The sequence below is a fragment of the Patiria miniata genome, unplaced genomic scaffold, assembly GCF_015706575.1.
Source record: "Patiria miniata isolate m_02_andy unplaced genomic scaffold, ASM1570657v1 HiC_scaffold_12, whole genome shotgun sequence".
Taxonomy (NCBI): Eukaryota; Metazoa; Echinodermata; class Asteroidea; order Valvatida; family Asterinidae; genus Patiria; species Patiria miniata.
The window spans coordinates 4,405,205-4,526,769 of record NW_024037050.1 but is presented as its reverse complement, the minus strand read 5'-3'; the positions used below and the strand labels follow the sequence as shown (position 1 = coordinate 4,526,769).

Genomic DNA, 121,565 nt, shown 5'->3' with positions numbered 1-121,565 from the left:
TCTTTTTCTTTTATTTTTTTATTTTTTTTCTTCTTCTTTTTTTTTTTTTTTTTTTGCTTTGCCGGGGGGGGGGGGGGGGGGGGGGCAGGGGCAAGTGCCCCCCCCCTCGCGACGCCCATGCTGCTGGGTGCTGGTATGGGGGACCTTGATCGGAACAAAACCGTTTGTTGGGTCGGCAATCATCTAAACAGAGACTTCCCCGGCGTTTACTCGATCGATCGCAGGCACGGCAAGTAGTTTCTGCATTTCGGAATAAGTCAAACCAGCAGTTCTTTGTCAAATGCACAATATTGTATTTTCGCGTGATTACCTCGGTGGACGGAACGTTAGGCCTGCTAGGAATTGAAGCAAAACATTTTAAATTAATTTTTATAGATTTTTTCTCTGGAAGGCTGAAATGCACACTACATGTATCCGCATCTTAAACTGAGCTAAACTGGTTTCTACATTTCAAATTTTCATGACACATGTACAGCGGACCCATGTAAATATTTCAGCAAACAGAAAAATGATTTTAAAAGACTTCTAGATACCTGCTGTCAAAAAATGTGCTTAAATGGAATTTTGTTTCTCTCCTAACGAATTTTTTTGTTTTTAAGAAAAACCTACTTTATTCCAATTTTGGGTGTCTGCAACCCTCTGAAATGGGCTTTATTTTGCGCACAAACGAACCCACCCTGCGCGAGCCGAACTATTGTCTGGGCGTCAATAAGTCGGGTTTTGTGAAGAAACGATTCAGTACCTTAACGCCGGTGGATTTTGTTTGGTTCGATGTCTATATGCAGGGGTGTGAAATGTCAGCTTTAAAGCTGATTTCAGCTTTTTTTGTTTTTAGATTTCAGCTTTTTTCCCTCGCTTGCTGTGTACAAAAGTATAGGAGATTTCCAATTTAATTTCAGCTTTTTACACCTTTTCAAGCTGTTTTCAGCTATTTTTTTCAGTGGTTACTCATACCCCTGATATGCGAAAGTGAATAACTTTTTATTGCTAGAAAAGTAGCAATTGAAAAAAAAACAACCTATATATATTTTTCTTCGAGATTAAACTGGAAAATAACACACGGAACACGACCTTGTTCCCCGTGCTTACTTTAATTCCAACCTCGTTTCCAATAGTAAGCCCTGGATAGGAAACTTTCTTCCTATATCCTGATGCGATACCGCAAGTGGCAAGTGATGGATTTATATCGTGTAGTTGGTGGTGTTATTTCCAACGTGCATTACGTGTTTTCACGATCATTGTAATTGTAACGTCCTCGCCTTCTCAAAAATACTCCTATCCTTTCCAATTGACTCATATTAATATGAGATGTGATACTGCATATTGGCGAGATAAGATTTTTAACATTTTAACTTCGAAAACAATCGTGTTTATTTATGGATTTTCGTAATCACGGCTGCACGAATTGATTGTGTTTTTATCCCCGGCACCGCATACAAAAAACAAACGTTAATGTAACGCACAGGCAGGCACCAGACCATTCCTCATTTGCATACGGCGTTCAAAAATTTTGCACATGCAAATTAAATGATCAAGTACCAGGGCGAGAGAGCAGGTAGTGGTGGGCGCGTGCTGCTCGACACCCTCAGGACGAGGTTGCACGGAACGCATCTTTAAATGTTTAGTGTGGTGTATTTGAAACTCTTAATATTTACTGAAAAAAAAACCCTTTTAAAAAATGTTTGCGCGCACAGCAACCAACGCCCAACTAGAAAAACGTTTCAGTGCCTTTTTCGTAAAAAAAGCCAAAATTTTGTTAGGAGAAAAAATAATTATTTGTTGTAGGGCACGGACAGTCATCTTTAACGGCACGTCATCTACGTCATATACGGCGCTGCAAAAAAACATATTGCGACTGGAAACAAGCGGGCTGGGCGACCTTGATCAGAACAAAACCATTTGATGCTGGCGGCATACGTGTCTTGTGCATGTCTCTATTGCTGTTGCCTGGACAATTATTGATCAAAAGCAAGCCCGATTTGATTCTTCATAGGGCCAAACCAACACTTCTTTTGTCAAATCGACAACTATTCATCCTTGGCTAAAAAAAGAGTGTCTAGATACTGAAGCAAAACAACTTTAATTACTTTTTAGGTTTTATTACTTTTATTACTTTTTTAGGTTTTATTACTTAACGTGCTGACTTCGCCGTTTCTCCATTTCGCGTTTTCAACACGGAGATAGTGGACGCAACTCATGAACACTCGGCACAAGCACATGACATTAGTTAGCGAGCTAACCATTTGTGCAACATATTCGATGACCTAAAGTACCATCAAGATTCATCAAGATAGTAAGATACCATCGGATAAACATATGCTTTTACCATAAATCATATCAAAATGGAAGCATTGGTGGCACTAGTGATCGTTCTCAACGGCATTGGAGCAGGTGCATTTTGTCCAAGTATAGAGCAATTTAATGGTACAGGATACTGCATCATGTACCAATCCGCGACTTGGGCTGAAGCAAACAGTTTTTGTCATGACATCGGGGGTGGCTTAACAGTACCTAACACACAAGGGGAGGAAGATTTCATGCGGGACATGGTCCTCACAGAGATTGGCCAGTATTTTTCCATGTGGATCGACTGCTCCAAGACGTCATCATCAGGTGATGAGTGGGTTCAATCCGATGGGACTCCGTGTGGGGATGGTTACTGGCACTCAAGCTTTCCCAGGCGTTCCAGTAACCAATGTGCAATGTTTTACCACGACATGTATTGGCATGATGCCCCGTGTGAAGCTAAGCTTCGAGCTATCTGCAAGATACCTGCAGTTTCCGAGTCTACTGTCAACCCAGTCAATACCAAGTCTACTGCCAACCCAGTTGATACCGCGTCAACTGTAAACCCAGTCGATACCAAGTCTACTGTCGACCCAGTCGATACCAAGTCTACTGTCGAACCAGTTGACAATAAATCTACAGCCAGTCCAGTTGATACCCCGCCTACTGTCAACCCAGTCGATACCGAGTCAACTGACAACCCAATTGGTGTCAATAAGTTCGCTGCCCCGCCGATGTTCTGCCTGAAGACCGACGCTGATGACCACCTCACATCCCGATGCCTGACCGGTCACGTCATCAAGGAGTTCTCCACCACCAAGGGTGTCATCGCGTGTGGTTCGGCGTGCCGGGATGAGCCTCGATGCCGCTCCTTCAATCTGCGACAGGTCAGCCGCGGAGAGAATATTTGTCAGTTGAATGACATCACTCTAAATGAAGCCGATGAAAAAGAAAAAGTAGTGGACAAATCTTGTTTTAATTTCAGTATCTGAATGCTCAGATTCTGGGGGAGGAAATTGTAGCTGTGGAAGGCAAGCGACAGTTTCTCACTGTCTTTAAGTTAACGTGTGGATTTAGCCTATACACTGTACATGTACTGAATCGTAAAGTTATTTGCACATCCTTTTGATTTATCTCACTGTGATTAAAGAAGATCGTGTTATTATTTCCTGCGAAATACCGGTTTGCATTATCCTTATAAGTTCTTGCGACTGCTTAGATGCCAAAGTATGTGCTTGTACAACCGTTTAGAGAAATCGTGGTTATTCTTTAACTTTTAGTTTATGTATGCTATATTATTAGATGGACATTTTCACGGCGCATTGTAATGGTTGTTGAGCGGGTTTTCTTTGGTGGGATTGATGGATTGATGTCAGAAGAACTCTATAAACACTTTGAATCATTGCTGACAAAAACAAATTGTCCAAAAAATCAGCCAGGGCGGGGGGGGGGGGGATTAAGTGCCCCCCCCCTGCCCCCACTGGATACGCCACTGGTTCCGGCAACACAAAAGATATTACTCACTTTTTAATGCAACATCAAAAGAAAAACTCAATTCAATCTAGATATGGAATAAATACTGAAAAATTCAGAATTATTTGCGGCCCGACAGTAGTTAGTTCTCGCAGGGAAGACTGGTTCCTTTCTCCCTTTACAAATATTTCAAAAAAAAAAAAAATCAAAAAGTTACTAAAAATAGACTGCGCGGCGCAGCCTTTATGAAACCATGGACCAAGAAACAGCACTTCGCTATGGCCTGAAATCGTTCTTGTACATTATGGACATGAAGTACGGCAATGCCCGCGAACCAAACCTTCGGTTTGTAAACGTGTCAAAAAAAAAAACCTCCCCCCCCCCCCAAAAAAAAAAAATCTTTCAAAACCCCCCCCCCCCAAAAAAAAAAAACCTTCCCAAAAAAACACCTTTAAAAAAAAAAAAAAATGTTGGCACTAACGGGCTTTCGCACCCCTTAAAGGGTTCAGGCAGTAAATCGGTCCGAAGTAGCATACGCCGGCCAAATCAAATCACGATCTGCATGCCCTGAAATTCTTCAGTACTTGAGCAAATTGTGAGCCATGCACTTGAGGGTGGGTGGAAGCCGTGCAAGGGAACGTGAAATTTATTTCTTTGCAATTTCCATGAAAACGGGGCTCTAAAAGCGCTCTATTTTGCAATGGAGTGTAGGCACCGTTTTTCAAAATGGCGATGGGTTATCACTGACATTACCAGCACGTTATTTGTCGTAAAAGTAGGTACCTTGATCCGGTCTTAACCTTTTCTTTCAAATGGGGCTTGCGGTCGCTGCCGAAGTTAATTAAACGTGATGTGGAGTAATAAATAACCGTCTGATATTTTCTACACAAACCCCCGGTGAAGGGGGTTTGGCATAGAAATTTTCAGATACCAACTTTTACGACAATGCGTTAGTAATGAAATTGGCCAAAATCAGATTTTTTATAAAGAAATAAGTAAAACTTGGCGAAATTAAATGTTTATGAGAAATTTCAAATTGTTAGGGGTTAACCTTGCAGAGACTAGATGGCACCTACACACGCCTCCTCACGAGAGCGCAAAATATATCATGGGAACATAAGATAAAGGCAGAAATTTATGGCAACACCCAACCTATCTCAACTACAGTGGCACAACGCAGAGCCCGCCTTGCCGGCCACTGCTACAGAGCCAAAGAGCAAGTTGTCTCTGACCTCATCTGCTAAACTTGCTTTTTTAGCAAAATTGGCCCAAATCAGATGTTTATGGAAAATTTCAGATTGTAAGGGGTTAACCTTGGATTTTAAGCAAAATTGGGCAAAATCAGATGTTTCTGGAAAATTTCAGATTGTAAGGGGTAAACCTTGCTTTTTTAGCAAAATTGGGCAAAATCAGATGTTTATGGAAAATTTCAGATTGCAAGGGGTTAACCTTGCTTTTTAGCAAGATTGGGCAAAATCAGATGTTTATGGAAAATTTCAGATTGTAAGGGGTTAACCTTGCTTTTTAGCAAGATTGGGAAAAATCAGATGTTTATGGAAAATTTCAGATTGTAAGGGGTTAACCTTGCTTTTTTAGCAAATAGGGCAAAATCAGATGTTTCTGATGAATTGCAAATTGTAAGGGGCTAACCTTGCTTTTTTAGCAAAATTGGGCAAATCAGATGTTTATGGAAAATTTCAGATTGCAAGGGGTTAACCTTGCTTTTTAGCAAGATTGGGCAAAATCAGATGTTTATGGAAAATTTCAGATTGTAAGGGGTGAACCTTGCTTTTTAGCAAGATTGGGCAAAATCAGATGTTTATGGAAAATTTCAGATTGTAAGGGGTTAACCTTGCTTTTTTAGCAAATAGGGCAAAATCAGATGTTTCTGATGAATTGCTAATTGTAAGGGGCTAACCTTGCTTTTTTAGCAAAATTGGCCAAAATCAGATGTTTATGGAAAATTTCAGATTGTAAGGGGTTAACCTTGGATTTTAAGCAAAATTGGGCAAAATCAGATGTTTCTGAAAAATTTCAGATTGTAAGGGGTTAACCTTGGATTTTTTAGCAAAATTGGGCAAAATCAGATGTTTATGGAAAATTTCAGATTGCAAGGGGTTAACCTTGCTTTTAAGCAAGATTGGGCAAAATCAGATGTTTATGGAAAATTTCAGATTGTAAGGGGTTAACCTTGCTTTTTAGCAAGATTGGGCAAATCAGATGTTTATGGAAAATTTCAGATTGTAAGGGGTTATCTTTGCTTTTTGAATAAAATTTGGCAAAATTAGATGTTTATGAAAAATTTCAGATTGTAAGGGGTTATCCTTTGCATTTGAGCAAGATTGGGCAAATCAGATTTTTATGGAAAATTGCCGATTGAGGGGGGTTCCCCTTGCATTTTTAGCAAAATTGGGCAAAATCAGAATTTGATGAAAAATCTAAAATTGTAAGGGGTAAACCTTGCATAGCAAAATTGGGCAAAATCAGAATTTTATGAAAATTCTAAAATTGTAAGGGGTTAACCTTTCATTTTTAGCAAAATTGGGCAAAATCAGATGTTTCTGAAAAAAATTCAGATTGTAAGGGCTTAACTTGGCAAAATTAGATGTTTATGAAAAATTTTAAATTGTAAGGGGTTAACCTTGCAATTTTAAGCAAAATTGGGCATAACGAGATGTTTATGAAAAATTGCCGATTGTAAGGGGGTTAACCTTGCATTTTTAGCAAAATTGGGCAAAATCAGATGTTTATGGAAAATTTCAGACTGTAAGGGGTTAACCTTGCTTTTTTAGCAACATTGGGCAAAATCAGATGTTTATAGAAAATTTCAGATTGCAAGGGGTAAACCTTGCTTTTTTAGCAAATAGGGCAAAATCAGATGTTTCTGATGAATTGCAAATTGTAAGGGGCTAACCTTGCGTTTTTAGCAAAATTGGGCAAAATCAGATGTTTATGGAAAATTTCAGATTGCAAGGGGTTAACCTTGCTTTTTAGCAAGATTGGGCAAAATCAGATGTTTATGGAAAATTTCAGATTGTAAGTGGTTAACCTTGCTTTTTAGCAAGATTGGGCAAAATCAGATGTTTATGGAAAATTTCAGATTGTAAGGGGTTAACCTTGGATTTTAAGCAAAATTGGGCAAAATCAGATGTTTCTGAAAAATTTCAGATTGTAAGGGGTTAACCTTGGATATTAAGCAAAATTGGGCAAAATCAGATGTTTCTGAAAAATTTCAGATTGTAAGGGGTTAACCTTGCTTTTTTAGCAAAATTGGGCAAAATCAGATGTTTATGTAAAATTGCAGATTGTAAGGGGTTAACCATGCTTTTTTAGCAAATTTGGGCAAAATCAGATGTTTAAATTGGGCAAATCAGATGTTTCTGAAAAATTTCAGATGTAAGGGGTTAACCTTGCTTTTTTAGCAACTTGGGCAAAACCAGATGTTTATGGAAAATTTCAGATTGTAAGGGGTTAACTTTGCTGTTAAGCAAGATTGGGCAATATCAGATTTTTATGAAAAATTGCCGATTGTAAGGGGGTTAAACTTGCATTTTTAGCAAAATTGGGCAAAATCAGATGTTTATGGAAAATTTCAGATTGTAAGGGGTTAACCTTGCTTTTTTAGCAAAATTGGGCAAAATCAGATGTTTATGGAAAATTGCAGATTGTAAGGGGTTAACCATGCTTTTTTAGCAAATTTGGGCAAAATCAGATGTTTAAATTGGGCAAATCAGATGTTTCTGAAAAATTTCAGATGTAAGGGGTTATCCTTGCTTTTGTAGCAACTTGGGCAAAACCAGATGTTTATGGAAAATTTCAGATTGTAAGGGGTTAACCTTGCTGTTTAGCAAGATTGGGCAATATCAGATTTTTATGAAAAATTTCAGATGTAAGGGGTTAACCTTGCATTTGAGCAAGATTGGGCAAAATCAGATGTTTATGGAAAGTTGCAGATTGTAAGGGGTTAACCATGCTTTTTTAGCAAATTTGGGCAAAATCAGATGTTTATGGAAAATTTCAGATTGTAAGGGGTAAACCTTGCTTTTTTAGCAACTTGGGCAAAATCAGATGTTTATGGAAAATTTCAGATTGTAAGGGGTTAACCATGCTGTTTAGCAAGATTGGGCAATATCAGATTTTTATGAAAAATCAAAAATTGTAAGGGGTAAACCTTGCATAGCAAAATTGGGCAAAATCAGAATTTTATGAAAAATCTAAAATTGTGAGGGGTAAACCTTGCATTTTTAACAAATTGGGCAAAATCAGATGTTTCTGAAAAATTTCAGATTGTTAGGGCTTAACTTGGCAAAATTAGATGTTTATGAAACATTTCAAATTGTAAGGGGTTAACCTTGCAATTTTGAGCAAATGTGGGTATAATGAGATGTTTATGAAAACTTGCCGATTGTAAGGGGGTTAACCTTGCATTTTTAGCGAAATTGGGAAAACTCAGTTTTTTAAGAATAATCTAAAATTGTGAGGGGTTAACCTTGCCAGATTAGGGCAAAATTAGATGTTTATGAAAATTTCAAATTGTGAAGGGTTAACCTTGCATTTTTAGCAAAATTTGGCAAAATTAGATGTTTATGAAAAATTTCAGATTGTAAGGGGTCAACATTGCATATTTTTCAAAGCAATATAGGGCAAAATCAAATGTTTCTGGAAAATTGCAGATTGTAAGGGCTAAACCTTGCAATTTTAGCAAAATTTGGCATAATGAGATGTTTATGAAAAATTTCAAATTGTAAGGGGTTAACCTTGCTTTTTAAGCAAAGTTGGGCAAAATCAGATTTTTATGGAAAATTTCAGATTGCAAGGGGTTAACCTTGCTTTTTAGGAAGATTGGTTCGAAATCAGATTTTTATGGAAATTTGCCGATTGTAAGGGTTTATCCTTGCATTTTTAGCAAAATTTGGCAAACTCAGTTTTTTATGAAAAATCTAAAATTGTGAGGGGTTAACCTTGCCAGAATAGGTAAAAAATTAGATGTTTATGAAAATTTCAAATTGTAAGGGGTTAACCTTGCATTTTTAGCAAAGTGGGCAAAATCAGATGTTTCTGAAAAATTTAAGATTGTAAGGGCTTAACTCTGCTTTTTGAATAAAATTTGGCAAAATTAGATGTTTATGAAAAATTTCAGATTGTAAGGGGTTAACCCTGCTTTTTTAGCAAAATTGGGCAAAATCAGATTTCTTTGAAAAACCTTAAATTGGAAGGGGTTAACCTTGCTTTTTTAGCAATCTTTGGTACATGTTTAACTAAAATTGGGCAAAATTCAGATGTTGCTGAAAAATTCCAAATGTAAGGGGTTAACCTTGCTTTTTAAGTAAAATTATTCAAAATTAAATGTTGATGAGTAAGGGGTGAACCTTGCATTTTTTTGCAAAATAGGGCAAAATCAGATGTTCTGGAAAATTTCAGATTGTAAGGGGTTAACCTTGCATTTTAAGCAAAGTGGAGCAAAATCAGATGTTTCTGAAAAATTTCAGATGTAAGGGATTATCCTCGCTTTTTTAATAAAATTGGGCAAAATTAGAGATTGATGAAAATTTCAAATTGTAAGAGATGAACCTTGCATATTTTAGCAAAATTGGGCAAAATCAGATGTTTCTGAAAAATTTCAGATGAAAGGGATTAACCTTGATTTTTTAGTAAAATTGGGCAGAATGAGATGTTTATAAAAAAATTCAAATTGTAAGGGTTTACCTTGCATTGTGTTTAGCAATTGGGCAAAATTAGATGCTTCTGGAAAATTGCAGATTGTAAGGGGTTAACCTTGCATTTTTAGCAAAATTGGGCAAAATCAGATTTTTATGAAAAATCTAATTGCAAGGGGTAAACCTTGCTGTTTTTTTTTAGCAAACATTACCAGAATGTTGTTGTAAAAGTTGGTACCTTGATCCGGTCTTAACCTTTTCTTTCAAATGGGGCTTGCGGTCGCTGCCGAAGGTAATTGAACGTGGTGGGGAGTAATAAATAACCGTCTGATATTTTCTACACAAACACCCGGTGAAAGGGGTTTTGCATGATAGAAATTTTCAGATACCAACTTTTACGACAATGTGTTAGTAATGGATTCGGATGAAAAAAACAAAATTGTAAGCACCCCCCCCCCCCCCCCCCCACCACCACCACCTCAGGCAAATCCTGGGTGCGCTACTGGGTAAAATAGTCGCTAAAATATCGGAAAAGGAGGAACAAAAATATCAAGCCAGTTTGAAGGCCTTTACACATTTCTAAAAGTTGGTTTTAAATTGCGCGCTCCAGTTCTGAAATTGCGCACACTATTCAAAACGAATTAGGATCGGAGCGTCTAGCTCTTCATTCGAAAATTCAATTTAATTTCATTTCGATGTCAAGCATTAAAAAAAAAACATTTTTTTGCGGCCAAAGTTTTTGGCATTTATTTTTGGAATTTGTACACAATTTGGAAACAAATTTTGAGCCCCCCCCCCCCCGCCGAATGCTGGTTGCGCCACTGATCCAGTGGGGGCGGGGGGGGGGGGGGGGTCTACTCCCCCCCCCCCCCCCCCCCGTTCTGTCATAAACATTGTAATAATATGCATCGTTATTTTGTTTCCGGTATAATATTGTACATGGCGTTTCTTACATCAGTTGGAAATTGCAGCAATAATAGTTTATTATTGGCGCAATTTGCAATTGACATAAAATTTAAGGTATAGTTATATTGATCGAACGGAACTTAATTTTGATTATAATCAATTATTTAATATTCATTGATTCGCGACATAGACCTTTGAATCGTTTTTAATACTACCGGAGACCTGCCGAGCAGATGTAAATATCCAACTAAACCAAAGTTTTGAGAAAAAAAAGGATAAAAAAATCAAAAAGTTATGTGTTAGCCAAGCATTCAGGGATCGGTCTGAGCCATAACAATGCCCCAGCCAATCATGAAATAAATCATGAAATATTCATTGATTTATGACATACACCTTTGTTTCAATTTTGATACTACCCGTAGACCTGCCGAGCAGCTGTAGATACCAAACTAAACCAAAGTATAAAAGATAGAGGGTAAAACAAATCAAAAAGTTATGTGCTAGTCAAGCTTTCAGGGATCGGTCTGAGCCATAACAATGCCCCAGCCGATCCCTTAGTTCTCTTCCAGGGTCTCGGCGTCCCCGACCAATACACACTTCCTTCCCTGTCCATCCATATAACCCCGGAGGGCCAGGCACCATGTAAAAGCAAAGAGCTAAGGGAGGAACAGGGCGGCCCCTAAGCCCTGATCCTCCGAGTGGACCACATGCCCTGAACCTGTACGAAGGCGCCAACCTGGAACTCACGGACAGTACCAGCCGCAGTGCTTACCGATTAAGCTAAGGTACAGTTGGTATTTTACGACGGGAAATAAAACATCTTATATTGAGTGAATGCGTGCGTTGAAAGGTAAAATGACACCGGCGGGATTCGAACCCGGGCTCTGCGATTCGCGGATAAGGATCTAACCGCTAGGCCATACTGCTTCCTTTGAATTCTTGTTAAAAACAATTTGTCTTAATAGGCGGAGAAACGTGGAAAATTGCTGTGTGCATCTGTTTTGGCTCGATGGACGAAAACTAGTCAACATTTTACTTTTTGGAAAATTGAATACGGCCGTATCGTTAGTCGTAGGCCGATACGTGTGATAAAACATACTTATCGTAAATATACGCAACAATGAACACCGTAGGTTTTTAAAAAAAAAGAACATCAGGTGCGTACAGGGGAGGATCTACGAATTTTTGCGGGGGGGGGGGGGTCCAGGCCCGTCAGATGTTTATATCCGACTGTTGCGGATTGGCGGACTATGTTATTGTTATAAGAATGATATATTTTTTATGGGTGTAGAAAAGTAGTCGGAGTCCCCAGTCCGCAAGCCACCACCGGACGGACCACCGGTGACCGCGGGGTGCGGCTTGTTGGCGTATCGGCACGCCGATCCAAACTATCAGCGGTCCGCCTAGTGGTAGGCTAGTGGCATGCCTCCAGTGGCCTGCAGCTCCAAAGCCGCTAGCGGCAATCAGCGGCTATCAGCGGCATAGCACCAGTGGCCTGCCGCTAAAAACCCGTCAACGGACCACCAGCGGCAGTCAGCGGCAGTCAGCGGCATACCACCGGCGGTCTACCGCTCCAAAACCGCCAGCGGCAATCAGCGTTTGCTGTTCCCAAGCCCAACAATCATTCTCCAGCCTGTAATATATCATTGTTTTACTGAATGAAAAATATGGCAAACAGTACGTTCTTCGATCCTTAATTAAAAAAACAAACCCCAAAACATAAAAACGGTAGACGAAAATAACATTAACCACGATACCACATTACACTAGTGGACGCTGTTCATGATGTCCATCTTTATTTTACGTATGGGGCACACTTCGCTCTCGTACCCCCCCCCCCCCCCCCCCCCCCCCCCCTCCGGCCACCCAGACTCATTGCAAACAGGGCCTAGGGTACTGGGCTGGGAAGGGCTGATGAGCAAGTTCACGGAATCTTGTGGGGATGGCATTCTGGGTAACTAATATCATGCCCTTATTATCAGGGGCGGATCCAGGAATTTTCGCGGGGGGGGGGGGGGGGGGGGGGGGCTGTACCATATTCAATGGGGGCGCTGTTTAAATTCGATGATTATTAACACTAGATTTACATAATGGTGTACCGTATTTTGAACAGGCAGGCATTATACCAGTATAATTTTTTTGGGGTGTCACAGCAGTGGGGGGGGGGGGGGGGGGATCTGTGTGTATAGTACAATACACACAGATCACTATAACTCAAATGGCCATCAGCACATTTTGGAACATGTATAAAAGTTTCAAGTTTTGATACATTTAAGAACTTTTTTTTCATGAGTTCATACTTTAACATTTCAATGTTTTACATACGTCAACATACCGTTTTTTGTTTTTAAATAGCAGCCTGAACACAAATGGTTTTATCAAAATGTCGGTGGTTTCGTCAATAACAACGTACCAAGCCGAATTACTCAAACAGCGGGGAAAATTATTAAAGTTATAAACCCGATTCCATTAACCACACAAGCTTCTTGTTTCAGTACTCAAAATTTTATTTTACATCATACTTATTGAGAGTCCATCTACAGATCCTGGGAATACTAAAAATAAACTTGTTACAAAAAAGCAATCAGAAACTGTCCTTTCATAATCACATACAATTTAGTGCCAGGTAGCTTAGTGGGTATGTTTTGAGGAATAGTTGTTCCTCAAAATATACCCATTACCCGTTAGTCCTGCAGACTTGTCACATCAGGGTTGTTTCGCCCACCACACCCAAATTTTAAGTATGCTTAAGCATGTTAAGGAATGTTACATGGAGATTTATCGACAACCTACAACCAATATCGCAACTTTTGTACATCGTATATCAATCTGTCTTTCGAACAATTTCCTGGGGGAAAACAAAATTTAAGCAGGTCTGACTTTTTCACAAAAAGAAATTCAACTGTGACTTTGGTATGCATGGCAAATGTGATGCGATCAAGCTAAATGAGTCGTTTGTCGACCCCGGTCAAAATTTGGTTTATAACAGATTTGAAAAGAGCACAATCTTGCATTACTGCTGTGAAAACCGCATGCTGATACCATCTTAAGTTCAAAAATTATGGAAGTCGGAACACCAAAAGATGTGTTAAAGTGATGTGATGAAGTGATCCTATTTTGGCCTGTATCTCCAAATGAAAATTCCCGACAAACGACTCATGTAGCTTGATCGCATCAAAAATTATATTTTAACTAACACGAATTTATAAATACATACACACTGGGAAAAAAATGAACCATTACGGTAGCCAGTGAAGTTGTACTGGGCCCCAATTTTTAGTAAGTAGAAAATACTGCCATGTACATTTATATGGAGGATTCCATCATAACACGCATGTGCTGGAAAACAGTCCCGTTGTCAACTTTGTATGGCTTTAAAACAATTATTGGTTTCAAGCGAAACTGGGAGCCTTAGTGAGAGAATTGAATATTTACTAGAATGTGACACACTGACATTCCCAACCGCATTCCACACTTGTAAGAAGCAACGTGTTAAAAAAATGCCTGTTTATTAAAAATAAACCCCTTAGTATTAAAACATTTACAAAATGAAGAATCTCTACTTTAAACAACATGAACTTAAAAAACTTTTCAGCAAAAGCCAGCACATGTATGAACAGGTGAAAAGGAATTTAAAGATTTAGAGCTTATTTCTAAATTTTAAGCACAATTGTGATGTCAGGTGCAAGTGGACTGGGAGAGAATGTTACAATCTGACGCCAATTCAGCAGTTGTGTACAAAGTCTACAGAGAGTCAAGAAAATGTGCAAAGTATTTCCTAACAAAATTGGAAATGTTGCTCAGTCCCAGATTCATGTCTTGTCATCATTTTTTACAATGACTGACTGTCATTGAGATGATAAATGAAGAAAAAAGTGCCGTCAGGTTGCAACATTCTTTCCGTGGACTGTAAGCGTATCATAAAACTAGAACTTGAAATATATACAAACCAACATGATTATGTTGTCCAATCCCTCCATCAAGTTGAAGGTAACAAGTCAATCTGTACTTTTCAGTCCGTGACAGCATTTGGACAAGTAATGCATAGAACAGGACCACACCATCTTCATTATACATGTACATTCCCCCAAACCTTGGCCAAGAGAGTTAGTGCGGAGGGACGAGACTGAGGGCTGACCTGCACGTTTCACAATTTAAAAACTTTCAATTCAAAAATCTGTCTTCTGTCAATTGCTGGTGCAGCACTATGCCACCACGAGGGGAGGAGTACAGTCTTTACACGGTGTATCAAGGACGCAATCGTCGACGGACAGGTCCAGGGAGAAGATGCGACCTGCTTAATTCCTGGGTGGCGGTCTCATTCCTGGTGGGGGTGGGCCTGGAGAGAAAAGAAAACAAAGCAGAAAATATCATCCCAAATGTATTGGAAAAATTAAACAAGTTAAATGTGACTGTATTATTTTCCAGCCACAGCCTGCTCCTTGGTGTGATTTTTGAAGTTCAGTGTATGGTTATGGGCTGTGGACACAAGTACATGTAACCACTCTGCAGTGAAAATGTAGCACATCACCATCAATATTAGGCCTTTTTTTTCACACTAGAGCCTCTCAACCTGGGCGAACCTTGTCCGATTAATTTTTCAACCCCGCATTCAACCCTGTGTTGTTTCACACTTGATAAGTGCAAACCAAGCTTATTTAGCTCGGCTACTACTACTGTCTCGAACCCAGGCGAGACTTTCAACCAGGGTTAAAAACTTCAACCCTGGTCTGGAGAAGGGTTGAATTCAACCCAGGGCAAAATTTGGCACAGGGTTGAACACTTTCAAGTGTGAAATATTGCACGTTTTCAACCCTGCGTTAAGCCCGCACCAACCCCACTGATTTATTTAGTGTGATTTATTTAGTTAGAATGTAATTAAAAACTTCAATGCAATGACAGGAAGAGGCGATAACCTCCTCAGAGATTTGAGAAGAGTGATGCATAGCTCTCCTGGATTTTCCTTTAATGAAGGACTGCTCTAAATTCCATACTGATTCCTGCCTACTGTGTTTCAAATTTTAGAACAAAATGGATTGGCATTGGATTTCTCCAACTGGTAAGCATGGTAAGGGAAAATACCGCTGGTACTTATTGCTAAGTCTGAGTGTTGACTTTGTTCAGGGGTGAGATTGGGGTAAAATGAAAAATCCACAAAACTTTCACCAGAGGGCGTGAGGGTCGCCGACGGCCCCAGAGCAACGTAGGGTCTATGGTATATGTTTGTAATTAGCATTCAGGCAGCCCTTAAAATACCCACTTCTTTTGTTATATATAACTTTTATGGGTAACCAAAAACCAGTTTACTGCCAAATCTCAAGTCACAACCCTGCTTTGTTGGATTTTGCAAGAGTGAGGAAGGTTCCTAGTAAATCACTCAAGGGGGTTAGGGTTAAAGACGCCTTACTGCTAATTGGCCCTTACCTCTCATTCCCATGGGTGGTCTCATTCCCATGCCTGGTGGAGGCATTCCTCTGCCCATGAGTGGAGGCATTCCGGGTCTCATTCCGGGCGGCATCATGCCGGGTGGCATTCCTCTACCTGAGTACGGAATGGCAAGGAAAACATGTTATTTGGACAGGGAAAAAAGGTGTCTGTGTGTCTAGGTTTTAAAGGCCAAGTTGGCTACAGAGTCCAAATGTCCGAGCAGTTTTTTTCACATAATCAGATCAGTTCAAGGTGGCAAAAATAGGGAGAGAGCCCTTGAAAGGGCCCATGTAATGTAATTTTTTTTTAAATGCTATCCTTGAAAATGCACCTTTGTGTCCTATTTAACCTCATTTTCAATTTTCATTTTGCCATTGTTGAGGGCATTTAGGTACCATTTTTGGTTTTATGCTAATGAAAATTGCATATTCATGAGCAAAGTGTGATTTCAGGCAGAAACCTCAATGTTGCAGCCATTTCAGCACCAAAGTTTGCCGGAAATTTGGATATTTTGCTGCCGTAAATGTTCTTTTTTGGGGGATGCGTTGTTTCAATACAAGACAGTAGGCCAACGAGCACAATTTTCTCACAAATGTTTTCAATTAGTAAATTTGGGGTTCCCAATTTGAACAGAAAACCCTTAAAGTGAACAGTGTCTTCCTGAAATGACATCACAGCAGCAGCGCTCTCATTTGTCAGGAAAAGCATGACATTTTTTAATGTTTAAAGAAGTGCACTTTTCAATACAATTAACCAAAAGGGATGTCAAATTGTTTTCATATATTTTAAGAGTAGAAAGTTGCACAAATTATGTTCCCAATTAAAATTCATGTCATGGCCCTTTTACATGACAAGTTTCAAACACTCAACATTTAATTGAAAAAAAAGGGTCAATTTTAGAACAATCTGCACATGACCCCCTATTATGTCTAAAAATGGAACATGTACAAGAAGACTCAAATCAACACTTACGCACTTATTAGCAAAGAGTAGTATTTTGGCAGGTAAATGAATTTATGAATGAGCGAGTTTCTGGATACCATGACTCAGTTTTCACAAATATACATGCTGGATTTGAGAAATTTCACACAGAAAAGTAAAATTAAACTGTGGGGCCAATTACACGTGCCACTCAAACTTGGCATCAACTTACCCATAGGAGGTCTGGTCGGCATTCCCCTTCCACCAGGGTACTGTTGAGGTGGCGCACCTGCAAACATGATAACACATTGAAAGTAATCATGCAGGCACACATAACAAAAAGTCTGTATCCTACAAACTAATATACTTTCTCCTTTAATGTGCCAAAGCTGGAATTTGGTTTACCAACATATACATGTACATGAAGTTCTCACATTAATGTCACAAACATGACTTTGTATTTTATTAACTAAGTAATGTGTGTTGAACGGTCATTTGGGAAATGTGTACCGAATGTCATCACTTTTTGATGTCCAAACTACAAATCAATCACAGGGTTTAAGGTTGGCTTTGTTCCAAAACAGGAACTGACTCGAGTTTGGATAATAGAACTGACAGGCATGCAATCGGGAATTTAGAAAAAAACGAGGAAACTCCAAACCCTGCAAGACTTTGTAAATGTATGTACAGTGTTTTTCAATTTGTAATGGCATTCAGGAGAAGTAAAAAACGAGGAAATCAGCTGATCCGAGGAAAGTTACATGCATGAACTGATAAAATAGAATTTGGTACCCCATGCCGCAGCAAGTTGGTTGGGTACTTGGTTCCAGAACACAGGTCTACATCATAGCAATGCCCTAAACCTCAATGCACAACAGAGGAAGATAAACTGACACATTGCAACAAATTGTCTTTAACCCTTTGTCTACTACCACCTTCCAAAACATTTCAATTTTTACCTTGCCCCACCTTTACTGCATTGACATAATTACAGGGTTGACAGCCACACACTCCAAGGGATAGGCTAAGTTACTTCTCTGATACGTATATGCACATCCTCCAAAACAATCCATTTTGAATACCGACTTATCAGGTTTGAATAAAATTCATGCGGAAGGTATTGACATTAAACTTAACAAACTTAAAAACTTAAAGTGGTAGAAACCAGAAAACCAAGACCGATTTCCCCCCCCCCCCTCCTTTCTGACATACCTATCTGTGGAGCCATGACCTGTTGTGATGGACCTCCAACTCCTCTGACTGGACCAGCTAGACCTGCTGGTGCTGCTGCAGCTGCTGCAGCATGTGCTGGGATTCCCCTGCCTGCTGCACGTCCCATACCGGGGCCACCGCCAACACCGGGCAAGGGTACACGTGGTCCCTAAAATGCAAAAAACACCAAAATTAGATATCATCAGGTACCGGTACAATCAAGCTCAACAAATCCTAACCTAACCCCTAGTACTTCCTCAGGGCTGCTAAATCCAACAGAGTCCAACCGGACTTTCTTGTTCAATCCACTGTGCCTCATTGTCAGTTGTCTGCTGAATCCAACGGAGTCCAACAATGCGTTATAATGCGGTTCAGTTGCCTGCTGAATCCAACATTTTGCATGAGGAATGTACACAGGGGGTTAACTGCTCAATCCAACAGGCTCTATCGGGTACATGTATGTGACATAGTTGGATCCTGTTGGATTCCGCAGGGTTAGGGGTAATTACTGCTGGCTATTGCCAGATAATTTGGACAGGACCTCCTACTTGTTTGGAGGATGCAGGAAGGTTCTTTACCAAAGAGCTTAGGGGAGTAGGGCCAACAGTAAACAAATCACGTTGCATGGCAAAGTCCTCATCCTTTTGCCATAAACCTTTCCATTCACTAATGTAACTGGTCTTAAACAGAGTGTTTAATACCGACCGAACACATATTTATTCCCATTCATAAATACCTTTTCGGTAAAAAAAATATTTTCCTTCTAAAAATCAAAACAAGTCAAAAGCCAGACATTGCTAACCATTTTGTTACTTCATTTTGTATCAAACACCCCTCTGACTATAACATGGAATGTCCCTCTACAATTCCTTACCTTATAAGGACATTGGCGTGCGCGTCGTGTGTAATGCGCGATGTCGCGCAAAATGCAGCTGGGCGGGTGTAGTGTGAATTTTGGAATTTGAAATACTGATTCAACCCTCCTGCTATTTAAACAGTCACAGACAGTCAACATTTCCATCCACTTCCCCTGCTATGCTTTTAACACAGGCTAGTCACCAGTGATCAGATCATATGTCAAGCAAGCACTGTGACTAGTCAAACTCAGTCAACAGACCACGAACAGACAAAGCAGGCAAGCTGGCTTATCAATTACCCACAGTCAAAGCAAAGCTGTTTCAAGTTACACGGGCAGTCACAGCCAGTCAATCCTGCTTTACAATGTATGTGGGCTGGACATTTATAACTGTTGAAAACAGTCACTTGATTGCAAGGACAACTTGCCACAGAATGCATGTTTGCATAGGATTAAACTGGTGCTCAAACAGTACCATGAAAACAATTGAATTTATGAGACATCCTTCATTCAAGAATTATCATTTAATTAAATAAAACATGAGAATTTACGTAACAAAGTATTCATTAAAAAAGAGCTATATAAACCAATAATGAAGTACATCTTAACAATATAGGCGTAACTTAAAATTATGAACTAACAAACGTTCCAACAGAATGACATTTACACAGGTGCTTCAAAAGGGGCCTTGTATAGCCGAGTGGTTAGAGCGTGGAGATACAGAGTGGAAGGTTGGCAGTTCGAATCCCATTCGGACCAAAACCTAAAAACTCTCTCTGACGATCCAAGAGTGAAAAAAATGGGTACCCGATTCATTCAGGGAAGGTAAGACGGCGAGAGGAGAGGACTGGGCCCCGCCACTCATATGCTGCGCCCAAGACACAGTGGACCTCTAAAATCCCACTGCCCCTACAGCCAGTAATGGCTATGGGACCTTTACGTTCAAAAATATTTAGGATACACACTGAACTGGACAGGCTGATAATGCCAATGCATTGAAGCAGCTGTACGCCATCTTGGGTCACCCACGACCGCATGCAGCAAATGCAAGATTTTTTTTTACAGATGTACATGTACATGTGCAATTCCACACTAATGGGCCCAAAAGTGCGACATTTGAGAAGACCTTTACGTTTGATAAAACTACGATCTTGCCTCTCAATTTTTGCTGTAAACATAGCAAGCTTAGAACAAATATCCTCACCTGCAAATGATATACATGTACATGTAACTGGTTTTGTATTTTAGAAAATTTAGTGGATGTTGTTTTACAAGTGTTACGTAAACGAAGGACAGACATTTTTGATTAAGTCACAAAGTACATGTACATGTAACTACATGAATAACATTTAATGATCCCCTAATGTTGACTTATTTAAGAAGGTGTACCCTGGAGGAATGCTATCAGTCAAAATCTAGAAACCTCAAGAATCAATGTGAAGAATTATTTGATATTTTATAATCAGGATTTATACAAAAATATAACTTTTCTTGAAAATGACAGCACACTAGGTGCCATGATTTTACAGGATGCTTTAGACTGTCATTCACTAACAGTCCAGTAAGGTACATGTATTTCATAATAATTTGGTAGTTTTGTTTTTTAATGTTTGCAAATGATGTGTATACAGTGTATTCCAATAACAAAGTCTTTCTAAATATTTTTTTTCTTCAATTTTGGTATTTTTGCCTAATACATGTAATTGTCAAATATAGTACTTCAGTTCACAGCTTTTCTTTGATTGCAAACTCTACATGTATACATTTACATTATGAAACAAATCTTCATGCATGCATGAACCTGAACTAAATACATGCATGTCTCTCTTCAAGTTTCATTTGGTTTTAAAATCCATCACACATGCAACAGCTATGTGATAGGCTATCTCTCATAACATGGAGAGAATATAAAAAAAAAAACTCATGGCAAAAAAGAAATGCTGGAAGATGTCAACACTTTGTGATATTAAAAAAATGTAAGTCTATAGAGATGTAGTGAAAAATAAAGACCTTATACAAAAACGAACTGGATGGATGGAGATTTTCATTGTAAATTTGATTGTTGAAACAAGACAACTGAACTTAAACTTACTGAACAGGTTCACGACCTATCTGGGTCGCTTCTTCAATTCCAAATGGAATTCCTCAAAATTCTCTTGGATTATTGCACTATAAAATATGGGTTTCTGATACTTTTAATCAAACTTTAATACATTTCAAATAAATTGAAATTGGATGTTATCATGGCAATACATAATGTTCATTACACATGGATGTTGTGTCTATGATCTTCCGTAATTGGAAAGAAACATTCATTGCTTAACCTTGTGTAAAGAAACTTGTATATCTAAGGATTTAATAATTAAATGCTGCAATTTCTGTAGGCTGTTTTAGGTTGTTGCAATTTAAACAAACTCACTTGTCAGTTTTACACAATTTTTTTTTCATAGGAGGGGCAGGATAGGAGGGCCAGGACAGACAGGGGCAGGACAGGTAGGTGGAGCCGACAGGTGCTTACCCAGGGGATGTTACCTAACCTTTGTCTTGGTTCGCTATTTCAAGTCATTTTGTCCTTGATCCTTTTCCTGACATGACGACTGTATGAATCCACTGCCTCTTTGATATCCTTCCACATCTGATCTCTGTGCTGACTGTTCCCCGGGCACAGTTCAAGCACCGCCCTTTTAAGAGCACCCAACCTCTCTGGATGTAGTTTGCTCAATCCTCTAACCCCCCGACAATTGGACGCCATTCGTTCCTCGTCAAGGAACAACATGTGGCCTAGTTCCCTGGCAATCTTCTTATGGTCGGGAGCAAAGGCTCTCAGGGGCAGCAGCACCTCCTGTTTGACCACCAGCTGCTGTACTCCATTTTCATCGGTGATGGTCTCCAATTTGTCCATGACGTCTTCCATGGTTTCGCTTTTTGTTCCGCTGGAGTTAGAGCTCACATATAAGGAGAGCAGATGTTGATATTTCCCACTTTGGAGGGCCACAGCCTGCTTCAGACCGGCGACATCCTTTTCCAGTGCTGAAATCCGTGTCAGTTGGTCAGAGGGAAATGTGGGAATAATAAGTGGTGTCATCAGAGTTGGAGACAGCCGAGAAAGTGTTGGCGTTGGCAAAGGAGCCATTGTTGAAAATGAGGTAGACGCTGCGATGGAGACAGGGTAGGGATGTGGCTGGGATACTGGAGGCAGTAATGATGATAACTGGAAGGCCCCTGAAAAATCACTGTCTTTGGTATTGCTTTCTAGGGGAGCACTAGGTTCATCGTTGGTAACACTATCCCTTGACGGAGGCAGGGGAGCCCCAGGTTCAAACCTGCCCGATTCAACAGTCATGTTGTCTTTAGCCTTCTTTCTAACGTGACGACTGTATGCATCCACAGCTTCTATGACTTCCTTCCACCTCTGGTCTTGCTCTTCGCTGTTCCCGGGGCATAACTGTAACACTGCTCTCTTCATGGCACTCAATCGTTTTGGATCTAGCCTGTCCATTCCCCTCACTCCCCGACAATTTGACTTCAATCGCTCTTCAGCCAGGAACAGAACGTTGGCCAGCTCCCTGCCAATCTTCTTATGATCAGGAACGAGGGCTGTCATGTGATGCAGCACCTCCCGTCTGACCACCAGTTGTTGCTCTCCGTCTTCATCGGTGATGGTTTCCAATTTGTCCATGATGTCAGCCATCGTTTGGCTTTTGGTCAGGTATGTGTAGTTTCTCATGTATATGGACATTAATCGTTGGTATTTCTCATCTTGGAGGGGGATGGCTTCCTTCAAAATGGCCACTTCCCTCTCGAGTACGTCAATGCGTATTGTTTGTTCCGAGTGCAGTGTCAGGGGTACATGAGGTGCTGTTTGAGTATGAGGCATCGGAGTTGTCATCTGTCTCAAACAAGGAGGCAGCGTTGGAGTTGAAGCTTGGGGCATGGTGTCAAGAGTAGAGACTGAAATGGAGATGGGAGTTGGTAGTGGTTGGGATGCTGGCGGCACCAGTGTAGATGACTGGAAAGCCAGTGGTGCATCGTTGGTTACGTTATCCCTTGACAGAGGCAGGGGAGCACCAGGTTCAAACCTGCCTGTTTCAACAGTCAAATAGTCTTTAGCCTTCCTTCTAACGTGACGACTGGATGCATCCACAGCTTCTTTGACGGCCTTCCACCTCTGGTCTTGCTCTTCGCTATTCCCAGGGCATAACTTTAACACTGCTCTCTTCATGGCATTCAATCGTTTTGGATCTAGTCTGTCCATTCCTCTCACTCCCCGACAATTTGACTTCAATCGCTCTTGATCAAGGAACAACATGTTCCCCAGCTCCCTGCCAATCTTCTTGTGATCAGGAACAAGGGTTGCCAGGGGCTGCAGCACCTCCTGTCTAACCACCAGCTGTTGCTCTCCATCTTTGTTGGTGATGGTTTCCAATCTGTCCATGACATCATCCATCGTTTGGCCTCCTGTTAGGTTTGGAGGCACTAGTGATTGCGCAGGGAAGGCCACTGATGCACCACTGTCCACGTCGTTCCTTGAAGGAGACAAGGGTGCTTCAGGTTCATCAGGTACATCTGATATTTCGACAGTTTTCTTTGCACTTTCCTTTATCTTGTCGAGTTCCTTTTGGAGCTTCTCAAAAGTAGCAGCAGCCTTTTCTTGCAAGCTTCTCAAAGTATGGCCCTGTGGCATGATGTACTCAAAATCAATGTCATCCTCGTCTTCTTGATCTTGTGAATCTTGTGCTGGCTCATCCATGATCACATCTACGATCTGTATTTCACATGTATGGGAGTAAGAAGCTTGTGTTAATCATAATTCATTCATTTGAAGCTGTAGGATGGGAAGGGGATAGGGTAGGGAGGTGGGGAAGGGGTCAGGGGAGATACTGCGGAGCTGAGGGGACCCTTGGTAGATATTGGGCGGGTAGTTTATGTACCCTCAACAAATCACTTATACAACTACTTCTAATACCCAAGATACTATTACTTTATCAAAATGAAATTAAACAGGGTTGATCATTTAATACTTCTGAAACTGAGACTTAATATGATATATAGAAAGACTCTTTACCTGTTCTTCAGCCCCTGAAGTTGCATCTCCCATTTCTCCAGCAGTCTTTTTCACTGGCCTTTGTTTTACCTTCAAGCAACAATAGATTGAAAACAAAAATTACCTTGGGAGTATAGTTGGGAGTATTTTCCCATTCCCGGCCTACATTTGGCAAATGACTGAAAACAATTGACACTTGGGAAATTGAAAATTCATTCGTTTATTACAGGACACATTATGTGAATACAGTGCATGTTTCTTACCACTTCATCCTCTGCTAAGGCTGAGCTTTTCCTCTTTCTGCTTTCTGATGTCTGCGATCCCTTCGAAGGACCTTGCTCCTGTAAACAATGATAAACGTGTAAGTATTTGTGCTAGACAATAAAATTTACTATCCAGGTAGCATTCTCACTTGTGCTAAAAAAAGTGTTTATTTTGTACTTACATCTTCCTCTCCAAGAACTGGAGTCTGTTCTGAAGGTCCAGGATGTTCCTTGCTTGAAGATGGCCCCTCAGAATCCTGTTTAATGATACAACAAAAATGGAACGTTCTACCGAAAGAAATTGCAAACATAAAAATAAGTATTCATGTTTGTTAACCCTACCCTCCAGTTGGTTGAAACCCTGCTAAATGCAGCAACATGCAACACTTGTTCCTAAATGACAAGCCTGCCCAGTGTAGCAAGATCTATCAGGCCAAAAGTCTCAAGGCCAGACTGCCTCAGAGTCTGTGGTCACCGAATGCAGCAGGATACAACTGTGGCATTGTTCAATGGGACTAGCTCTCATTGTCTCAGAAGCGGCCGTTTATGCACTGGTGTTGGTAGCTGAATGCATCAAAGTGCACCAGGCTTTTACATCAGATGCACTGTGTTGCATCTGGCAGGGTTCGGGTTAAAAGGAAAATTTACAATCAAGCCAGCATTCACATTTGTACCAAGTTTACAAAATCCACAACTTCTATACTTACAGCTTCATCTCCCAGAAGTGACGTCTGTTTGGAAGGTCCAGGATTTTCCTCCCTTGAAGACTGTCCCTCGCCAGCCTGTCATTTAAAAAGACAAAAATAGGAATTTTAAATTCGCATCTATGAACAAATGATAAAACATCAAATTGATAAAAAAAAAGTTGGCAATAACATTTCACACAGTGGTAGCATTCTCATTTGTATTAAGAAAACCCCATTTTTTTGTACTTACAGTTTCATTTTCTTCGACCAACATCCACTTGGAAGGTCCAGGGTTTTCATCACTTGAAGACGGAACCTCTTCATCCTATCAATTGAAATAATAAAACTAACTCAATAAACATGTATTTATAGCTACAGTTTTAGTCAGGAAATGTAATGAATTCTTCAGTATACTTTTAAAAATATATACACATTTCAATGAAATCTTTTATTTTTGGAAAAATGTGAATATTTCTTTATTTAGTTTCATATTTACAGTGACTACTTATACAACCCCAAACCGCCTAAACACTGGTTTTATGAATTAGTCAAGGACTAAATACGGTGAAGTACAATGTAATAAAAGTGCTTAAGGTTTAATACACAAAAACCATTCCGAGCTGGAACATGGCCAAACCGCTTACTTTTTTGCCGACTCTTACATATAACATTTTAATTTTACATAAATAACCCCATCATAAAAGGTGAATAAAACATCTGGGAAATTAACTTAATCTTTGACTTTGTCTTAACACATAGCACAACCTCTTTGTTCGAGACTTATGTTAGTAAAATTTTGTGTGAAATGAGAATGTGTAAGACCTAGGCACCGAGTGATAGAAAAATAACATGCGAAACAAAATCTGAACTAAAAGGTCTACGATGAAATAATGAAACGCCTTGGTAAAATAGGGGGCGGGGGTTGTGTCTTGGTGTGATGTTATTGAAATATTCTTACCTCGCAGTCGATGTTTACGTTGATATCTCCATTGTAGATGGCATCATCGCTTTGTTGACTTCTTAGGCGTACCAGGAGTGCCGAGTGTTCATTTCTCTCTCTATAGTTTCCAGCATTTTTCTGGTGGACTTTGTGTTCTGCATTAACTTTCTAGTTTCAGACTTTGGATATGCAATCTGTTTTATGTAGAACTCTTATTTTTGCTATGGCTTAATAACTAAGATTCGTATGTTCAATGCAAATTTTATACATCCCCCCCCCTCCGGTATGTTTTATTAATTAATTTAGCCCCCTAGTAGTTCCTCAGGACTGCCCTGCTAAATCCAACAGAGTCCAACGGTAGTTTCCTGCTCAATCCACTGTGCCTTATTTTCAGTTGTCTGCTGGCTCCAATAGAGTCCAACTTGACGTTTTAATGCAGTTCAGTTGTCTGCTGACTGAAATAGAGTCCAACTTGGCGTTTTAACCCTAACCGAACACAACCCATCAAAGTTCAACAGCAGGTTTGTGTTTCAATCTGTTGGGATAGGTACAGTTCCCCTAAACAGTTGGTCTTTTACACTGGGGTTGGCATACCTCCAGAAACTAACTCCAACAGTGTGTGTGTAGTGTACAATTTCCCATGTGGGTGTTGGAATTTGCCTGAATGGGTATGGTTCCTAGTAAATTAGGCTGGGGAGTTAGGTTAATGCAGTTCAGTTGCCTGCTGAATCCATCGTATTGAAATCAGGAATGAACAAAAGGGGTTTACCGCAAAATCCAACAGGCTCCATCGGGAATATGATGTACATGTAGTTGGATCCTGTTGGATTCAGCAGGGTTAGGGTTAAAAAACCACACTCTCGAAAGATGAGCGACTCGTGGCAAAATGTGATGAAAACATTTAATGGGCTACATGACACATATAATAACATGCGTATACACAAATCATTCCTGACCATGCTGTACATGTATAAAACAAAAGTCAGCACCATGTACATGTACCATGATAAACTGTCCTATGCAAACAAACCTTCTTTACAAAGTTGTCCTTTCAGTCAAATCAATCAAGTGACTGTCTTTTAACAGTAAATAGCTCCCAGCCTACATTAAGCAGGATTGACAGCCTGTGACTGTTAATGTAACTTGATACTGCAATGCTTTGACTGTAGGTGATTGATATATGCCAGCTGTGCCTACCACTTGCCTGCTTTTGTCTGTTGACTGAATTTGACTAGCCACAGCGCTTGCTTAAAATATGATCTGACTGTTGGTGACTAGTCTGTGTAAAAGGCATGGCAGGGAAGCGGATTGATTTTTGACTGTCTGTGACTGTTCAGAAAGCAGGAGGCTTAATACAATCAAACAATGCATGGTCCGCTGTCTATGACCATGCTTATACAGTTTTGACGAACGCTCTAGCTGCAATACCGCCAACCATGCTAATGTACACAATAAACATGTACTGAACTTCGTGGTGCATGGTCCAATAATACCGTGGACCATTGGATGTTTCTATAGGTTACCATGCATCGTGATTTGTTCATTGTGGGTAGTACTGTTAACAAATGGCACAACCTGTTTTGAAAACATTTCTAGAGAAATCTTCCTTAAAAATGGGACAGCAAAACTGTGACAGAATCATCCATGGTATGAGTCACTACAAAGCCTGCTCACTCGTACATATTGCTCACTTTTCCATTTTTCAGTGGAAGGGTGACCGCTGCCTTCATAATCATCCAACACATTTTTACAGGGCCCAATTTCATGGCTTTGCTTACTGTTAGCGAGAACCCCCTGCTTACCAAAGCAGAAACGTCTGTGTTTATGGCAAGTGTATTTCATGGGTTAGCGAGGGATTTTCCATCCCGTAACTGAGGATTCTGTGCTCACAGGGTTAGCACAGAATTTTTCTGTCTGCCCGTTTAACACAAAATGGTGATCGTAAGCGCAGAATATAAAGCAGAGTCATGAAATTAGGCCCTGATGATATCCAATATTATGTAGGTCTACAGCAATGCATGGCTGAACTTAAGAAAGCATGGTACAACTTAAGATCTTGACATTCTCCAAAATCAACCCTTTATTCAGAGGCATACTACTCCCGTCACCTGAATTCATGTACATGTACATGACTAAGGTGTCGTCTTTCTCGTTAGCGAGCTGACAGCCGATGAAATGACAACCCCATTCTTTCAAAATCCTCTGAAGCAACTGGTTGATGTTGGAGGATTGAGGAGGGTTAGTGTTAAGAGATTGTGCCATGTATTCAGATGGTTAGTTTCCCAGATTTTTCTATTCCTGATCATTTACAGTCTGGGTTAGCCAGGTTCAATCATTGCACTCACCGATGAGACAGGTGGCCCTTCCACCGTCATAGAGACGAGATTCTCCCCTCTCAGCAGCACCAGACCCAGGGCTCTCTTCTCCTCCCTCTCTGGCATCTTGGAGCTCTTGGGCTTGATCTTGCGAAACTCCTCGCAGTCCCCGAGCACCAGGTTCATGTGTTTGTCAAAGGCCAGGAATGTGCCGATGAAGGTGCGGCCGTCTTGTAAGGATATCCGCATCCTGAAGTTGATGTGTTGCAACATCTTGGAGCTCTTGCCGACCGTCTGCAACAACAAAAATGATTTTACATCAACTTGACTCGACTATTTGAGGTCTTGCACATTGAATAGGCCAAAAAAAAAGAATAGTTCTGCTTCCGGTTACCCGACCGACCCTATTTTTAGGCTGCTACCCTAAAAATTTTATCGGCAATTCCAAAAAAAAAAATTAAAAAAAAATTGAATAGATACAAATAAAATCTGTCTTTTCTGTCTTCACAAAATACCTCTCAACAACCCTTTTGCATCCAAAAATGCTTGTATTTATTTGTTTTCTTACTTACATTCGCTTTTTTTTCAAAAAAACCTCCGTTATTACAAATTCGCTTCGCGATAAACTACTTCGCAATTCGATGTCACGCACGGTGACTATAATCTTGTGGCGACGACTGGTTCCCGCCGCGCCGCACAGGGGCCAATTTAGAAGACATAATGAAAATGCGGTAACCAGTACAGTGCAGGCCACTGTCAACTGGTCGGATTCGACATCGTAAAAATGCCAAGAAAACACCGATGGAGAAAGAACATTTTTGCAAGTTTATTTACAGAATTGATCTAGCTTGTCTGTGTATGTATTTTCTGTGTTCAGGAGTTCATTTTGAGATCGCACTACTCGTATTTGGAGTGATACATGCCACGTGTTTCCCGAAATTGTTGACGGTAAAAACAGCTCTGACGGCCCATGGTGGGCCGCTCGCCACACACGCACGCATTACACACCTCGGAGTTTTGGCCAGCTCCTCGAGTCTTGACTAGCGTTGTGCATATGGTGCGAACGGCCTGAATTTTCCATTATTTTTTGAAATTATCGAACGTAAATATATTGACAATAATTAAAGGTAGGTTTTATTCACTTTTTGTTGCCATTTCGTGTATAGCTTTCGTAGTGCAATAGAAATAGTTCAGGCTAAAACTTCGCATATAATTGAATACCCCATTCAATCTGCATAAAAAAAATTGGCAAAAAAAAAAAAATTCCGACAGACCGACCCTATTTTTGAAAGGCATGTAATCGGAAGCAGAACTATATTTTTTTTGGCCCTAGTCTGTGGGAATCGTGTACGTGTACATACATTTTTAACAACCGATAAGGCTCCTCACTCAATTTTTTTGTGGTAATTTTGTTTTTAATTCCCACGATTTGCCCTTTGGTGATGTATGTGCCTAGATTCATGAACGTGGCTTGTAAACTATGCCAAGCTCCATCACCATTTTGAACCTAGCGAAATTGTCTCTTCATGATACAAACTGAATAGGCCTAAAACTGAACATTATTTTACCGTGTGATAAGCAATCACAAGTCACATATGAAACTTTCTTGAAATCTGCTTTTACTGCAAACCTTGCATTTGAACGAAATTTGACCTCCTCTTGATTCATGTGATTTACTGGACTCACGCCAACCTCGTCCCTAGTGTTTACTTTATTTCCAAACTCATTTCCAATAGGAAGCAGGAAGTGGAGACGAGGTTTGACTTTCCCCAACTGACGCATATGCTTTTTATTACATGTATGCCGTCTTGTTTCGTATGATTCAAAGGCTATTTTCCGTCACAGCTAGAAATAGACATTGTTTTAGACAAGTTTCCAGTCCTTTCCTCTATCACCGCACCGCACGCACTACTGCTCACCGCGACGCGAAAATAATTTTTATTTTTTCTTAACAAATAATGGCATATTTTTGAGTAGTATGATACTTGATAGGGGTGTAGGCCCCAAGTGGCGCCACCAACGTCAAAATAGCCCCCCCCCCAAAAAAAAATTTTTTTAAAAACCAATTTTTTTTCTGCGGCCAAAAATTGTGCATTTGTGGGCAACATTTTTGACAAAATTTAACCTTCTAATCTAAAATAATTTAGTTCTAACGGAGGATGGAGGCCAATGGCAATCATGGCAATGTTTACACTAATAAATTACATAAACAGCATTGGACCATACATTCCATTCAAATGTACATTACATTTTACTGACACTACTATTGTATTTTATTTAGATTTGGTGGGTTTTTCTTTTACTTCATTTGCCGGCAGAACTACATTTATGTTGCAAAATAGGTACAGATCCTGTAAATACATAATTCATTATACATGATAAACTCCATTTTACCATTTTGAAGTGATGGATGACGGCGGATTTCTGCAGAAATTAACAGCGTCTCCTCAGACTCTTGCAAATCACACGAGACGCGCCGCCTGCAAAACGTTTTGTGCTGAGCACAAAGGTCAAACAAGGATCACAAGCCAATCAGACGTCTCGTTTCAATACGGTCTTCCCATGAAAGACCTGTTTCTATTGGCTATTGTTAAAAAAGATGGCTGCGCCCTTGTGCTAGCTCTTGTGGAAAAAGCTCTGCACAAAATGCACGAATACAGCGTTAGCAGCCAAGCAAGCTTGAGTTAATACTGGTAGGCCTACCCACACGCAGGTCAAAATATGGATACAGAGGATTTCGACTGGGAATTTGAACACCCGGTGAGTTTTGAACCAACACTTAAATCCAATCGATGAATTTCCATGAACGCAGCAATACGGCAGCATGGGCAGTCAACCGTCTGGTTCCCTGACATGCCTGAGCAACTACTACAAGTACTAGTACTAGTACTACTAGTATTCAACATGAGAATCTTTGGCTGTTGGGGCCAGACTATGAACCGAATGGTTCTCGGCCCTTTTCTCCTAAAAAATCTCACAATAAAACTGACAATGTCATGACTATTGACTGATTACAAAAATAAAAATGAAAGCAACTTAGGCCTTAATAAAAAGAACGATTTCATTAACTGATTAAAAGCATTTAATTAAAAGTAAAGAAAACTTGGCTATTAAATTAAATAAAAATAGAACAATAAAACTGCTGCAAACTGCTTTTTGACTGGATTGCGTGAAATTTATAAAAATAAAAAAATTTTTTTTTAGTCTCCTGATGATGACTAGAGCAGGCTAGTCGAAATGTTGAGACCAAAGACAAGTTTTTTTTTAGAACTAAGCAGGACTGTTCTTATCAGAACTAAACATCCACTGAGTGACACTAGTTATTACCACATGGATTTTACAGCAAACCAAAATTATACTGAAAAAAAATTAAGGTGGCCTGATGTATCGATCTTAACAAGATCTTCTTCAGACGCCAAATTAACATTTTTCAAAAAATTATTATCAGATTGACTCTTTGCCCACATCATTTGATGGACAGGAGGTGGATCCTGACGAAGATGAGGAACAGGAGGAGGTTGCCGATCCTTACAAGGATGATGAGAGCAAAGATGATGAGGCCATACAGAGGGAATGCCTCAAAGCATTCGCCAGCATTGATTACATCATGGAGTCTGGTGTCTTCAAGGATCTTAAGAGGTAGGCCAAGAAGGTCTGAGTAGCGGTGATGGTCCTGCATCACTGCTCGCCCCATAAGTCTGGCTCAAATTCAGACTGATGAATTTAGAGCGACACACCAGTGAAAGCAACATGTGTGGAAAAGTTGTTTTGAGCAAATCAAAACCGGGACTGTTTTTTTACTTAATACTCACTACGGAAGATTAACTTAATAAACCAGGGAAAGTCAACAGGTCAAAGATACATGACCCATGACCTTGGGAAAAATACTGCGTTAATTTTTGGACAAACTCTTTGCAAATTTGGCCTGAAAATTGCAGGACAATTAGACATCTACGGGATCAAAATTCAATTTGTCCCTGTTATTAACTAGTTTTAGCATCTTCCATAGTGAATATCAAGTGAGAAAACAACATTTCAATTTCCTCAAAACATTTTTCCACATATGTTGCTATCATCGGCGTGCAAGTATTTGAGCCACATTTATGTGGCTACAACACTGTCAGATAACAAGAGACTATTTTGTTGTTACTAATATGATTTTTTTTTCCATTCTTAGACAATAGACAAGTACATGTCATGGACATCTTCATTGACCCCTTGCACACAGCACAGCACCCTCACGAAGGACAGACTTTGTTATTTAAATTCAATGTCAACGGAAGTGCAAAGTGTGCTCTCATGTGTGTAGTAGAAGGACAAAGACCAGGGCCCAATTTTACGGCGCTGGTAAGCACACGATTTTATGCTAACAGAGCCTCCGTCTATTTCATGGAGACCGTAAGCATAAGCACAGCAAAAGGCACGCTTACTTCAGAGGAACAAAATTTGCTTAACGTAGTGACGTAACAATAGAAATCTCCAAGCGCGCGCGACCGTTAACACGTCCACGCCGTGAAATAGTGCTTAAGGTTAGCATATTTTTCTGCTATGCTAAACACAACTTTTCTGCTAACTGTTAAGCAGCGCCGTGAAATTGGGCCCTGCCCTCAGTGAGGGCGCTCTATCTTTGCAGGGGGTCTATTCTACAGGTTTACAAAATACAAATATTTAGCATTTCACATATGCACCTGTTCATCCAGACTGGGTCTTCAAGTGCAGAAAAGCATGGCAAAACAACATCTTGCCAACTTTAATCATTCTTCAGCCAACACAATTCTCTTATGTTCATAAAGCAAATATAAGATCCTCAGTGTTTGACCAGCAAGGTTAGAGATCTCTGTTCCGGAGGTTTTCTTTTTCCCGACAAAGTGAAGCCAGGGGACTTGTCACAGTGCTTGAACACATTTTCAATCTGACTGTTTATGACTCGTTTTCAGACATTAGGAGAGTTTGATATTGCGTTTGTTTGTTGTGTAAATCGAGGAAACATGTGCAACGTCATCGATGAATTGAGGACGGGAACCAAATTGAGGACTCCTCGGTTAGAAAACGTGTACAAAACCAATGAGAGTTGTTGCAAAAAGAACAAAGCGAAAGGGAAGAGGAACAATAGAAAATCCTTGATTTACCCCATAAACAAATGTGCTAGAGTATGTAAACACCAGCAATTGTGGACCTAGGACAAAAGGGTTAGGGCACAAAAAATACGTCCACGATTGACCGATAGAACACGACTGAAAATCGTATACAAAACCAATGAGCACTGCTGCTAAAAAGACAGAGTACAAACAAAGGAATAAGGATTAGCGACAATAGGGGTCCACGATTGCTGGTGTTTACAAAGATGGTTGTGTGTACGTGTGGATGTACATGTATACCTATCTGACAAATTTGTTTGTGGGTTCATTACCTCAGGTACTTTCAGGCCGGGGGCACACCAGAACAAGTCGTCCTACTGCTGTCAGAAAACTACACAGCTGTTGCACAGACTGTCAATCTGTTCGCAGAGTGGCTCATCTTCACAGGTAAATAAATAAGTCTGGACACTAGACGGGCAGAGCTAGACAAAAACAATCATTATTCTTTCATAGTAGTCATCACTTTTTCTAAAGATGAGTGTCAAAACCTAATGGACATGTTTAGATAATCCGTCACGAGGTAGCTGCTTTGTTTCTCCATTGAAGAGGGCCTTGTGAGTTTACAGTGATCATGTACTCTGTTTCGTCTATAGGATTTAATGTTTCCAAGAAAAATAGACCTACAGTCGCTCAGAGTCATGGGGCTAAACTAGGCTCCCAAAGCTGAAGCCCAATTGGAAAGCCCAATATTGGACCATAATATGAATTTTTGTTCAACAGCTTAATAGGTTTTGTGTCGCCTAAACAAAATTTTGGGAGACACTTACAAGTCCTAAATTCTGTAATTTTTTTATGTAACTTGGAACAACCATGCTATGACTGTATGTGATTGATAAACCTACCAGTGGCCTGCTTTTGTCTGTTGACTGAATTTGACTAGTAACAGTACTTGCTGTAAATATGATCTGTCTGTTGGTGACTAGCCTGTGTAAAAGGCATGGCAAGGGAAGAGGGTTGATTTTTTGACTGTCTGTGACTGTTCTGATAAGCAGGAGGGTTATGTTCATTTGTTCTTTATTCATTATCCACTCATTCTTATTTCCAGGTGTAAATCCCACTGAGGTGCAGCAGATGGTGGAGGACCATCTCAAGGCTCTCATCATCAAGCACTTTGACCCCAAGAAGGCTGACTCCATCTTCAGTGAAGAAGGAGGGGTAAGAATCACAAGTTCTGACTGATCTATTTGAAAAGTCTGTCCAGAAAAGACCCCTTCTTTGTTAGTTAAAAGTGGGGCTTACAATTTTAAATAAATCCTGCTTGACCACAGTAATAGTTGCTCAAGTCAAATCACAAGATTGCCAGTGTGGTTGGTAATGCAAACCAGTAGACAAGCATTTTGACCACTAGACTTGATTTTGGTGGGTATCTGGAGAAGTGAAATTTTTCTGATTACATTGTTACCTGACTTTCTCCACATCAATATACTCAGTAAAAGTTATAAAAAAAAGAGTAAAGGTGGACAAACCTATGTTCACAGGAACAGAGTGTCCATCTCTCTTTCAAAGCGATTGGGCCAGACTCATATGCTGCTGTGGGGGGATCGCCACACCTCCTCCACAGCGAGTCTGTTACCTTCCCAGCATTGAATAATGCTGGTACCCATTTAACACCTTGGTTGAGAGGAGTAATTGAGGTAAAGCGCCTTGCTCAAGGGCACAACATGCATGGCCACGGCGGGACTCAAACCCACAATCCCACGATCGTGAGGCCTGTGCTCTACACGTGCGGATATTCTCAACTAAGTTCATAGAAAACTGGGCAGGACAAAAAGGAATGTCCGCAATTTGTATGCATAACACGTATTTCGGATAAAAATACTCTGTCAATTCATATTTTTGGAAACAATTAATTTTTTCCCCCACAGACCCCAGCTTGGCTTGAGATTATGATCCAGCATCGGACGTGGCGGTCTCTCTTCTACAAACTAGCAGAGGCACACCCAGATTGCCTCATGCTGAACTTCACTATCAAGGTGGGTTTGCATGGAGTTTTTATGAACCATCGTGGAAAATCATCCATTGTCTTCCACTGTGCAGGAAACCAATGGCAGTTTTTTTTCAGGGGACTTCAAGCCCCATGTAAACAGTAACTCGGCACTACCTTCCTCGGTCCTCTTGAGGGATTTTGACTGAATTTGACGGATTTTGATGGATTGGAGTGTTGGGTTATACTTGGCTGTGGGTCCCAATCCACATTCATGATGTTCTACGTATACAGGGTGGTGCAAAAAGAAGTAAACCCACTTTTGACGGCTATTTTCATCTACTTGTTTAGCATATTTCAGAAATTCAATATAATGGTATTAAAATGTTGATCTTTAAACATAAGTGACGAAAAACTTATTGCAAATGCATAGTTTGTCTCTGAGATATGGTAGTTTAAAAATTTCATGTGCCAAACCTGTTTATCCTCGGACGGCTTTATTCCATCTGCTTGACTGAGCTCCGGAGCTTGATTTGAAGACAAAAACACTACACTAGACTTACACATGGACAACAGTGATTTTGGTGACTTGTATTCAAATTAGCATAATAAATACACTATACTTGCAATTCTATAAAAGATTTTTTTCACCACATATGGTAAAGAGCTATACTTCACTACATTGTAAAAAAAACCTGTTCAAATACGTTAAGTAAGTAGGTAACAATTCCTGTCAAAAGTGGGTTTCCTTCTTTTTGCACCACCCTATCGAGGAAGAACTACATCTAGCCCTCATACTCATGGGCGTCGCCAGACCAATGTTTGCCACATTCCAGTCCGCCTACAGACGGCGTTACAGTGTTGAAACAGCTCTGGTTCGAGTGTATAACGATCTCTTGCTAAGTCTTGATTCGAAAGACGAGGCAATTCTTGTACTCCTAGACCTTACGGCAGCCTTCGACACCGTGGATCACTCAATTCTGCTCACCCGTCTGAATCACAGATTTGGATTAGAAGGCTGCGTTCTGGATTGGGTGGCCTCGTATCTATCAGGAAGACAACAATCAGTGATCATTGGAGAGGAGCGCTCCGATCCTGTGAGCCTGAAATGGGGAGTACCACAGGGATCCGCACTCGGGCCCCTGTTATTTGTGTGTTACACAACCCCAATTCAAGACATCATCGAGTTGCACGGTCTCTCCCATGCAATGTATGCTGACGACACACAACTCTACATATCTGTAAAACCCTCAGACAGAAATCTTGCAACACAACAGATTGAGAAGTGCCTCTGCGACATCAGAGCATGGATGTCGACTAACTACCTAGTCTTAAATGATGGTAAAATGGAAGTCCTCCATCTGTCCTCATCTCATGCCAGAGGAAGCATAAAAATCCCCCATCTGACTGCTGGCGACTTCCAAGCTACACCCTCCGAATCAGTCCGCGATCTAGGTGTTATTTTCGACTGCCACCTTACTATGCGTCCACAGGTCAACGCTGTATGTCGAAGGGCATCCTTTGCTTTGAAGCGAATTGGCAAAATTCGCAGATCTCTCGATAAACGCTCCACCGAAATCCTGGTCCACGCCTTAGTTACATCTCTCCTGGACAACTGCAACTGCCTACTTACTGGCCTCCCAGACAAAGAAATTGACAAACTCCAACGCATCCAAAACTCAGCTGCCCGTCTGGTATCCCTTTCCAAGAAATGCAACCACATCACTCCAACCCTCAAATCCCTCCACTGGCTGCCCATCCGGCAGCGCATTCGCTACAAAACCCTTCTGCTTACTTTCAAGGCCCTAAACGGAACTGCTCCAAGCTACATTACTGAGCTGCTACAACCACACCATCCTCCCAGATCTCTCCGTTCATCTTCCCAGGGATTCCTCACAACAACTATACCAAGGACCAAATCATACGGCTCAAAGGCATTCTCACACGTCTCTCCCAAGTTGTGGAATGCCCTTCCATCCCCACTTCGAACAGCTCCAACCATAGACAACTTCAAATCTAACCTCAAATCCCATCTGTTTCAATTGGCCTACTCTCATTCACTGTAATTTTTGCTTACCTATGTTTGCTTTGTTAAGCGCATTGAGATTTCCCTCGGTTATGTTTTGCGCTATATAAGACTGTCTTATTATTATTATTATTATTATTAATTGGAGGGTGTGAAAACGCATCTGCCAACAGACCATTCCGTGCAGGAAGTTAGTCAGGAATATTTTTCTGGTCATTTGTCTGACTCGAGTCCCATTTCCCATGACTCGGACTCGGACTCAAGTCACGATGACAAATGACTCGGACTCGGACTCGACCCTGCATGCGGACCCGGACTTGGACTCAGACTCGACCTGCGTGACTCGGGACCTGACCAAAATTACTACTCAACACTTAATTTTTTCAACAATATTTTGATAAGACAATCTACTTCAATGGCTTATCCCATGGTTTGTTTTTTCGAAGTGTTATACATGTATTTCCAGTTCATTAAATTGTTGAAAATTGTATATAAAAAAAATTTAAAAATTGAAAAATTTACACTGCGAGGTTTATGTAGTACTTAATAGTGACTTGGACTCGGACTTGGACTTGACCTTTGTGACTCGGACTCTTGCTGTATGACTTAGACTCAGACTTGAGATAGGTGACTTGGACTCGACCTTTGTGACTCGGACTCTTGCTGCATGACTCAGACTCAGACTCGAGATAGGTGACTTGGACTCGAACTATATGTTTGGTGACTCGAATATAAGTCTGGATTTTACTGACAAAAACGAATAATGGAGGATGTCACATGCCCCCCCCCCCCCGCCTTTAGATGATAAAATACCACCCATTTGTCAACCAGTTTTACTATTTCCACCATGACGTACAATTCACAGTTGATCTCGGATGCCGGGTACCAGGGAGAGATCGGTAATGTGTCCACAGCTTGCCATGAGATTGAAGTCTTCACCAAAGTGCTTCAAACCACAATCAATAAATTACTGGAAGGCGGTGAAGATGCAGTCATCAAACATCTGCCGGAGTTTAGTGTGAGTCACTGACAGTCAGACACCGTTCTGTAGTTCTCGGAAAACAACTTGTCTTGTTTTAATCCAGTCTGTCTAGTTTTAATCTAGGTTTAATTTTTGTATTGATGCTTTAAGTTTGTGCACACTGCAGAATTCGCAATAAAAATGGTAATATATGCGAGGCATGCTGGCAAAATGAGTCAGAAACAGTGACAATTTACAGGTAAACAGATTATTGAATGCCAAAGCTTGTACACATCCAGAATAAAAGTATTTGTGTGTACTTTACACCATACACATGTGAACCTGTGCACACATACAGTTTGTTGCGCTCACTTTGGTCACAAAACAGAAATTGAATCACCTCTGCCTGCCTCTTTTTAAACGGTTTTGACCGACTTGCTATAGATCATGTCGCAACTCTAAAAACTCATTCTCAAGTAAAATAACAATACAAAAACAAAGCTGTGAGTTTCTGGCATCTACATTAATATTGAGCAATGATCACGAGTAGTCAGTAAAAGGATCAAAATAAGTCAGTAAAGTAGTCCGTTTTTAGTTGCTACGCCATAACCTACGCCACCAAAAATGATTGACTCAAGTTATAATTTGTTGCATAAGTTACTGACTTGATCACTTTAACACTTTCGTGAAATGTGTCATAATTGAAATGTTGCACAACTTACGCAATAAAATGCGGCGCAAGTGGAGTTATGCCATTACGTAAAGTTCCCTGAAATTGGCTGCTGGTCAAAAAGTGCAATCTCCTTAAAGACGATTAGACATAAAGAATTGTTCTTATACCAGATAAGATCAGTAACGAGTAGCGCATTATCCCCTGCTTGTCTCTCTACAGAAGATGGTGTGCCACGGTGAGCATACTTACCTGTATGCCCAGATGCTGATGCATCTCCTAGCCAAGGATAAAGACGGAGGATCTATCATCCGAAGATTGTACCAGGAGGTACAGAATGCTGGCAAGAACAAGTAAGTCACAGGTCCTATGCACAGGGCTAAAGGTCCTCCAGTAACGGCAGGGTTTCAGGCTTTTTACCTTACTTATTAGGGGCCGTTCACAATTATCAACATTTTCACAAGTGTACAAAGAGTACACTTTTTCAAGACCCCCCCCCCCCTAAAAGTGTACGAAAAACATGTTGTTTTTTTTTTCACACAAGTCTATATATAGACACTTGCAAGGGTTTTTGTAACTTTTGTAGATCAAGTTTTTGGCCATGACATGTGACACCGGCCGTTAAAAACACGCAGTGGATACGGACTATACATGTACATACGGTACATTTTCATGTACGTGTGTAGGACAATGCCGCGCATGCTGTACACAATACGTTCATGGGATGCAATGCGGAGCCTGGCGCGGGGCGCGACCGGCTCGGCAAGTGCTCGATCGGCATCGGTTGCGGCTGTCGGCTGTGGCGACGGGCGAGAAAACATATCGACATTTAAAAAAAAAAAAAAGCGTACGGCGGCCATTAACCCCCTCCCCCCCAGCGTACGGTTTGTACGCTCGTGAAAATGTTGATAATTGTGAACGGCCCCTTACTTGTGTTCATACTTTACTTGAATTACTAAAAAAAACTTGCAAAAATGGCAGAGCTCCCTTTTATTATGTCCTTGACTTAACTAGTTTTGATCTAAGATTGGAAATTGAATTTTATCCCCCTAAAGGCCGGTTCATACTTCATGTGAATATGATGCGAATTTGATGTAAATTTGACGTCACAAAGCATTCCCTGAAATGTGTTCAACTTTTGCGAGATCGCAGCGCAAAAACTTGCCCTGACGTCACAAATTTATGTTCGCGTTCGCTTTCGCCCTGAGTATGAATTGGCCGTAATGTAGCTTGTCCCTGAGAAGCGTGATGAAGCCACTGCAACATGAATCAAATCCAGTCTTGGGAATTTTGGCAGCGCTACCCAGGAAATTTCTAGCATACCTTGGCGTGCTGCATTCAAGCAGATGCTCATGTGTGAGGTATGCTTGTGTAGCGTTGCCAACTCCAAAGACTGGATTTGATTCATCTTGTTGATGGCGACCTCAACCTTCACAGCGGCTTGCTCATGCTTTTTAAGGGACCTAAAGGCATGCTGTTTCTAACTCTCTCTTTGTAACCGTTGAGGGGGTAGTTGTACACGGAGCCAATCTGGTTTGTTAGTGTGACGCCATCTCAACTTAACCATGCATACTTCACACGGTGTAGCTTAGCACATATGGAACCGCAAGTTCTCGCAACTTGAATGTTCAGCCAATTGGTGCTTGTAATCAGTGGTGCGTGCGCGTGTATGACAAAGTCACTAACGAACCGGATAGCTTCAGGAAGAGTCTCTGTTAAGTGTGGTGGCTTGTGTTTCTTATCTCCAGGGGTGAGGGAGTGACCCAGATAAGCCTTGCGTTGAGCAGTGCTGCTGCCTACCCCAAGGCCTGCCAAGCATTGCTGTCTATGATCTGTAGGGAAGCACTCAACACAGCCGACATAACTGTGGTAAGTCATGCTGCATATATGTACTACGTGTCAAACAAAAATGTCCTACTTTCGATCTTTAATAACTCTGTTGTTTAATGGAATTAACCCACAATTTTAGATCATGTAAGCAAGGCATGACAAATTTTATGGAGCGAGTTTTATCAGCTTTGTGCAAGACGGTGAGATTTAAACGGCATAGGAAAAAAATACTCACTTTCAGAATCTGCCACTGTTGACTTGGCATTCTGCAATGTCGATACAGCGCTGGAGATGATGGCAGAAGGTGCATGCTGCGTCCAAAAGCGTCTAAAGGAATGCAGGATCACCCCTGATGTCATTGCACACTTCCTCGATCCTTAGGCGCAACACACGATCAAGGAGGTGTGCAATGACATCAGGGGTGATCCTGCATTCCTTCAGAAGCTTTCGGCTGCAGCGCACGCCTTCCGCCACCGTCTCCAGCGCAGACGGAAGTCTTGACGGAGAGCTTGGGATGTAATGTGTTAAATTAGCTACAGAGGCATTTTTGCAACACTATGTTGGTCCCGTTCAGTGTGAAGCATTTACTTTTGTGTTTGTTGTGTGAGTGCGTGGTTACCCAATCATCCTGGCGACAGATATCCGGTTTTAAAATTACCTGTAAAAGACACCCCCAGTAGGGTCTGTGATTGCACTGGTCTAGAATGGTCACATATGAAGATTAAAGGGAATATACATCATTTGCTTTTACTGTAATTTTCAGAAATGGATGGAATTGGGGGGTTGGAAATATATAGCAAATATAGTTACACTGACTTTTTTGAGGTTTTGGGTTCGAAAATGCTATAAAAACCAAGAAAAACAATCATTTTCCTGTAGTCTGGTTCCCTGACTCCATATAAAGAAGAAACATAGCAGTTTACATACATTGGGGAATTGTAAGGTCAGGGAACCAGTCTAGCTGGCTCGTACCCGTTCATAGGTTTGTAATCGATTGCAAACAAGTGCGATGGTCAATTGGGGCCAGTATTTGAAAAAAAAGCCAATTTTTTCCAACGCTGATCGGCCGATCAGCGTTGGAAATTGATACAAAAATACCACTTTTCTTGAAAATGACAGTATACCAGGTGCCATGATTTTACAGGATGCTTTACACTGTCATTCACTAACAGTCCAGCAAGGTATTTCAAAATGATTTGGTAGTTTTATTTTTTGATGTTTGCAAATGTTGTATTTTCCCTTTAATAAGAATGTGATATCATTTTGCTGGTCAAGTACCAACTTACACATCATTAGCATCACACATGGTAAAGTGCTTGGTGTAAAAGAGTGTCAGAAGTGTGGAGTGCATTCTATGAGTCTGTGAGAGAGCAAACTCGGTGAATCGTCTGTGCTAGCCAGCAGGAGGTCATGGATTTGAGTCCTACCTGATTGAAGTTTTTCTCACAATCGCTCAGGTATTTTACGTCAGTGAAGGGCAAAACCCAATATTGAATTTACACCACCCCGACCCAAATTCTATCTTAAGAATAGTTTCATTGCAGTACCCTCTGCTATATCAGATTCGAATCAGCCGTCCAGGCAAGCTCGGTGGTCGAGTTAAAGACGTCTGCGCTAGTAAGGAGGAGGTCATTGGATCGAGTCCTACCAGAGTGATTTTTTTTCTCACAATCACTTGGGGTAACACTGAGTATACAGCGCTTACAAAATATGTCGGTGAAGGGCAAAACCCAACATTGCAACTCTGTTGACAGCTGTAATGTTAGACACCTTTTTTTCCACCCTTTAGGAATCATGGCACTATCCATTTTACCTTCGAGTGATGTGCAACCCTCGGCTTAACAAAGATCATGTCCCACATCACAGCAGTCAAATATTGTTAAATAATTGATGTTTTTTGCCACGTAGCTGTTCAAGCTGTACATGGGCCCTGACCCACCGCCGGTTGAACTGATCCGAATCCCTCAGCTCATGGAGCTCTTCAAGCAGACGTTGTTCAAACCGGGAGCCAACGTCAATCCTGAACACAGAAACAAGTACACCTATCTACTGGCCTATGCAGCTAGTGTGCACGAGACGTTCAAAAAGGTAAATACAAAACGGCGGGGTTGTTGAATCAAGTCTCTGCATTTATAGTTTTGCAAATACACTCAGGTTACCATTTCATTGAGCTGGTAAGCAAAAGAAATTGATGAGGACAGAAAAGTAATTGCATTGCAACTAGGGAACAGTGTGAGGGCCCAGTCTTCACTGCGTGATAATGACCGGCTTTCAGCTCGGTCCATTAACAGCGGCCATCTTCCAACCTGCAGGGGCCCAATGTCATAGAGCTGCTTAAGCCAAAAATTTGCTTAAGCACGAAAAAATATTGCTTAGTAAAATTAGGTTACCGGCCAAAACTCCATGTGATGTACATTGCTTGTGACTGGTATTTAGCTGTTGTTTACTTAGCATAACAATCGCATGCAGTTTTGGCCAGTAACCTGATTTTATTGTGCTTAAGCAGCTTTATGAAATTGGCCCCAGCTGGTCATTATCATCGATCGAAGACTGGCTCGTCACACTGTTATTCCATTAATAAATACCTTTTTAATGAAATAAACAGTTAAAATGCTTTAATTTGGTGACCTATCTTTCGGCAACATTTCCAGACTTTTCGTGTTCATGTTCAGTGGCCTTATTTCAGCTTATGCGTGGTACCCTGTCTCTTAAATACGCGTTGTTATATACCACCCTAGCGGGCCCAGGATGCGCTGGACGACGTCTTCATTGCATTGTGACTGACATCCAGGGTATGAACTTCTGCTGCCGCAGCGAAACAAATTACAAAAATTTGTTTTTCTCATATTTTTACCCGATGGAGGAAGCTGAAATTTCGTGTACATATTCCTTGTGTCCAAATTGCAAAGATGCTTGGTTTAGAAAAGTTAATATGTTCGTGGGTGACGTGTTTACAGAAAATAAATCGCAGATCGATCCACGCTTTCGTCGTAAACATCCTCAGCACTGCAGGATCGCCTCTTGCAGGATCTCTTGTCTTCTTTAACATTTACATTGTTTTGCAAATGTTGCTTTTAAATCATTTAAGATTTCAGAAGGAAGAAATTGTTTCATTGATTGTGTACCAGATTTCTCTTGATTTGTTTTTGTCAGGACAAACGAATTACGTTGAACAAGGATGAACTGAAGCCTACGTGCCAAGCCATAGATAAGGTGTACAACATCTGCAGCTGTGATCAGAAAGTGGGCTCCGAGCTGACCGCTGAACTGACTGCCTTCTATCAGTGTATAAGGTACAACAGGCTCTCGGCCACTGGGCTGTTCTCAAACTTTGATGACTGAAATGTTTACTTAGGTTAGGCTCACATTATGGACTAAGTGCTAAAATAACACATGGCACTGTGTGGGCATCTTACGAGAGCGAGTAGGGAACATCATGCTGCGTGCACACATGTAAATATGGTGCAGATTTTTCACAAATAATTTTTGTTTGAATGTGCGTAAACTCCTAGCGTCTCTGGGCAGAGTGGTAGAGTCTGTCATGTCTCTCGCCCTCTGTCATCGTTTGGGGGTACTTGTGCACAGGTCCATGGGGACCTTAAAGGGAATATACAACATTTGCAAACATCGAAAAATAAAACTACCAAGTTTTTAAGAAATACCTTACTAGGATGTTGGTAAATGACAGTCTAAAGCATCCTCTAAAATTATGGCACCTGGTGTGAAGTCATTTTCAAGAAAATGGTATTTTTGTATACATTTCCAACGGTGGTCGGTTCCAACTATATTTCAACTACTGCTCCAAATTTACCCTTTTCTCAGTCCAAATTTTGTTTGGTATTGGTTACATGTTCATGAACGGATGCAGGCCAGCTAGACTGGTTCCCTTACCTTACAATTTTCTGGCAACTATAAATTGATCCATTTCATCTTTAGTGGAGTCAGGGAACCAGACTACTTAAACAATTTTGTTTTTCTTGGTTTTTCCAGCATTTTCGAACACAAAACTTCAAACATGTTAGTGTAACAATATTTGATATATAATACTTAACCCCTCAAATACTCCATTTCTGAAAATTACAGCAAAAGCCAATGATGCACATTCCCTTTAAAATTAATCTAAAAAACAAAACATATTTTATCTGTGACTGTATCTGTGATCTGTAACTGCATGAAAAAAATGTTGTTTTAAAAGTGCATTAGTTGGCACTGTTTAAATTGCCAATACTTTTTCCAGGCACTTGAGGGTGCTGTTGCACTGATATCACTTATAGCATCCACTTCAACAATTTCATGTAAAACTTAAAAAATGTAAAAAAAACCAAAAACTGCTGGGTGAGATTAGTCAGGATTTTTTGTCAGGATTTTTCCAAATTTGAGGAATTTTAAAGATTACTTTTGAATTCTGGAAATGCTGAGGTTTTACTGTGAAGGTGTTTTACCTTTAAAGGTATATAGAACAAAAGAAAATGGTATTTTAGGGGTGCCCTTTGGCAAATTTATACAAATATTTACCATGGACCCCACGATGTTCTGGGACCCTCGGCAATCCTCAAACCCTCTGCTGATTATTCCTTGGATTTTTCATTTATTCACAATCTCAGCCCTGAAACTGTGTACAAAAAAAAGTCAGTTGGAATACTTAACTGGCTTATTAAAGCCTAGTTTCCATATCAAGGTTATAAACGCAGAGAGCAATGAAAAAAAGTAGCGCAGGTACATGGAAACATTTCATCCGCAAATGTTACTGACAACTCAGTTGTAGAACACCATGGTCAATTGGTTACGATGTTTGCTCATGTACGAAGGTGCGTGGGTTTGAACTGTTCCAGTGACATGGTGCTTGTGTTCTTGGGCAAGACACTTAACTACAACTGCCTCTCTCCACCCAGGAGTATAAATGGGTACCCGTGAGGGTCGACGACCGATTGAGCGCTGATATCGACTGCCGCATGGTCCCATGGCCTTATGAGCGGGGTAATAATTGTAAAGCGCTTTGAGATGATACGATGGAAAGCGCTATATAAGCACACTTGTTATTTATTATCCCAGACAGACGAAAACTATCTCACAGACGATCGGCAAAGTTGAACCTGGTTCCGCGCTCTGTTGGTGCAGTTTGCCTAAGCTCAACGTTGGCATGGAATCTATGCTTAAGATGACTAAGAATGAAAGTGACCACATATGATCCTTGCTAATTGTTCAGTAGGAGCCTCAATTTTAGGCCTGTGTATAACGCTTGGGTGTCTGGATTTCCTCTCCTGTCTTTCCACTAGGTACCCTGTTGTAGCCCTGGGTGTGCTGTACTGGGTCGACAAAACGGTTCTAGACCCCGCCTACTTTCAGCGGATCACTGACCACACCCCTCTGCATCTCATTGTACTGGATGAGGTAGGACCCTAGTGATCCAGTCAGAAAAGTTTCTTTATTAATCGAAAATCTCTCATACGTGTACACAAAAGTAAATAATCTTCTTTCATATTTGAATGGCGGTCCAAAGAGTTTATTAACCCTTAGAATCCCAATCCAGTTAAACGTGAGTCGAACACTGAAACCGTTGGACCCAAGCACTCCACAATGAAGATCAAAAAAATATGAAGAATAAAATCATGATGAAAAATAACATTAGCATCATGATGAAAAATAAGCCCTGTAGGCACTAATCTCACCTTGTGACCTTTGACCTTGTCTGGCACACTGATGTTCATTCAAGATCATATACAAACTGTGTGCTTGGAAATAACATTCAAATTTAACAGGAAAGAGTGGAAACAGGAATAATATCAAATTAAGATGGTGACAAATATGGAAATTCCTTTGACTCTTGTGCAGAGCCTACGACTCTCATGAGGGCCTCTGCAACCAACATTTCCTTTAAAATGTTTGTACTTTGGATTACCATTAACCACCGGTACCCAAAGCAAGGTAATCTTGTGATCCTTAAAGTTGCTGTCCCCATCGTCTCCAACAAATTTAACTTATTTTCCATGTAAACTTACATGTAAACCACAAAAGGAAACTGACTAGGTGCATTATTCTTATTTTTAAAGTTGAACAAAGTAATTGACTGGAGTGAGGATTGAACCTTTTTCTGTTGGGTTACATTTGCATCGCTTCACGCACACAAAAAATCTGCCTGAATTCATTGTTGGGGCAATTATACCATATTGAAGTAATTATACCATATTTGAAGCAGGGTAGATTTTTTTTGGTTCAGTTTTTCATTCATTTCAAAAGAAAGACAGCAGTTTTAAAATTTGAATCAAATGATTTTATGCGACTGTTAAAAAAATAACACTTGTTCCTTGCAGGATAAATAAGTGGCACTATGTGGCCTTCTCATGAGTGCCCAAGTGTGCAGGACACACTGTTCAAGTGTCTTTCAAATTTCACTCTTTGTCACCATTGGGAGGGTACTTACTCGGACCGTTCACCCAATTCAGGCGAATATTTTTGGTAGTTCCATACCAACAACCCTCCAATGGTCCTTGGGCCTTGGCATCAAGACACTCGCTCAGAATGTCCTTTGTTTTCTGTCTCCCCAAGGTTGTTAACTGCCACCCACTTATTCACGGCAAAGTCCTGGAACTTCTTATCAGATTATTTGAAGATCCGTACCCACAACTGGACGTCCTTGTGCAGGTGAGTGGTCTCATGTTTGGAAAACTTAGGCAATTCCAAAGGTGAGGAAAGTTGGTATTTGTCACTATCTCATAGTCACTTTGAATTGTAACACTCAAAAACCTTTTTTTTGGCTGATTTTTTTTTTTATGATTGTTTTACAAAAAAAGTGAGGTTCCCTATGGCAAAGGCAGGCTGAATCTGGAAACAGTAACATGGCATTCAATTTATGCGAAAACGTCTAAAGAACACAGACTCAATGTCAAGATGTAAGATTTTGCTGCATTAGCCTTCTGTATAATGATTGCTCTTGTCATATAATACACAAAGGGAAATTGAATAGGTGCATTTTTTTGTCGAACGTATTTCATAATTTCTTATTATGAGTGAAAAAAAGCTTAAGATTTATTTATGAAGCAGTGACGTGCTTGGGTTCAGCATGATGTTCCAATATTTAGTGGGAGGAGTAGATTCTAGTGCAACTGAATACCGTTAAGCAGTGTCTACAAGTAGTTTCCCCCATAAAGGTGAAAAGCAGGTTTTGTGCCCCTCCCCCCTCTCCCCGGACAGCTTCTCTGTTTTGTGCATCACTTGAATTAAACATTTGCCAGTCACGATGGATCAGGTTTTTCTGCGTTCTTGGGCTGTAGGCTGCAGTTTTAGTCAATGTGATTTGCCTTGAAATTTTTGAACATTTAAAACTTTGCAAGAACTGTGGCAGTATTGAAAGAAACTTACATTACAAAAAACTTTAAAACAAATTTGTCAACTTTCAAACGTTGTTCACCCCAAAAGAGATTTGGGTTGAGAACATTGTCAGGACAAAGCTTCTTAAAAGCAGTTGAAAAAAAAAAGCAGAATAACAATTGATGATTTCAATTTTTAGAAGGGTTCTTACTTCTAACTACTAACTTGCTCATTCATGTCATCATGATGCAGATGGAACTGAAGAAGACCATTTTAGATCGCATGGTGCACCTTCTCAGCAAAGGCTTTGTTGTGCTTGTTGTGCAGTACATCGCTAAGTGTGTAGACGATTCAGACACAGACATGTCTCTCATCCGACATTTTGTGACAGAGGTGAGAAAGCCTAGTGAAACTCCCCCCTCTCCCCCAAGTCACTTATTGGCTATTTCAAGTTAGTCTCTTGTCAAACAAAGTAACCATTTATAGTTGGCTTTTTTTTTTACATCCGATGCAGAAACAATTGTTTGCCTTGTCTATACGTATTTCTAACGGTGAATGAAGCCAAATTGTCAATTTAAGTCTGTCACCGCAAAAAAATGCACAAGTGACATATTACTGTGAGATGTCAGGTCCCATGCTATATTTTAATTTCAGAATTATGAACATGTTAGTCCCAGTGCAAACAAGTTTGTTTACATTTTGAAAAGAAACAAGTGACGTGGATGACGACTAGCATTCTGAATGCTCGATTTTCGAAGAGCAACATTTCATAACCTTGAAATTCTTTTACACTCTTTGTACCTCTTAATTCAATTCAATTCAATTCATTAGACCTGAGACATAATGACTTCTTGCTTTGTTTACATGTGCGCTTTCTTATGAGAGCATGGCGCTCTTGTCCCTATGTGGCTCCCATGGGAAAGCGCACACGTACAAAGTGTGAACGACATTATGTCTCAATGTTTAATATTGAAACCAATTTTATTCTCCACCATGGAGAACTCTAGTAGCCATGTACATACACACACTCTACATGTTCTGACATACACTAAATCAATTGTCTGCACTCTGACCTTTGACCCAGGTGCTGGACATGATTGCCCCGCCCTACACCTCTGAGTTTGTCCAGCTCTTCCTGCCGATCATTGAGAACCAGGACATCACGGGGACATTACGTAATGAGGACGGCAAAGATCCAGTCTCCAATTTCATTGGTAAGAATGTGAGAGTCAGTGATGTCGTCAAGACCTCGTATTTTCAATTAATTATGCAAATTTCAGATACGAAATGAATTAAAGGGAAAATACAACATTTGCAAACATCAAAAAATAAAACTACCAAATCATTTTGAAATACCTTGCTGGACTGTTAGTGAATGACAGTGTAAAGCATCCTGTAAAATCATGGCACCTGGTATACTGTCATTTTCAAGAAAAGTGGTATTTTTGTATCAATTTCCAACGCTGGTCGGCCGACCAGCGTTGGAAAAAAACTGTTTTTTTTTTCAAATATTGGCCCCAATTGACCATCGCACTTGTTTGCAATCGATTACACACCTATGAACGGGTACAAGCCAGCTATACTGGTTCCATGACCTTACAATTCCCCAATGTATGTAAACTGCTCTGTTTCTTCTGATATGAAGTCAGGGAACCAGACTACAGGAAAATGATTGTTTTTCTTGGTTTTTATAGCATTTTCGAACCCAAAACCTCAAAAAAGTCAGTGTAACTATATTTGCTATATATTTCCAACCCCCAATTCCATCCATTTCTGAAAATTACAGCAAAAGCAAATGATGTATATTCCCTTTAAGTAAGTATTCTGTAGACCAATCCATGCAAAAACATTGTGTTAGCTATTGTCCAGATAATCCGTCACGTGGTAGTTGCTCTGTACAATAGTGTGGACAATGGTTTCACCATTGAAGGGGGCCGCATGGGTGTAAATAGCCTTGGTCAAGACGTTTGTCCATAGTGTCCTTGATGATCATTGACTTGCCACTAACATGAACACTAGCCATGCGCTATGCACTGTACGAAGTGTGAACATTGACCTCAAGAGGGTAGACTACAATATGCAAATCAATTGGTGCCGACCGAACGCCTTGGAACAACGGTCGCATTGGCTTATTTTTGTCTCTATTTTGTCGCTGGATTTATATCCTGTTAAATTTGGCCTGCGACTCCAAACTTGTTGAAGAATGTAGCCACATGATCCAGCTCTCTATCCATGTAAAAATATGAACGTTAATGACCAAATACTGAATTAATCTCATCTGTATTCACATGCGAGGTCATTGCTGGAAATCCAGTGACAAATTACAGAAAAACATAAGCCAATGCCAACCGTTGGTCCAAGGCGTTGGGGTGGCACCAACTGATTTGCATATTTAGCCTAGCCGCGTGAGGTCGCTGTTCGTGCTTCATAGAATGCATAGCATGCGGCTTGTGTTCATGTTAGTGGTCGGTCATCGATCATCCAGGACACTATTGATGAATGCCTTGACCAGGGCCAGAGTGGTCAGTGATCAGGTGCCCCGATTTTTCAATAACTTCATAATCACATGAAAGAATACTGATATTTTGGTCAACTTTTTGTCGGGTAAAAGCTTGTTTTTTTAGAGCTGAAATCTCAATGAGACCTCAAGACCTTTCGAGTCCTTTTTAGGGATCCATTGCCCCAATTCGGGCATTTCACAATGCAGTGCGCCACCAAGAGTTTGCCACGGAGAGTTCATTTCTCCCAGTGCATTGTGTGAGATGGTCAACAAATTCACAGCGCGGGCTATTTGAAATTGTTAGTTTGTGCAGTCAGTAGTTTCATAAGCGTATGATTCGAGTATCTGTTTGCCCTTTTCTTTTCTTTTTATCAATATGGGTTTTTGGTAAGGCGGCAGAACGCTATGCCCCAATCCTTAACAAATTAGCTTAAGTTGTCTACTGATACTCGTTCCAATTGGCCGTAAACTTGAAAAATGGACTCTCCACGGCAAACCCTTGGTGGCGCACTGCATTGTGAAACGCCTGAATTTAATGATAATTTTAAATCCGGCATCATCATTAGAACAACACAGTTGATTTGTGTGTTGAAAGTCTTTGCAGACAGTTTGATGTAAATCAAATCTTATTTTTTATTTATACAAAAGCATTTGTGTGAGGTCTCAGAATTGACCTGGACTACATCACTCATGAGAGTGTTCTGTCAGATTTGTTAAATCCCTATGTTCGGTGGAAATTAAGTTTTTCAAGTCACTTTGATTGCAGTAATACTTTCTGGTTCATTGTTTTTCCCGCAGTTCACTGCAAGACCAATTTCATAATGATGACCTGAAGTCGCCACTAGAGGGCAGCAGACCTGTGAGATAGACGAGAGACACTGGGCCACATTGAACAGAACCTTCTACAGAAGAGCAACCAAATCTGCTTGACAAGGCAGCCAACACAAACTTGGTTCGCCTTGAAAAAACGTTTCGCTATCTTCAGAAGGCTTTTTCGCTTGGCACAAAATGACAATAGTGATTCTGCCCATTGCATAATGGGGCAGATTCTGTGCACATTGTGCTCAAATAATGACTGAAAATAATGTTGAATGGCCTAATATATGTACTACAGCGTTCAAGTGGTGCAGAGAATACCATAGACTTGTTGACCCAACTCATCTCTTTCCAATTTGAGATCCGTTGTGGTTTAAACACATCTGATGTCAGGAGAATTACCAACAACAGTTAGTGCATGGCTGCTTCTTTGAAAGCGGCATCTACAAGAGTGACATACTGAAAATTCATGGTTTTTCATTCAAACTCCTGGACATTTTCTCCTAGCCTTGTCTAACGTACATGATACTGATGGCAGGTTACAATTTTAGGTGATCCTCTTGTATCTCTATGCCAGTTCTGACATGAAGTTTTTTTTCTGACATGAACAGTTTTTTTAACAAAGGCTACAGAACAAATGTTTCAGTGATCAAAGTAATACGCCATTTGAATCATTTAAACAAGAAGTGGTCTCACAAAACCACCATAATATGATACAAATTATAAAGTTGAACAAAGAATTTAAAATAACTGGAGTAGGATTTGAACTGGAATGGTCTCCGTGCATAAGTACCCCCTCAACGGTAAAAGTAAGAGAGTTGGGGGAGACCACTGGCAGGGACAGACATTCAAACGCATTGCCAATGACACCTGATGCAAATGTGAAGACGCTATATGGCATTGTGCACATTCGGAATGAAATTAGTTGGGCCTATTTCACGCTATTTGCGTGCAAACCAGTATGCTGTGTCCCGCCAACTTGGCTCTCAAAAAGCGCCTTCTCTTGTTTGCGCAAGGAGCCCGTACTGTATCGGTGCTCTACCAACCAAGCTATCCAGCCCTATGTTGGTGGTGTCCCAAAATGCTGTACTGTCAGAAATGTTCTACATGTGAGAATGCATCAGATGAGGAGATGAAATCCTGAAATAAATTGGGCACTGTTACCAACCCCCCACCCCCTATTTGTTCCCTGGTCAACACCCTCTCTCTTACCCACTTGTTTTGTTTTTCTCAAGGCCTATACCTTTATTCCCTCCCTTTGTGTTAACTGATAACCAGCGAGTACACAGTAGCAGTTAAATCAACTCCATTTCAGAGACGACAACAGTTCCCTTCTGTTGCACTAACCCATCAAAGAAACTGATCACTTAACACTACGGGACCTTCGATCTTCAGAAGTCAGTGACACTTCTGTGAATTCAGGTTGTCGCGGGTCAATTGAGGTCGTGGGTTTTTTCCAGCTGGAGGCTTTGGATAGATCAGCTTAATTGACGGGGAATCTGGGCCACGGGCCAAAACCAAGCCAGTGTAGTTGACTTTTGTTTCCTCAGAACCAGGAAAATGTGTTCCATAAAGCCCAGTTCATATATTGCCAGATATCTTTCTCATGATATACTCTGACTGTATGTCAAATGCCATGCTTGTATCATCAAAGGCACAATCCCATCACCTCTCTGCCGTACTGTAGCGTTAGGTTTGGAAACAAGCCACCTAAAAATTGGTGTTGCTAATATCACAGCAGGAAAGTGGTCACTGGTCACCTCTTATATGTAAATTGTCAGTACTTTTCCTCTATATCATGTAGCTCTATTCCTATTTATAGTGCTCATCAATTGCCTTCATCAGAAAGTTACTTTGTGAAATTGATTGGATTGTAAATAAAAGGCTTGTAAATAAACAAATTTCAGCATCGGCTTTTTGAGGTTCTTTATTTTTTGAAGTACTTGTTTTAATCTTCCTAAAGCTTCTAAACCGCACCGCGTGTATGTCAACAACCAAGCCGCAAGTGCCGGCATGTCGGTAGGCCTGCCCGCTGAAACCACAGCGTTTCCGCGGTCACGGACAACAATTACAGTGTCACAACAGTGTCACTAATGGGGACCGTATATCAATCTTCAACTCGGTGCATGTTTATTTGTAGAAGTTTTTGAGACGGCGCTATTTCACCCGAATCGGTAGTGTGTGGTACTGAAATGTGTTTTACTCGGGTGCGTTGTATTAAACAGAGGAGGGAAGCCATATGACATTAGGGTGCATATTTATGTTCCCCAATACCAAAGTCGAGTTCCCAATACCTATGTTCCCCAACCCTAACCCACAAAACCTAACCCTACCCCTAAGGGTTCCGGTGTATATAAGCATTGGGGAACATATACGTATTGGGCCGGGGATCATCGGCTTGACCCCGCCACATTAAAGGAACATAATCATTTGCTCTTAGTGCAATTTGTTCATTTGGAAGGAACATTGCTCAAAATCTTGAGTAGGGTGCGTAAAAACTAATCCGTTGGAGTTAACCATCAGTGGCTACTTTACATTTTGAGAAAAAGAGACTTCATATGCGCAATTGTTGGTGTCGTAACTTGATTCAGTCGCTAACGGCGCACGTACCGAGTTGAAACAACTTTCACATGAATAATTTTTTTCGATCGGATCCATTTCTGGCTGAATAATTTCACAGAGTACACTACTTGGGTTCATGCAGCCCTAAGGCTTCACTTTAAGCAATTTTATTTTCTCATTACATCTACATCAATAGGTACTTAATTAATTTACGAGTACTAAAATGTTTCTATCTGCCTTTGAAAATCAACCAAGGCTTTGATTCGTTCCCGGCCCCCTTTCAACAAAAGAGAACGAAACTGAAGCAAAGATTTATATTGATGAAAAGGTCACAGATGTCAGAACTTTTAAGTCAATTGTATATTGTGGATGCGCACTGCAGATTTCAAGGATTTCCAAAGGAACATCATCAGAAACTGTTAATTGCACAGATAGTTTTCCCTCTCTACAAAATTGTCGCACCCAAAACAAATTCTTTTCAATCTGAAGGATCTTTTAAGTTGTTTAACTTGAAGCAGTGCAGATGGTATAAACCCGTTCAAAATTTAGTGGACACGTCAGATTGTCAGAAATGACAGTATACGTTTCTGGAACTCTTCGATCTTACTAAAAAAAAAAGGGTCAACTGTAAGAATAACATCTGCAGATTGGATCTGGAACGTGGATCATAGAATCGTGTTTCTGGTGTACCAAAATATACGCTTATGACCATGAACCGGGTATCGTGTGTAGGCCTTGACCTCCCTTGTAGAATTTTAGATGTGAGCTGTAGACCTACAACAGTAAGTTCTTGTTCTCCGAAACCACGCCATGGAGCAATTTCCTTTCCGTGCTGAAAGCCGCACATTCCGATACAGCATCCAGCATGAAGCGAGACGGCACTACACAGGCATGCTGGGCTGGCAAGTGTAAGCATGGAAGGAAAAGTGAATGGATTAGCAGCTTATCAACCTAGTTTATAGTCTTTGTTTTTCAAGGGCAGCCTCGGTTTTTGTGCATGTGCCAATAATGGTGATTCCGAATCCGTGCAAAATTCATTACTGGGTATGTGCTGCGAGTTGCACCGTAGAACCAAATCGAGGCTAAACTTCAAAACTGAGACTCGCATAATTGCGAAAATACTGTAACCTATTACAAGAATCCTTTTGCTTCCATTTCAGCCTCGTCTCTTTGAAAATCTGCTGGGCTTGGGCTAGGGACGAACATTTCCCACACATCCGGAACTCCCAAATTCCTTGTACCTGGAATAAATTTATTTCCCTCATGATCATGACGCATGTAATTTCGTAGAATCTGTGCCTTATCCGGCCGCGCCGGCAGGCAGGTATTAAGTGTTGGGGGCCGGGTAAGGGGTCAGAATGGTCCAAGGTCGTATTCGGAAATTTCTAACCATCTGTTGAACCACGAAAAACCATGGAGCTATAAATCCTTGCCCAACACGGAGACACGCGGGCCTGCCTGTGCCGAGTATACATGTAGATTGTTCGGCACTGGTGGTTTGAAATCCAGGTATACAGCGTGTCCCAAAAAAAATGTCCCTCTCATAGACAACAGAATAATTACTAAAATCAAGTTTTATACTCAAATAAGTTTACATATTTAGAAAGCCCACTTAATTTTGTAGTTCCTGTGAAAATTTCAAAGGTCTCGCTTCATTGGTTTTGAATACACAGGCTTTTATGTAACAGCAGTGCATTCTGGCCCATTCCAAGTTTGACAAATAGAAATGCACACTACAGACATACTATACCTTATTCCATGCTTCACTTTTAATTCAACAACTGTGTTGTTGTTTTTGTTATTGAGTAAGTAAAGTCAAGTTCATTTACTTTTTAAATGAAAACTAATCAAAGTTCAGTTCCACTGGTCATGTTTGCTTTCACAGGGTGTGTTCCACTTAGGGTTTGTTCTTCAATGTCCAGCTTGTAAACCTTTATTGTCCCCCTGCACGTCCTTCCACCTGCAAACTTGGAATGGGCTGAAAAGCACTGCTGTTACATAATAGACTGTGTGTTCAAAAGCAATGAAGCGAGACCAATGAAATTTTCACAAAAGTTACAAAATTAAATGGGCTTTCTAAATCTGAACACTCAATTGAGAATAATACTTGATTTTGGAATTAATTAAGCAGTCTATCAGAGGGACATTTTTTTTGGGACACGCTGTATAGTAGGCCCTACACATCAAGCATATATATTAAAGGCTGATGGCACTTTTAGAAAATTGGGATCTAGCGATTGTTCTTTTAGCTAGCATGTGACTACACGGTGTATGTGGTTTGTACAAACTGAAAGATTCTTGCAGAAACTTGACAATAGGTCTCGATCTTCATGCGCGCCATATAAATGACGCAATAAAACGTAGAAGTCATGATTCTGAGGTTGCACTGCCAAGCTTTTTTTCCATTCACATACAGCATGGAGCAAGGAAAACGGCAGCCAGCAAGATATCTCAAATGCCATATACACACCCTAGACTATTGCTACCTAGCACTCAAGGAACAGACATACGTATATGGCGTGTCAAACGTTGCAATATTCAATATTTTGCAATATATATGTTGGATGTTCATTATGTGTTTGTTATCTTTTACATTTATGTGCGATGTTCAATATAAGTGTGCGATGTTTTTCATGATGCACACAACACTATGGGTAGTACAGGCACAGCTGGGGGTACTGCCCAAACAATGATGAACGCATTGCGTATGCTTAAAGAATTACCCACAATTCCGGTTTTTACCGTTTAGGTCTGGCTCTAATTACTTCACGCGATCCCCTGACGTCTCATACACTGACTTTTGACAAAATAGTCAGACTTTCGTGGTCTAGTAACCAGACTTTGACTCTTAACGAAACATCGAATGAAAAGGGAAACATCAAATGCATATTGCAAAAAGATCGAATGCAAACATACCGATGAACCATCGAATACAAATAGCTCGAAATGTCAAACATATGTGTAAAACATTGCTCACATATTTGAGAATATCGCAAATATATTGTAAAACAACACACATAATTGTATCGAAAAACATCGCACATTTAATGCAAAAAAATCAAACATAATATTGAAAACATCGCACATATATATCGTCAAAAACATCGCACATATAAATTGAAAATCGCATATGAATGTAAAACATCGCACACATATATTGAACATCGCGCAAATAATCTATGCATTGAAGAGTGCATGACACATGGTCTGAGCTCCAAGGCCGATGTGCACCTGTCCAAGTTACCTGATAATTTGTTAGCATAAGCTGATGTAAAATTTGGCAAAATTAGATGTTTATGAAAAAAAATCAAATTGTAAGGGGTTAACCTTGCATTTTTAAAGCAAAATCGGGAAAAATCAGATGTTTCTGGAAAATTGCAGATTGTATGGGGTTAGATGTTTATGAAACATTTCAAATTGTAAGGGGTGAACATTGCATATTTTAGCGCAATTGGGCAAAATCAGATGTTTCCGAAAAATGTCAGATGTAAGGGATTAACCTTGCTTTTTTAGTGAAATTTTGCAAGGTTAGATGTTGCGAAAAATTTTAAATTGAAAGGGGTTAACCTTGCATTTTTTTAAAGCGAAAATGGGAAAAAATCAAAAGTTTCTGGAAAATTGCAGATTGTAAGGGGTTAACCTTGCTTTTTGAATAAGATTTGGAAAAATTAGATGTTCGTAAAAAAAAATCAAATTGTAAGGGGTTAACCTTGCATTTTTTTTGCAAAATAGGACACAATCAGATGATTCTGGAAAATTGCAGATTGTTAGGGCTTAACCTTGTATTTCTAGCAAAATTGGGCAAAAAGAAATGTTTATGAAAAATTTTAAATTGAAAGAGGTGTACCTTGTATATTTAGTGAAATTTGGCAAAATCAGATTTGTATGAAAAATCTAAAATGGTAAGGGGTTAACCTTGCTTTTTTAGCAAAATTTGGAGCATATTTTACTAAAATTGGGCAAAATCAGATGCTTCTAAAAAATCCAGATGTAAAGTTTCCGCAAAAACAGCTGTTGAAAAAGAGCCCAATGTTGAACTTTACTGAGTCTGAGGTCTATCGAGGGGACGATCCTAATTTCAACTCCCGGAGATTCGCTGACAGTCTCTATTTTCTTTTTAAGAAAGTCGAAATAGCTGAAGATGGAGGTGAGAATCTATACGTGCCCAGATACAAAGAGTATAGAAATCTACGCGTCTGCCTTTTGAAAATACACAATTGCGGTGTTCATTGTTGCGTAATGATCCGCCTAGCACACGACTGTTTTGCACATTAGGCTGTGTTATGCAGCTTCCTAAACACACTGGGCTCATTATATCGACTTGTTTTTACCCATTAAGGTAAAGCAAATGGACCCAGTAATCTTCCTGGCGCGTTTGCTTACCTATAAAGACAACTTTTCTCAGTTTAAGGAAAATTCTAAGGTAACGAAATGGCCGAGTGGTTACGATTCGTCGTCCACGATTAGCGGGGTCCCGGGTTCGAATCCCGCTGGTGTCTTTTTGGTTTTTAATGTATGATTTCAATCATTTACTATAAGAGATTTAATTTCCCGTCGTAAAGTACCAACAGTACCTTAGCTTAATTGGTAAGCACTGCTGCTGGTACTGTCCGCGAGTTCCAGGTTGGCGCCTTCGTACAGGTTCAGGGCATGTGGTCCACTCGGAGGATCAGGGCTTAGGGGCCGCCCTGTTCCTCCCTTAGCTCTTTGCTTTTACATGGTGCCTGGCCCTCCGGGGTTATATGGATGGATAGGGAAGGAAGTGTGTATTGGTCGGGGACGCCGAGACCCCGGAAGAGAACTAAGGGATCGGCTGGGGCATTGTTATGGCTCAGACCGATCCCTGAAAGCTTGACTAGCACATAACTTTTTGATTTTTTTACCCTCTATCTTTTATACTTTGGTTTAGTTTGATATCTACAGCTGCTCGGGTAGTATTAAAATTGAAACAAAGGTGTATGTCATGATAAATCAATGAATATTTCATAATTGACTATAATCAAAACGGAGTTTCGTTTGATCAATTTGACTATCATTATACATGTATAATGACGCGATTGCCAATTGACGTAAGAAACGCCATAAATTATACCGGGAAAGAATAAAGATGTACATTGTAATATAAATATTATTTATACATCTTTCAAATAACGTGTCTTTAATTGTGAGCATTCCAAACAATACAGTAATTCGCAATAGTAATAGAATGGTATATGATAGCACGATCATTGCGTCTCTATTAAATTTTAAAAATATAATTTAGGCCCATATGTGTGAAATATTCTTTGATTGACTATGATCTTCCATACGAATGAGTTAATTCGCAAAATATAGCAACAACAAAAGAGAAAGGAAAAAGACAACATCCCTTTACCCTAAAAACTGGAAATATAATTTGTTTTAAAAAAAGTCAAATGGGACACTTCATGTATTGATTTAACAGTTTGCAAGGAGTTAGCCTTACATTTTGAGCAAAATTGGGAAAAATCAGTCAGATGTTTCTGGAAAATTGCAGATTGTATTAGATGTTTATGAAACATTTCAAATTGTAAGGGGTGAAACTTGCTTTTTAAGTACAATTGGAAACATTTAAATGTTTATGAAAAATTTCAAATTGTCAGGGGTTAACCTTGCATTTTTTTAGCAAAATAGGGCAAAATCAGGTGTTTATGGAAAATTTTAGATTTTAAGGGGTTAACTTTGCATTTTTAGCAAAATTGGGCAAAGTCAGATTTGTATGAAAAATCAAAAATTGAAGGGGTTAACCTTGCCAAATTAGGGCAAAATCAGATGTTTCTGGAAAATTGCACATTGAAAGGGGTTAACTTTGCTTTTTTAGTGAAATTTGGCAAAGTTGGATGTTTATGAAAAAATTCAAATTGTAAGGGGTAAACCCTGCATTTTTTAAACGAAATTGGGAAAAATCAGATGTTTCTGGAAAATTGCAGAATTGTATTGGGTTAACTTGGCATTTCAGCAAAACTGGGCAATATCTGATTTTTATGAAAAATCTCGAATTGTAAGGGGTGAACACTGCATTTTTAGCAAAATTGGGCAAAATGAGATGTTTCTGAAAAATTTCAAATTGTAAGGGGTTAACCTTGCTTTTTGAATTGTTAGGGGTTAACCTTGCATTTTTTAGCAAAATAGGGAAAAATCAGGTGTTTATGAAAGAAATTCAGATTGTAAAGGGTTAACATTGCATTTTTAGCAAAATTGGACTAAATCAGATTTGTATGAAAACTCAAAAATTGTAAGGGTTAACCTTTGCCAAATTAGGGCAAAGTCAGAAGTTTCTAGAAAATTCCAGATTGAAAGGCCAGGGGGTTAACCTTGCATTTTTAGCAAAATTTGGCAAAATAAGATTTTTATGAAAAATTTCAAATTGTAAGGGGTTAACCTTTGCCAAATTAGGGCAAAATCAGGTGTTTATGAAAAAAAACTGCAGATTGAAAGGGGTTAACCTTGCATTTTTAGCAAAATTGGGCTAAATCAGATTGGTATGAAAAATCAAAAATTGTAAGGGGTTAACCTTTGCCAATTAAGGGCAAAATCAGAAGTTTCTAGAAAATTCCAGATTGAAAGGGGTTAACCTTGCATTTTTAGCAAAATTGGGCAAAATCAGATGTTTCTGAAAAAAAATCCGATGTAAGGAATAATCCTTACTGTTTTTAGTGAAATTTGGCAAAATTAGATGTTTATGAAAAATTTCAAATTGTGAGTGGTTCACCTTGCATTTTTAGCAAAATTGGGAAAATTTTTAATGTTTATGAAAAATTTCAAATTGTAAGGGATCAACCATTGATTTTTAGCAAAGAAGGACAAAATCGGGTGTTTATGGAAAATTTCAGATTGTAAGGGGTTAACCTTGCATTTTTAGCAAAATTGGGCTAAATCAGATTGGTATGAAAAATCAAAAATTGTAAGGGGTTAACCTTTGCCAATTAAGGGCAAAATCAGAAGTTTCTAGAAAATTCCAGATTGAAAGGGGTTAACCTTGCATTTTTAGCAAAATTGGGCAAAATCAGATGTTTCTGAAAAAAATACGATGTAAGGAATTATCCTTACTGTTTTTAGTGAAATTTGGCAAAATTAGATGTTTATGAAAAATTTCAAATTGTGAGTGGTTCACCTTGCATTTTTAGCAAAATTGGGAAAATTTTTAATGTTTATGAAAAATTTCAAATTGTAAGGGATCAACCATTGATTTTTAGCAAAGAAGGACAAAATCGGGTGTTTATGGAAAATTTCAGATTGTAAGGGGTTAACCTTGCATTTTTAGCAAAATTTGACCAAATCAAATTTAAATAAAAAGTCAAAGATTGTAATGGATTAACCTTGCCAAATTGGGCAAAATTAGATGTTTCTGAAAAAAATCCGATGTAAGGAATTAACCTTGCCAAATTAGGGCAAAATCAGAAGTTTTTAGAAAATTGCAGATTGAAAGGGGTTAAAATGATGATAAAAATTCAAATTATAAGGGTGAACCTTGCATTTTCTTTTTTAGCAAAATAGGGCACAATCAGATGTTTCTGGAAAATTGCAGATTGTAAGGGGTGAACCTTGTATATTTAGCAAAATTTGTCAAATTCAGATTTGTATGAAAAATCTACAATTGTAAGGGATTAACCTTTCTTTTGTAGCAAAATTTGGTGCATATTTTACTAAAATTGGGCAAAATCAGATGTTTCTGAAAAATTCCAGATGTAACGGATTAACCTTGCATTTTTTGTAAAATTGGGCAAAATTAGATGTTTATGAAAAAATTCAAATTGTAAGGCGTTAACCTTGCATTTTTAGCGAAATCGGGAAAATCAGATGTTTCTGGAAAATTGCAGATTGTATGGGGTTAGATGTTTATGAAATATTTCATATTGTAAGGGGTGAACATTGCATATTTTAGCGAAATTTGGCAAATCAGATGTTTCTGAAAAATTTAAGATGTAAGGAATTAACCTTGCTTTTTTTAAGCGAAAATGGGGAAAAAATTGGGAATTGTTTTAATGTTTATGAAAAATTTCAAATTGTAAGGGATGAACTTTGCATTTTTTTTAGCAAAATAGGGCAAAATCACAGGTTTCTGGAAAAGTTCAGATTGTGGGGTTAACCTTGCATTTTTAGCAAAATTGGACCAAATCAAATTTAAATAAAAAAATTAAAAATTGTAATGGATTAACCTTGCCAAACTAGGACAAAATCAGATGTTTCTCAAAAATTGGAGATTGTAAGGGCTTAACCTCACATTTTTAGCAAAATTGGGCAAAATGAAATGTTTATGAAATGTTAATTTTTTTAGTGAAATTTGGCAAAGTTGGATGTTCATGAAAAATTCAAATTGTAAGGGGTTAACCCTGCATTTTGTAAGTGAAATTGGGAAAAATTAGATGTTTCTGGAAAATTGCTGAATTGAATGTGGCATTCTTAGCAAAATTGGGCAAAATGAGATGTTTCTGAAAAATTTCAGATGTTAGGGGTTAACCTTGCTTTTTAAATTGTTAGGGGTTAACCTTGCTTTTTTAGCAAAATAGGGCAAAATCAGGTGTTTATTAAAAAATTCAGATTGTAATGGGTTAACCTTGCATTTTTAGCAAAATTGGGCCAAATTAGATTTGAATGAAAAATCAAGAATTGTAAGGGGTTAACCTTTGCCAAATTAGGGCAAAATCAAGAGTTTCTAGGAAATTGCAGATTGAAAGGGGTTAACCTTGCATTTTGCTAAAAATGTTAGGTTAAGCCCTTACAATCTGCAATTTTTCAGAAACATCTGCACCTCCTCATTTTTTTTTACCAAAGAGCACCAAGGAATGGGAAATTGCACCAAGGCAAGTGATCAGTGGCGTAGCCACCGGGGGGGCGGGGGGGGCCGTGGGGGGCGACCGCCCCCACCCCATGAAACCTTGTCGCCCCCCCCCCCCCCACTGAGATTTTGAGTTTCTAAAAAAATTATCATTGATCTATATGACGCCATTGGCGTCAATCCTCGGGGACAGGGACTGCCCCCCCCCCCCCCCCCCACTTTTTGAAGTTTGGGGGACACAATATCAAATGTCCCCCCCCCCCCAGATTTTTGAACTCGTGTCTCATTTACAGGGCCCTATTATGTACTACAGTGTATCTTTTGCTTAGAAAATATTGGTTAAAGTGGTCAGAAATTAAGTGGGCCCCGAACCCCACGCCTATAGCTCAGAATTCTGGTAGCTGATTCAATGACTCCAACCTCGAAAACAATGTTCAAAACATCTTCTTATGCCTTTAGCTGAGAAAACCTCGAAAATTATGTTTAAATTATTATCTTTCGTGCTAAGATAATTATTGGTTAAAGTGGTAAGAAATTGCCTCAGATCACACCACAGAGCATCGAGAATCCAATTTTTTCGGGGCCCTTAAGCGGGCCCCGAACCCCACGCCTATAGCTCAGAATACCGATAGCTGATTCAATGACTCCAACCTCGAAAACGATGTTCAAATAATTATCTTTTGCTAAGAAAATATTAGTTAAAGCATGGAGGAAAGTGCCTTGCTTCAGATCACACCACAGAACATCTAGAATCCAATTTTTCGGGGCCCTTAAGCGGGCCCCGAACCCCCACGCCGTAAGGGCTTCGCGCTTCGCGCTCGCATCAGTTCTGATCAAGGTATGTCCCCCCCCCCCACTTTTGAGAAGCGATTGACGCCCCTACATGACGCCCCCCAGGAAATGTTCCAGCCCCCCCCCCCCCCCCACTCAAGGGCGGATCCAGAACACAATTTTGGGGGGGGCCAAAACAATTTTTGGTTAAAAATGGTTAAAGTAAGTTAAAAATAATACGGCATGGGGTTCGGGGCCCGCTTAAGGGCCCCGAAAAATTTTTGGATTCTAGATGCTCTGTGGTGTGATCTGAGGCGATTTCTGACCACTTTAACCAATGTTTTTTTTGAGGAAAAGATGGTGGTGTACTCATTGCCTGCCTTTATTGTGATGTCAAAAAGTGGGTCAAAAAAATTACGGCGTGGGGTTCGGGGCCCGCTTAAGGGCCCCGAAATTTTTTTTGGATTCTAGATGCTCTGTGGTGCGATCTGAGGCAATTTCTGACCACTTTAACCAATGTTTTTTTTTTGAGGAAAAGATGGTGGTGTACTCATTGCCTGCCTTTATTGCGATGTCAAAAAGTGGGTCAAAAAAATTACGGCGTAGGGTTCGGGGCCCGCTTAAGGGCCCCGAAAAATTTTTGGATTCTAGATGCTCTGTGGTGCGATCTGAGGCAATTTCTGACCACTTTAACCAATGTTTTTTTTTGAGGAAAAGATGGTGGAGTACTCATTGCCTGCCGTTATTGCGATGTCACATAAAAAAAAAAAAAAAATGATTTCGTTTGTGGGGGGGGGCCATGGCCCCCTTTGGCCCCCCCCTGGATCCGCCCTTGCCCCCACTGAAAAATTCCTGGCTACGCCACTGCAAATGATCGAAAGCACCAAGGCAAATTATGGAGGACACCAATGTACATAAGGACACCAAAAAAGCAAAATAGTACCCACCTTGTCTGTACAATCCAAGCTTGAAGATTAATGCCTCAACTATTATTTCTTTTAGAAACATCTGATTTTGCCCAATTTTAGTAAAATATGCACCAAATTTTGTTTAAAAAGCAAGATTTACCCCTTACAATTTTTAAATTTTCATACAAATCTGATTTTGCCCTATTTTGCTAAAGATACAAGGTTAAGCCATTACAATCTGCAATTTTCCAGAAACATCTGATGGTGCCCTATTTCCCCCCCCCCCCAAAAAAAGCAAGGTTTACCCCTTACAGCTTGAATCTTTACATAAACGTCTAATTTTGCCCAATTTGGCTAAAAAATGCAAGGTTCATCCCTTAAAATTTGAAATTTTTCATAAACATTTCTTTTTGCCTAATTTTGCTAAAAATGTGAGGTTAAGCCCTTACAATCTGCAATTTTGGAGAAACATCTGATTTTGCCCTAGTTCGGCAAGGTTAATCCATTACAATTTTGATTTTTCATTTAAATTTGATTTTGCCCAATTTTTTCTAAAAATGCAAGGTTAATAACCCCTTACAATCTGAACTTTTTTCAGAAACCTGGGATTTTACCCTATTTTGCTAAAAAAAAAATGCAAAGTTAAGGCCAAAAAAAAAAGTCTCCGGTTTCTGGTATGCGCGCGCGTCGCCGTAGCCATGCGCGTCGGCAAAATGAAAAAAAGGTTTTTTTTCAATGAAAGATGATGTCTCAAAACCGCCAAACTCACTGGTTTGACTGGAATCCTTCTGCTGCACAATTTTAACGTGTTTTTAGATGGGGTTATGATCGAGAATAAGCTTTATGTGGCCTCTCTTGACTCCCATATATTTGCACTAAGTTTCGTCGGGCACCATTTGCAGTCATCAGCCGACATTTGAAGCAAAAAAGTCAGGTAAAAAAAAAAAAAAAAGCTGCGTCGCCGCACCACTTTTTGGACGAGCTCCATACCAGAAACCGGAGACTTTTTTTTTTGGCCTAACCCCTTGCAATCTGAAATTTTCCATAAACACCTGATTTTGCCCTATTTTGCTAAAAAAATCAATGGTTAATCCCTTACAATTTGAAATTTTTCATCAACATTAAAATTTTTCCCAACTTTGCTAAAAAATGCAATCTTAACCCCTTACTAAGGTTAATTCCTTACATCGGATTTTTTTCAGAAACATCTGATTTTGCCCAATTTTGCTAAAAATGCAAGGTGAACCCCTTTCAATCTGCAATTTTCTAGAAACTTCTGATTTTGCCCTAATTTGGCAAAGGTTTATAACCCCTTACAATTTTCGATTTTTCATACAAATCTGATTTAGCCCTATTTTGCTAAAAATGCAAGGTTAACCCATTACAATCTGAATTTTTTTCATAAACACCTGATTTTGCCCTATTTTGCTAAAAAATGCAAGGTTAACCCATTACAATCTGAAAATCAAGGTTAACCCCTTACATATGAAATTTTCAGAAACATCTCATTTTGCCCAATTTTGCTAAAAATGCAAGGTTCACCCCTTACAATTCGAGATTTTTCATACAAATCTGATATTGCCCAGATTTGCTAAAAATGCCAAGTTAACCCCATACAATTCTGCAATTTTCCGAAAACATCTGATTTTTCCCAATTTCGTTTACAAAAATGCGGGGTTAATCCCTTACAATTTGAATTTTTTCATAAACATCCAACTTTGCCAAATTTCACTAAAAAAGCAAAGTTAACCCCTTTCAATCTGCAATTTTCCAGAAACATCTGATTTTGCCCTAATTTGGCAAGGCTAACCCCTTACAATTTTTGATTTTTCATACAAATCTGACTTTGCCCAATTTTGCTAAAAATGCAAAGTTAACCCCTTACAATCTGAAATTTTTCATAAACATTTAAATTTTTCCAATTGTACTAAAAAAGCAAGGTTAACCCCTTACAATTTGAAATTTTTCATCCACATCTTATTTTGCCAAATTTCACTTAAAAAAGCAAGGTTAACCCCTTACAATCTGAAATTTTCCAGAAAGATCTGATTTTGCCCAATTTCGCTAAAATATGCAAGGTTCACCCCTTACAATTTGAAATGTTTCATAAACATCTAACCCCATACAATCTGCAATTTTTCAGAAACATCTGATTTTCCCCAATTTTGCTAAAAATGTAAGGCTAACTCCTTGCAAACTGTTAAATCAGTACATGAAGTGTCCCATTTGACTTTTTTAAAACAAATTATATTTCCACTTTTTAGGGTAAAGGAATGTTCTATTTTTCCTTTCTCTTTTGTTGTTGCTATATTTTGCGAATTAACTCATTCGTATGGAAGATCATAGTCAATCAAAGAATATTTCACACATAGGGGCCTAAATTATATTTTTTAAATTTAATAGAGACGCAATGATCGTGCTATCATATACCATTCTATTACTATTGCAAATTACTGTATTGTTTGGAATGCTCACAATTAAAGACACGTTATTTGAAAGATGTATAAATAATATTTATATTACAATGTACATCTTTATTCTTTCCCGGTATAATTTATGGCGTTTCTTACGTCAATTGGCAATCGCGTCATTATACATGTATAATGATAGTCAAATTGATCAAACGAAACTCCGTTTTGATTATAGTCAATTATGAAATATTCATTGATTTATCATGACATACACCTTTGTTTCAATTTTAATACTACCCGTAGACCTGCCGAGCAGCTGTAGATATCAAACTAAACCAAAGTATAAACGATAGAGGGTAAAAAAATCAAAAAGTTATGTGCTAGTCAAGCTTTCAGGGATCGGTCTGAGCCATAACAATGCCCCAGCCGATCCCTTAGTTCTCTTCCGGGGTCTCGGCGTCCCCGACCAATACACACTTCCTTCCCTATCCATCCATATAACCCCGGAGGGCCAGGCACCATGTAAAAGCAAAGAGCTAAGGGAGGAACAGGGCGGCCCCTAAGCCCTGATCCTCCGAGTGGACCACATGCCCTGAACCTGTACGAAGGCGCCAACCTGGAACTCGCGGACAGTACCAGCAGCAGTGCTTACCGATTAAGCTAAGGTACTGTTGGTACTTTACGACGGGAAATTAAATCTCTTATAGTAAATGATTAAAATCATACGTTAAAAACCAAAAAGACACCAGCGGGATTCGAACCCGGGACCCCGCTAATCGTGGACGACGAATCGTAACCACTCGGCCATTTCGTTACCTTAGAATTTTCCTTAAACTGAGAAAAGTTGTCTTTATAGGTGAGCAAACGCGCCAGGAAGCTTACTGGGTCCATTTGCTTTACCTTAATGGGTAAAAACAAGTTGATATAATGAGCCCAGTGTGTTTAGGAAGCTGCATAACACAGCCTAATGTGCAAAACAGTCGTGTGCTAGGCGGATCATTACGCAACAATGAACACCGCAATTGTGTATTTTCAAAAGGCAGACGCGTAGATTTCTACTCTTTGTATCTGGGCACATATAGATTCTCACCTCCCTCTTCAGCTATTTCGACTTTCTTAAAAAGACAAATAGAGACTGTCAGCGGATCTCCGGGAGTTGAAATAAGGATCGTCCCCTCGATAGACCTCAGACTCAGTAAAGTTCAACATTGGGCTCTTTTTCAACAGCTGTTTTTGCGGAAACTTTACATCTGGATTTTTTAGAAGCATCTGATTTTGCCCAATTTTAGTAAAATATGCTCCAAATTTTGCTAAAAAAGCAAAATTAACCCCTTACCATTTTAGATTTTTCATACAAATCTGATTTTGCCAAATTTCACTAAATATACAAGGTACACCTCTTTCAATTTAAAATTTTTCATAAACATTTCTTTTTGCCCAATTTTGCTAGAAATACAAGGTTAAGCCCTAACAATCTGCAATTTCCCAGAATCATCTGATTGTGTCCTATTTTGCTAAAAAAATGCAAGGTTAACCCCTTACAATTTGAATTTTTTTCACGAACATCTAATTTTTCCCAATCTTATTCAAAAAGCAAGGTTAACCCCTTACAATCTGCAATTTTCCAGAAACATTTGATTTTTTCCCATTTTCGCTTTAAAAAATGCGAGGTTAACCCCTTTCAATTTGAAATTTTTCGCAACATCTAACCTTGCAAAATTTCACTAAAAAAGCAAGGTTAATCCCTTACATCTGACATTTTTCGGAAACATCTGATTTTGCCCAATTTCGCTAAAATATGCAATGTTCACCCCTTACAATTTGAAATGTTTCATAAACATCTAACCCCATACAATCTTCAATTTTCCAGAAACATCTGATTTTTCCCGATTTTGCTAAAAAATGCAAGGTTAACCCCTTACAATTTGATTTTTTTTCATAAACATCTAATTTTGCCCAATTTTACATCAGCTTATGCCAACAAAATATCAGGTAACTGGGACAGGTGCACATCGGCCTTGGAGCTCAGACCATGTGTCATGCACTCCTCAATGCAGATGATGCACACAACACTATGGGTAGTACAGGCACAGCTGGGGGTACTGCCCAAACAATAATGAACGCATTGCGTATGCTTAAAGAATTACCCACAACTCCGGTTTTTACCGTTTAGGTCTGGCTCTATTACTTAATTAGTAACCAGACTTTGACTCTTAACGAAACATCGAATGAAAAGGGAAACATCAAATGCCAACCTCGTCCCCAGTGCTCACTTTATTTCCAACCTTGTTTCCAATAGTAAACCCTGGATAGCAAACTTTCTTCCTGTATCCTGATTCGATACCGCAATTGGCTAGTAATGGATTTTTATCGTGTACTTGGTGCGTTTATTCGCAACGTACAGTACGTGTTTTCGCGATCATTCGTCCACTCGCCTTCTCGAAAATACTAATTTCCTGTCCAATTTGCTCATATTAATATGAAATATGATACTGCATGTTGTCTCGATATAAGATCGTAACAGTTTCATTTTAAAAATCGTGTTTTCGTAACTCACGCCGTGCTCGCGCTGCAACGAATTGACTCTGTTTTTACCCCAGACACCTCATACAAAAAAAACGCTAATGTAACGCATATCCAGGCACCAGACTGTTGCTCATTTGCATACGTGTTCAAAAATCTTGCACATGCAAATGATCAAATACCAGGGTGAGAGAGCAGGTAATGATGGGCGCGTACTGTTCGACACCCTGGGGACGAGGTTGATCAAATGCATATTGCAAAAGATCGAATGCAAACATACCGATGAAACATCGAATACAAATAGCTCGAAATGTCAAACATATGTGTAAAACATTGCTCACATATGTGAGAATATCGCAAATATATTGTAAAACAACACACACAATTGTATCGAAAAACATCGCACATTTAATGCAAAAAAATCGAACATAATATTGAAAACATCGCACATATATATCGTCAAAACATCGCACATATAAATTGAAAATCGCATATAAATGTAAAACATCGCACACATATATTGAACATCGCACATATATTGTAAAACATCGCACAAATATATTAAACATCGCGCAAATGATGAAAAACATCGCACACTTATATTGAACATCGCACATAAATGTAAAAGATAACAAACACATAATGAACATCCAACATATGCCATCGATATAAGAAACCTCACCGCAAAAGCTCATTCCGTAACCTAATTTGGGACATGCACCCGACTCGACTAATGAACGCGAAAGAAGATGGTGTTTGTACGTGGCTGAACAGATACAGATTCAGGTCTCAAAACAATTTTTGAGTTTTAACACAAAATAATAATCCCGGGACAATCAATCCTGGGACATACCGTTATTTCGTTTTACCGTTTTGGATTTCCTCAAAAACAAAAACCGTGAACGAACCATTGACCGTTTTGTCGTTTTACAGTTTTGTAAAACGGTCAAACGGTATTAAGTCACACACACAAAAATACTTGTTGTTGTTGTTTTTAATTGTAGAAAGCGTTAAACGGTTAGTTGCTTTATTTTTAGAGTGTTGTTTTACAAAATCATGACAATGACAAAACGGTCAATAGTCTTTTCGACCATTTTTTGACTAGGTTGCAATGCACCTAGGAATGTTAATGCGTCCTTGGGATCGAGTCATTGCCTGGGCCCTCCTTACATTTTCGTTCTCACGACAGAATTTGCGAATTAGCTATTGAAGAGCCGCGTCGACTTGAACTCCAATTTCCTTCAAAATATCTGCAAATTCATCAAACTTCTTGCCATCCTGTATCCATTGTGAAAAGTAATGCCCTCCCTTGCAGTTTTCCAGCGCCATTTTTGCTTGCAACTCTTTAAGCCCCACCAACTCAGTGAATCGCATGAGAAGGGGGTCAGGGTCCGCGCCAGGAATCACACTACGCATTAATTATACCGAGGTAGCACTTCTTCGTGTAAAGCATGGTCCCCCTCCACCCCCTTGCCCACCGCCACAAAATGCACCACGGACTGTTAACCATGACACTAAAATAAAAAAAAAACAGTCTGTATTCAATATACTGACCGTTTTGCTGTTTTTCAAAGTTATTTGTGTAAAACTGTAAAAAAAAAAAAAAAAAATCGATCGTTATGTTATAATGAATTTTACTAAACTTATAAAACGGAGAAACCGTATTTATCTTAATTACGTTTGTCGTTTTATAAAACTGTAAAACGACAAAACGGTCAATGGTTCGTTTACTGTTTTTGTTTTTGAGGAAATCCAAAACGGTAAAACGAAATAACGGTATGTCCCGGGATTAAATAATGACCAACACAACCCTCTGTCACTTGTCTCGCTACATAGTGTGTTATAATCCGCAAACCTCTTCCAAACAGTTTCAGTAAAAAATCGTATATCCCCTCCCTAAAAAGTTTAGTTTTCATCCACATGTCATTTCAAAATAAGCTAGGTCTAAACGCCACTTGCCCCAAAACAAATTAGACCCGTTTGTCCGTGATGTGCGTTAGTTCTCTGCAGTTCCTGTCAAAAAGTATCTGCCAATACATATTTAATATGACTTTGAGCATGCTTTGAGGAAGTAAAACAGAATCCCGATCGTGACATGCCATTGTCAAGAAGTTTGCACGTGTGGCCTACATCAGGCTGTAGGCCATATCATTAGCATTCAAGTCTTTGGCCATTAAAATATCTTATTATAGAGGAAAAAGCCTCTTTGCCAAGATTTAGAAACTAATTACAGGGATTCCTACAGAAACCATTTAGATCTTTTGTTACCCCATAAAGCGGATTTCGCCTCCTCTTTTGAATGTTTTTGTCAAATGTCCAATTCGATTAAAGTGCAAAGTGTCAGGCTGGCCTCGTCTTAGGATTAAGCTGATCCACCTCTCCAACCGTCCCTCTCGTCTCATAGCCTTCCCGGCCTTCTAAGAATTTCCAAGCACTTCACATTATTTAACAGTCAATGGAGATTTTGTTTGCTGATCCGAAAGAACACCGTGATTTCTCAAGACAATAGAGCAGGGCCTACTTTTCCCGGCGTGTGGTCCTGGGGCCCCACACTGGGAGCGGACGGCCCTGCGAGGCACTTGAACCGCCCTGGACACTCCCACTGGCACCTCCTCCCTCTTATACTTTCAGCTTTGCTTAGCCTCCAAGGATTTCTTTTTCATAGCTCCTTTTTTTTTTTTTTTTTACAGCAAAAGATCTTTTGCAGTAATTATGAGTATTTGGCAGCAAAGTTGGATTACCTGTTTGTTGACCTTGCCAAAGTGGATGGTTATGACTTGAGGATTGACGATTTTTCGGTGAAAGATTTTCAGAGGTTTGTAAATTGAACCCCCCCCCCATCTCACTTTTGTCGAAGAAGATGCTATGCATGTCAAATCTTCGTGTTAGTCCAACAGGTATTTAATGTATATGCTAAAATACATTTCCATTTCCATTTTCGTGAGCAAAACAAAGGGTATACAACTAGTTAACACATATAAGATGAATTTTTCTTGGGAACACACTTTGTGCAACTTTCTATACTCCTCTTAAAATGTATGAAACTATTTGACATCCTTTTTTTGTTTATTGAAAAGTGCACTTATTTAAACCTTTAATTGTCCATGCTTTTCTGGACAACAAGGGCGATGTTGCTGCGATATCATTTCAGGAACACACTGTTCCGTTGTGGGGTTTTCTGTTCAAATTGTGAACCAAAAAACCTGCACATTGGAAACATTTGCGAGCCTGAAGTTTGCTCACTGGCTTATTGCCATGACGCTGACACAGCGAACTATATACCAAAAGAAAAGAAGATTGACTAAAGCAAAATATCCAAACTAGTCTGGCAATTTTTGGTGCTATTAAACCATACGCTAAACGTTGAGGTTTCTGCCTGAAATAACATCGCATTTGCTCATGAAAATGGAAATTGCATGAGCATTGAAACCAAAAGGCACCAAAATAACCTTGAAAATTAGAAAAAGAGGACATGATTTATCATTTAAATTCAGTGATAATGAATGTACAGTGGGTCTACCCGTGTATCATGGAGGAACAAGGACCTGCTCTCAGATGTAACGTCGGATGCAAGTGGTCTACATTCTGACAATAGTCTTGTTCTATGGTTCTACTTCATTGCTCTATGGTTCTACAGACTGGATTTGGTGTTCTTTCTGCTAATGCAGCTGGGACCAATTCCAGCCAGGCAAGCGCGGTCACGTGAATACCCACAAGCTTGTTGATCATGACTTGATACTACGCCAGCTACCTCCGCAGCGGTGACCGCGCTGTCAGTTTACCACGGCCCCATATGAGATTTTGGTCATTAGAACGGGTACATGCACCGACCATCGACCGAGACCTCTGGCGTTGATGATGTCACGGCCATTGGCACTGCGGGCACATAATTTTTATACATGTAGCCCTTGTAGTTGTAGGCCCTAGAAAGTCTTTTTTTCTACAAACCATGGACGACATCATCCCCGAATTACGTTGGAGCAGCAATAATGGCATTTTCATCAACTATGATCAAGGACGTCTGTAAAAAAGCTCGAACAAAGCATTTTCCCCGAAATTGTAGTCTAAACCCACAGTCAAGAGGTACATTTCTAATAAATCATATTTTAGACATACCCAGATATTAAAGCATTGAACCTTTATTTTATTCCATTACATGACAAAAAAATAGCATTTATAGGCCTATTAGACCAGAATTGCGCAAAAGGGAGAGTGTCTTATGTAAGTAAAGAACTTTGAGAACCCGGTAAAACCCATGGAAACCACAGGGAAACATAAGCCAATGATTTATGCAGTGAAAAATCCCCTAAAATTTTTCCACCAACGTAAAGTTCTGTTGACATGAGTCGATTCTGCGAAAGCAAAACGTAAGCACTAGAAACCGGAAGTACAATGTAGGCCTACTAATAGCTGATGTGAATCATGATATTGCACATGATCTCAGGAGAACGTTTATCTTTCGTCACCAATCACCGCCTAGTGTAACGGTAAGGTGACACTTTTGTTTCAAGGTAGTCGAACGTCATCGCGTAAACAAAGCATACGTGGAGGTGAACGTGTTGGTTTCTTAGCAACTGCCGAGCTATCATTCGCAGGGCTGGGACCGCGTCTTAGTTCCGCACGTACAGTACGTGCTCAGCGCGATATGTGCCTGCATTGATCCATTGCAAAAATATGACCCCCGACAAGTTTTTGGAGTCGAAACTCGATCGTACAGATTTACCTCAGGGGTCTCTGTGTGGGTACACGACGTGACCTCTTGCTCCAAAAATTCCTGGAGGGTTGACTTTGATATGTGGGGTGGATGGGTGGGTGGGATAGGATTATGTGAACGACTCGAGCCTTGTTTTGAGGAAAAACCGCAAGGGAAAACTTTGGGCACATTTTGTCCAATCAGCGGGCAAGGCACGGTGGTGTAAGTGACCGGTCATGCGTACAAGTACACGCGCTCTGTGTCAGCGGCTACTTTCGTACGTGCAAGTATACATGCACATGGTGCAAGTGCCGTACCGAAGTTATTCGTCACGTGCTTTACACATGGCATGAAGGCAAACAAACCCTACATCCATACAATGTGTACATTAGGGAATCCCATCAGCTGTATACAAAGCTCAACCGTGGAGCTCAATGGCTAGCTCTACTCACGACGAGCGACTAGACTACTGTCAGTCAGCTTAGCTAATTCCGCAAGCACATGCATAGCATGTAGAAGACTGTCAGTTGTTTGTTTGGCTGGCATCGTTGCATTCTTGGCAAACTTCTTGAGTCGGTACAACAGGAAATCGGTTATCTCAAATCCAAACACTACATGTACTTCTCAGTATTGGTGTTTCATGGATTACCCAGCACTCAGATAAGCTTGACTAATTTGTCGCAGTAGGCAGGCCCAGGCCTACTCTTCTTGTCATCTAACCAGCGACTGCCAAAACTAAGTTACAAACTCTTCAAATAGGGAAAGGTTCATCGGAAAGCTTTTTAAGAAGCACAAGCGATCATGACTGGCCGTCAAGTTCCACGGATTTTCGCCAGTGCATCTCGTCTGCGATCCTTGCGGCACCCAGCCAGCACAATGGCCGTGCCCCGGGAGCGCTCAGCCCCACAACAGATGGAAGAGACACGCTCGGATAGGAGCACCGTGCAGATGCACCAACTCAACAAAGTCGTCGTGGACATGCCGAGTGGAAACCCCAACGAACCCACCGACTCCACTGTGAATTCAGTGGCTGAGTCATGGGGGACTTGCCCCGCTGGGCTCGGTACAACCACTGACGCAGCGCCGGTGCCGGTGGAACACATCAAGACACCATCAGCGAACGGTGTGCACACGCACGTACAGTCCTTCGATGAGATTCCTGGGCCGAAAGGATGGCCTTTTATTGGGACACTTGGCACTTACTTGGTTGGAAATGGACTCAGCCGCATCTATGAACACCAGGTAAGCGGTTCCAAGGGCACTCTAGTTGTTTTTACCATGTTTATTTAAAACGATCAGACGATCATTTGGAATGATCCAATAATTATATGCAAACTGTTTACAATTGATTCAGGATCTTTGAATTGCATTTATCTTGTTTTTTTTTTAAATTTCAAATGTGGATATTAATAACCAATTACTGTACATGTACAATGAACATAATTCAATCAAAATTTAAAACGTGTCATATTATTGCTGATTAAATACATCATTTGTATAGGGTCCTCCTAAAAAGTGCTAGTTTGTGAAATAGGCCTACTCCACAAATTAATATCTCACTCTTTCGGCGTCTTTTCCCTCAATCATGTCAATATATTCCATGTAAAGTTGGTACTCTCTGCGGTTCCTATACTATGGAACTTGTCATCTCCATGATTTCAATTTTTAGCCACTTTCAACATGTTTAATTTCATAGTGTCATTGCAGTTGTATCACTAGTGGACATGGGCACGCCACGCTAGACGATTTATGTGCCACCGATTGTGCCCCACCCCTCAATTTGGGGATGACAAAAATAGTATTTTACTGTTGAATTGAAAACCAATTGAGTGCCCCGTCCAGAAAATGAGGCCCTTGCCCCCTCTCCTCCCTTGGCAATGGGACCCCAGTTGTGTCATTATTGTGTCATTGTCAGAACCAAAGTTAGCATTGCTGCAGAATAAAGAGAGATGCGCTAGCATCTCTGGCAAAGCTTAGCTGCGACGTGACGATAATCGTCGCGCTTCTTCGACCACTAACATGGTGCATGTGGTGCGTTGGTTCATGGTCGGTTCCACCATGCATAATTCTACCCTGGCTTAACTTACAGCATACATCCGTGATTTGTTCTTCGAAATGTGTTGTCGATGTTGTTCCTGCAGCATAGGAATCGTGTATATTGGGTCTGATCATTCCTCAGTGGCCCCATACTATAGTTCCTTGAAGTGCAATTGAGGAAAGGCCATGTCATTTTTCGATCAACTCCATATGGCTGCCATGGAAACCGCGGTAGTCATTATTTAAGAGACTCCCATATCAGAGGACTGAGGGGTGAATACGTGTGCTGTCGTGTCGAACCCCCAATTATATACCATGCCTGTAAAGTTATACTAATGTAATGGATTCACTTGTTGATGATGTTTGAGTGTACGTGTCCTGATGGCCGAAGCAAGAAATTGAAGAGCGTTCGGATAGCCATGTTGTGGAATTATTTTTTTAGGTGCGTTTAGTTAATTGGGGCATACCTGATGTAATTTTTGACAGTTTGGCATACAACCTTTTGAACGTCTGACTGACAACGTGCTTTGTTCATGGTGCTGCGGAAGAAATGGCAAATTACTAAATGATCGATATGTTATAAATGACAACATACGATCCATGGCCTGTCAATAGTATTCGTTCGTCTAATTGAGCTAATCGCATCTGCACAGTGAGGACAGTGATCACGAAGCGACTCCGTGACCACACCAGTGTGAGCATTCACGTGGCTGAAACATGTTTCATCATTCCGAGAATTCCCCCCCCCCCAAGTCGAGGAGTTGTTCTTACTATATCGAAGGATGAAGAGGGCAGAAGCGGTCCATGTGTCGCTTGTCACTGACACAGTGCATGATGGGCAGTTTCATAATGCTGTTTGTCATCACTCCCGGTGATGGATCTGGACTGAAAGTGACATTTCAAACAATTTGACATTGTGACCTCGTGTAACTGTAAGCATCCCTTCATTCCACACCACCTCCGCTGATGGAAGAATTTAACTCTGCATGCCTATAATGGCATTACATATTGCAGAAATTAAAGAAAGTTACTCGAAATTCGTGGACAGGCCTCTTTTTGTTACCTCAGTCGCGATATACCTTTCCCAGTGCATTTACGGTTCATTTTGCCTGGTGTCATGCGCACTCAGAGGTGGTCTTTGTGTGCTTTATTTGGGAAACGTGATGTTGTTGCCGTCTTATTACCGGCAAATCGACTTGGTTGCTCAGCTGACCTTTTGTCGTGTCTATCACTAGAGCAAAGTGAAAAACAACCCTCTTTTCCCCCTCCTTAATACCGGTCCCACGCACGTAATTATCACAGCTTAAAACATGTGCATTTATCGAGACGTTTTTGAGTGGCACCGTCTTGGGTTTTCTCATCCAGGTGTGAAGAGATCAACGTGACAGCATGACAAGGTGTGCTAAGAAGCTTTTGGTAATTAGCGTTAAACTTTTTGAAAGGTGAAGTGACGGTCGATGTTTACTTGAGCTGTATATGAGATTTGACGGTTTGCATGGTGGAAAGATACGAGACATGATAACTTTGCGGTAGCACCATGTGAATATTTAGCTGTATACAGTTGGAATGATAATAGTATAATACTCGCACGAATATTGTGGAAATCGGTCTTTCAAAATATTCCTGCCAAAACGTGCGCATAGACGGAACCATTGTTTCCGATTGCCGGTGTGTCTAAAAAAAACCGGTTAATGCCGTTGACATTGATTGAGGTCTTGTTAATTTTCAAATAAGTTTAAAGTTAAAGCGTTCCACAATCTCGGAAATCCACTGTATAATTCAGGTGAGTCTGGTAAGTCCCAAACAAGTCATACTCGATGCGATGGCAAAAAGGTCGGCTCCTACCGGTCAAGACCCCACGTGAGAGGAACTGACGGGGAAAATCGACAACAATTCCCGCTAGACGGACAATACGCCGCTGGCAATGGCCCACTTTACCTGGACAAAACACCAACCGATTTGAAAGAGCAACCCTCGAAATGGGGAGGAGATTTTACACCAAAAGTCGAGGGGTATTTGCCCTGGCGTTGTTTGTGAGGAACGGACAGCACCAGGAGGTAGGGTAATTGCTGATTCACAATAGACGCGGACAAAAGGCTGTCCTCGTTTGGCTCTTGTCGCCAGTGGAAGATAGGGGCGTTCCCTCTGGAAGGGTTCCATTCGTGGGGAGGCTGAAGGAGGTAGCAAACACGGGTGAACGAACTTCGGGAAAGCGGCTGACTTCAAACGTATAGACGGCGGCAGAAGGGGATTTGCCATCCTTGGTCCGGCAGGCAAGGCATGCTAGTGCAGGCGAGCTCCAAGGACTAAGTGAGAAACTGAACACCTAACACATGTCAAACGATAATTGCCCTGGGATGAATGCAGTGTCCATCTACTATTATCTGGCTGTAATTGAACAGGGAGCAGCAACACATCAATAAAGTTTATCGAATGTTAAGCTGCGTAAGGAGAACTGCTCTTTTGGCAGGTTTTGTAGGTTGGGATAATAAATTACCGGGCTTAAAACTTAAATACAAAGTTTCATCGGACACCACAATGGTTACAGAATGCCTTCGAGTTGATCTGAATCGAAATCGTCTGAATGTCTGAGCTGAGTCTGGGCGAAGACCTTGTTGCTTAGTATTCGTTGTTATGGGTTGCTGCATGGAAACTTGGGCGTGACTGATATTGTCTCCTTGAAGCCGGCCTCGACCTGCGATTTGCTTCTGGCGGTCATGCTGAGGTCACAAGATGGAGAAATCGTATTATGGTGGAACAAGCGGCATCCCGACACAGAATAATCGCAAAACTCGACGAAGATTCACAATAATATAGTCGAAAGAGCGCACGACGTCGTAACTTCACACAGGTCGAAAGCAATTAACTTCCGGTCCCCCGATCAATCGCGGCGCGGAAGTTCTACTCTTCGACTCATGATAATAATGTCGCTTGATGCTGATCGTCTTAATATTGTCGCAGTTACACTCGGGTCGCAAAAATCGGAAAACGAAATGTGCCCGATGGTCGTAGCTATTGCGCAGTTAAAATCCTGCAAAGTCAATCGCCGACTGTTCTCTATTATTGCATGGGCGACATTATTATACATGTAAAGATATATACCATACGTTATTGCATCGAAACCAAAATGATGAGGTAATGATGATGATGAGGTAAAAAGCGCAATGAATATCATAAGAAAACGTCAATTTTCTAATAAGTTGAATAACTGTCTTCACGTGTACAGAAGGGAAACTTTGCTACTGGGTTGGGATAATGGCTTTCAAATTTGTCATGTGCATGTTTGTATTGCTGTCTTCAAACGTTTGGCATAATTTACGGACGACGAACGTCCATCCATCGATATTCTAGGAAAGAGTTTAACCCTTTTTATTTAAACTTACTCGCAAATACGTACATATTACTCGTTTCTATATTATCTTGAACTAAATTGGGTCACTTTCTAAATTCGGAGCGATATATTCATCCATGATCTCTATTTTGGCGCCAAGGCACCAAGGCTATCCAGGTCCCGCTACGTTTCTCACCTGTCCAATCACCTTAACCCAGGATATCGAAGTCCCTCCGCGGTAGACAATTAAATCTGGCAACCCAATAATCTGGCGGTAAGATGAGACGGCTCGCGGCCCCAGCAGCTCCGTTCCTGCCCAGCAAGAAGCTTGTCCTTGGAAGGTGTACAATAATAGAACTAGGCTAGAACAGATTGGATAGTGAACATCAAGTCGCCAATGGGGGCGGCCGATTTGGGGTTAAGAAGACAATACGGTTATAACTCTTGCCGCTCCTAACGCGATATACCAGCTTGGTTTCCCTGCTGACTATGGGGAACCTTGCTAAAAAAAGAAGAAGTGTATTTGCACACAGTGAAGATGCTCATTGTAAGAAATAGAAAGTGTGTTTTGGATTCTAAAAAAAGTTTCGATGAACTGACAAAATTTATGTCGACCGATCGGAATGTTCGATCCTTCTTTTTACTGCATGTTATTCTCCATATACATTTTGTACAATGTACATCCATGGGGGAAGGTTCTCTCCATGGTACATCGAAAGAACCTTCATTTCTTCGAGTCGACTATCTTTTTGAGAAAAAAATCCTCAACCATATCATGGAAAGCTTGCTCATGCCGTTGTCTGTGCGAAATTGTATTTTTTTTTCAGTGTGTGACCTTCAGAAAATTTAATACTTGAATCATCATAGAGCAATAGATCAAGGAATGCTTGGATAAGTTTTTTTTTAAGGGTAAATGGTAATAATAAGTTGTTTTGATTTGCGAGTTTTTGGAAAGTCACTCACCTAGTGTTCAATTCAAGCAAAGACCCCCGATTCGTGACTTGAGGTCGTGTTCTAGCGGTCACTCACTGTGTCCAATTATACTTGTTCAGTCCAGCCCAACCATCCGTGACACTAGGTGCTTGCTCTTCTTGAATCACGGACTATTCTCACCAAACGTGAAACGGTGAAAGGCCCCCGGCGTGAATAGCGGTGGTTTACGGAACACGTATTTGCTGCGCAGTGATTACCCATTTTCCAGTGCCGGTTGTTGACAAGCATTTATGATTGCGTCCGTTATACAGCCATTCAGTGCCATCTGATGACCCTTTGATGGGGTTCGCAACCCTGATTGTTGGTAATAATTAGTTGGAAGCCAGGGTAGGCAGGCTGAACGGGCAATTACGAGGAAAGGAAGGAAAGAAAAAAAAAGACCTCTCTTTTCAGGACGCGACCTGCCGGGGAAAACATCTTTTGTTCCGAGTTGGGTTCACTAGCCGAAGATGCGGCACATATATCCAGAGGCGAGAGGTTACTTGTGGTGTCGCATTTGGACAGGGAGGGCAAGGATTGTAGAGTCAAATTAGTTTATCGAAATTTCAAGGATATGGCAGTCATTAAGCAAGAATTTGAGGCAAAATCTTGTAATAAGTGTGAACATTTTTACTGACAAGTATGGGCCACGCTTGCTTCTATAAAACTCCATTCAAGCATCTGTCCTCAGTCATACTTGTCAAAAGTAGGCTTGTGGGCGAAGGAGGCCCACATTGGTTTGAAGACATGCCCTCCCTAAACAGTTGACTTAAGGATATATATTTTGCCGCTTGGCAAAATTTGTAGTTGAGATTTTTCTGGGGAAAATATGAAATCAGTTTAACTTAAAGGCATATAAGATCATTAGCGTGTCAAGCATTTGTTCATTTCCAATAATAACACCACTCAAAATCCAATGAAGAATGTTTGAAACATAACCTGTTGACGTTTCAGCTCAGTGGATTTTACTCTTTTAGGGAAAGACTACGTACAACCTTCTGTTCACAAAACACCATATTGTGGACTGTGCTATTGTCTATAGCACTCTATATTGAAAAAAATTCAGTCAATTGATCGATCATTGGAAATCACCAACATTTTTTGATTTCTTCTAAATGACAGCAAGCCAGATGGAATAATTGCTCAGGGTGTTTATTACTAGTGTGGTCTTTAATACAAGAAAGCTTTTTGATAATTAGTTTTTTTTGGATAAATGCAAATGATCCTATTGCCTTAAAAAGAGACACACTCGGCCCTTTTTGGAGTCTACACTGGCCTGAAATGCGATCTTATTGGGTGGTATTGCTTCTTTTCCCCCCTTTTTTTGAACAAACTGTTTTACCTTTGCGCTTTTGTAAGTTGAGGAAAGTATGCGGCTGTAATATAACTTTGGCTGTAAAAGTTTGGAAGTTTTTATAATTCTTTGTTGTGGTTATGTGATTAAGAAAGGAATTATTTGGAAAAAAATGCTTTAAGACTGTGTATGTAAAAGCCTTGAGCTTTTACCTTTGTTCTGTTTGTAAAAGGTTTGTTTGTGTTACTAAGTATACATGACACAAGGGTGTATTGGAACAAGTTCTTATTTTCTCACATGATCTGATCAGTCAACAAGTATCTTTTTACCATCAACAGATCGCTTTCACCAAACAGTATGGCCCCATTTGGAAGGAGCGTCTGGGGTCACTGGAGTTTGTTAACCTCGCTGACCCCGAGTTGGTTTCCATGATGTATCGCCATGACAACAAGTACCCAATGAGAGTCGATATGAAACCATGGAAGGCTTACAGAATGCATCGCAATGAGTCGCTTGGTGTGCTCACACAGTGAGTCCTAGCCCCATAAATGTAGCCTATTTACTGGACTGCCTCCGTAAACATAGGCCACACATCCACATGTACAAAAACGTGTCGCACTTTGCCAAATTTTGATTTTCACAATTAGGCTTAGTTTGTAGGATTTTTTTGCTTTAGAAGCATACTCACCCTCTTTATAGGCTAATCAGAAAGTGCTGCCTTTTTCAGATGTCTAATTTTTGTGAAATTTCATGTTGAAATTTTGATACGCAAAAGTGTAAAAATGAATCTGGAAATTTCACGAAAAATATACATCTGAAAAAGGCAGCACTTTCTGATTAGCCTATAAAGAGGGTGAGTATGCTTCTAAAGCAAAAAAACCCTACAAACTAAGCCTAAATGCGAAAATCAAAATTTGGCAAAGTGCGACATGTTTTTGTACATGTGGATGTGTGGCCTATATGTTTACAGAGGCAGTCCAGTAAATAGGCCACATTTATGGGGCTAAGTGAGTCCATACTACATTAATTTTGTAAAAAATTCTATGAATTTTGTAAAGGATTTTCTCGCCAAAAATTGTTATCAGAAGTGAGGAATGGTTTGTTTTCTCCAAATTCCAATGAAATATTTGTCATTTTCTGTGCGTGCAGCTTCATCTATTCAAAACAAATGGGAGTAAGTGGGCAATGATAAAACAATGGCGGATCTTCTCTTGTCTACAAAATTTGGGGTTTTTTTAAACACATTTTGTGCAACTTTCCACTCGTCTAAAATGTATGAAAACTGTTTGACATCCTTTTTTGGTTAATTTTATTCAAAAGTGCACTTCTTTAACTTAATTAAACATTAAATATTCTCCATGCTTTTCTGTGAGGTCGTTGTTGTTGTGATGTAATTTCAGGAAGACACGATCAGGTTATGGGTTTTATGTTCATTTATGACCCCAAAACATTGAAAACATCTGTGAGAAAAGTTTGTTCATTGGTTAATACTGCCATGTACTGCTGACACAACAATGAGCCACCACAGGGAAAGAAATTTACAACAGCAAACTATCCAAAATTCTGGTAACTTTTTGTGCTGACATAGCTGTAAATAGATGTTTCTGCCTGAAATAACATCACACTTTTGCTCATGAATATGGACATTTCATTAGCATAAAAACCAAAAAGGCACCAAAATACCCTTGTAAATGGCAAACTGAAAATCAAAAATTAGGTTAAATGGGACACAAAGGTGCATTTTAAGGAACTTGTTCCCAAGAACTTTTGTTTTGCTTTTGAAAGGGTGATGTACTTTCAAAAGTCAGAATCAAAACAAAATGTTGAAGTTCTTCAGATCAGAATAAGTAATGCTCTAAGGAAAATAACCAAATAGTCACAACTCAGTAAGAATGCATGAACAATAAAATTAGAGAATGATAAGGATCTGTTTCTCTCTGGTCTGACTTGACAGCGAAGGCAAGCAGTGGCATCGAGCACGCCGCCTACTGAGCAAGAAGATCCTGCCGCCCAAGACAGTCGGCGCCTACGTTGGAGTCATTAATGAGGTCATGGAAGACATGATTCAGAGGTTACGCTACGTCAGGGACGTGACCAATCAGGATGGCCTGGTTCCTGAACTGACCAATGAGATGTACAAGTGGTCCATGGAATGTGAGTGTGAATCCCAACTCGGAGGCGTAGTCCGGGTGTCCTGACCCTCTTTTGTTCAATTTTTAATTTTTATTTTAAACTTTTTTTTGAAATGGAAGCTGTTACTTGATGGAGCCCTCACACATTCAACATTAACACCAATGCTGTCATTTTTAAAACTGAAAATTAATTCCAAAAGTGTCGAAGCACTAAAAGTTACAGCCTCTTTCCAAAAGTCCTGGATCCACCCCTGCAACTTGAAGTTATCACGAGAGTTCATAAGTACCATAACTTTTTTCCATCATTCCAACAACTTAACCAAATGGTGAAACTGTTAGAGCTTGCTGTGCTGTTAAGTTAGGCCTATCAGTGCTTTGCAGTTGTTAAACCAAGTAATTTTTTTTTCACAAATCAAGTCAAGTCATAAGTCAAATTTTCACAAGTCAAGTTAAGTCACAAGTCAATTTTCCCAAGTCAAGTCAAGTCACAAGTCAGGTTTTTTTTTTCCAAGTCAAGACACAAGTCTCAAGTCAATTTTATCAAGTCCTTAACATACTACACATGTCCTTCATAATTCATATGACACATGTGTCCTTTCTCTGACATCTTTTATCGATAAGGAAACGTTTGCAATATATGACTACAAATTGTGCCTAATTGATGTCAAGCTTGCTACATGTACATCAGGTCCATGGCTTTCTGTTACAAATTGTGCATACGTCCGAAAAGTTGTGTTTAGTTTAACAAAAGTGTTTAACAAAAGTGTTAATGTCAGCAAATCAAATGTATTCAAGTCAAGTCAAGTCACAAGTCATTCTATTTCCATGTCAAGTCTCAAAGAAAAATAAAAGCGATGCAAGTCGGACTCAACTCGAGTCAACAACACTGCTGCTTTGTCAGTACAGTAGTACAGATATTCATTCATTTGTATTCAAACATCCTTAGAAAATTGGATTACTCTAGAAAAGTTTGTTAATGATAATATATGTATCTTATCAGAGTTTTGATTAGTTGGCTTACTTAAGTCATTTTTTTATTGCAATTTTTTTTTACAAAGCAATTTTCAAGATCCTGTTTGAGACCAGGATTGGCTGCCTAGACAAGCAGATCCCAGCTGAGTCGCAACGATTTATCGACTCCATCCATCAGATGTTCATCTCTGGCCAGATCCTCTTTGTCACATCACCGGAGTTCTTCAGGAAGTACAACCTCAAACCATGGAGGGACCATGAAGCAGCGTGGGACTACATCTTCAGTTTTGGTAAGGATTTTTTTCAGAAAACACCTGCGTCAAATCCTGTTAAACTGCCATTTCACAGCGTTTGTATTATTTCAGATAAGTTTCATCTTCTTTTGGGGGTAGGCCAACTGATTTGAATCATGCGTTTCAGTGGCTATTGCTATTCTTTATAATTATGGTCTGAAGTTCTGAACGAGGTCTACTTTTTATTTGATTTCATGGAATTTTTGTACAAAATGTGGTAAGCAGATCTTTCCATAACTAATAAATATGGAATTTAAATCTCACTTTCATGATGCCATACTTTCGGATTGCTTTTTAGATGTAGGTCATTTTTCTTTAAACCTCAGTGATTAACCAGCGTTAAAGATATCTTAATGAGAGACTTAGAGGTCCAGTGTTCATCTTCAACCCAAGCAAGTCTGTAATATCTTTCTCACAGGCTTCTAAAAAGCACTGATAGTATACACAGGGTAAAACATGCATTAAACAAAGTACTTGCATTGTTTTTCACATCAAATAACAAAAAATGTGAATCTGAAATTAAGAATTTACGAAGAGTTACCAAGTTCTGCAATGGAAAGTAAGCTTTGTGGCATACTTAAACGTCCAACTGTTTTAACAGTCATAGACATTCAAAAAGTCCATCCACTTTCCCTGCCATGCCTTTTACACAGGCTAGTGACAAACAATCAGATCATTATTTCAAGCAAGCCCTGGGACTAGTCAAATTCAGTCAACAGATGAAAGCAGGAAACTGGTGGACATAGCTGTCTTATCAATCACCTACAGTCAACACACATGTGTATCAAGTTACATAAACAGTCACAGCCAGTCAGTCCTGCTTTATGCAGCCTGGGAGCTCACAATTCGTGAAAACAGTCACTTGATTGATTTTGACTGCAAGGACAACAAGGAGGGGTAATGAAGTCAATTTGCAGTCAACCTGGAGCTTCGTGTGAATCCTTGAATTTTTTTTTAACAAACAAAAATTACAGCCAGGAAGGCAGTGGACAACAGACTGGCTGAGATATCTGCCCAGTCTGAGAGTGAAGGCGAACTGGAAGCTGACGGATTCCTGACCTACTTGCTGTCAAGCAAGCAACTCAGCATGAAGGAGATATACAGCAATGCCTGTGAATTGCTCCTGGCTGGAGTTGACACTGTAAGTCTACCCGATCTCTCAAAGTTCACATTTTGGGTGACTCTGTTTTTATTTTCATCGTTTGGTGAGCATTGACAAAGTGATATTTCAGTAATCTTTTAATCTTTTGATTTCCTTTACTTCAAATTTGTATAAGTTTGTGACACTGATGTTCAGAGAGGCACCAGAATAGCTAGGTATAGTATTTCGAGGACTTACAGTCGAAATTTGCATTCCGTTAGCCTCAGTGTGAAAATGTGCCCCTCTCCAAAAAAAAGGAAAGTGAGATCTCATAAAACATTCCACCAACTTGACAACGATTTAAAACATGTTGCAAGTTACGACGTGTCTAAAGTGGTCATCGCAAAATAAGAAATGTCCTTTTTTAGCCAGTTTCATGCCATAAAAAGTACATAAATGAGACTACTAAGTAACACCAAGACATTGTGTGTAAATGGAAAAATGCATTGAAATAATTATGAATTAGCCTGGAATATTGCAGTTGAAATTTTAAAGTGGCCATACAGTTTACTGCTAGCTTGTTTTCCTTTAAAACTACATCGTTTGTCCGATTTTACGTTTTAAAAACTTTTTGAGAGGAAATCTGACGACTCTTTGTTGAATATCAGACAACTTTTCACTGTACGCTGAATAAATACATGCAACAGGTACCATGTTGTGCTATAATTTACGCGTTTTGTGAAATGAATCGCAGTACGCGTCGCAGCTGTGATGCATCGTAAGTTACGATGAGTTTCGTGAACTCGGGTGCTGTTTTGTTAGAAAGTGAGAGAGGGAGCCAATAATTTATTTTCCTATTTTTTCCCAAATAACCATTAAACGAATGAAAAAAATAGATTGTCATAAGAGGCATAGAACAGAGGAGACATACTATTTTCTACAAAAAAATGAAATAATAAAAAACAGCAGTGCATCCAATTACTTCAAGCGACAAAAACTTTAAGGGGAGCAGCACTATTTAAGTTATTAGAAATGGGGAAAATGGCCCATTCTGATTTCGTGGGAGAGTTTAAGACTGTACAACTGTATTTTCTCTTTGGGAATGACCTGTCGTGCAGATGTTTTCTGTTACTTGGCTGGCGTGATTGCTGGACGCAAACTGACTTGACCACACGGCTATTACACAAACACTCCATAAAATCTAAACAAAATATTGAAAGGACACCCTGCTATCTTTCATAAAAGCACCAACACAGCCTGACAGCGGCCGAAGTGTCACGTTTTTTCTTATGACCACAGGGAAGTGTCAAAGCTGGCCTGGAAAAATACCCCAATAGCTGGCGGAATTTTGGGGTCACAAACACGGGTGACATCTGACAGTCCGTGTTTTAAAGGGAAAATACAACATTTGCAAACATCAAAAAATAAAACTACCAAATCATTTTGAAATACCTTGCTGGACTGTTAGTGAATGACAGTGTAAAGCATCCTGTAAAATCATGGCACCTGGTATATTGTTATTTTCAAGAAAAGTGGTATTTTTGTATCAATTTCCAACGCTGATCGGCCGACCAGCGTTGGAAAAAACTGGCTTTTTTTCAAATACTGGCCCCAGTTGACCATCGCACTTGTTTGCAATCGATTACACACCTATGAACGGGTACAAGCCAGCTAGACTGGTTCCCTGACCTTACAATTCCCCAATGTATGTAAACTGCTCTGTTTCTTCTTAAATGGAGTCAGGGAACCAGATTACAGGAAAATGATTGTTTTTCTTGGTTTTTATAGCATTTTCGAACCCAAAACCTCAAAAAAGTCAGTGTAACTATATTTGCTATATATTTCCAACCCCCCAATTCCATCCATTTCTGAAAATTACAGCAAAAGCAAATGATGTATATTCCCTTTAACAGTGGTGCTGCTTTTAAACATGTGTTCCCATGCCAATTTGGGTTCGGGATAGAGTAAGGTCATTCAATCAGGCTGGACAGTGAAGAATATTTAACGTCTGATAAAAAGTGAAATGCCCTTGGAAACTGGTATCAACTGTGTACACATGTAAACTCAAGAAGTACAAAATAAGGTTAAAATTCTCGAGGGGAACATATTGCATTTTTATAAGTGGAAAATCACAGATTTGAATACTACATTAAAAATCAATATTCCGAGTGAGCGACGTCCTAATTTGAACCAAAATGTAAATACGGGCCTAGCATAGTTTGCCCTGCCGTTGCCCTGGTTACTGGGAAGTTCCAGCCTGGAACATGGCCCTGCTGTAATCACACAGGCCCTCCTGTGCCAAAACAACAGGTGGGAGTTTTATTACTGAAAGGTGCCGACGGTAATTCATCCCTGGGGCCACTTTGAAAACCCTTCGGGGAGAACTAGTGCCAGCTACAGCATGTACACATTTTGACAGGAAACAGGCCAGGGCTACCCATTGATATGAACATGATCCTTATGATTTAGTTCACCTACAAGCCAGAGATTAGGTTGGGAGGGGTGACAAGTGTCAGCCATTAACTAACACCTGTCGGTGATGTATTTTTGTGAGGAAGGAGAAAGTACTAGGAATCAAATCAAATTATATATTTATGTAAACTTCGTAAGGGCCTCACTACCTCCTCCCCCCCACCCCACCTTCCCAATTCTTACTTAAGATTCTTAAAGTCCTGGCTTCGACTGCGTACCCAATTTAGGTGCTTTCTATTTTTTGACCCATTTTCTTCAAACAAAATGACACAATTGGCAAAATCAGTGATAAACACATGTAAACAAGTTGAGTTCCCCAAAATAGACTAAATAGTATGCATAATTCAATATCATACATAACTCCGACAAAATTTAAGATAGCAAAATAAAAATATCAAACACTCCACAAACACCCCGAATTTCAAAAATGTTGTCTAGTCTGCCGTCAATTGTCAAATCTAGCATATTGGCAGATAACAGCTGCACGGACCAAGGTTCGATCGGATCAAATCCCAGACCAGAGGCAACTCGATAGATGTGGTTAGACTAGTGTTTGTTCCAAGCAACAGACTTATGTTTCAAAGCTGTCTCATTTGGTGCCTAATTTCCTATAATACTTTAAGTCTTCAAACAGAAATTCTGAAACAAGTATACGAGTGTTCAGGGTTTCAGTATAAAATGTAAACTCTGTAGTTTTTTCCCTACATTTTCTTGTGTCCTTCCCACAGACCTCCAACACTCTGGCCTGGGTGTTGTATGAGCTGTCCAGGCATCCTGAGGTCGAAGAGCGGTTACACCAGGAGGTGTGCCAAGTCCTGGGCTCAGACAAGACAAGGAAGGCAAACACAGAGGACTTGGCTCAAATGCCCTACCTCAAGAGCATCATCAAGGAAATACTCAGGTCAGTACCGAGAGAGAAGTAGAATTCAGGTCCCGTCCAAATTCTCTGTAGTCAAGACTTTATAGCATTCAACCCTATCCAACTCGACCCTTCCCAAACAACCCCCAGAATTGAGGTAATTTAACCGTGGAAGATTGGGGAAGTGTGTTGAACCTCCACCCATGCCACCCTTTCCTCTTCTGGCCAGATAAGAAAAGCCACTTGATCATCCATCAATCTAGATTTCCAAATTTGCCCTTTTAACTAAAACCTGTATCCACCCCATCTTACAGTGACCATTGCATACTGCTAAATTCTGTTTTCAAGTTAACTGGGGGAGCTAGCTTACAAGGCTCCCCTGCTCATGGCCTGTGTCCCCTTGTAGCCCCCACTCTCCTTAAAATTGAGAAAAAGTGAGCTTGTTTGAACCACTATGGGCGAGCTAGGTCAGTGCCCAACTCCCCGGAAAATTAAGAAGTGTCCCCTTTAACCAGTTCGCTTCGGAGGACATGATAGCACACACTAGCACTGGCTGTTTTTATACACAGGCATGACTGACGGGTTAAATCTTCATGATTGTCTCGACTCGCCTCCGGGTGACACCTAAACACGCTAATCCCTCATGCCTTTTGTACACACACACAAAGTCCGTGAAGTGTGTGGAGGCAGACTGTGTGTTGATCTTGAATTGGCCATTGTGCACGGCCAATTCTGCAATTTACGCTCCAGTGCGCACCCCAGAGTATTGAAACATATGAGATTTCAACAAGAGATATCATACAAATACTGTTGAAATGACTCTTGCGAATTACTATTTGTGGTGTTTGGCTGTATATCAAAAGTTGGCTGGGAAATTTTGCCTTTTGCAACAATCAAAATGTTCGGAAAAATAAACCCGGCGTGAAGTGTTGAAATTGGGCCAAGCTTATGCTACTGTCTGAGTGACTTCTATGACCTAATTTTCGATACTTTTCTTCTGATTGTGATTCAGATTGTACCCCGTCGTTCCTGCCAATAATCGCATTTTGGAGAAGGACATCGTCATTGGAGGTTATCACATCCCCAAAAAGGTACAAACCTTTAAAATCAGAAATAGAAATTAAATACTGTATTTAAAGAGTCAAAGGCAGTGATGCCCGTTCCAGTGAGAAAGATATAACAGTATCCTGCAAGCAGCTGTTGTGTGCAATGTAAAGCATTTGTTTATTCATATACCTAGGGCAAGACAGTGAATAACTTGTTTTGCCAAATTTGTGAAATTCCTAGTGACACAACTGTTTCATTTTATTTTCATGCTACAGGGTGGTGCAAAAAGAAGGAAACCGACTTTTGACAGCAATTTTCACCTTTTTGTTGAGCATATTTCAAAAATTCAACTTCATGGTATTCAAATATTATTTTGTCTCTGAGATATGATAGTTTAACATTTTCATGTGCCAAACCTGTTTGTCCATGGACGGCTTTATTCCATCCGCTTGACTGAGCTCCAGAGCTGGATTTTAAGACAAAAAACACTACACCAGACTTACACGTGAACAACAGTGACTGGTATTCAAACTAGCATAATAACATTTTTCTTGCGATTTTTTGAAAGACTTTTTCACCATGTATGGTTGAAGAGCTATACTTCACTGCCTTATCAAAAAAATTCAAATAAGTTAAGTTAGTAGGTTGAAAGTCCTGTCAAAAGTGGGTTTCCTTCTTTTTGCACCACCCTGCATGTGCCTGGTAAAGCTGTTAACCAATACCTTGGCATTTGACTTACATGTATTAGAGCAATGGTGCACTTAATATGACCAAGGAGAACACATGGCCTCTTATTATCCATATGTTCATAAGGTGGAATCTTTTGCGTTGGGGTGATGTAAATCACCTCAGGTTTTGCCCTTCACTGACGTATAAACACTGTAAACTCAATGTGTTACCTCCTTGGAAAAAAATCCCACCTCATGAATAGTTTATGCGGTACCCGCTGCTATGTACATCAGATTCGAACCAGCCAATCGATCCCGTTAGCTTGGTGGTCGAGTGGTAATTAAGACATCTGCACTAGAAAGCAGGAGGTCGTGGGTAAGTCCCACCTGAGTGATTTTTTTCCAACTTTCACTCCGGAGGTAACACACTGAGTATACAGTGTTTATACGTCGGTGAAGGGCAAAACCTAACTTGATATCCATATGTTGTTCAGATTTTCTTCATGAAAAAATATTAAGTTCTTAACCATCCGGGCTGTATAAATCTTGAAGAAAAATTTTCACTTAGAGATAATTAAGGACCATAGCTATATCATATCTTTATTTAAAATAGTAATTTGACTGACCTGACTTTTTCGCCCGAGGGGTTTTTTTGAACTTATTTTCAACATTACATGTATATTCAACTTACTTTGTATTTTTCCCCCTTTAATCCAATTGACTTCATTAAGCCTTTTTTATTTTTTTCAAAAACATATTCAAGGCATTCCATTCAACCAATGTACTTGTGTAAACTGCAGAAACCTCTTAAGGTTACAAGGAATGTTGCACTTTTTCTTATTTCAATTGTGGTGACTGGTGTTTTGCCAAGAAACAGTAATTTGTTAGAAAGGGATCTTTGATAAGAAAGTAAAGTTCGTACCTGGAAGTTACAATTCAAATGCAAAGGTTAGTTATTATACAAATAACGAATGTTTGTGAGTGCAATGGTAAGAATAATTTCATGAGGTGACAGATTGAATGTTCTATTCCACGAGGCGAAGCCGAGTGGAATAGAACATTCAATCTGTCACTAAATGAAATTATTCTTTCCATAGCACGAACGTAAAACATTCGTTATTTGTTTTATACAACACCTGAATAAATTCTCATCATTTGATTGGTAAATTATAAACTACAATTTGTTTTGATTTTAAAGATGTTGAACTACCCCTTCACGAAAATGTTTGAACCCAACGCTGTAGCGCTGGCTCTTTGGAACAATACACGCTACGCTGAACGCGCACACCAGCATGCATTTTGCACGCAAATACCGCGTCACGGAACAAGCGCAAAGTGAAACGGTATAACGCATGGGTATAACGCATGGTCGCACCGTGCATTATACCGAATAATAATATGTCACATGATCTACAATTCACCAATCAGATGACGGGGATTTATTCAGGTGTTGTATAAATGAAAACGTTTCATAAATTGGACTTCTAAATGTATGTTCAAGAACCAAAAACCAACAGAAAATCAAAATAAAAAGATTAAGTGAATTTTACTCCTCATTCAAGTCATGCCAAATAACTGAGAGTGTACCAACAAATTAGTCTCATCAGTCAACTATTTGTGACTTTTCCTTGTTGTATAATTGCATTGTTTCCTCTTCTTCAAATTGACAGACAATCATCGGTTCCCTGCAGTATGTGATTGGCAGGGACCCCAAGGTGTTTGAGGAGCCCAACTCCTTCAGACCCGAGCGTTGGTTGAGGGACAACTCGGGTCGCATGCACTGCTCCAATTCCAGCTTCGCCTCGGTGCCTTTCGGCTTCGGTCCCAGGATGTGCATCGGGCGGAGAATTGCCGAACTGGAGCTGAACTTGGCCCTGGCTAAGGTGAGGGGAAAGAGCAACCTGTTGCTTGGGAAACTTGATAGATTAGATTAAGGGATTGGTAGAGGTATAATGCAAACATCTGCGCTAATCATCCCGTCCTTGACTGAGTGGTTCTTCTTTGAAGTTGAACACAATTTGTTATGAGTCCCAAGTGCATGTTTTCAGATTGGGTCATGTAAAGTAGGCCTTCTTCTACTGCACTGCTCAGGTGTGCACTTTCGGGGTACGGGAGCAGGTGACCCTGACCCTAGTGCTCCTAAGTGCTTTTGCAACCCTTGACTTTGAGTGTCTTTTAGCCTTCTAATGATAAAATTTGAAGTTATCAGATCCGTAAACGTAATCTTATAGTCTTAAATGGACACTACCATAAAAAAAGAAGAAGTAGAAGTGATCGATTTCACTTGCTATGGAGCCTTACTATGGTTGGGCAGTTTAACCCATTTGCACTTGTATTACATTGTATTACATTGTTATTACTCCTTGATGAATCCATAAGGCCAAATAGAAAGAAAAACATGTTTAGCGTCCCTGACCGCTTCCTTTTTGGAGGCTGCCTCCTCGTTTTGTTTCTTTTTTTCTTTTTTTTTAATTGAAAAGAAAACCCAGAAAAATGATAAATTTTAAACAGTGACATCATTTTGGCCTCTTTGTCTGTTGCATCTAGCCCATATAAAGCTGGTATGTCATTTCCTGAGTCCAAGTGGTGGCCATTTGAAAAAAAGCTTGCGGCCATCTTGAAAAATAGCCTGGTCGGTCATTTTGGAAAATGCTAAACATGCTTTTGTTATTTGGCCTAAAACCAAAGAATGCTGGGGGAGTTTAGGGCTGAATAAGGAGTAACAGGCTGACGAGTGCTTTGGGGCGGTACATGGACTAACGGCAAATAAAAACCTAAGTTACAAAGTTTTAGAAATTAATGGCCAAGGAGAAATTGCATCTTGTGTCTTGTGCAAACAGTAAGCGAAGTTGTGACATCGCATTTTTATACAAGTCAATCACAAAATCAACCACCACACCTCTAATTGACAAGTAAGCTGTTCCAATGACTTTGACAAAAACATTTGATTATTATCATCCCCACTTTTGTTTCCTTACTTGCAATATGACTTTATTATAGTCGTGGATGTGACTTCAACTCAATTTGTCAAATTTTGCTTGAAATGTTCTATTCATTTGTAACTTAATGCAATCTTTTTCAGATCTCACAGACGTTCAAGTTGGAGTACCTTGGAGAGGGCACCGTTGCCCCTACAGTTCAGGGATTGCTCGTCCCCGGGGGACCAGTCAAGGTCGGCTTCACAGACAGATGATGTGATGGGCGGAAACCAACTGATTAGATTGATCAATGTCTAGGTCAAGTGATTACTCACAAGTGGTATATTAAATGTGTCTGGATAAGTCCAGCCTTTAAAATGGCAACATTGGTGGATTTTAGATTTGAGATACAAACAAGTAACTCCAGTCACAAATAATTAGAAATAAATTACAAATAAACAGTAAACAATTAACAGGGTATGAACAATGGTAAAGGAAGACCTTTGCTAAACAGCTTTTCACATGTTGTTAGCCTGAAAGGCTTGTGATTCACTTGTGATGACTTCTGATAACTTGCGCTGACTTCTGATAACTTGCGCTGACTTCTGATAACTTGCGCTGACTTCTGATAACATGTGATGACTTGTGTTTCACTAAAGTTACACAAGTCTTCACAAGTTATTTGGTAAGTAGCGTTTCACATTTTGTAAGCCTAAACGTCTTGGTATTCATTTGTGACGACTTCTGATAACTTGTGATGACTTCTGATAACTTGTGATGACTTACGATAACCTGATAACAACTCTTGATTTAGTTTGTTTCAACATACTTTTCCTAGAAAATAAATAAAAGAAATAGACAGTTTTCAGGGAAAATACGTCAAAGAAAAGTTGTCTGAATAAAGAAAGAAACTCTCCACAAATTTCACAAGGTTTATTTGCACATTGTGTGTGCATACAATCGAGGAATGCAAGACCCTCTTTGTTGGGTTTTCTTTTTATCAAAGTCTCTTTTTTATTCTTCCAACCATAAATTGTAAATGTCGCACGTTTGAGGGAGGGTCAGAGGTGGACCAAGGGTACAGTACCTGCAGAGTGAAACTCAAATGGAGCATAAGGAACATTTTTGCTGTTGCCTCCCAGACATTGTAATTGATGGGTTTGGCTCCACAAGGGAGCTTTTAAATGTAACTCTACCCACATGTGTTGAATGTTTAGTTGATTGAGAACAGACTGACATGTCAGTCCTGACTATAAAGATTTATTTTTCTAGCCTTCCTCTTTTCCTGCAACAAAATAGTAAGACTAAATCTTAGGTACCTCAGTGTTCCCCCTCCCCCAATTTCCAAGGGCTTACTCTAGGCCTTGATTTGAGACGACAAACAAATCAAGCGCGAATAACTTGTGATGGAATTTGTATCAAGGAGACATGTTCATGATGGGATTTGCTCTTTATGTTCAATACTTTGGTGGAGGCCAGCAGGCGGGCTAATTTCACGGCGCTGCCAAGCACAAAAATTTGCTTAGCACAAAAAACGTATGGCTTATAAAAGCAGGTTATCAGCCAAAACTCCATGTGATGTATATTGCTCGTGATTGGTATTTAACTGTTGTTTGCTTAGCATGAAAATCACATGGAGTTTTGGCTGGTAACCTGCTTTTATAAGCCAGACTTTTTTGGGCTAAGCAAATGTTTGTTTTTAGCAGTGCCGTGAAATAGGCCCCCAGCTGGTTGTAATATTAAAGTTGCATTTCCGTTGCTCTTCAATAATTTTGAGTATTTTTTTTTCTATTAATAAGTTTTCAACTTGTATGTTTTATTCCAACCAAAAAACGCCTTCTTTCCTTTTTTTTTTTGATGTCTGCAACCCTCCGGGGAAAACACTTTTTGTTTTGAGCACAAACAGATCAGCTTTGTGAGCAGACTGGCTCCCGTTCCATACATTATCGATACTGATTGTGGGGCGGGAACCAGCCTACCAGTGGCGTAGCCAGGAATTTTTCAGTAGGGGGGCGCTGGGGGGGGGGGGGGGGGGGGGGCTGGAACACTTCATGGGGGGCGTCATGTAGATCAATGATAATTTTTTTAGAAACTCAAAAAATCTCAGTGGGGGGGGGGCGACTGGGGGGAGGCGACAAGGTTTCATGTGGGGGGGGGCGACAAGGTTTCATGGGGGGGGGGCTGTTGCCCCCCCCCCCCCCCCCCCCTGCAGCCTACCGCAAGAGGACAGAATTATTGTATGGCAGCCAATAATTGAAAATTTTGAAGTGATTATTCAGTAACTAAACATTGGCCGATTTTTACGGTCAATGGCTCGTAAAGTGAATAACTTGTGTGTTGCTAGAAAAATAGCAATTTAGAAAAGGAATCTATTTTTCGGGATGAAAGTCAAAAATATCACTGGGAATGCAACTTACAACGGTGCGTAAGAAGCAAGAGTCAGCATCCTTTGTTTGGAGAGAGGTGGAGAGGGGACAGGGCACTCTTGCTTCCCAACCCAGCTGGATCAGCCAGTGTTATATTTATCCCCAAAATAAAAATGTTATCATTACAAAATGTTGTAATGCGGTAAGATTGAAGTTTAAAAAGTCTGAACTGTCAAAATTGTCTGTTTTGTGATCAGTTTAGTTTTAACTCATGATTCAATTGCCAAGCTCAAACCAAATATCCTGTAAATACTTCAGGTTTTTCTTGTTTATGCCAAATTATTTAATGGACTATATTTTCCTACTTTTGTTATGTTTTCTTTACTTAACCAGTGACATCTATTTGTATAGCATTCTTATTTATTATCTCGATAGTTATGTATTCTTTTGATTTGTAAAAACTTATAAACTCGTTTGTTTGGAGTTATTCATTTTGAAATGACTGTTTACAACATGTTGGAGAGTGTAGAAAAAAAAGAAGTCAGATTACTGTTTGAGGTTTTTGAGGAATTTAAAGATTTTTCAAAATCTTGAAAGCCTTTCAGTTGCAAAGTGAATTGCTAAATGGACTGAAAAAAGTCTAAAACAGTTGTATGATCCAGATTCAGCTTAAAGGTAAATGCACATTTTATGCACATTTTCATTCCCAAATGTCAACAGAGGGCGCTATTTATGTTGCTGTTAGGCTGCAACAACTCGATAATGAAACTTCACAATGGTCAAGTGTGACAAGTATATTTTTTAGTGTCTATCTGTTGTATACCCCTCACAATACTCAGCCAAAACAAATCGGAGAAAAAATATTCCTACGCTTCAGAGAGCTGGTCCATGTTAATCCTTAACCAAGCTGCGATGTCGTCTTTCTGATGTGCAAGCTTGTTCTAGAATATTGTTCCTATATCACCTACGTCATGTATAAATACTTTTTAAATGTAACCGATATTTCTTCCTTGCTCTTGAAAATTAGATGAAAATAACATCACTAACATCTCATTTTGAACTTGGTTATATTTTAGTCCAGTCTTACATCGAGTGCCAGTCCAGAACAGTTTAAAAGTTAAGTTTGCAGTCCACAGGTCTAAAATTAGACTTCAGTGTTGACTTTATCGCGGTTTGATCCTAGACTCCAATATACTTTCCAAAGTCTTTGTAGATGCATGCCGACTGTCCAAGACCATAATAAAACCTTAAAACAACTCAGGAATGCATTCTATATCTACATTAATTTTTGTCACGCGAGCAAGTCAAGTTTTATACAAAAGTAAACAAACTGTTCACTTTTTTAAACTTTTGACCTTAAAAGTTAAAAGTTCGAATGTTACACTGAGTTCTGGTTGTTTCTAGTTATGTACAGTTTTGTTTTATAAAAAAGTTATGAAGTTCATATTTGTTGTACTGAATAAAAAGTTTTGCATTTGTACGAGAACACTAAAAAGAAGTGCATGAGATACACTGTTGTAATAATTTGATAATCTAGATAAAATCCTTTATTCAGCTCCACAACACATTCATACAAACCCATTCATTCAGATTCAGTAAAATCTGTAATTTCTGTTCATAATTTCATTCACGTAATGTTTAGCCAGCTTCTACTCCATAACGTCTCTTAAAGGTTTTCTGCCAGTGTGTAATTTCTCTAACGAATACCAGTTCTTAAGCATCTATCCGCCGTACATCCCATTGCTACAGTATCAAAAAGCCTCAAGTTTAGCTGATGTAGCAAAAGAAAGTTTGTACATAAATGTTAAAAGTATTAGACATGATACTACAAGAATACAAGTCAAAACCTAAAAAAAATAGAACTGATACATCAATAGTTCATTAGTATGCTGTCTATAACAACAACCGCATGATTCCAACCCTAATTAAGCGCAAGTAGAGACCTACACCTCCCGCTAGATTATAAAGGGAATATTATTTCCCTTCAAATTACCATTTTATAAAGACATTTTTCTAAAAAGAATCACCACAGATATCCCCAAAGCAAACTCGGAATATTTAATTTGCTACATTTACCTGATAAATATGAAAATTTAAATAAGACAATTCCATGCAAAGTGTTTTTTTTAGAAGCAATGTTCAAGCAAACCAATATAATGCCACTACAGATTTCTGAGATAGAAAAAAAAATCCCAAATTGAAAAGCAAAATTCTTGTGAAAAGAAAACAGCTTCCTCCAAAAAAAAAAGGCCTGGTAAACTGCTGGGGAGAATCAAATATTTAAGACACACACAACTACTATGACGTTGCTTAACTGTCTATGATGCATTATTTCCTAGATATTCTTAAAAAAAAAAACCCACCTAATTAGCTGTTTTGGAAAGATTTCCATATACGAAGTTCACTCAACACCCTGTGTACAAACCCTATGAGATTGGACTGAAAAATTCTAAGTGTTTTCTAAGAAAATGCTTGTATTTTCTCACTGCTCAAATTGACTTTGATGACATGAAATTGCTATCTGGGGGCTTGTTAGTCAATACAGAGGAAAATTAGTGAACTTCGTATATGGAAATCTTTCCGCTGTTTTTCTCCAAGTGTCATTAAGAAAGGATTGTATTCATACAATTATATTCCTATGGCCTAGACCCTACTGACGTTCAGCCATCTTACATGCAGCGATTTATTCATTATAGTTAAAGTAAAGCCTAGGTAGTTACAATGACATTCACATGAAACATACAGCCAACTTCTACATTTTTGCATATCAGTTATTGTTTTAGACATTTTCATAATCCTCGATCAGATATTGACAGAATGTACATGTACAGCGTTTCCTGAAAAAGTTTAACTTTGATCTGTAAATTTTCGATGAAAGTTTTACTTTTCCTACTGGTGTTTTTAATTACGAATCCCATTCAATCATGCATTGCGTTGATCAGAAAAAAAGATCAGTTGATGAGACAGAATTTTAGGTTACATTTGTCAACAATTTCCACAGTATTATCTCCCAAACCATATTTCCGACCGAAACACCAAAGCTAGGAAAATAGGCTCTCCAGACTTAAGTAACCACATTTTCCACACCGAGGAATCTGTACTAATGACACGATAACATTTCAACATGAACGACTCGAATCATGTACATTTATATATTTTGGAAGTTAGTAATTTCATTGCAACTGTGACATTCCCCACATGCTCAAATCTGTGCTTAAAGGTACAGTCCATCATTTGTAATTTGTGCATTTTTGTTCGTTTGAAGCAACAAACATGCTCAAAATCTAAAGAAGGGTGCTGAACAACTAACTTGATGAAGTTTTAGCTCAGCTTCAGCTGTATATTTTGAGATGAACAACATTCTAGGATCTTGATTTCAAATCAAAAGTTGCTGAGTCTGAGTTTTGAATTGGGTCTGAATTCAGGGTCCGAGACATGTTCTCACTGAGCCGATTGCAGCTACGCGATGTCGCGCACTGATCTGACGACTTAAAGCAACCGTGCGCGTGTGTGCGTCGTGTCAACGTTTGCACCCACTTCGCCAAATAAGAAAACAAGCTACTAATGCCTTCTTTGGTTGGACTTCTTCAAAATGACAGCTTGCTAGAAAGAATAATTTCACTGGGAGTTTATTCCCCTTACTATCTTTCAACCGAGTATGTTTTTCAACACCAATTACGTCAGTTACTTTTTGGATAGCTGCAAATGATGGACTGTAGCTTTAACTCTGTGGTATCGTGAAGCAGTCTGTTTTGCCTTTTTTTTGGTCTGGGTTTTTTAGTTTCAAAGGGACAAACTTGGTTCATAAATTTTGGAAACCATGAGTAGTGAATACTTAAGCCAAATAGAGATCTACATGCAAAAACATGGTAATTAATGTCGTGAAACATGCTGATGAAGACATCATTCATCAAGACCATGAAATTGAGCCGGGCATCTTGTGTAGTGGACAGTGCTGTATCCAGTAGGAGGGAAAAACCGCAATTCTTGTGATACATACATGTAATATACAATTATTGACTGCGGACATGTTTTGTACACCACGTCGAGAGACGTACAGCACCCAAGGGGAAGGCGGTAAAAAACACATGTCCCACATCACAGCAGTCAACAATTGTTTTGTTACATGTATATCGTGCCAATATGTCGAAAAGAAAAACTTTTTAACCTACTATGCAAGAAATATTTCACACATGTAAAATCACGGTTGGTACATGTATGTAGTATAACCTTTTTGAAAACGGTGAGCTTTCCAGCCAGATACGAGATTGAGAGATCGCAGTTATCCATTGTGAGGCACAAAGGCACCCTTCACACGTAGTAAGGTAGTGCATACGAGATAACTTGTATGCAATGCAGTTTATGTGTTAATCATTATGCAACGCAGTGTATTTGAAGTAAAGTCATTTTTACAGACTGGACTCATGGCAGTTCTGGATCAATAAAATTACGGTATCCAAGACACAGTATCGCAACCAAATTTTACTCCTTCCCCCAACCCAACAAATTCCTTGATGTACCACTGTGTGATAACCTTTTGATTTCATTTTACTTGTTTGGCCAAACTGAATTGATCAAGTTAAAAAAAATTGGCTCTGAAATGATTTTCTCATACCAAGATTGTCGTTTTAGACTAAGCCTGATCTGGGAACACTATCTTACAAATGTAATGAGAAATAATGTTATTAAGAATATATCTGTTATTGGTCATTTAATTTTTTACATTTTCACGCTCTGATGGTGCCCCTGGCTTTCTGTAATTAGCAAAAGGCATCTGTTCATTTCTTTGGTTAATCTGTTTGCGTGTAGTGGGAGCAGCAAGGAGACACTGTAACTGGTATCCTGTCCACCAACATGACCTGGTTCCCTGCATCAATTCCCGGCAATGTAGAAGCGGTAGAGGAGCGCAACCCCGAGAGCAACGATAGTCGGAATGATCCACTGGGCCCAATTACTGCGAGAGAGAATTAAAAAAAGAAGAAACTTTAAACTTCAGTGAAACTTTTCTTGGAGGGGTGCCCACTGCCTCAATCCTGCAAAAAAAAAACCCAGCAATCACTGTCAATAAGTTAAGACAGAGCCAGTGTCATCCTGGAGCAGTACGGAGGAAAATCTCTGCCTAAATTTATGCACGGCTGATCATAAACAACACCAGATCTGGCCAAAGACCTTGACACAAGTGCCTTCTCCAAAATCAGCCACGTGCTTTTGCCATATAGTGTCAATCCTGCAAAATCCTAAATTTTTCAGAGGATTTTGGAGGATTTGGGAAGGTTAGGGTTAATAAAGACATTACATGTTCTCTGTCACTGTTCATTCCCTGTTACTTTTGTACTGACCTGAGACTTAACTTGTGACTGACTTGCGATCGCCTTGTGACTGAGTGATTACAATTAATGACTGATTACAACTCATGTGTTCAATAGCCAATGGCTGTGGCTCTTGGATGCATTTACCATTGGTTTCACCAATATTCAGATGAACTACCATCGGTTTGACTGATACATTGGCCTGAAAATGCGACTTGAAATTGAAAAGGTTTGACGATACGCATTTCCGCACAGTGTTAATGCATAGAGGTTCCCTGTGTCCTTTGACTAGTATGCTGCCCTCAAGAGTATGGCCAATTATTACAAGCCAACGGCACAATCCATCAAATGGCTAATATTTATTTCATTAAAGAGGGGAAGGGGAATGAAGCAATGGACAACTTCACGACCATTATTTCATAAGGTTATCTTGGTGGGACAAAATCGGAATAACTGCCCACATGGACAAGAATAGGAAGAAACAAATCTATTAAACAGCAATTTTGAGACAAAATAGACACAACAGAAGAGTGCTTATTTGAGTGGGTAAATTTGTTTAAATACACTGTTTTTTAATCCACTCAAAACAGAAGTAAGCACTCTTCCATTGTGTCTGTCCACCATACAAACAAAGGCCAATTTGGGCATTGGTGACTAAATATGACATCTGCTATGTTTCATGCAATGAATCTGGGAAATAAAAGTAAATGGGCAATTTTTCTTCACGTATTTGGAGCATAAAGAACTGAAACCATGCAGTCAAACACCTCCGAGTTGTTATCCTTCTCTTGAATTTTGTGTCAAAAATACATTCAATTAACTTGTCTTTTTTTTCAATGACAAACTTAATCTTTGAATAAAATTGTTCAGGTTTGTTTCAATCTTTCCCCAAAAGTCTTTGTAGCAAATTAAACCACACAGACTGGTGCCTGCATCATAGTCACCAGATTCATGGTAACAAAGACTAAGGTTTCAGGGAACTAGACAGAGGGGACAACAGTAAAGCACAGCCTCAAAACACTTTGGCCGTGGAATTAAGATTCAGTTTTTATGCCATCAGCCATCACACTGCACATCAGTTTGCAGGTTGTATTTAGGGCACAACAAAAAAAAAAAAAAAAAATAGTTCTGCTTCCGATTACATGGCATTTGAAAAAAGGGTAGGTAGGTAGGGAAATAATTTTTATTTTGCCAATTTTTTTTGTGTACGATCATATGGAGGCATCTGCGGGTAGTCAAGGGTAAAAGGTAGAAATTGATGGTTTTGGATTTTTTTCCTCATTTTTCCAATAAAAAAAATTAGGGTAGGGGCTGTCAGAATAGGGTAGGTAGGGAAACCGGAAGCAGAACTACTATTTTTTTTTTGGCCTTAATAGTTAGTTCAACCAATAGTTAGCTCAACCACTTTGAAAGGTTCACATTGATATCAGGATTAATAGAGCAAAACAAATAAGTAAATACAAAAACTGCGGTCGGAAATAATGGCAAAAGCAGATGCATTACTTGCAAGCACTATTCTACAGACAGGTCTGGAAACCAAACTCAAACGAGAAAATACACTTGTGTTTAAGACTCAGTAAACAACAAACTGAACTATAACACTGTTCACATACATTATCAGAACTCATTGAGTAAACATATTTTCACTGAAAAATACTATGTACAGTGAAACGCTGCTTATACCGAAAATAACAGTAAACCGAACATTCGGCTATACCGAACATCGTACTTGGCTCCCGATCTTGTGTACAACACGTACCGATATAAATCGCTATACCGAACGAATGCAATTACGAACAATTTCCTTGGATCCCGCTATGTTCGTTGTGACGGCGTTCCACTGTATATCAAAGCACAGTAAATTGGGAACATTTTGTTTGGGGCTGGGGAAGTTGGAGTGGAGGGGGGGGGGGGGGACTCGTGGAGTATGGTTTGGTGGAGAAAACAAAGTACAGAGACTGGATGCTGTTTGTGGAAATAAAATTTCTCAACGTAACATATATGTCAAATCAGTCCTTCGTAGGCAAAGTTTTCTCAGTATGTCATTAATGCCATTGTTGAAGAAATTGCAAAAGATTCTAAGGTAGGACAACTTCAACAGAACATTTCAACAAAGACAACAGCAAGAATGAAAAAAGAACAAAACTGAAGAAAAAAAAAATCATTTAAGGACGGACTCACATGAGGTATCCCTGTGCGACCTGGACTGAGACTAAGACAGAGCACAGCGACTGGCACAAAAAATGAAAGTCAAAAATATAACGAGGAGTCAAAATTTGGGAAACTCGGATGTAAGAGAGGAAGAGTTAGTGTGTTAGAATAGCAGAATGAGGCATTAATGATCTCAACGGTTAGCGTATGGAGAGTTGGACCCCTGTTAGCCTTTCGCCCAGGCCATCGTGGCTCAGAGCGGCGGAGTTGCGAAGAACCGAAGCGACTGGAGCAAAGATTAAGTCAGCACGCACGAGTGGCAAAGCCACGAGGCCTTTCCCAACTTGATTTTGTTGAATTATTCATAGTTTTTATGCAAATAAGAAGAGTGCTGAAGGTTAACCAATCACAACGCGGATTTTGCCTAGTCGCTTCCGTTTTTAAAAGGGTGAGTAAGGAAAACGTAAGAGCAAATAACTGTAAGTTCAGATGAAAAATAAGTTCATACACTCAAATAATTTCTTGAAATACTTTTATAAGTAAAATTAAAATAAGATAATGTAAGAACAATTACGCGGTCACGATCTTGCGGAAAACTAGACTCGCATTTTTTGTTTTTAAATTTTGTGCACGCATCCGGGCGCGTCGACGCGTCCGGGTAGTAGCCACGTACGCACTAAAAGACTGATGATTGGTTGGAATTTGCTACCCTTTTGGGGTAGCAAAAATCGAGATTATAAAGAAAAACATAAGAATTTCTCGACAAGTTAGAAAAGGCCCTCGTGGCTTCGCCACTCGCGTGTGTGGTCTCCATCTCCATTCGCTTCGCGGTTTCGCCGCTTTGAATGCGGGCAAGTTAAGCCACGATGGCCTTGGTGAAAGGCTAGACCCCTGTATGCACCAGTCCGATATTTAAATTACAGTTTCAACCACCGGAATACCTATCGCATACATGTGCACTTTGTAAACTCTGAATTAAACACGTCCCTAAAGGTGAGTGCATTGTGGGAAACACTAGAGCACACTTTGGAGCATCCAAGTATTAGTGGAAAGCTGCATAAGTGATCACAAAGAGTGGGCAACTCGGATCAATCTATGGGACTTCGTTTTTTCTTCATAAACCCTGGGCCCAATTTCACGGCGCTGCTAAGCAAAAAATTTGCTTAGCACAAACAAAACCTGGATAAAAAAGCAGATATTAGCCAAAACTCCATGTGATTTTCATGCTATAGCAAACAACAGCTGAATACTAATCACGAGCAATATACATCACAGTTTTTACATCACAGTTTTGGCTGGTAACCTGCTTTTATAAGCCAGACATTTTTTTGTGCTAAGCAAATTTTTGTGCTTAGCAGCGCCGTGAAATTGGTTCCCTGGTCACATCATACAAAGTTGACCAGGCTAAAACCCGTTTGTGGAGTTTATTCTCAAAAACCTAGACATTTTCTTTAGCATTTAAAATTTCCTGGCTCCTCTAAATCTATCGATGTGAAGGAACCAAATGCCACATTCATAATTTTAACATCAAGCTTTTGAAATGTAATGGTAGCTCGACATGGCCTCCAAATTACTAAACCCTGCAAATCCTCTGTGTCTGGGAATGTAACTATACGTAGGTCATGATCAAATCCCCTGAAAATAACATGGCCAGGAAATAACAGGTCTCTGTTTTCACAGACCCTGCTCTGTAAAATTGCTTTATTCCATCTCCGAAGCCAATCATATGATGGATTTCAGTTTCACATTTATTTTGTCTGTTTAAATCAGGCACACGGAAGATGCCATGTTGAGCATCGAGAAAAGACATGCAGCCTTACATTGTATGGAGGTTCAAAAGTGGACATCTGCTTTAGAATAGCAGAAAAGCAGATGGAACGTTTTGTTAAAATGTACTTTTTCTACTTCTGCTACCAGAAAAGCAGGTTTTACTTTTTGCCCTTCACTGGCAGTTCAAAAAGGGACATCTGCTTTTCTGCTACCAGCAAGTACCCTGTAGATTGAACAGACATCTGCTTTTCTGATACCAGCAAGCAGAAAGCCACTTTTGAACCACCATGTCAAAACGTTCAATCTGCATTCTGGTAGCAGCAAAGCAGATGTCCCTTTTTGAACCGCCAGTAAACGGGCAAACAATAAAATCTGCTGCTTTTCTGGTAGCAGAAAAGTAGAAAAAATGTCTTTTAGCAAAACGTTCAATCTGCTTTTCTATAGCAGAAAAGTAGATTTCCACTTATGAACCTGAATACAGCCTTCTGTTGGTCAATTCAAACATATCTACATGTATACCTTGACTTTAACATGTAATGGCACGAATTTCAACCATTTTGGTCACTTTTGGATGTGGCAACAGGGATTTTATGTGATTCTATTCCATTACCAAAATCAGGCAACACAAAAATCAAGGGTGGATCACTGCTTGACCGGGGCTGGTGGAATGATAATAATGTGCATTTATGAAACACACGTATCCACCAGTGTTCGAGTTCAAGTCGCTACATCAGTATTACCCTGCTCACTGGGCCAATGAAACATTCCAAATACCATCTCAGCTCCCTGGGGACAGGCATGAGAATGAATTTCAATGAAAAAAAACCTGGGAACCTTTGCAAAAACAGGAAAAAAGATGTGAAATCTGGCCCCCAAAAAAACCCAAACTGGACCAAAATAAATAAAAACGTGGAAATTTGGGCAACAACCCCCCCCCCAGGAATTCCTGTTTAAAAAGGAAGATTCTCATGCCTATCAGGGAGTATACAGCTGGGCGCTGCCTTTTCGGTGCAAAGCAACTAAAATCAATCACAATTACTAACTCTGCCGTCACAGGTCCCCAGACAGTCCCCAGATATTCTCCAGTCTCCTAGCCCAGTAGTATCATTTGCATTACTGACTCGAAATTAATTTGCGTTACTGTGTGATACAGTATCACTGCAACCAGGGTTGTCTATGAAAGGGTAAAGCTATGAATAGCGGTAGCTTATGTACATGTACGTTCAAAGTATAGGAGGGGGGTTGGGAGTGTTGCACACCAACTACTGCATCTACAAGCAACCATGCAAACCACAACCTTCCCATTCATAAAAATAAATGCATGCTTGCAAATATACACAACGGATGTATTCAGCCACCAGCACATTTGTTATTCATTCTATATGCATGCACCCAGCATAAGTTCTTGTTGTAAAGAAAAGAAAAGCTGCAAGCTCTTTTCAAAGATTGTAAGCTTATAAAACACTCATTAGCATTACAAATAAGTGAAGTGGAACCAAAAGCAGTCTCATGTGTTCTGTAGTGATTTACATGTATCTTGTTGACAAAGAGACAACAAAATATTCAGAATTATATAACCGACATACAGATCCTTGTCATTTGATTGGTGGAGCTCACATCACATGTCATTCGTTATTGCTCCCATTCATGCCACGGCTCAAAAAGTACTATCCGCCCATGGGGAATGGGAAATGCTATTCAACAGTTAGGATCATGACGCGGTATTTGTGTGCAAATGCATGCTAGTGTGCGCGTTCAGCGTTGCGCATAGCGCGTATTGTTCCAAAGAGCCAGCGCTACAGCGTTGGGTTCAAACATTTTCGTGAAGGGGTGGTTTGGAAGAGAGAAATACATTTTCCTCCAGTTTTGTATTGAAATAAAAGTTCAAATATATCAAATGCCAAGGATCTATATGTCGGTTATATAAAACAAATATTGAGTGGCTTTAAATTGTGAAATGTGAGGAATATTATCGCTCGGTAAAATCTTGACTTTTCCAGTTCACTCAGCTTCGCCTCGTACATTTGTGTCCAAACATAAAATCTGTTGTTGAAAAAATGAAGTCAATTTGTACATGTACATGAATTGTTCTTCCATTTTGAATGCAAATTTTTTTGGAAAACAGCACCCTATACCGGTACATGTATAGACTGTGAACAGAGTGTGTACTAAAATCTTCTAAACAGAACAATTCTGTACAGTACATTAGGCCCAAAAAAAAGTCTCCGGTTTCTGGTATGGAGCTTGCCCAAAAAGTGGTGCGGCGATGTGGCTTTTTTTTTTTACCTGGTTTTTTTTTTTGCTTCAAATGTCGGCTGATAACTGCAAATGGTGCCCGACTAAACTTAGTGCAAATATACGGGAGTCCAGAGAGGCCACATAAAGCTTATTCTCGATCATAACCCCATCTAAAAACACGTTAAAATTTTGCAGCAGCAGGATCCAGTCAAACCAGTGAGTTTGGCGGTTTTGAGACATCATCTTTTATTGAAAAACAAAAACTTTTTTATTTTGCCGACGCGCATGGCTACGGCGACACGTGCGCATTCCAGAAACCGGAGACTTTTTTTTTTTGCCTAAGTAGTGAGAGTGGATTTGTATGTTAATGGCACATGTTTTTTCCCAAGAAAACATGATGTTCAACCAAATGAATGTTTAGATTTTCCCCTCATGACACACCATTTGATTTCGCTCTGAAGGATTATTTCTTCTTCCAAAAAGAAATGCCAACACGATAATATCAATGTGCCAAACACTTACGTGAAAAAGACACACTCCGCATGGACAACGGCAACAATTTATCTACGGATCCCAGGTTAAATACAAATATTTCTAAGTCGAAAGTCTAAATATGATTTTTTGTTCATGATTGTTGGTCCCCAATATCATAATATAATGAACACAACTGTACCAAACATTCGGCTATAAACTGAACATCCCCTTGGGTCCCAGATTTTATGTACAATTATAATGAAGAATTTTTGAATTTCTGAAAAATGCATGCATACTGTCTACTTTGTTTCTCAAAAAACACTTCCTAACTACATTGTGATGTCAAAAATGTTCATAAAACTCTCTTTGACGCTTCTGGAAAGTGGTTCCCAAATGAAAATAAAAATACAGTCCAACATCAGAAATGTCACATTGAGGTGCATTCTACATGCTTGTGAAAGCTCAAACTTGACCCTACTATCACATTTTGTCTGAATAATTTTGTGACTATTGTTGATGCCCCTTAACGTGGCTCGGCCCCTAACATGGGGCACTTTAATTTTTTGCCTCTAGTGCCTTGCTAGAGCAATAGTTTTGCCTAGTATTTCACAGTACCTGTACATGTAAGTGAAATTTCATCGAGCTCTAAACATTCCCGTTCATAAATCTTGAGTTTATCTACCTGTTACAAAGTTAACAGAGAAATTTTACTTTGGCATGATTTTCCGATTTGAACCCTTTAAAAAATGCGCCAAAAATTAGAGAAAAAAAGCATTCTGACAAACAAGTAGTTGGGTATGTGAGTGGAGATAATAATGATTTATCAGAATTTGTCAACTTAACAAATTCTTCAATGTTAACTTGGGATTTTATTTTTTTTTGTTGAAGTGCACCACATTAGGGAATACTTGCCCGATTTTGTGCCAAATTTGTAGACACCACCGTTTTTTAATTTCGGACTTATTTTCATGGCACTGAAATTGTTAGCAGGTGATTCAATAGTAAGCATTATTAAAGTAATAGTGTCAGTATTTAACTGAATGAATTTGAAGTGTGTCAACAAAGACGTTTGGCAACACTGCAGGAGCAAAATTGAGGGAAACGTCACAGTGCACCACGTTAGGGGACTCCACTTTACTTTCATTTATAGGCCATCAGCCTCGGTCCAAAATTTTGGCCACCGGTATCAAATGAGGGGAATAATCGTCATAGCGATTTTTGGCAAGATAAACACCTCCAGAGTTGGAACATATATGATAGCATTGCAGCGGTGGCAACCTTTTGGGTGTTATCACCCTTTTTTCCCCCAAAATGTCCATCAAAATGCTTGTTACCACTCTAGAGGCGGTATACCTTGCGCATGCGCACTATAATCATTTACGCCCTGATTTGATGCTGGCGTAACCCCCAGGCTGATGGCCTATCACTGGGTATGGAAGTTGCTGCCATCTTATCTGTTTTGTTACAACATTGATCAATTGTTCAATGTCATCAAAGCAACTACTGTGGTACCTGCCTACATGTATTATTAAGTAGCTGCATGCAGGTTGGGTTGGACTAGAGTACTGTGAATCATGCAATAAGATAGACAGGTCTGATACCATCGAGAGTCCACTTCACTGTTTTCATTATCACTTTGAGAACTGGAAAGAACATACCAGCAGAAAAGGTTCAAAAGGAACAAACACAAACATAAAGGAAGCAAGGAGTTTGCACATGCATTAAGAGTAATGGTATACAATGTCTGAACGTGGGGTATTAATGTCACAGTGAAGCAATACTGCATACAATGGTCGGAGTCTTGTTACCAGACTCTACTCCAATGACAAGTTACTACATTAATAATATCAATTTAAAGGATGCACCCCTGTATTAAAATTCCCATAGACACCAGTGCTAAATCCCCATACTTCAAAATTCTTTTAAAACTCTCACAGGTATTTGAGCTGCACAGAAAAAAGATGCTCAACATGTCATCTTTCATATTCTTTTCAATTTTTGGTGGAGTTGACCATTGACTTTTCGAGAAATTCTCACCCAAAGAAGACGACCCCTATTTTCCCCAAAGCGGAAAAGTAGCCATCTTGAAAAACGATCCCTCCACAACATGGCAAAATAGCACCACTTTCGAGCCCAATTGCATACAAAATGCTCAGAATTGGAAGCCCCAAGTCCAGGCCAGAGGTTCATTGCCATATCTCTTCATTTCTTTAATTGTATGGCTCTCAGAACTCTCTTTTATAGAATATTTTGAGGGTATAACGTTTATTCATGGGCTCAGCGGATGGGTTTAGGGATACATGTACATACAGGTGTGCACACTGAGACATTCAGCAGTCATCCATACATATGCTATGCATGTACAGTCTGATCATGTGTTGAGGGTAAAACAGCCCACACATCACAGTTACACCAAGGAATCACTGAGCTCCATATAAACTCTGGATACCCCATAGGCCAGGCTCCATTCCATGGGTGCGTGCGCGTTCTTTCACTAACCCCTGGCTGTGAGGAATACGTCAATGACGCTGACCGGCTATTCAGAGTGAACTGCGCACGTATTTCGAAGACTGCACGCCCTATTATACACGATACCCCCTGCAGGTCATGTCACGTACGAACACTTTTTTTATGCCTGAACAATACGAATAAGCCTTTTCGGAGTTCCAACTGCGCGCATTCGTACATTGTTTGTCTCCAATGCCCTTTGACAGTACCCACAATGCACAAACAGCCTTTTTGTAAAGTCAGTGGCGAGATGTTGTCCGAAGGCCATTTGAGACAAACAATGCGCGTTGTCACAGGTTACGAATGCGCAGTTGGAACTCCGAAAAGGCTTATTCTGAGAGCCTTGTTTTTTGCCTAAAAACTCTGTGTCTGGTGTTGTAAAGGAAAAACGACAGAGGTACGTATACTGTACTTAGGGTAAATCAAACAAGAACTTGCAAGAAAATGCTTCTACTTTTGCCATTATCTTGATAAGGGTTACACCTACCACAACCAAATAAAATACTTTTTTTTTTAGAAACTTGAAATGCTTCACCAACCTTCCTGATCCTGCATCAGGTGCATTTGGTCCTGTGTTTGTCTGTTGAAAAAAAAAACAACCACCCAAAAACATTTGAAAACTTAAGATTTCTTTCAAGCAAAGTCAGTGTACACACCTAGTCATTCACAAAACAAAACAGAACACACACAAAAAATTACAAACAATTGAGGGTGTGTCAATTTTGAGGTACATTTAACATGCATTATTATTATTAACAAAGTTAGAATTTGAATATTCCTGAACAGAGTGATACACATGGCCATGTGTATCACTCTGTTAAGCATTAACCCTACTATATGTTCATTTGAGTGGTGAACACTGCCTCAATCCTTCCAGACTTGTACATGTATGACTCGTGACTAGGACTTGGACCCCAGTCACGATGACATATGACTCAGACTCTGACTCTGACTCGAACCTGCGGGCTTGGACTTGGACTCGGCCTACTGGACTCGGGACTCCACCAAAATAGTTTTGGTAAATTTTTGGTCAAATATTTTTGGTCAATTTTCGGGGACAGACAGACAGACAGACAGACCGACCGACCAACAAGTGACATGCAAAAGCTCCTGCAAGAGCTTAAGAAGTTTTACAATTCTTTGTGATTGACACATTTCACAAAAGCCTGACGATTCAGCAAACCTGAGAACCATGACACTGAAAAAAAATGGGGGTACATGAAGCACACACACACAATGTGGCAAAAAAACACGATCATTGCCCAACCTTCAAACAATCAAGAGGGGAAAAAGATAGGTACAAAAAAAGTTTTAGTTCATTCACCCCAATCGCTGTCTGTAAAAGGTCATGCTCGTCTTCAAACTGTTGAGATTTCTAGCTGTTATCCTTATCTACTGGCCCTTGATCAGAGAACACGTGGACTATGGACCTTGCACATAACCTGTCTAAAAGTGGATTGAGAAGACTATAATGTAGTCTATATTTACATTGTACACGTAGAAAGAACGCTTCTATCTGCTTTTGTAAGAACTGAGAAAGGTTTCCAGAATTTTCTCTGAGAACAAATCAACAGGACGGGTGTTTTTCAATAAATATAGCATCTGCTCCTTACCTTTACTGAAGTTTCCCAATCAGCCTGTTATGAAAAGCAAGAAAAGAACAAATATGAAATGATCATTTAAAACTTAAACAGTGAAATCATCAACAGAAACTGCTAACAGAACTTAAAAATGGTTTTCTGAACACACTGAGCACGACAAATGAGATAATTCTTTGTTACATGTATTCTCAGTTTACATAAATGAATAACCCCTGGATAAAAAAAAATGTTTTACTTAATTACCAAGAAAAACCTAATTTTCTAAAGTCGTCCACATAATATTTCTCCCTCTCTGGCTGACAAATTCAGCTACACAATCACAACAGTCAAAATCAACAAAGTGACAATTTGAACAGTTTAAAACTCCCCCGTTAATTCAATATAGCCATGCTTTGAAAAATCAAGCACTTTCAATCTCGGGCAGTGCTCCGTGGATGGGTCGTGTATGGCTGGCTGCCAACGGCGCCTTTACATGCCTGTGGCTCGACCACATTGTAGCCGTGTCCTTTGCAAAATTTCAGCTTCTCATCTATGACTGAGGATGATTAGCCTCCCAAATTATTATTATTATCATAATTATTTGACTGGGGATCGATAAGCCAGCTGTTCCTTCCAGTTACCTCTTTTGTCTGTTGACAGGATTTAATTAGACACAGTGTTTACACAAATGTAATTTGACTGTTTTTTACTAGTCTGTATGTACATGTACATGTACATGTATGCATGGCAGGGGAAGTGGAAGAACTTTTTGACTGTCTGTGGCTGATCAAACAACACAAGGGGTTCATTAATCAATTTAAACAGTCACAGACAGTTAAAATTTCCATCCACTTCCCCTCCTATATTTTACACAAGCTAGTCACCAGCAGTTAGTTCATATGTCAAGCAAGCACTGTGACTAGTCAAACTCAGTCAGCAGACAAAAACGGGCAAGTTGTGGGCAGGGTTGGCTTATCGACTACCCACAGTCAAAGCAAAGCTGTATCAAGTTACATGTACATAAACAGTCACGGCCAGTCAATCTTCCTTTATGTAGGCTGTGAGTTCTTAACGGCTGAATTAAACAGTCACTTGCTTGATTTTGACTGAAAGGACTACTTGGCACAGAATGTATGTTTGCATAGATGGGGTTAAAGAAAAAACACCAATATTACAATAATGATAAAATGTTGCGAAATTTTAACTTTTAGTTTAAATTTTCAATTTTGTATTTTCTATGTGCATTCTTTGAGGGAGGGTCAAAACAGACAGGACATGGTACAAGTCAAACAGCCTTCCCAACTAAGTGTGAAATGGGAGGCATATCAACAACGAGAAAACAATCAATGAACAGCAAAATAAGGAATCATCTAAGTTACACTACATTTGGCTATGGGGACTCGGCCTCTTCAAAATACACATTTGTTCTTGCCGGACATAATTCAGACGTGGATTTACTCTTAGAAAAAAAAAGTTGTTCACCTCTGCCAGATCACCGATGAGATAATCCTGCATGAGTTCCCTGGCGTCTGATGAGTGGCCTACATCTTCAAATGACTCTGTGGCATTCGATCCTTCAAAGCAATAAACACAGAAAACAAGACGCAATGTACATAAAATTACGTGTAAATCTAGGGGCGAGATTGGGGGAAATGACAACTCCACGAAATAATCGGCAGAGGGTTTTGGGGCTGCTGTTGGCCCAGAGCAACAGTGGGTCTATGCTTGTATTATTTTGTCTAAAGGTACCCTTTAAAATACCTATTTCTTTTTTTTCTACTGAAATATGTATAGGTACAGTGACCGGATAAGGTAAAATGTAACAAATTCATCGATTGGGCTAAAAACATGCTTTTTATTTTGCTCTTTATATTTTGTTATTGAGTCTTGCTTTTCTTGCTGTAATTTTTATAAAACCAGTAGGCCTTATGTTTTATTCATTTCTGTGAAACAAAAAAATCATTCAAAATAATATTCAGTTTATGGTCTGTTACATATTATGTACAATTTTCTCCCCAACCCACCCCCCCCCCAAAAAAAACCCCCCACTATAAACAAGAATTAATCACAGAGCCTCTCAGCCTGGATTTGTGGTTCATCTTCCAACTCTTCAATCCTTAATGACAAGCATGGAGACTTATTACAGTTGTGCCGTATCAGGGATCACTACTTCTCTGAAATAAATGAATGTCCAAACATAAAATGCCCAGGACAGTGGTCAATATTAAGGATTCACAGGACCGTTTACATTTTTCTTTTTACGTAAAGACTGCAGGAACAAAAGCACTCAAAATCTAAAGCAGAATATAAAAAGAAGGAAAATTTTGTTAAATGGGCCATGAATAAATTTTAGTTTTCAAGAAAACAGCGTTAACTTACAGTGCATTTTGTCTTAATATGAACCCTGGAAGGTTTTAGCAGAAATCATAAATTTAAAGAAGTTCATGTGACATCTTTTTAAATATGATACCATTACATTTGTATTGTTTTTCTTTAAATTAATCTCTTATATGAATATTCACTTCTTCAATATCCAGCACTATGGCATAGCTGTGGCAAATTATACGGTTGAAGTGCGATGTCTTTATATTAAATCTGACACTACCGGTGCGTACAGTACGTACATGTAGAACACAGTGCAGTCGTTCACACTGCCCAAAGACCATTAATTTTGTGGTAAGTTCACGTGTTTAAAGGCATAGGGTCATCTGCTTTTCAATTTCATGCATTTTCATGATTTTGTTCGTTTCCAATAATAACATGCCTCAATATCCATTCATGTTCAAAACCCAACCTGTTGAAGTTTCAGCTCAGTACATGTAGGTACAATGTACATGTATTACACTTTTTGAGAAAACAGAGAAAAACAATGCACAAACCTTTTGATCACGAAACATGACTTTGTGTACATGCACAGTATAACTCTTTATTTCCAAAAATCAGTCAATTGACTGATCGTTGGAAATCACACACATTTCTTGATTTCTTCTAATGACAGTAAGCCAGACGGAATAATGTCACGGGGTGTTTAGTACCAGTATGATCTTTAATCCATTCAAGTAAGCTTTTTGATAATAACTTGGTTGGTTGCTTTTGGGATAAATGCAAAGATCATGTACATGTATGTCATACATGTTTTGCCTTTAAAACTGAAATAGTGTGGTGTATTTTAATGACATCATGTTAAGACATGGTAACATGGTACTTTGTATCAGTTCATTCTTTACTCCAGGTAGTCTTTCTTGGCAATTCAATAAAATCCATGTGGGTAGCATAAACACACACTGAAATACAGGCACCTGCATACATTCTCTGTACAAAGCTACAGACCTATAGGCCTATGTATACGTACATACTTCACATTACGCAGGAAACCCATATACCCACTTAAGAACTGTATTTCATATATTTTAAGGATTTAATGATAGTAGGAAACCCGCTGGGTGGTACACAATAAAAAAAAAACACTCACATTAATGACTGTTGGTTATCAATATCATGATAAAAGGTCAAATCCTGATAAGTACTACATGTACATACACACGTACACATGTGTAGGCCCTATACATGTAATTCTATACAGAAGGATTACATGGATTGACTGATCATTTTCAGAGTTACAGCCTGTTCATATTTAAACCCTCCAAATACAGTAGCTCATGATAAATTAAGCAAAAAATATATTAAATAGTATCATAATACAATCACAATGTACGTGTATAAATGGTTGCCTGCTTGTACAATTACAAAATCGATTTATGTACGATAACAATTATTTTTGTTATTTTTGTTATAAAAAAGGGTGTGCATGTCACGTTATCTGTTCTCTTAAAGAAAATTGACATCACACGATCTGTGTTCAGTTTTTGTTACGCATTTCTAAATGTAACTGGCTCTTTGTCTACATGTACATGTAATTGCCAGGCACAATTATTGAGATGAAAACAGCTAAACCCCTTAGGTATTATTATATAAACTCTTGCTAAATCGCGCATGGTTAACAATGGTTAAAGGTATACGACATTTGCTTTTGCTTTTTTTTTCCAGAAATGGATGGAGTTAGGGATTAGTATTTTATGGCAAATATTTTTACACTGACCTGTTTAAAGTTTTGTGTTCAACATGAACAAGCTGGAAAAATCAATAAAAAAATGCTGTCCTTGTTTGTAGCCTGGTTTTCTGATCCTACACTTCAGACGAAACAGAGCAATTTATAGACGTAGGGGAATTGTCAGGTCAGGGAACCAGACTGGCTGGTTCACGGGTGTGTAACCGATTGCAAACAAAATGTGGACTAACTGAACTTGGTAAATTGATCGCCGTTTGAGAGTTGGCCACGCCCCTTAGACAACCCTGTGGAATTTTTGTACGCTAAGCTTTGTTTGTCTCGTATGCTGCGCGTTCCGCGTCCATTGTATAATTTGTAATTGAACAATATTTCACAGGCTGCGTTGTTGCGATTCTAACGCGATTCTACCACGATAGGTCAATTGGGGGCAATGTTTGAAAAAAAAAAATCATTTTTTTTCCAACGATGGTCGGCAGACCATTGATGGATGGATTTAGATGGACTTGGTCCAGTTCTTAGTGAAAGACACTAGGGGAGTTAGGGTTAAATACTTGCCGATATGTGACCTGTTCTGTCAAAAGCAGACGCTTCTGGGCAGAGGTTGAAATTGAGATAGGGCCAAAAAACGCTGTGGGGGGGGGGGGGTATTTTTTTCCATTTTCTAATTTTTGCATATTTGTAATTCCGAGCATGTCTAAAATATACTATAAAAGTTTGAAACCCTAATTTGATCTCTAATTATAGTATTTTTGATGATTTGTTAAGGTATATCAGTTAAAGAAATGTCTGTTTCGTGACGTTCGTGTCCATTTTCTCTGTTTTCTACTTTTCGACCCAATGAACTTCAAATAGCATAACTTTGCGCAGGAATGACCGGTTTCAAAAATTAAACCACCTATTAAAAGGAAACAGAACATATTTTAACAATATGCAAAAATCTCATTTTTGACCTAATGCCCAGAAAAGTCTGATTTTGACAGAACAGGTCACATATGCCTTCAAGAGAATTTGAGTGCTAATGTGTAAATGCTTTTTTTCTGTGGGGGAAACGTACAGGGAGGCTATCAAGGACCTTCACAACAACTGTACGTACGTCTCCGACAAAATGTTAAAATGGGCCTGATTCTTAAAACTGTTTTAGGGCGCTGTCTGGATATCAAAAGATGCAAGACCACTGGTTTAGTATTATGAGCAATGACTTACCTCCTTGTTCAAGAAGCACCTCTTCACCTCCAGGATGCTGAAAATATAAAGAAAAAAAGATGTAAAGTCTACTTTAAATATTATCCTAAACTTCCTTGGCATTTTTGATGTGGATCTTGCCAAATGAACCAAAATCAAAACAACCAGTCCAAAACAATTTTTTGGGGCCAAATCAAGATTGAGGTACATTTATATTCTCTCTGGTTTTGGGTTGTGTGTTTCTATTATTCAGCATTTTTGATTTTTGTTTTTTTGAAGTCTGTGTCCTATTCTTTTGTTTATGCAGTGATGGCCAACTAAACTTTACCGACCACTGGTTGAAAAAAACTATGACTGCCGTATGTGAGGCCTACTCAACCATACTGACACAGTTGTGACAGTTGCTACCTGAAGCTGGGATGCATCAGGGACATGCCTGATAGAAATAGGCAAACAAAAAATTCTGCTTCCCATTACATGGCATTTGAAAATAGGGTACATGTAGGTAGGTAGGGATTTTTTTTGGGCATTTTTGGTGTTGATCATACATGTATGTATGAACATACACATTAACCCTAACTCCCTAGGCCATTTTGCTAGGATGTAGCCTCAATCCTGCAAAATCCTCCCATTGGCCTCATGGAAAAATAGCATATAGCCTCAATCCTGCAAATTCCTCCGCTATTTCTTGAATATGGTCCATGGAGGGGTGACCACTGCCTGAATCCTGCAAAATCCTCCGGCTATGACTGTCAATAGGCTGAGGCAGAGGCAGTGACATCCTGGAGCAGTGCGGAGGGTGTCAAGTATAATCAAGGACTAAATTTATGCACGGCTGAGCATAAACAACACAAGGTCCGGCCCAAGACCTTGACACAGTGCGTACTCCGAAATCAGCAACGCACTTTGGCCATGTAACCTCAATCCTGCAAATTCCTCCAATTTGCAAAAAGGATTTTGGAGGATTCAGGGCGGTTAGGGTTAATTATGTTGTTGTCTATATTCACTCATTCCTACAGTTATCACAGTACATACATTTGATTACTTAATCATTTTTTTTTTTACATTGAAACAAATGTGCATGTTATAGGATGAGATAAATTGACAAGTCAAAACTGTCCAGATTTAAACAGAAAAATATACTGTTAATAAATGTTTTGAAGTTTGCTTTGCCACTTCTCCATATTGATGAACATGGTAATTCTTTCAATGAACCAATTCGTCCCCAAAATAAAAAAATTTAAAAAAAATTCAAGAGCTCCTAAAATTGAAACACCCTTTTCTGGAGGTGTGCCAACCCAATTTAAAAGACTGTCAGTTTAGGGTACTGTACCCAACCCGACAGATTCCAACAAAACATGCTGTTGAGGTTTAATGAGTTGAGTAGGGGAGATGGGGGTTAGTTGGAACACGGGGTTAGTTGAAACAATGAATTTTTCTTGATCATCTTAATTAAATTTTATAAAATGTTGCCCTCAAGAGATGTCCCTTAGCAACAGCCATCCACCATATTGCCTGCAGCAACACTGCAACAATAGTGCTCAAGTGGGAAAGATAAGTTTGTTTTTTCACCTTTTGAGTAATTTTTTCACCATTCAAAAAATGTGTACTTTCTTAATGATGTTTATAGATAACAGTGACTAGTTTGGGGGTATTATATGCTCCAGTACTAAGCTACAAAATAAGGTTAAAAAGATATGTTATTGGAGCCCCTGTTTTGTAGAGTGAGCAAACAAATGTCACATGGGCCACTGGGGCTAGTTGGAACATTTTGATGGGGGCTAGTTGGAACATAATGATGATAATTGAGGAAATATTCTGACTTGGCAAACAATTTTAAAAGCACATAGACAGGTCACGTTGACCTTACCTCAATTTTATGCAAGCTTTTCATGTTATTTTTGGGGAGTTAAATTTCCCGTTTGGATGTTTTCTTTTTATGATCAGGCTTGTAGCTGACTCTTGCCTCGCAATTTTCCTGTGGTTTTTTTGTCTTGGTGCTGTTTGTGCCATTTCTTGCCAGTTTGTAAATTTAAAAAAATGTTAGAAGCATCACCAGTGCTTGGAACAATTATTTTACTTGAAACTCAAATATAAATGCAGTTTTTAAGTAATTGTAGTATACTTTCAGATTAACAGCATACCAAGTTCCAACTTACCCCATACCATGTTCCAACTAACCCCATAGAAGGGGTTAGTTGGAACGCATGTCCTAGTTGTGATCAAGATGGATTTTTTAAATAACCATCAACAATTCTGTGAATTTTATATGCTACATTTGCAACACACATGTGTATGAATAAATTGGCATAGTTGTTGTTTCTTGAAGAAAACCTGTTTGTGTTATGGATAGGTTTTTGTGAAAATCGTTCCAACTAACCCCCGTCTCCCCTACTGTTACTGTTAGGGTTCATGAGCAAAACTGTAGCCTACTAATTTGCATAGCTGCAACTGAAAAATGTGTAAGAAAATAGCATTTTCTACTAGACGCTGTGCAAATCACCAAAAAAATAGTGTCATTAGAATTAAGAGAAGTCTGCTTTTCCGAGATATTCTTGAATTTTTCTGGAGCCCATATGCACTCGTAAAACGTCTGGTGATGGCAGCCATTTTGAAAGTGTCAAGAGATGACCTCAAGCTGTGACGTCACGTTTATGCAAATTGCTTGTCGAGCAAGTTGCAAATACGACGGCCGTTTCCTGTACCACGCATTTATCGTCTGGGGGCCACGTGCACTGATCTCTATTCAGATCCACGGCAAAGGAAACAGCCGTCGTATTTGCAACTCGCTCGACAATCAATTTGCATAAACGCGACGTCACAGCTTGAGGTCATCTCTTGACACATTCAAAATGGCTGCCATCACCAGACGTTTTACGAGTGCATATGGGCTCCAGAAAAATTCAAGAATATCTCGGAAAATTGAACATCATTACACCTAAGCATCCCAGAAGTGATAGATGAGACATCATTGAATACAACCATAAGAAAGTAAGAAACTGATAATGTAAGAAACTGAGCGTAATTTTTTTGAAAATTTCGTCCTCAGTAGCACGCGGTACCACGGTGTGTGGCCAGAGGTTCAGCGCAGCATACCGCGGCCACACTAGCAGACTAGTGGGGCTATTCTTGACTCTCCTTAAACTAATTATACACAACCGCTGAGTGGCGTCAGGTTGCAACATTCTTTTCTAAAAGAAGACTAAACTTACTTCTGCAATCTAAAGATTGCAGAAGTAAGTTTAGAATAAAATTAAAGGACTGAAAAGAAAAGAGGGACCGTAACTACATTGTACACAATCTCAAAACAGCCAAAGGCATGAAAGGTAGAGCCCTTTACTTTTAGACATGTTAGATACTTACGTCATCCAAGAACTTCGTGACATCGTAGACTTTGTTATGAATTACGATCCATATCGACTGGCTTGTTTTGTGTTGTTTAACATCTTCTAGAGTATATGTTTTTGTCTCTTTTGTCTCTGACATGATTTCTGTTGGTGTTATCCTAAAAAAACCCGGAATATCTACAAACACGCACCAACCTCTGCTACAACCGGTACCGGTAACTTTCGTAAAGTATAGGATTGCATCTACACAATTCACGTAAGCGCTCGCTGCATCATTGCAATTTTTGTATGCAATGCCATTAAAGGGTACCAGGGTAATATCAGTACGTCTGGCTGCCTGACCCCTACGCTTCATCGCCACTACCTTGACATACAAGCCGCGGGCGTTTATAGCGAGAATCCGACTTATGGTTGGTACCCACGGACCATGATAAATTTGCTGGCCAACATAGAGATAATCAGAGCTCTATGGTTATGGCGTGTCAAACGTTGCAATATTCAATATTTTGCAATATATATGTTGGATGTTCAATATGTGTTTGTTATCTTTTACATTTATGTGCGATGTTCAATATAAGTGTGCGATGTTTTTCATTATTTGCGCGATGTTTAATATATTTGTGCGATGTTTTACAATATATGTGCGATGTTCAATATATGTGTGCGATGTT

General features: G+C 39.6%; 5 protein-coding genes across 8 annotated transcripts; 2 read left to right on the top strand and 3 right to left on the bottom strand.

Annotated features, from left to right (window-relative positions):
• Positions 1 to 13,500: 13,500 nt before the first annotated feature.
• On the bottom strand, positions 13,501 to 30,531 carry LOC119745935 (small nuclear ribonucleoprotein-associated proteins B and B'-like). Its single transcript, XM_038222642.1, has 6 exons — positions 30,381 to 30,531; positions 28,017 to 28,280; positions 17,883 to 18,051; positions 16,903 to 16,959; positions 15,747 to 15,863; positions 13,501 to 14,661 (listed from the first exon to the last, which is right to left on the bottom strand). The coding sequence occupies exons 1-6, from the start codon at positions 30,381 to 30,383 to the stop codon at positions 14,621 to 14,623; spliced, it is 651 nt and encodes a 216-aa protein (XP_038078570.1). The 5' UTR covers positions 30,384 to 30,531; the 3' UTR covers positions 13,501 to 14,620.
• LOC119745922 lies at positions 20,412 to 25,151 on the bottom strand. Its single transcript, XM_038222603.1, has 6 exons — positions 24,982 to 25,151; positions 24,753 to 24,827; positions 24,228 to 24,302; positions 24,046 to 24,123; positions 23,804 to 23,872; positions 20,412 to 23,503 (listed from the first exon to the last, which is right to left on the bottom strand). Exons 1-6 carry the CDS (start codon positions 25,003 to 25,005, stop codon positions 21,296 to 21,298), a joined length of 2,529 nt encoding a protein of 842 aa, XP_038078531.1. The 5' UTR covers positions 25,006 to 25,151; the 3' UTR covers positions 20,412 to 21,295.
• A 77-nt stretch (positions 30,532 to 30,608) lies between the features above and the next one.
• On the top strand, positions 30,609 to 51,749 carry LOC119745931 (negative elongation factor D-like). 2 transcript variants are annotated; one of them, XM_038222627.1, is made up of 15 exons: positions 30,609 to 30,746; positions 31,468 to 31,625; positions 33,402 to 33,511; positions 34,170 to 34,279; positions 34,990 to 35,097; positions 37,940 to 38,092; positions 38,928 to 39,058; positions 40,454 to 40,574; positions 42,444 to 42,623; positions 43,689 to 43,828; positions 45,812 to 45,926; positions 47,082 to 47,177; positions 48,096 to 48,236; positions 48,928 to 49,057; positions 51,142 to 51,749. In XM_038222627.1, the coding sequence occupies exons 1-15, from the start codon at positions 30,708 to 30,710 to the stop codon at positions 51,174 to 51,176; spliced, it is 1,767 nt and encodes a 588-aa protein (XP_038078555.1). In that variant the 5' UTR covers positions 30,609 to 30,707; the 3' UTR covers positions 51,177 to 51,749. The 2 variants fall into 2 exon arrangements, with proteins under 2 accessions (XP_038078555.1, XP_038078544.1); XM_038222616.1 differs by having other exon boundaries at positions 30,673 to 30,746; positions 31,435 to 31,625.
• Positions 51,750 to 74,105: 22,356 nt separating this feature from the next.
• Positions 74,106 to 95,354, top strand: LOC119745910 (cytochrome P450 27C1-like). The gene is made up of 9 exons (XM_038222592.1): positions 74,106 to 75,066; positions 81,797 to 81,987; positions 83,413 to 83,612; positions 84,649 to 84,852; positions 85,830 to 85,996; positions 89,137 to 89,309; positions 90,280 to 90,358; positions 92,653 to 92,865; positions 94,065 to 95,354. The coding sequence occupies exons 1-9, from the start codon at positions 74,626 to 74,628 to the stop codon at positions 94,173 to 94,175; spliced, it is 1,779 nt and encodes a 592-aa protein (XP_038078520.1). The 5' UTR covers positions 74,106 to 74,625; the 3' UTR covers positions 94,176 to 95,354.
• Positions 95,355 to 98,956: 3,602 nt separating this feature from the next.
• On the bottom strand, positions 98,957 to 121,130 carry LOC119745895 (cytochrome b5-like). 3 transcript variants are annotated; one of them, XM_038222574.1, is made up of 8 exons: positions 120,911 to 121,130; positions 117,569 to 117,605; positions 113,779 to 113,870; positions 112,330 to 112,353; positions 111,256 to 111,296; positions 109,810 to 109,851; positions 103,757 to 103,806; positions 98,957 to 101,220 (listed from the first exon to the last, which is right to left on the bottom strand). In XM_038222574.1, the coding sequence occupies exons 1-7, from the start codon at positions 121,031 to 121,033 to the stop codon at positions 103,788 to 103,790; spliced, it is 378 nt and encodes a 125-aa protein (XP_038078502.1). In that variant the 5' UTR covers positions 121,034 to 121,130; the 3' UTR covers positions 98,957 to 101,220; positions 103,757 to 103,787. The 3 variants fall into 3 exon arrangements, with proteins under 3 accessions (XP_038078502.1, XP_038078511.1, XP_038078492.1); XM_038222583.1 differs by lacking the exon at positions 109,810 to 109,851 and having other exon boundaries at positions 120,911 to 121,129; XM_038222564.1 differs by lacking the exons at positions 103,757 to 103,806; positions 109,810 to 109,851 and having other exon boundaries at positions 120,911 to 121,127.
• Positions 121,131 to 121,565: the final 435 nt, after the last annotated feature.

Coding starts and splice junctions, on each gene's coding strand:
- LOC119745922 (XM_038222603.1), bottom strand. CDS start 25,005: ATGTTGGTCGAAGAAAATGAAACT. Junction 24,303..24,752: donor CACTTCTGGGAGATGAAGCT/GTAAGTATAGAA, acceptor ATCATTAAACAG/GATTCTGAGGGGCCATCTTC. Junction 23,504..23,803: donor CTTCAGGGGCTGAAGAACAG/GTAAAGAGTCTT, acceptor TGTGAAATACAG/ATCGTAGATGTGATCATGGA.
- LOC119745935 (XM_038222642.1), bottom strand. Junction 16,960..17,882: donor GGTCATGGCTCCACAGATAG/GTATGTCAGAAA, acceptor TCATGTTTGCAG/GTGCGCCACCTCAACAGTAC. Junction 15,864..16,902: donor GCCGACCAGACCTCCTATGG/GTAAGTTGATGC, acceptor TTCCGTACTCAG/GTAGAGGAATGCCACCCGGC.
- LOC119745931 (XM_038222616.1), top strand. CDS start 30,708: ATGGATACAGAGGATTTCGACTGGGAATTTGAACACCCG. Junction 33,512..34,169: donor AGAGTGGCTCATCTTCACAG/GTAAATAAATAA, acceptor TCTTATTTCCAG/GTGTAAATCCCACTGAGGTG. Junction 45,927..47,081: donor ATCTCATTGTACTGGATGAG/GTAGGACCCTAG, acceptor TGTCTCCCCAAG/GTTGTTAACTGCCACCCACT.
- LOC119745910 (XM_038222592.1), top strand. CDS start 74,626: ATGACTGGCCGTCAAGTTCCACGGATTTTCGCCAGTGCATCTCGTCTG. Junction 75,067..81,796: donor GCCGCATCTATGAACACCAG/GTAAGCGGTTCC, acceptor TACCATCAACAG/ATCGCTTTCACCAAACAGTA. Junction 89,310..90,279: donor ATCATCAAGGAAATACTCAG/GTCAGTACCGAG, acceptor ATTGTGATTCAG/ATTGTACCCCGTCGTTCCTG.
- LOC119745895 (XM_038222564.1), bottom strand. CDS start 121,033: ATGTCAGAGACAAAAGAGACAAAAACATATACTCTAGAAGATGTTAAA. Junction 113,871..117,568: donor GGTGCTTCTTGAACAAGGAG/GTAAGTCATTGC, acceptor ATTGCTTTGAAG/GATCGAATGCCACAGAGTCA. Junction 111,297..112,329: donor ATTGGGAAACTTCAGTAAAG/GTAAGGAGCAGA, acceptor TTTTTTCAACAG/ACAAACACAGGACCAAATGC.